The sequence below is a fragment of the Falco peregrinus genome, chromosome 2, assembly GCF_023634155.1.
Source record: "Falco peregrinus isolate bFalPer1 chromosome 2, bFalPer1.pri, whole genome shotgun sequence".
NCBI lineage: Eukaryota > Metazoa > Chordata > Aves > Falconiformes > Falconidae > Falco > Falco peregrinus.
The window spans coordinates 10759451-10903629 of NC_073722.1; positions in this window are offsets into that span (position 1 = coordinate 10759451).

Here is a 144179-nt window from a genome sequence, read left to right on the forward strand (position 1 = left end):
CTTGACTTCATGAACAGGAGGCGTTTTTTTGTATTGTCACCATAGTGTAATGAAAAGCAATCCTGAGCAGCCTATAACTGCTTGTAGTTTGGCCATCTGAATTTTACCTAAACTGGCCTGAAACTTTAAAACTCTCACTTATTCAGGTAATGCAGAAAAAAAAAAAAACCAAACCCACAACCAAAAAACAAAAAACAACAAAACAACCAGGAGATGTAAACAAGGGCAACAAAATTTTCACTGGAAAACTTCTGTGGACACACTAGGTACATCAATTTTTATAAGTTGGACAACCTACAAAAGAGATTGAAATTTCTAGTGTACAATTGAGTTAGACATAAACACACAAACAGTTCCAAAATATTTTATAACATCAAAAAGGAAGAAAACTTGTCATAAATTGTTGACAACTAGTGAAAGATGCATTATAGTGTCTCTATGTTATTCTTGACTGAATCATTCACTTCTTTCTGTTAATCACTGTCTCCCTGGGAATGTTAAGTTAAAATTCTCAGGTTCTGACTAGCTTTTTCACACCTGACTATTTCAATCTCTCCAACAGAGATTTCTTAAAAGTGTCACCATAAACCATTGCAAAACTAGGAAATCAGACCATTTTAAAGTGTTTAGTATTGGATAACCAAAATACAAAATCTAGTTATTGTTGTTTTAAACATTGGCCTTTGATTAACTATTGTTATTAATATACCTCTTTTTAATTTTACATATTTTCATTGTGATGTTTCAATATCTTATTTTAAAATTCAGAAGGGAGAACAGAATAATGCTATTTCACTGATACTTCACACATGATAAATCACATTATCTATGTATGTTGAAAAAAATTACATACATTGCTGCATGAGATCTACCATCTTAACATGTCTTTCATCACTGTGCTTTTTAGATTTTAAGTTTCATTTGGTTTTCCACCTTTTCAGTGTAATACTGAATGTATTATCTTTTGCAAAACTTATCAAAGTGTTTTTCTGTGAGTCTTTCTTAATCTTACCGTTGTTTCTAAAGACGTTTTACCAATTCAGTGATACCTCTCCATAATAGAAACAGGTAGTATCTCAGAGGTAATGACAAGCCTCTTTCTATAGTGAGATTAAAAGTCAGTGTGAAACTGTATTTCTCATCAAAGTTTTACCTTTAGGTGAAGGTACATGTTTGGAAAACCACTTTTCTTGCAGCTATAAGCCTACTGTCCTTGACAAATTATAGACTATTAATTAATTCCATCAGTGCTGCAGTGAAACAATTTTTTCCTCAAAATTTGGAAAAAAAAAAAAAAAAAAAAAAAAAGCAGCAGCATTGAGGCTAAGAGCTCAATACAATCCTATAAACCACCTGACTACTTGACTGGGCACATACAGAAGTTTGTTGTTCACTCAAGTGCCTGATAAGTCACTAGTAAAGTCATGATTCTATGTAAAAGTTCTGAATTTTCAGATTTCTTCACTTTCTTCTAGGCAATGCTGCCACCTTCTTTGAAGTGCAGCCAAAACAGGCTTCAAAAGTATTCCTGCATTAAAAATAGGCATGGGAAAGATAAACAACTGCAGTCTGAAATAATAATTTTAGCTGTAGAAAATATGATAAATTAAGATCCTAAAGATACATTGAGGAAGCATATTTTTACTCTTATATTCTTTTGTCGCTCATTGCTTCTGACAGGAATCAAAACTTAGTTTGAAGTCCAAGAAGCTCTGCTCCTATCTTTGCTGCAGTCATATTCTATTTCATTTCTGTACCTTTCAAAGACACAAGCTATCACCAGCTAGTGATGATAACATGTGCATCTAACGCCCAGGTTTTATGAGGAGCAGCTGAGGGAACTGGGGTTGTTTAATCTGGAGAAAAGGAGGGTTGGGGGGACCCTAGTGCTCTCTACAGCTACCTGGAAGGAAGTTGTAGACAGTGGGGTAGGTTTTCTAACTTTTATTCTTCCAATTCCTCCCCTGAGTGAGGGGCTGCATGGCACTTAGTCACTGGCACGGGTTATACCACAATACTATAGGTTTTGAGGGCTTCAGCAGAAGAAACCTCCTTGCTGGAGTAAGGACTGACCTTTACACTAAGAAGTCTTCAACACAGTAAGACACACACACACACAAATTGGAGCAATGAGTTTTCAACTTAGCTATATGTTGCCGGAGAAAAGTGCACTGAAGAAGGTGAAGGTTTTCAAGAGCTCAGCTTTGCTTCTAGGTTATATATGTGCTTTATATACATATATCACCAGTGTAGTCCTTATCTTCTTTGCCAAGTCCTTGATGCAAGAACAGGCCAACAGATGCATAGCAGCTGTTTTCCAAAATCTTTGTAGGCCCACATTCATGTGCATATTATCTCCCTTCTGCAGATTGGTTTTCACATGAGCAAATTTCAAATGGGGAGTTACTGCATGTGCTGGTGTACTCTTATCTATGAACGGGCAGATCTAGATCCTAGGACTCACCACAAAGCATCCCCCAGTGAGTATTCCAGGCACAAAATCGGTTCTTACCTGTTTTTAAAAGGGATATTATTATCTCTACATCAAAACAATATTTTGAGGGAAATTGGATTATGCACCGCGAATTGCTTAGCTAATATGGTACCAAGAATCAGAAATAAATAGGTAACTTATGTAATGGTGCGATTAATTTGCAAACACCATTACTGCAATTGCAGAAAACAAAATACGCTTTGAAATACCTAGAAACATCATCATGCCTGCCATTTTGTGTATTTCCCATTCTCACCAGTTTATGACCACCTACAACCTCAAGAACACTTTAAAATCAATGATTGCCATGATTTTTTTTTTCATATTTTGAAGAGTTTAGAGAGGTTCCCTGAATCACTATTTTTTAAAATGAAAGGTTATATAATTATTAAGAGATATTAGTTTACCTATCATAAAATGCAATATAATCTTTCGAGTAGCTAGTTTTTACTCTGTTAAGGAGTTAAGTCATGCATGTAAATGTATACAACTAGCTGATGCCTACAAAAATAATCTGTTCTCCACTGCCAACTGTAATACCAAGAAATCGGAAATTTCACTGAGTTGTGGCAAATCTATCATTGCAGTATTGCTTCTAATGTTGGGACACTTTAATTGAAATACTGCCTTAGAATTTGACCTTTATTAATAAAGAAAAAAAAATCAATGAAAATAATAGTGGCATGATATATTACCAAGTACAAAAGTTTACAGAAAGTTAAAATCATAACTGTGAGCATCAAAATACCAAAAAAGAGGTATAAAATGTTTTCTAAACATTAAAACCATCTTTATTCATATCAGAACTATACCTTTAGATGATCTATTACATAATATTCTTATGGTTCTATTTATAAAAAGAAATGTATTCCAATTTAATTTAAGAAACTTTTCCACACCTATTAGCAGGTGTTATAACAGCCAGCTGGAATCCATACAATTTAATTTTCATTTTCTCTTTCTGCATCTGTCTTTTTATGCTCCAGTATTTTCCTTTTTATGTTTTTGGTTTTTTTAATGTTATATCTTATAATTCGAGAACTTTTTATTTTAGTCTATCCATTATATTCAACATAATTGGTCATAGACCAGGAAAAATTTGCAAGTACCTAAAACTGCTGTGTCTGCTTTTGAAGATACAAACAAAATACTATGTTTCAAGCAACAATTTCATACAACACTAATGTTCTCCAGTGGCCAATTAGTTATAAGGTTGATTCTGCTAATACACTTTTGCTGAAGAGTGACTTGAATAGCTGTTTTAATTGTAATGATTCCTACTTAAAATTCAACGCTAGCAAAGAATTCCAGAGCTTAGAGATGAGCACACGGTGAAGGACCCTCTGTAAGATGTGAGGAAGAAAAGAGCTGCTCCTACAATCAGGTCCAAGCAAGACAACTTGCTAATAGGTACATCACTATCATTCTCCATTGACACCTGGTAAAACACCATAGTTTTTGAAGTAATGGAGTAAGCACATCTGATGCATAATGAGTAAAAGAGCAGCTGCCACTTCAGTTGTAGGGTGTGAAATGGATATTCCAGGCTATAGGGAGAGTAGTAGAGCAGCAGTCGTCAGGGCACTTGCAAAGGTGTCACACATATGAACACTAGTATGAGTAACTGAACCATAATAGCATCTGAACAGCTAAGTCTCTTAGAGAATGATATTTTTACAATTCCACCCTTCAAATCCATGGATAATGGAAATCTTAGTAATTAAAACTAGATCACATGTTGCAAAAGGCAAAAAAGAGCCTGGAAAAGGTATCTAGAACTAAGGAGACTGTAAACAGATATACACACACATATGTATATATTGCTATATGAAAATGAAGCCATAGATTCTGAAATCTTAAGATAGAACTGAAGAACAAAAAAAAGAAGACAAGGAGCTAAAATAGTTTCTCTAGAGCTACAGTAGGCCCAGACCATAACAGACGATGCAGAACTAGGCAGACAGGCCTTCCATGCTTTCTTGAGGTTGTGTGTTGCTTTGGACAATGCATGTTTCTTCAACATTTCTGATGAAGCTAACCCTAATATGCTCGATTTTTTTTTTTTAATTGGGATGCAAATTAAGCAACTGAAGTCCAGTTGTAAAACTAACAAGCATGATGTTAGTCAGAATAGTTTTACTGGTATCCTTTTGCTTTCAATTCTGTAACTTGAATGATGACCTTAAACCCCACTGTATAAACTTCTCTTACTATAAACCTTGTATTTTGCAGACAGATGAGATCAGCAATGTTGGATATTCTGTTTGTTGCTGTTTGAATTCTGGAAATGATGGACAATGCTTAAAAACATGTTACCATAGAATATAAAACTTTCTTATATGCTGTGTTTATTTCATTCTTCTCAAGAATTTATTTGCTATAAGATGTACTTAGCAATGAAATACTTAATTTTTCTTCTGATCCACCAATTTAAAAACTGATGGTGGGAAGTAGAACTCCTTGATTTCATTGCAAATTAGTGAGGCCTGATAATGCAAAAAGCATTTCCTGTGGAGGAAGAGATATAATGCTATGAAAGTATATGAGTCATATAATCTACTTCCTGATTATATTGCAGGACTGACTACTACTACGATTATTTCTGAAAGATCTCAGTTTACCAATTCTTGAAAATCTCTACAGCCTTTTTTAAGAAGTAAAAAAAAAAAGTTTTTGTAAGTGGAAACAATTATCCCTACCTATCAACCTGAATACAGAGATGTGGTGGTCAATTTAGCTTGATCATTCTTCCTTTCCTACCTCTGGGGGTAATTGATCACTGTCAGTTTATAAGAACTTCCTGAACGTTTGAAGAATTCAGCAGGACTTGTTAAATTAGACCTACTGTATCTTCTGGTTTTGCCATTCCCCGAGACAGTCCTATGGTGACTGACAGACAGGTCTGTCTCTTGTCAACTTGAAAACTCCCTGCAAAGTGTTTACAAACTTGAATGTTTCTCCTTTGCTTTGGAACTTTCCTTGTTAGCAAAGTGAGGTTTACAGGCCTATAATTCCCCATGACTGCTCTTCCTTTCTAAGGCAGTAATTTATCTTTTCTCATCTTCACTCTTCTAGGACCCTCCTTTTGTCCCTCTCAGAGATAATTGCTAATGTACCAGACATTATTTCAAGTAAATGTTTATGTACTGTAGAAAGAATGACATTAGGCCCTGCCTACATTAAACAACTGAGCTAACACTTAACTTGATAGTTCTCTATTTTGCTTGGTAGTAACCCTTCTTGAAAAACCCTCTGTCGTGAGACAGTAAGAATACATTTGCATCTCCAATGGCAATGAATGCACTACAAAATAGTGCATTGGAAATCCAGTAACCTGATTTATATTCTGCCATCTTCATATACTATTTGATTCTAGGGTTTTGGATAGCTTTGATAAGGTGTTGATTCATGATGATATACTACTTATTCACTAACAGCATGATAGCAAATATTGACTCTGCCAGTCCTATTGAAGATCACTAACTGGTTTGGTTTGGGTTTTTGGGTTTTTGTTTTGGGTCTTTTTTTTTTCCTGTGTCTTTTCTTTTTCCCTGCAGTACTTACTGCAGAAAACATTAGGCCACTTACCAAGGCATAGTAACTCTTTCCATATTCTGCTGATGTGGGGAAGCTGGGGGGGGGGGGGGGGGGGGAGGGGGGGGAAGATGCAGACTTCGTACAGGAGAGTCAGCAATTACTTAGAAATAAGGAGAATATCTGACTACAAGCACTATTATCTTCTGTTGTGAATAACATGCATGTAAACAGAAAGTAGAGCCTTGATATTTTCTTAGTCACATATTTTGAATTACTAAGTGATTGTACAAGGATAGTTAAAATGAATGGGTCTTTTCACTTCTATACATTCTTGTTTATGTGATTCTTAAGGCTTCCTAGTTTTCTCTCATTTGGAATAAAATATTTAAAAGATTTCATTTCAGGCTTGCTTGCTTCTTTCTTTTAATCGGTCTGTAATTGTTGTTATAGTATCACATAGTATCACAGAAAATAAACAACATGGTTTCAATTTTTTCCAAAAGATTTTCTCTATACCAGCCTACTGATTTTTCTTTTGGCTTTGAATCTTTAAGTACATGTTTTGTCTCCATTGTTTTCCAGTAAATATTTTGAAATTTCCAGCATAGCTAATAGAAGGTTTTGTTGACATGAATTGCTAATGTTTAACTGTTGTCTTTCAAGGCTTTCCAAAGCAACCCAAATTGGCCTTGGGGTATATTACGATGAAAGTAATGGTGAGACTGAGAAAGAACTGTATGTAAGGGGAATATTAAAACAACATCAGAGCTTTGACCAAATCCCTTTAGGGCAGCATGCCTTAATTCATAGCTATTGAGCAAGCACAGATGTAGCAAAGCAGATTGTTAGAGACAAGAAAATTTGGAAACTGAAGTTCAAGAAGCTTTGCATATAAGGAAGACAGGCTATAAAAGCAAAGCCAATTTAAGCATGTCCCATTGCGATGCTATCTTTCTACCTTGCTGAGAAGTAGAACAGACTGTAATAAAAGAAGAAAGGTCACAGAGAGAGCAGCCTCATACTGACTCTAATGTGAAGAACACAAACCTTTATGAGAATTCAAGCCTCTGACTCTATTCCTCACACACTACATCATCCATAAGGAACAGAATAAATAACTAACAGGAAAAGGTTAATAATAGCTTTCAAAACCCCATCAAGCCAAAATCAAAAGTTGAACAAAGTAGACATGAAAAACAGAGATAAAGGCAAACATATTCAGGAACTGGGACAATAGTAGTGTTATTGAATCTGGTTCAGATAAGCAAATACCAACTTTATTGCTGTTTGAAATATGTATGCTCGTGCTACGGTTGTTTTATCATTCAAACAACTATGAGCATACAGAAACAAAGCATGTCTATGGACATTTGCAGTCAAAGAAAAGGATGATTCCTTGATATTAATGCATTAATCTAGGCTCAGTAATATAATGTTCCATGATCACATAATGAAAGAGTATTTAGAAGAGGCACAGGGAAAAGGGCAGAATGCAACTAGCTGATAGAAGCTTAAATGAGGAGAAAATTCTCTGCTGGCAGAAACTGGCACTATGCCTGCTATATCAATGAAGCTGAATCAATCTATAGAGAACTTGATCCTGAATAACCCAATTTTAATTCTGTTAAAAAGTCTGTGGGGCATAACAGCCTTCTAGATATTTTATTCATAAATCAAAAATATCTGAAATCTGGAATAAACAGAACAAACTATGTCAGTACAGTCAAAATATTGCAGAAATCTCCAAAATAATTTTAAAGCTACCATTATTGATTTTAATACAATGAATATACAGAAAGATCAACCACTTATAACATGGTAGTGCCCTAGGGTTAGATGACATTTGGGGTTCTGAATTTCATGGTAAAAAGTAGAAAATTCACTGACAGTTTTGAAACTTATTGAAACATCAATTTCAGTTGTGATAAACTGAATAAAAAAGTTATTTCTGAAAAGGTTATTTTAGTTTTGTTGTTTTGGGAGTTTTTTTAGAACACTTTATCCATTGTGGGGAAAAATAAAAGAACATGCTCTGTTGCCAAATTGTTAATTGTTAATAATCATGCCTTTTCCTACGTTGACAAATGTATATTATTAAAACAAGTTTTCTTCCTGCCTTCTCAGGCCACTGCATAGGCTCTTATACTCAAGCAAATATGGTTAGACTGCCTGCCTTCCAATGATTTTTGCTAGACAGCTCTGTTGATTTCACGATCCAGTGAAGAATGGGAAAGAAAAAGGGATACGGAGAAAAAGCAGCAAAGAAAGGGAGGAACATAAAGGAAATTAAGAGTTACAGGAATTCAAGTATTTGTGGAAAACTACTGAGATGCAGACAATGGTTGGACATCCCTATAGCTAAAACAGTATCCGCCACAATAACATAATAAGTTGCTAGGGGATGCGAAAGGTACAGGAAAGCCAGACAACTGATACCTGTATCATCTTCTGCAGGAGGAACTCAAACATAATATCCAAAGAGATCACAGGAGAACCGTAACAGGACCTCAGAAAGGGCAAAGAGCGCAACAGCCATTCTTCCTATTCTTTTTCCATCAGGAAGATAACTTCCAATGTACTAACTTTCATGCACCAATTTCAAATCCCATTTGTTTCTATCTTCTGAAATACAATCTAAACAAAATTCCCTTATTACACCATCTTTTAATTGACATTCAGAATGCAATCTGTCTCCCTTTTAACATTTCCCTTCAATATTTTTCTTTTCAGCTGATTGGAATGTTTAACAAATCATTTACTTCCCACAAATGAACAACAAAATCTAGATGTGCAAGGCACAAGTTCTATAGTATTATCCTCTGTGCAAATTAATTCACAATATCAAAATATTACTCCACCTTATACCAGCATTATAACCCTGTCTTCTTTTTCTTTTATTTTATTTTTTAAATTAATAAAGAAAGAGCACTAACTGAAATCTTTATTCACAACTGTCTTCATATTATCAGGTGCCCAAGATTGTCAATTATTTATTAGTCAGCAAAATTAAATGAGATTTTAGTGTAAGCAGAGTAAGTTCCAAAGACGTCCCCAGAAATCTGTGACTGACCTATCAAGTACTGGAATAATATCAGTAATATAGTAAATGACAGTAAAGATCACTATAGTACAGCTACTTACTGAAAACTTATTTTCTTATTGAAAACATTAATGAGCAAAATTCCATGGTCAGTGACATAGCTGAGCTCAGACCGGCCTTAAAATTTATTAAACCAATCTCTTATAGATCATTGCTGAAATTCTGTTCCATACTGCTGTTCATTACATAGTAGTAGCCCTTTCAAGGAGGCTTTAAATTTATATGTTGAGCACTATAGACACTCACAACCTAATGAGTTCTCCCCTCTAAAGGGAAGCTACTGGATTGTAAAGCCTCATTGTGTTACTTTTGGCATGAATACCTGAGCAAGTGTGGCATGTGTCTACTACCTAATGAAAGGTAGCAAAACTGAGACAACAAATACAGCCATCTAAAATTCAGCTGTACGGAGACAACTACACATGGAACAGTAAGGTTTTAAAAAAATCCAACAGCTTATTAATTCTAATATCTGATATGCAAATTAATGATCTCCATGCTCAAATTAATGATCGATCAAGATTTCATAGCTCATTATCACCCACAGTCCTTGGCACCCATGGCAAATGCAACCTCTTTCATGATACATGTACAGGACATCCTATCTGAACATAGTTTAGCCAGCTTTTACCTTGAATTTATTTTTTTTTCAATTTCCATATATTGTTCTTTATCTTTAAAACATTGTAACCTTGCCACATATCATACCTAAATGGAGATTTACTCTTAACCAAATATAATTACAGTGGAATCAGTAAACAAAAGTGGCATCACAACATCTCTATTAACTTCTACCTAGAATTACTTTTCCATTTAAAATACTGCCTTTCCAATGATTATGCCTATATTAATTCACACAAATACACAGACATATTTTTCCCACCTTCATATGGGTAGTATCTGACAACAGTGATCAAATCCCTGTCAAAACCTGAAGTTTCCACTTCAGATAAGAAATACCAGAAAAGTCATATTTATATCTTCTAAGTTAGCCCAGAAACAAAATGTATATTCTAGAACACTGATGTGTTTCCATTTCTATACCTGATAGATAAGTCTAACTCAGTAACTGGAGAAAAATCGAACAACGCCATAAAAGTCACTTGAAACACTGACCAGGATCATATCAACCAATGTAATGTGAAAAATTAATTCTAGTTCTGAGTTCCATTTCCAGTGACGCTGCCCTGGACCACATCAATATATCCTTTTGAACATCTTGTAAACATATAAGTCCCTCATATGAAATAATAGCATAATTTTGGTCCACAAGTGCACTAATTTTGATTATAAAAGCAAAAAACAGGGTTTCCTAGTTGAAACAAGGTTTCAAACAGAAAATATCAGATTCTGGAAAAAAAACAAAAACCAAACAACAAAAAAACCCCAAACAAAAACCAGAAGCAGTCTTCTCTTTGCTCTTAAAAGCCTGGTCTCATTTAAAAATGATGGTTATCAGATATGAAAACTTAAGTCCTTAAATTCTGGTAAGATTATTAAGCATATATAATGATGTCCAATACTAAAATGGTCCAAATTCACACTCCAATGCACTGAAGAGCATAGAATAATAATAAGAAAACTCTTAGACAAGGTGCCATACCTAAGGTTTTTAAAGAAACTAAGTGTTACGAGACGGGGAGAAAGGCTGTTTTGGAGACTGAAAGCCAGTTAAAGGGTAAGATGCAAAGGGCAGAGTTAATGGGCACTTTCCAGAATGGAGAAGGATCAGCTGTGGTGTCCAACAGTTTGGACCTGGGACTAGTTTTATTCAATGTTCAATCAATGATCTGGAAGAGGAAGTAAATCAAAAAAGCTGCCTGGCTGAAAGGACCTGGGGCTGCCAGTTGACAGCCAGCTGAACATGAGCCAGCAGTGTGCCCAGGTGGCCAAGAAGGCCGACAGCATATCGGAAATAGTGTGGCCAGCAGGACATGGCCACTGATTGTCCCCCTGTACCGGGCACTGGTGAGGCTGCACCTTAAATGCTGCGTTCAGTTTTGGGCTCCTCACTACAAGAAGGACACTGAGGTGCTGGACTGTGTCCAGAGATGGGCAGTGAGGCTGGTGAAGGGTCTGGAGCACAAGTCTTATGAGGAGCAGCTGAGGGAACTGGAGTTGTTTAGCCTGGAGAAAAGGAAGCTGAGGGGGACCTTATTGCTCTCTACAATTATCTGAAAGGAGGTTGTAGGCAGGTGGATGTTGGTTTCTGCTCCCAAGCAATAAGCAACAGGACAAAAGGAAAGTGCATCACGTTGTGCCAGGGGAGGTTTAGATTGGATGTTAGGAAAAAATTCTTCACCAAAAGGTTTGTCAAGCATTGAAACTAGCTGCCCTGAAAAGTAGTTGAGTCATCATCCCTGGAGCGACTTGAAAGATGTGTAGATATGACGCTTAGGGACGTGGTTTAGTAGAACTTGGGAGTGTTAAGTTTACAGTTGGACTCAATGACCTTAAAGGTCTTTTCCCACTGGAATGATTCTACAAAATCTCAGGATTTGTGAATGAATAATCAAATGTCATTCAAATGATGAATAACCTTACAAAACTGAATAAGCAGAGAAAAAGGTGATACATCAGCTTCAATAGTGAAAAATAAACTGAGCCATGCCTCTGCAATGCTGACCTCAGAACTAGCTGTTACAGTTCAAGAGAGTTCTTTTGAATAAATTTTTAGAGTTATTGGAAATTCAGTGTTCAGCATCTGGCAAAGAAGCCAATGACATGTTGCACATTAACATGAGAGGTATTGAGAAAGGCACAAAAAAATGTCACTCTGTTGCTACACAAAAACTTGGAGAACCCACATTATGAACACTGCATGTAGTTCTGTTATTTGCATCTCTGGAAAAGTATTGGTTAATTAGAGAAGGAGATCAAAGGCATGGAGCAGCTGCTGTACAAGACTAATATGGCTGGGGCTCCTATCTTTGGAGAGAAAATGCTGATCAATATTTACAAAATCATGAAGACAAGAGCCAATTTATGCACAGCTGGTGCTTGCATACAAGATCTAGTAGGTCCTTGATAAAAGTAGTAGATGATCAAATGAAAAGAGATAAAGGAAGATATTTCTTTACATAGAAGACAGTAGAATTTGCAGACAAAAAAGCATGTGCAAGCAGACACTATCAGCAGGTTGACATATGAGTTAGATTATTGGACAACAGGCATACAAAAAGGATTAGTCAGTGACAGTCCCTGAAATATTCCTAAAAGAACAGTTGTTGATGCTGGCAGAGTGTGAGGGCAACAGAGTCCCTGTGTTTCTTCTGGACACAGAATACTGTGCTATGTGGATGAGTGATCTAGTTAAGTAGGGCATTCTCAGTTTGTCCATGTTAAACAGAAGAAAAGTATAAGCACGATAAGCATTAATACCATTTCTTATAATAATTTCTTATAATAAGCCCACACCAGAGCACCTATTTCCTGAGGAAACTGTAGCCCATGGAGAACCTGAAGTTCCATGAAGAACCCATGGAGTGAGTCATTGAAGGGAACTGCAGCCTGTGGAAGACCTGTACTGGAGCAGAAGAAAAGGGAGAGAAGGAAGGAGCAGCAGAGAGAAATCACTAGTCCTGACCACATCCACACCCCTGTGCTTCCAGTTGCCTCACTGAAGGCACAGAGCACAATCTGCAGAGATAATGGTGGGCAGCAGAGGTGCCTGGAGCGGAAACGGGCATGGGAGTGAAGATGAGCCTGGGAAAGTGGGAGCAAAAAATGTTTCCTTTAAGTGTGAAAATGCTTGTTTAGCTTTTGTTTCTCACTACTCAGTAATTAAGTATTTATTTTAATTGTCAATAAATTAACTTAATTTCCCCAAGATGAGTCCGGTTTATCTGTGGCAGTGCGTGATAAGTGAACTCCTTGTCTTTATCTCAATCTGTAAGTTTTCTGATCCCTCTTCTGATTTCCACCACCACCGTCCTGCTGAGAGGGAGAGTGAGCAAGCAGGTAACTGCATGTTTGGCTGCTAGCCAGGGCTAACCCATCATATATTATTATATCCTTCTTATAAACATATTGGAATAACTCCTAAGGATGGGAAGAAGATCCAGTTTGTCTTCCAAAAGTAGAAGAATCAGATCAGTGTTACGATAACGTGGCTATCTTTTAAACAGGAGGTAGTAGTTGATTGCCTTAAAGGTCAGCTATAATTTGAACAGCGTAGACAGCACAAGACTTCTGGAAGAACAAATTAATAAACAGAAAATAAAACTAATTATATATTAATGAATACTGTCTATCACAGAGGTGATTTCATTGCCTGAAACCTACAAAATTCCATGAGTGTGGAATCCCACATATGAACTAATTTCTCTTTCAGAGCAGGCTGAAAATTTATCTTGAGTGACTTGAAGTCACTTGTAGCAAATAATTTCTATTATTTCTGTGAATAGTTATACATATGTTTACAAGATCTCATATATAAGACCCTAAATTAGGAAGTTCTTTACAATCTTCTGAATAACAAGTGAGTTTGATTACATTTTTTTCTTAGAGAAAGGAAATAATACATAGAGCAAAAGTAAACTTCTAAATAAACTACAGGGAATATGAATTGTCATAATCATTTAAAAATTACACAAGCATCTGTCAGTGCAAACTGATATTATAGGTGAAGGGAATACTCCTATGCATCTTCATAACAACCTGGCAGATACTCTGGTTGTTAAATAATCTGTTTGCTACTTTTACTTTCTATTTTGGTCTTTGTGGCTTTTTACAAAAAGTTACTATGAATCTTTTTAACCTGGTTGTGAGATAAGTTTTAAAAAAATCCAATAGTTTCAAATAGAAAGGAACTAAAGAAACCACAATGGTTGTAATTTGTTTGTGCAAGGACTAGTTTGTCTTCATTTAGAGAAACTCCTTTTAATCACAAAAAAATGCTGACACTACACCTACTTTCACAATTCCACGGAAACCATATGTCAGTAGAAAATCATTTATAACTTAATTAACCTAAATTTCAGGATCACTCAGCTGGTTTAGTTGAATCAGGTGAAAAAATACTGCATATATTCTTTGTAAATGAGGATGATAAATCTCCATAAAATGTAGAGATCATCTTCCCTTACTGTAAAACGTCTAAAGATCATAAAGCATTGACTACTCTATCACAGCAGTGATTAATTGCATCTGGACTTTTAAGGGGATTCTACCTGTTATTGAATGAAGTGCTATCAGGGCTTATTCAAAATTAGTTTTAGGATATTCATTTAATAATTCTAAAATGCATATGTTCTGAACACTATAATTGGGGATTAAACTTAAAATTAAAATGAATTGCTACTATTAAGAAACTTTACTCAGAGTATTGAGAGAGAGAGGTTTTGTACAAACTTTGACTCCATAGAGTGGAAAAATCTACCTCAGGTTTTTATTACTAGAAGCATTTCACCTTATGGTATATAAGGTATATACTATACGGTAGCAAAAAATACATTATAATGGATTTGTGATACTTTAGCAAATCGTAGGTATATTTCCGAGGCAAATATTCCTAGTATTTTGGAGACACTAGTTGGAAAATAAGAGAGTCAACGGTTTGGCAAACTGGAAGTTTGGAATCTGCTCTTCGTTTATCGTTAAATGGTCTTGTCGGAGTATCTGTATTATGCATTTAGGTGCTGGGATTGAAGAGAACCTTTCAGCGTCTCTCTTTGCAAGTTCAACTCTAAATACTTGAATAAAAATATTAATTTGAAACTCCACAAAATAAATCAATAAGAAAGATTAAATCACTTTGTCTTATTGAACTTGCTTTGGTAAATGGAAAACTGTTTTTCTTTCACGTTATCCAGAAAGTGTCAGAGAAAATAATGAAAATGAACTGATCATAGACCCATAGGTTTTACTGTATAAGCAGTCTATCAGGTGCAAAATGATTTAGCCCATTTGTCCAACATACGCATATATCTATATAAGAGTACCTGAGCTACTATGTCAATTCTGCCTGAATTTAAATTTCAATAAATCATGCCACCAAATGGCTCAAGACCACACATTATTTCTGCAACACATTCAAACTCACTACTATTTCTGGTTCATGTATTTCTGATTATGTGCTCATACTTTATATGTGCCAAAGCCTTTCAGCATTCCTGTATACAGATGGCAACGCCCTCCCTCCCTCTCCACCCACATCAGCACAGAATTTTCTGCACAAGTTACCAGCAACAGGCAACTGTGGTAGAAACCCCCATTCTAGAAACTCTGCACTATTTCTTCTGGAACACACAAAGGGAAAGAGCTGTATATATCCTCGGAGTCTGCCAGATGAATTTGACTTCATCAATCTACTTGTACTGAATAACCTTCCAGAAGTTTTTCTTAAAATCACAATTTCAACACTATCCTTAGAGAGCGTTGCTCCAATAGACAAAAAATCTGTACACTGTTTGGAGAACACATCATCAACCATGCACCCAAGGGGATATGTAGGACTTACGTTTGCAAAATGACACCAGCTTATGTCGTGAGTTTTTCCTTATCAAATGAGTAAACTGGCTCTTTGCAAAGTCAAAGCAACAGATACGAAGCATGGGCAATGGGGAAGTCTGGGGTCACAAACTGAATTTTAGTTAATGTAACAGGATAGACATAACTTAAGTCACCCGGTATTTTTTATGATTTGATATAAAGTAAGAATTTTTAAAATTCTGTTAAAATATTTGATAAAAAATATAAAGTAGGTTGTGATGTGTACAAGCACAAGTCATCAATTAGCAGTTAGGAGACGAGACTGAAAACTGACAAAATATACGATGATACATTATTTTCAGTCAATGATATACACTGAATTTTTCTCCAGTATATTCATATATATATATATATATAAAAGACAGAAGACTAACAGAACTACTATACAGTATTTAAGTCTGAAATGAAAATAAAATATATCAGATTACCCAGATTGGGGTTAAAAGTGCTATGACTTCCAAATCTTACGTTCAGGACTTTCTCCAATATTAACAATGGGTTCCCTGGAATATCTCCCTCTATTGACCAAGCAGGCCATTGAGAAAAATTAGTTTGTCCCTCCTTTTCTGCCCTTCTAAAAGCTAACATCTTGCCTTATCATTAACCTTTCTATTTCCCCATATCTTTTTAGCCTGTACTTACACTTTCTAATATCCTGTAGCTGGTTTAAGTGTTCCTGAGAAGACTGCTTTCTATAAGAGGGGCTGGACTGATTTACCTTTGTGCTTGCTTCCTTTCTTCAACATACTTACCACAGACACCTTGTCCTGTTAAGGTCTACCAACTGAACCAAGGCTGAGGGCCAAGTTTGGGGAATAACTGTAGGCCATGACAGCAGTGCATTCCACCTTTGTCCATTTATTTTCTGAATAACCTGTGCAATACTTATATTTGCTGTTTCAAATATCTAATAGCAATTTAGATAAATGCATATTACATAATTGGATTTCTGAGACTACGACCTGCTTTATGCTGTTTCATCAGACTGAATACTATGAACAGGTTCTTCACTGGGAGGGTGGTCAATCACTGGAACAAGCTCCTCAGGAAGGTGATCATGATCCCAGTACTGGAGTATTTGGACAACACTGGAATCAGGAGTTGGACCCAACGATCCTTGTGGGTCCCTTCAATCTCAGGAGACTCCATGATTCTATAGACACAAATTCATACAAAAAACAGCCAACACCCGTACTGGAATAATTTTTAAGGTTTGAGCTCCAAGTAAACACAGATAAGATGTTTGCTATGCCAGTTGATACTGTGAACATCACAGTGTAATGGTTTAAATCACTTTTAAAGCATTTTATTTCAGCTATTTACCCCTGCCGTATTAAATTGAACTCTGATGGATATCATTGGACAAGTTTCCATGTTATAAGGCTAGAGAGAGAGCAATGTCCCCTTCCAATGGAGTTTAAGATGTTCTTAACATCCTTCAGGGAACACTTTGTTTACCCTCCAGCTGCTGAAACTCCAAGCTAGAAAGATATTATTACATATTTATTAGATCATTAATACCTTACAGCCCATCATTCTACTTCAAAAGCAAAAAATAGAATTTAATCTTTTTTCATGTTCAATTGCAGCTATATTTCTTAGATTTCTTCTTCAGTATCGGTTCATTATACATGCAAAAGAAAAGCACTTTTCTATTTTCCTTAACATTTTTTCCCCCCAGGAAATACAGTTGTCTATTATTTCTTTGGAAGAAAGTCATCACTGGCGTTAAGACTTCCTTCTTGCTTGAGCAGAGGGATTCAGATCTGGACTACAGAGGATTCATTGGGATTTTATATTATCTCTTCCAGCTCTCATATTGCTTTCAAAATTGTTATCTCTATCACTTAAGTCTGACAGTTTAAATAGACTGTTTCTTTCTGGTCCAGGGTTCCCATGTATCTTGTGTGAAATACACAGATACTGATCCTCTTCCATGTGTACACATGTATTTTTACCAGCCTATTATCTCTTACTTTAATCAAATGTTCATTTTCCCATATCTGTAAGTACAAATATTTAATTTTGCCAGCAGATATTGGTTTTGTGGCATGGAATCTTATTTTCTCTTAGCAGCTTAGGATGTCAGGAATTTTTTAAATTATATTTAGTATTATACTTTTTTTTTTTTTTTTTTTTACTTCTGACACATCTATTTTACTCATTTATCCTTCCTTCACACTGAACAGCAGCTGGCTCAGTTGTATGTATTACACATCTTGTAACGTTACTAAAATATCTATTATTTATCTCTTTTTGCTCTAGAAGCTGAAATAGTTGATTTATAAATACATATACACTTATATAAGTTTAACATGCTGTCTAACACATATACCTGTTAAATAAACCTGTTATTGAGTTACATATCCTTCAGAGTAACAAAAATCAGAATATTTCTTTGGTATAGCAACAAAACCACAACCAATTTTAAACAGAATTATTCTGTTTCAGGAGTTCTGAAGAAATATTAAATTTGAGAACCTTAGCAAATGACCTGTCAGATGATACTGAAACTTGAACTAAAAGACCATGGTAAGTCTTCCTTCTCCCTATATTACTGTTCAATTCATATATACTTGTCAAACAAGAAGCTGTCTATCACTGTATTTCATATTGAATGAGGAACTTGCTTGTAAAATGAAAATTAGATACATAGATAATGCATGTAAGTTTTGATTAAACATATGATGCCCACAGCAATCACGTGACAAGTATTGAAAAAAACACACACACACACACACAAACAAAAAACCCAGCCTAATTTTGACATTTGGATACCTTAACTGGGTGAAGCGGTGCTTTAACTTTTCTGTAATCATATAATCCTCAAACTTATTCCTCACAGAGCTCCCAGTCACTTCTTCAGGTAAAAGATCTAGTTTTTTCCCATCAGCTGGAAAGGCCCTGCTCAGAGCTGATACAATCAGCTGGAAAGTACCTGGTTGCAGAACTGGAGTCACTGACAAGAATTTGGCTTCCTGAATCGTGGTACCTCATTGGAGGAGAACAAAGGACTGCTAGGAAGGAGAAGAATTGAACTGAGTTATACTTGTCTAGAGGAATAGACTTGTAAACCTAAACTCACCACGGGGTGAGGAACTGAAGCCCAGAAGTGAGACAGGAAAAACTTCAAATAATGAAGGTTTGCAGCAGAAAAACTCAGGTGGTTCATTCAGAAGCTTCTCTCAACTGTCTGTGTGCTAATGTGGATTTTTTTTGTGTGATCTGGATGATAGATATTGTGTATATCATTCTGCTTGCTGAAAGAATAACTCTGGGAGTACTCAGCATATTTTCCTTATTCTTTCAGTGAGACAGATCTCACAATTCACTGTTCAATTCAATGACCCTAGTTCCTTACAATTATATTGCTCCACTTTTTTATAACCTTTAAACATTCCTAAAATCTCTAATAATGTAAAGAGTAGCAGGTTTTGGACAATACAGTAGTTGCCCTTCAAAAGAGTGTCAGTTTCAGTTTAGATGGAAGAAATAAATTAGACTAAATACATAGGGTTACATGAAGATCTTTAATACTGCTCCCCATATTTACTAACAAAAAAAAAAAAACCAAACCAAAACCAACCAACAACAACAACAACAAAAAAACTACCAAGGCAACTAACCTGATATTATTTTTTAAAAGAAGGTATGATTCAAGCACAACCAGTTTGCCCTGTAAGCAAAAGAGAAAACATATCAATATACATGTCTATGGAGGCTACAGAAAAGATGTACATGATCCTATTGAGTAGGTTGGCAATGGCTCAAAATATAAAAAATGATCAGTACCAACACACCCATAGAAATATGAGTGAAGGATAAAACAAAACAAAAAAACAGCTGCTCCCCTGTCAGTGGAGAAAAGGGTATTGTGAAGATTTTAGAACCATACTAATACTAAAAGAGGATCTTGAAAGACACAGCTGGACTGATCATCTCAGGAATCCGGACACAGAGAATGTGCCCAGGCAATGCGAAAAACCTTGTAGAATTTGCAAATGCAAAGTTACCTGTCTTGTGGAAAAAAACCCAAAACCGAACAAATAAACAAAACCCAAACCAAAACACACATACCCCAAAAAAGCCAAACCAAACCAAAAACCCCAAACAAAACAAACCAGAAAAAACCAAAACAAACCCAAACATCACTAGGCAGGAATCTCAGGCCAATGCTACTACCATTACTTGACAAGTTCAACATTACTGTCACTGAAACTGGCAACCCGCCCCCCCAGAAATACAGTAAGGGAAAAAATAGAGTTCAACAGCCTTCACTGCAACACTGGCACACATCCGTGGCAGGCAAACTGTTCATCACAGATGACTTCAATGTGTTGCTTTGGCAGCTGACATCTGGTATACAGCAATTGATCACAACAAAGCTGGCAAAATAAACAACACTGAACTAACGCTGTTCAATAATTCGCTGGATTATAAGAAAGAGCTTGTACTCATCACCAATCTGACAAGTCATGTTGGGAACATCAATATTTATAAGCAGGTGGATTTCACTGTGAGTGACTTTGTGTCTCAGATCGAGACATGGCACCATACAGTAAAATCTACAGGATAATTACCTACAATTCTAATCTTGACATGACTGTCAACATGAATGCATTGTTGCTGTCAGAAAAATCTTGCCAAATTTAATTTGCATAACTATGGAGAAAGCTCACAAAGTGGAAAGTATTTTTACATAGGGAATCCATGTTGGGTTTTTGTTTTGTTTTGTTTCTGTGTTGATTTTTTTTTACTAACATACATCTCCACAGAGCAGAAAATGTTGTTTATAAAGATACTTGACATACTTTCCCAGAGAGATCAAACTGACTGGAAAAAAGGAAGTGTAATGGATTTACAGTGGTGAATTCTGAAGCTGCAGTGTTGACTTCAGGAAGAGCTATTTTCAAGATAACATTTGACGCTAATATAAAATAGAAAAATGTCAATGTAATAATCACTCCTCTGCTTTCACCCCATATAAAAAAAACCAATGTCATCAGTAATGTTATCACTAATGACATGCTGTAAACATAGGAGCTGCAGAAGGAGGTAATGGAAATCACAGTTGAATTTTAAGAAAAAAATGTGTTTGTCTACCCAAGGTAATCTATGTACTGGAGAACAATCTCTCTCCCTTACCTGCCAAGCTCACTGCCTTATAAACCATTTTGCTTGTGTGGATCAATAATATTTTTTATATATAGTTGTATATATATGTGCATCTGCATGTGTGTGTATGTTAGTTGCTTTATATCCTGTTATATGATTTGTTGTATCTTCAGTGAATTGGTAAACTCATTCTCAGTAATCTAACCAGTTTGCTTTTCCCAGCTAATTTCTCTTTTACTCTACGTTTCTACTCTAGGAAGAATGCTGCAATATAAGAGATTTTCATGGCAGCTTTAGTATTGATCAATTCAGTTGTTTTCGAAGTTTCAGCACGGTCTGTTCAGTTTACTAAATTCCTGTTACTATTATGACAGATTTACCTATAAAGAAATCACTAAAAAAATCTGCTTCTATTACTTAAAGAAATAATATGTATACAAAGTCATTTAAGTGCTTTCAAAACCTGAACTGAAAATATCTTAACTATTATTCAATATTTTACTGTTATTCAACATCACGTGTATCTGAAAGAGCTGCAGGAATGGAAAGATCTTCAGGTAAAATATATTAATCGGTCATTACCCAAATCCAACAGTCAGTTTAATCATCTCCTGTTTTACAATAGTCTTTTCGTAATTCTGGAGAAAATGTCATATAAGATCAGGTATAAGGTGATAAATTAGAATCTTTAAAACATTTTTGTGTTTCAGTCTTTTAGTTTACCCCATCATATCATTTTAAAAGGAAAGCAAAGCCAAGGACCCAAGGAAGAAATGACAGTGTGTTAAGTAACAAATTTCAGACTTAAAACATAGACAAGTAATTTCCTGTTTAAAAGTGAATGGCATGGCCACCCAGGCTAGAAGAGGCTAAACTTTCATGTTCTGTCAGACAAGTCTCTATTCATATTCATACCATTATGGAAGAAACCCCTTCTATAGAAAGCTACCAATAAGATCTTTTGCAAGTCCATAGTTCACATTAAAACATCATTCTCTTGCTATTCATTACTGTTGTGTATGAGTGCTTTTCATCAGAAAAAGGATTCCAGGAATTAATATGGAGCTATTGTATAAGCGAAAAGAATGGGTCAAACTTTCCCTATTTTTGCTGAAATAGTCTTGGAAAGACAATACAAAGCAGAAGCAATGAAGCAAATTTCAGATACTTGGTAACGTAAAAGCTTAAAACCAAAACATTGTTAGCAATTTTCCTTGTGTATGAGTTAAGGCAAGTATCTGAAAAAGCACATCTGCTAGAGAAAAGGAGGGAGGTGGGAAGCTGTAGAAAAGTTAGAAATTAACTCACAATAGAATATTCCACTTGAAACAGTTAATGGCTGGGAAAAAAGCAAGAAAAACCCGGTTCATTCACCAAGTGACATTCATTACAAAAATATTTTCCCCATTTCTGCAATCTGTAAGTCAAGGTCTGTAGTGCAATCATATTCTTGTTTCAATTAACTGACAAAATATGAAATAACTCCTCAACCTCCAAAATCTGGATCAGACCTAAAGATATTTTCCAGTCACATTACTGCAAGATATTCAAAACATACTGATAAAGAACTTCAACTGGTCAGGAATTACATATAATGTACAAAATTATAGTATAATCGTTAATGATCCTTTTAATCTAAGGATGAAAATAAGCATTTAGTAGTACTTTAAGGAGACTGTTTGCACTAGACTCCTTATTACTAAAATGTCTTAAGTTATATACTCACAGTAACATAATCAAAGGCACATAACTCTTGGGACAGTAAATTACTGTCAGAGCATTTGATAACACTGTATGTCACAATACACCTGTATGACTTCTCAATGCAGGAATGCATGTTATCTGCAAATGCAAGGAACTTGAGACAAATATTTTTTAAGCCATCAATCAAAGGGAGAATTGGAAAACAGTTTAATAAAAGACCTGTATAAATCTCCTAGGTTTATCTTCCTCATACTGTTACTGTTAAATAAAAAAACAGGTATGAATTATATTGTTAATGTTACAACAAATAATTCAATTTGAAAAGCATCTGAGATTTACTGAGCTTGCAAAAAAGGTATTCTCAAAATGCAAAGAGAAATTTGGTAACTATGTCATAATTGACCTAAAGCTAACGAAGTAGCAACAGATGCCATGAAGGAAGGAAGGTTTCAAACAATATATGACAAAAGCTTGAAATCTGTCCTACTGGTCTATATTAGCTGACTAGTTTAAATGAATTAATTCTGGTGAATTATCCGTTCATAAAAGGTGACATACATTTCTCGTTCACCCTTTCTCTTAGAGAGGAGGTAGAGTCATAAGTCAGACTTGCTTAGGCCTTTTTTAAGCAATACTAATTGTCTACTGAACATTAACTAAAAAGTCCTTGTATTGGGCCACGTTAAAGTTGTATATTTGGTACTGGAAGTTCCTGTACTGTGCATGTTGATCTGACAATTCATTTAGCCGCTGAAGTCTCAAGCAAGTCTGGTTAAACACTGTATTGCATTGCAGAATTGCACTGAAACACAGCCAGAATTAGCTGAATAAAAGACAAATTCACACACATTCAGGGTCAGCTACATACAAATTATAGAGGAGATGTGAACCAATAGGGCAGCTCTTATAAATCTGTGATTCCTTGTGCACCTGCAGATCCCCAAAGCACAGCAGTCCACCACAACTCTGGTTGAGGTGCCATGTATGCAGCTTTGAACAGCAAAGTCCCATTGACAGCCAAAGTTATACAGACAGTTGACTGAATCCCCAAGGTTAGAGCATGCCCAAAACATCTGACCAGGTATAGGTCAGTCACAAACCATATTCTCATCGACTTTGTCTTTTAACACAGGGGTGAAAAGAGATGCTGTTATTTTGCCTTATTCAATATTTCAGAAGCAAACTGAATCATTCAGAAAATGGGAGATAGAATATCTCAGCCAGTGAGTATTTCGATTCATTGAACATACCTTGCTAGGGAATTTCCTAACTGTCAAGTTAGAGGTTAGAACCAGCAGACAGTCTTTTTGTCCGAGCTGTCTTATTGTACAGCAAAGAATGCAAACCTCTTGCTGTTAGAAAAAAAAGTATGGAAAAAGTAGCATGAGGCAGCCAGGGGAAAAAAAGGTGGCTTTAAGTGAAGATCCCCCTCTCAGATTTACTTCAGATTTTTATCTAGAGGCAGTTTAATGTGAACAACCCACTGGCCAGCAAATGCTCTAGCCTCTGGAGTTTTAAACAGTCAAGTAGTGCACATCATCTCCTACTCCTCCCAACCAGGAATTTTATAGTCCATGAGTTATCACATCTGTCAAAGGTTATTACTGTCATGAACTCCTAAGCATAGACTGGACATAGATGCAGACTTAATTTATATGCCTACATCTCAGAGTACAGTAGAAATGCAGACATATCTCTGTTGAGAAATTCTATGCAAACCTGTGCCAGTTCAAGGCATTGTCTTCCTTGCATAACTTCATGTCTCCACACATAAATTAAGGACACTGGACTATTGAGTTTTAAGATCTTTTCCAGGAACCAGGCTTCAAAAATGTTGACAACAATTAACTTGTATTTGTTCGCAAACCTTTCTGGAGCGTGCAGTTAAAAATCACTGCGCATTATGCTTATTTAAAGAATCCATCCTTTTTGATTAGCAGGAGAAAAAAAACCCAAACAAACAGAAACCAACTTTTTTCCATTATCAGGACATGTGCAGATGAAATTACAGCAAATAATCACAATGGAGTGATTTACAATTCATGGAAAAAATTCATTATAAAGATTTTCATACTTCTTCTGCAACAACACTTTCAATATAGATATGAACCTTTATGTTGCATTTGAACCCATGGAAAACAGCAGAACAGAATTCAGACAAAGATTCTTTTTATTATTAATTGTTTCATGTAAAATGGGTGCTGATATTTATCCTTCCCTCAAATAATTTATATTGAGATTATCTAAGATAGTTGACACAGTTTTTCTTTGTTGCATAAGGGCATAGACTACAGAAATATCGTTCAGATTTTTCAGACATGTCTATCACATATCACAAAATCAGAAACTTTTATATTAAGAATTGGATCTGAATTTTTTGTATATCTCACCAATCACAATGAACTTTGTTTTTTGGAATACTGCAAAAGAACATACAATCTGATTTAAATCAGGTTTTATCCCAAAATTGCTACATGACTTTTTATGGGAGTTTACCTCAGCCTGTCAGTCCATAGCTACTTTCAAAACTGCTATCCACCAGGTGATTGCATACATCAAGATTAATTGTGCATAGGGAAAATAACAAAACAAATCAAGAGCCTAAAGAGCAGAAGAAAAGTAGTTTCTTTAAAACAATGTGTTTACTTTTCCTGTAGGAATAAACTTCTTTGAAAATGTTCCTCCCTTTCTAACATTTCTGGGTCAAAAGTGTGAAGAACATGGCAGAATGCCAGGAATGTCAGAGCACTGAAAATAACATGCCAATGATGTGAAAGAAGGATGAATAATAATGTGAGAAAAGAGAAAGGTCATACACCTTGTCATAAGAATATGTGAAGAAATTTAATACTTTATATCAAGAAGAGCTAGATACCCAATCAAAATCAAATTGAAAGCAAACACGGTTATTACAGTTCACATGTGTTTCTAAAATTTACCAGAAAACTTGAAAAAACAATGGCAGATTTTACCTGTCACAAAAAATTCAGATATGTTCACATGTAGAGGAAACCTGTCATTCACAATTTTAGAATTAACAAACTCACTTGGCAAAAGAAAACACTAGAAAAACATGGAAAAAAGGTTTCTCCAAATATTTCCTTTTAAGTTAAGACAAAGCCTCAAGCTTATGTATCAGTTATAAGGGAAGGAACACTACTGACCTCAGTGTATTAGACTTAACTATATTTCTAGAGAAGATAGCTTCCTTAACTATACTGGGGGTAAAATTAATATTAAAACCTCAAACCAATTTTGAAAAAAAATAAAAAGTGGCAAGTTGGGCAATTAATGTGTGTATTCTTATTGCCTTCTCTTTTAAAATAAGTAAAGAAAAGTCTCAGGACTTAAATCACTTTTTTTCTTCAGGGCTACCCCAGCAAGACATATCAAATTGGAAGCTCTTTCAGCAAATAAATAATTTAGTGCAGTAGAATTTAGTTTGGAGAAGGAAAATTGTAGTATTATCCACATTCCTCTATTCTGATATAATCAAACCTCTAAAGTATTAAAACCATAAATGAAATAAATCAACAACAAATTATTAAGATTTCCTTTTCCTGGTATTTCCTGCTGAAATGATCTTGAGTGAAGGTAAAATTTCAGCTGAAAATAATATCAAAAGTATGTGTATACACCTGTGTGTCTAATGGAAAATTAGGAGGCCTATTTACTCAACCGCATTTTTTTAAACTTTGCAGAGCTAGAAAATCAGACATGTTTTCACACTCTTTCCACCAGAAGAGCACCCAAAGGGCTGATTTTATGGAAACTCACCATGTAAAACCATGATTTGAAAAGCTAGCTGTTGTAACACCATTTTATAAGCTAATTCCATAAACATCTTGGAATTCTTCTCTAAAATCCTGAAATTCAAAACTTTAAGGCAAAATAATATTTTAGATAAGAAATAAAATTAAAGACCCACTTTAAAATGCAGATAGATTTATAGGAGTTAATAGGAAAACAGAAGAAAAAACTACTTGCCTACTGACAACATAAAGTATTCATTCATGAAATAACAGCAACGGATTTCAAAACTAATTTACTTGTTTCTACAAAAGATAATGAAGAATTTAATGGAAAATGCCCCTTTCAGTTCTAATCATTTTTAATTTTATAATACTAAAGATATCAGAGAAAGCACTGTTATTCTGGTAATATTGTAATATTAGCTGCAACATACAGAAAGACTAAAAATAATTGACTAAGAATATGGTACAGCAAAAGAAACAGCTGAAAAATGCTCCCAGCCCCTTCTGCCAAAACGCTATTCCAGCTATTTAGCAAATAAAGAATAACAGCTAATTACGATGAAGACAGCTAAATGTAATACTTCTCAAGCTGTAGCATTTTGTGCATCAGCTAAAAAAGCAAGAAATGCAATGATTCTTTCCCCTCTTCCTTCTTCTCACTCCATACACGAAAAGGCCCCAGTCCACTGCAGTTAGGGATTGCAGCTGAGCTCTTTAGCCCAACCTTTTAGCTATTTTCTGAAGTCTAGGTAATTTTTGAAGTGCAGGCAATGGGCAGACAATCAAATGTCAGCATCCATACAAATGTGCATGCTTCTAGGACAACCCAGCCACTTTGCTCCAAGGTGATGGCTACTCAGGGCTGCAACATTCTGACTTCCCCTGGTGCGTGCAAGGTAACGGGACACCTTGAAAGCACACCAAACCTTTTGCAAGAAAATCCCTGTACAAAAAGCATTATGCCCCACTTACCACATTGTCAGGGGCTCGTCTGGCTGCAGAGCAGCTTTCTCCTCAGCTGCACCTTCAGGCACAAGGCAACACAGGCTGGAGGCAGCTACAGGGCTGCTGACAGAAACCAAGACCTTCACTCCCCAAACCAAAAGTCTGGGCTTCCCCCGGGCACCGTGACAGCTCAGCAGGGCACCAGCAGCGTGCCAGGCCCTGGATCCAGGCTGCACTGCAATGGTAGTGGCTGAGCCCCCAGGCTGAGAGGGGCAGTGTGGTTATAGCAGAAGGGAGGCTGCCTGCCAGGCCCACCCCCAGCTGCAGGGCCACCATGTACCTGGCCTGTCCCCAGCCACCACCGTGGGACAGCATGGGCAACCCGATGAATTAGAAGGAAGTATACTACAGTGATCCATGCCTGGAGCTGGGCAGCTCAGCAAAGAGCAGTGGCAAAGCACTTGGGTGCTTTAAAAGGCTGTATCCACCTTCAGGGGACAGCACCTGAAGCAGCACGATCTGCCTGCCTCTCAAATCTGTCCACAAAGGCCCAGTGAAGCGGCAACATTCCGATGATGCATTGCCAGGAGAAGCTGGCTCTTTCCCTTTCCCACCTGGCACCCCACAGACCCTGTCTTCCTGCAGTCTCTCGTTCAGGCACCTGTGCATGGGCATGTTGGCAGGAACAGCCCAGAGCCCTATGACGTCTCCTTCCTCTCCATGGGGTTGGGAGGCCCCGTCTGTAGCTACCCTAATGTCAGCAGACGTCTTTTGCAGCCACCATCCATGAAGCAGTGCCTTGGTGTCCTCATCTAAACCTGGGAGACGCTGTCCTTGGCATAGCTCTGGAGGTGCGATTCAGGCTGCAATGTAACGGTTCTCCCTGTTTCACACTATTGCCTAATCAATCTCAGCCTGCTTAATATGGGTCATTCTGACTTCAGACATCATCAAGATGTTGTTTGAAATATGCATCCTCGCAAAGTCTACTGCGTTAATGCAGTTATGTCTGTCATTTAAAGCCGTGATCATGGAAAGAAGTACTTTGGGGAAGATTTATTTTCCAGAAAGCCACAGCATTAATGGTGCTATTATCCCTTGCTTACTTGCACAAGTCCTTGAACAGCAGCCCTTGAAGAGCTGGCCATCAAGGCCCCTCTTGGAAGAAGCTGAATGCTGGGCAGCATCTGCTCACCGATAGCTTGCTTCAGCCCTGATGGCATGGGCGAAGGGCACATTTAACGCTGCTAACCATACCTGCCTCAAAAAAACTGAATCTCAAAGCCAATAAGGTGGCCCTCAAACAAGGACCACATTCTTAATTTTAAAAACAATGTATCTGGCTACATGAAACAGTGCCACTTGGTGAACATCCCCAAAATGGCCTTAAATACGTCTCCATTTTAATAATGTTTCCTGTTCCTCCTCCTTTTCAGCTATTCTTTCCAAGAATTTGATGTGACCTTGCTGGGAAAAGAATGTATTTCAGGTGACACTTTTATTCCTGCTGCTACAGTCTAGTCTAGTCTTCCTATATGGCGGACTATGCATAAAGAGGGAAAAAGAATAAAAATGTGGAAGATGAAAAGAAATGTGCCTTTCTTAGTTCTTTTCCTGGAAGGTCATGGCTGCAGCTGACAGTGCAGACTCTAAGCTCTTCCAGGAGCTTTACCTTCTAGTCCTGGTAAAATATTTGGTTCTCCTTCTCCCCATTTTTGCCTTTGAAGCAAAATTCTGCATTACTAATATCAAGATATCAATATCAATTGACTTTGCTTTTCTACCCACAGCTGTTAAACCAAATTCTTGTTCAACAGCAGATATCTGTGTGTCTTGGAAGTAAAGCAAATAAACAAGTATATCAAGGATGGAATCAGGCTGCCTAAAGAAGAAAGGGGTATTTTACATAGGTGTAACAAGACTTTTGTTCTCCCTTCCTCCTTTCTTTCTTTTTTCCTTTCCTTCCTTTTGTTCTGTCTTTCTAGGGCACAAGGGGTGTAAGAATAAAGAGACAAAGAGGGTAGTAAGAGTTCCTTGAGGATCTGGTAGAAAAAGTTGAGCATACCTAAGAAGGAGCTACTCAATAAGAGTTATTTTGCTTTTTTATGATACTGTAATTATCACTTTTGTAATCAAAGACTTAAATGTTTTAATTAACCTTGATTTCATCCTTTAGTGTCTCCAGTATTTATCCTGTATTTAACTTCTTATAAAATAATACTTCTCTGGAAGGAAAATCCTAATTAAGTAATGCCCACATCAGATTTAGTGGGCTTTTATATCGCAAGATAATTTTGAAACTTTGTGTTGGCCTTTCTTTTCAGCCATATGAGTGATGACTTCTCCATGAAACCAAATACCTAAGTCACACCACTTCTCTTCCTTTCCCACTTCAGCCTCTTTCCAGGAGAGACACACAGTGTTCATGTGTTCCCTCTGATCAGAAGTAAGCAGAGGACAGCCTGCGATTTCAAATAAATCCAGATTGTTACAGTTAAAACTACACAGTTTTCCTCTTTTTTTCTACTTGCTTTTAAGGAAACATAGAGACTGAAATCATGCTAATTCAAAGCAGCAAAAGAGGATTATTAGGCTAGATGACTGAAGTAAGGCACATGTTTATGCAGAAACAAAGACATAATGCTTTGTTTGAGTTATGCATCTGAGGAGCTCGGCTCTTGTTATTGCACCCTTGTTCACAGCAGAAGTGTGTAAAACTAGGGAAAATTTGTGAAAATATTTATTTTTGAGCCTTTTCTGGGTGGAAAATTGGAAAGGGAAGAAAAAAATCCCCCGTTTTGGTTTAAAAGGAAGGAAACTTCAGTCTCAGAGTATCTTTCTAAAGCTAAATAATGTAGATCTGATGTATAATTAAAAACATCTTCTCTTGGAATACACAACTTTACTACAGCCCTGATGAAACAAGAATTGTGCCTGTAGGAAACCATTCCATTGAGAGGCTATTTCCAGGAGCAATGCTACAGGTGACCTCTAGCAATGTTGGAGAAAAGCATACGAGCAAATTTCTCTTTCATCTTTGGAGGCATAAAATAGATGGAGAACACTAAAATCATTTAAAAAAGAACTTGCCATATATGCCCTCTACCCCAGCCTTGTCTAAAGGTCAGTCCCACTTGTGACACATGAAAGTTAGTCACAGAAAAAGCGATTATGAAACTCAACTAGTTTAAATGTAAGAAATGATTTTTCACCCTGCTCTTACCCTTTGTTGCCTTAATTTTTCTTCTAATAAAAAGTTTATCAGATTTGGGATTTTGCTGATCTCTACAGAATGTTATCTGTATCATTTATATTTCTCCGGTAAACACGTGCCTTTATTCTGGGTGTTTATTTTCATATCTACAGTAAGCTTCACAATGCTTATATCTGTTTTGCTGTTGCTGCTGACCATAAAGAATCTCTCTTTTTTTTTTTTTTAATATAGTAGTTTTATAAATATCTGAAGTGCTATAACAAGGTATTTTTCCAGAACAATAGAAACAGTAATAATCTTTCATAGCTTTCTTAAAATAACTTAGCTGTCAAATGAGTGACTACTTTGAGATGAAAGGGAAGAAGAGATTAAACATTTTAGATAATGTATATATTTTACAAATCTCAAAAAGGCATAGATTTCTATCTAGAAGCTTGATCTTTATTCAACATGCATAGGTAGTATATACCTATCATTAGTATATCATTAAGGTGACTGTATTTTCAAGTAAAACCCAACAATATTAAGATACTTTATGCTGAGATTTTTAGGGTCCTGAAGTAGTCACATTAAAAAAAAAAATAAATAATTAGAAAAGTCACTGCTGTTGGCTTGTGACTCAGCAGTGTGCGAATCTGCAGAATTCTTTTTTAACATTCTTTTGCTCCCTATGGGAGAAGGAATATTGCAGTCATGAAACTACTGATGTATCCACATCCGTGGATGCCTCTATTATCAGCTTATGACAAAGATGTAAGGAAACTCCGTTTTAAGCAATGTGATCACAGCCTACTTAGTGTTAATATTCTACCTTACAGTTGTATATCTTCATTAGAGGTGCATGTCCATGCATCGCATTGTAATTAAATCAATGTACAGTTCTGTACGGTTCAAAAGTCCTCTTTCTGATCTGAGTTGTGAAACACAGCAGATTGGCAATGAACAAAAGAGAAGTAAAGATAATTTCAATATCCACCTAATGTAGCTCTTCACGTTGAAGATGACTCAGCGTTCACTCTGCCAGTTTACTTATTCCCATTTAAAAAAAAAAAAAAAAAGAAAAAAAAAGTCTAGCTAATTTAGAAGTATGTTCAGAACCAACATAATGGGAACACATACCAAAACCATGGAAACCCTCTGGCTATCCCAAAGGGACTGGCCATTAAAGTCTGGAGTTTTGATGTAACGCTTATCTCCACAGTATTTGAACTTCATTGTACAATGATATTTACCCTCCCAGCTTTACAGTGAGGTAGGAAAGTCATATTATGTTTTACAGCTAACTAGGTGGCAGGAATACTAAAAAAACCTAATCCTGTCAGTAGTTGACAAATGTGGCAATACAGTTTGGCTAAAAAAAAAAAAGATAAAAAATATCTCCAAGGAAATAATTTTATATTTTGGTAAGATTTTCCCACTTTCCTAACAGCTTATATGTGACTATGCACTTTTTTTTTTACATAGTTCATTGCCAGAAAGCATGGCAAGTTGCCATAAAATTAGAATGTACCAGTCTCCTGTTCACCACACACTTTGGCAATGCTGCCCTGATCACAGAGCCCCTAAACTCCCTAGAAACTAGGAAAATCATCTTACAGCTGTCACAAACTCACTATTCTCAAGTTCTCTGGATCCTAACATTTTTAATTTGGACATTTAATGGGAACTTAACACTACTGAAATTAATTATCTGAGCAATTAAATTCAGTGCAAATGTTCTGGTCTGGGCTTTTGGAATTTTTATTTCCACTAAAAGTATAAACTATATTGTATAAGCAAAATTAATTCCTCCTTTAAAGAGAATTAATTATGATATCCAGTCATTGGCAGATCCAAGAGAAGTCAGATGTTCTAGCATGCCCTATTTTTAGCCCCGAATTAGGAGATGAAAAATCTCTTTCAAAATTTTACAAACATTTTATTTATAAGCATTACGTAAAACATATCACTTAAAACCCCTTACAGTTTATGATGTAGCTGTTGTGCACCTTGAGATGAAAAGCAATGGAGTGCATGCTTAAAGGAACACTAATTGTATCAAGCAAGAAGTCTGTAGCACAAGGGCAGGTTGAGAACCACAATACCTTACGCTTCCTCTATTTTTAAGAGTTATTTTTTTCTCTCCATTTTATTACTTCCGTTTAGTTAGGTGTAGCCTTAAGGGTGACAGTATTCCATGTATTTTGTCATGTGGAATTTATAGGAAAAATCATAATTTCATCATAATTGTGTGAGCCTTCAAGGTCATCAGCACAGCCACAACTGCAAATATTTTGATAACGTCCAAGTGAACAAGAAAAGCATTCCAATCATGCTATTTTTGTGATTTGTCAGCTGTGCTCCCTGATCCGAGTGCATGTTGATGGCATTCATAGTTAGCCGAGAATTTAATCTATCAACAAGGAATGGCTTTTAATAAGAGATAAATAATCAAAATATAAAGATTAAATCACCCATCCCATCACCCTTTCATTAGATGTACTTTCTGAGATCCAACAAGTTATTTTGATTTCTTAATGTTGTTTTTGTTGCAGCAACAGATAGTCATTGCATTTTGATGGACTGAGCTGAAAACAGTGAATATTAAGACACAGGGAGGCGGGAACATGACTCCTTTTTCTTCTCTTTGATAGGCATCCAAAAGTGTCAACACTGATTTCATCAAGTATTCAGCACATTACAAAAAAACCCCAAAGCCCTCAAAAAGTATTTGGTAGGCAGCCTCATAAACCATCTGATAAAAGTGATAAGCCATCTAGTAAGTGATATATATTACCAGATAATTTTGAAATTAAAGAAAAAAAATCCAAACTGTATGAAGAGCTGTCTGCATTTCCTCAAGCTCTTTCTGTCTGGCATGCTGCTCACTGTTTACTGTTGCCCAGGCCTAACTGTACTGGGACTGGAAGTAGAAATGCCAAAACACTATAGCTGAAACCTACTGGAAAACAGAACACACAGAAGCGCCATAATAAAATTCTCATTGGTCTCATGAGACTGTCAGGCAAGTTTTGCAGAAAAAGAAATAAGAACTGTGAAATGTTTATATTTTAAGATAATAAAAACCAATGAAGTCACTGCTAAGCATATACTAAGTCATCTCTCACTCATTTTTATGCTACAATTCTGCTACTCTGGAGCCTCTTTCAGCCAAGATTCAGGATAACTTTTTCTCTTGCAGTAGCATGATTGTTTTCTCAAATAGCTCCAAAAGCATATATGCAAGGTGTAAAACTCCATCTGCTCCTGAGGGCAAAAACCACAAACAGATTCCGTTTTTGCATGAGTACCTAAGTAGTTAGAAGAACAAATTAACTAGCGGACATATTGTTACTAATAAATGCACAGGGGGTATATTTTACTGAATTATTTTAAACATCAGGTTTCAATAATATTCTATTCTCACATGGGCTTCACAATTAACAACTTCAGTTTCTAGTATTAGAGGCCAAAACCTGTCCGAGGTGAGTTTCAGAAAAAAAAGAAAAAACAAAACCAAGCGAACAAAAACTCCCAAACAGCCAACATCTCCTCAAATGCAATAGCTAGATTTCCTGCCTATATCCAGAAATCACTAAGGTGTGCACTGCTATAAAAGCATCCCAGTAAAAGAAATAGCTCCTCAGAGATTTACCCTGGGCAAGGTACGAACACAGGATCCCTAACAAATATGTCAGAACTCATTAAGCATGAGGCTTATAAATATCAACAGATTATTCTAGCAATAAAGGTACAATACTTAAAGCAAATTATTTCTATGAGCTTTAAATCAGGTATTAATAGTGTGTATCCAGATCCTCAGGAGGTGTAAACCAGTGTAGCTCCATTGACTTCAACACAGAGACACTGATCTGCTTGAAAGAATCTCCCTTTGGGGAGCTGTTTCTGAGCTGTGAGATTTGTATCCAGCTCTTTGTTTTTATTCTTTCACATTCCTCTGTACATTCATCAAATTTTACACAGAACCAAATTAAACCCTTTGAGAATGAGTTCCATGCAGAAATAATTTAAAAGCCCAGAAATGTCAATTAAAGTAATGTAAAACATTCATAAATTGAAAACACAACTACTATTATTGGCCAATAAATTAGACAACATAGAATTAAACCACCAAGGATTTAAGTTAAAAGAAAAAGAAAAAAACCAAAAGCAAACAAGTAGTTCAATGAAACTGTAGAACTGGAACTAATGAAGCCTGTCCTCTGATTTGTGTCCCATGGCAGGATGTTTTTTGTCAGAAAAGGTGTAGCACAAACTGAAGCTTTTCCTGCAGTAGACTCACTTGTAAGATTTATCTTCTGTAAGGATTCACTAAAACACCTAATAACAGCAGCTCATTGGCTTTTCTCTCACCTGAGGCATTTTTATCAGGTGTATCCCAAGTACCTGTTTTCATTAACATGTAAGAGTTAGCAGTCTCTGGAAACTCTCTATCAGTCAAGAGAGCTCATCAGGTATGTATAACCGGATAGTTCTCTTGAGTGTTTTTTTTCAAAGGAAATCAGCTCCCTGATCCAAATATATATGAAATCGAGTCAGTCAAAATACAAAGAACTAATATCTTCTATACACTCTTACAGAAGCTATATTTTATGAACTTTTATCTTGTATCTGTAATCAAAAAGGGTATTATTCACATTGGGATATCTTCTGAATTTTGAACATCAGTGTGTGTTATTTAATACACAAAACAAAGCAAAACTTTGCACTTGTACTGATACTGTATCAGGTTGTAGGATGCATTTCAGATTACAGATTATGAACACTTATGGGTTCCTGTGAGAATCTTGCAGTATAGACTGAGCCCAAGTCTACCTTTGGAGGTTTATTAGTCACAGGCAAAGCTCCCACTCAGTTCACTAGAGCTTGAAGTCTGGTGTAGATACCAAGATTTTGATAAAAATGTATAAAACCAGCACCGAACTCTCATGCCCTCATATCACTTTGGCTGTTAATTTCTAAAAAGTTCATGCATTTATACTATATGACAGTTGGATGAACTTGTTAGTATATGTGTAAGTCATTAATTATTCATTTCTAATTAACTATACTGAAAATTTTGCTACTTGTACTGTTGCTCATTATATAAACTAACCATCTTACAGTTACTCAACTGATGCAAAATCCCAGATGAAGATGGTTAATACATGTCACTAGTAAGACTGTTACACCTCAGTTGAAAGGAAGGGCATGTTGATAGGTGTAGTGTGCTGGCTGGTAATAAGACTGATGAGTCTGCACTATTGATCACTGAAAGTACCTACATGAGCTTTAAATACTTAAACTGTACTTGTTGACCTCACTGCCAAAAATATGGCAGTTCCAAAATAATTTCCTACGTTTTTAGTAATCCTTGTAGCTCAGGTATTACACCATCTTAGTAGCTGCCCAGAATTATATTCTATTCATATAGACCAGAAATTGCCTAAAGCTATTACTAATCTAGAAATTATAGGCAATGCTACTATAGTTATTAGCAAATATTCATTATTCCTATGGTAACTTGAGCATATTCAAAAGCATTTATATCATTAAATAATATATTCTGAAGTTAATATGGCTCTTTTCCAAAGAAAGAAAATGGAGTTAATAAACAGAAAGTGGATGTGTTACATAATTTAAATTCCTCTGAACGTCAACTGAAGGTTTTAAGCACACTGCAAGCTACCCAAAAGAATTCCACTGCAAATTAGAATGGGATTACCTCAGGGCAGAACAGTGAACACTTAGGAGTATAGCAGCGCACCAGTTCTTTACTAAAGGCTACACATGAAATGGCAAAAAGCTTAGCTACATAGTACCACAAAAATAATGCAATTGAGTTGACAAAGTGTTTCTTAGATTTTTTTTCAGATATTGATTAAACAAAAGGACATCTGGCACAATTCTTCACAATAAAAAGGAAAAGAGAACAGGTTGTGGTTGCTTGTTTTTTCTCTGTTTTGTGGGCTGCCCCTACAAGGCTATTCTGATGTCACCAGGAACCCTACCTTGAAGACACTCCTGACTCCAGTGCTGTGAAGAGCCAAGATGCAAAGGAATTGGGATGTTCAGGAGATTCAGACCCAAGACACACAAGAGCTACTTTTGCTTCTCCTTCCATGTCAGCCCCTACAGTACAATATAAACAGAAACCCAGGAACATAAAAGAGTGGCAGAATTTAAGTAGCAATAAAGTAAGCTTCTCTAGCCTCCCCCTCAAGCCCCCTCAAACAAGCAAAAGAAGAAAAAAACCTTTTTGATTTCCACAATACTTGAAAATATTTTGTATGGTTATTACAATTCACCGAATATTGAGTTCACAAGTGCTTTATCATCATCTCAGGAAATCATGAATTTACTTAGCATGGTTTTGATATCTCATCCTTGAACACTATGTCTTTTTCTCTGTGTTCTATCCTGAAACTTATCTTGCAATCAAGACTTCCAATTAAAAGAGCATTGTAGAGCATTATACTTCTGTCATATGCCACTTTACCACTGAGAAAAACAAGTTTCTGTTCTCCTCTAAAGATGCAAAATTTTATTAGAAACTTGTGGTTTCCCTAAGCATCAAAATATCCTATTTTATTAAGCTCAGTGAATGTTTTCATAGTCTCAAGACCTTTTTTTGTTGACCTCATCAAAACTGGTCATCACTAAGGGGTTAGAAAGATACTGTGGTGCAATTTAGAGTAGCAACCCCTCTAACCCCTCCCTCAAGTATCCCACTGGGGACCCTAAGACACCCCTTATTTGGGATACCAAGACACCCCTTTTCAGTCAGCTCTCCCAAATACCCCCAACAATATCACTCCCCAAGAACCTGCCTCCAATCATCTAACTAAACGTTTTTCTTCAGGAAAAAAAAGTCCATTTAGAAAAAAATAATAATACTTCAACTTTCCCTTTTATAACTAGGGCAATATTTATTTTTTAAAGTGGGTAAAGTATGATATTTGTAGGTATGTTTATAAACAAAGTTTTTCACTTTGTCTGTTACAAAGACAATAACAAATATGTAACAGTACCTAATTTTTATTTTGTTATAAAAATCTTTAATCTTACAGTCTTTAGCTGCTGTCAGGAAGAGCTGTATCTCAAGCCTGAATCAGTATAGGGACTGTTAACATGGTTAGTTTACATAATGAGCAGCTATAGAGGATGCAAAAGTCATCAGCATAATTACTTACAAATGAATTATTAATAGCTTGTATGCAAGTTAAGAGGTTCATCAGAGTGACACAAATTCATGAACATTTATGAGCAATTAATAACCAGAAAGTCATTGATAGATGGGCCATGTAGTGTACACAGAATCTTCAAATGGAAAAAAGAGACTTTTCCAAGCCATGAGGTTGCCAACAGTGTGCGTCAGAGTGGTGGAAGGCTAAGCTTCAGGGACGAAGTGCCTACTGTGGGGGAATGGAAGATCCTTGTACTTGCACATTAATAGTTCATTTATAAGGATCCAACAGTGACACAAACCTTCCAAGAGCAAAATTGGTCTTAATGATTGACACGCTTTAGAGAACGAAGCAGAAACAGAGGAGAGCAAAGAAGTGGGCAAAGGGTGTACAGCAAAACGTGTCTGTTTTCAGAATCCATAGATATACAAAACTAACAAATTCTGAACCACAACGCTGTAAATATCCTCTCTAATAGGTATAAGTAATAAAGGATTTAATGAGTTTTTCATTTGTACCCGAAGGTGACTACTCACAGCAAGAACAAAGCAGAACTCCAGCAGTGCTATGTAAGGTTTGCTGCAAATGTTCTGGTTTCCTACATGTTCCTAATGTCGCACTGGGGGCATCTGAAGAATGAAATCCTGCTGACTGTAATAAAAATCTGTAAAATTATTAGATACTTAATGACAATATATAGTATAAGGCAATGTCAGCAGTTTAGCATGAACAATAATGTAGACCCTACCTGCTAACCTCCACTATAGCAGATTTTGAATAATATTCATGCTAAATTGCATCTAACGTTATTAGACTTAGTAATGAGGTGAGGTTTTATTGGGTTTTAAGTGCAACCTTCTAGGGATTCAAAATTCCCATTATTTTTTTAATCATTTTTAATAACAAAACCACCAAACAGTCACTAGGTAGAAAAGTTGCTTTAGCAAAGTTTTAATGACTTATAATTTCTCAGGGCTGGTGAAGCATAGGAGCGTAACACATAAACTACCAGGGAGGCGTGTGTCTGTATAATCTCTGTAAAGAGACAGTCGAAGGGTCAAATACTTCTGAAAAAGAGGATACTAAGGAATCCCCTGTCTTTTATATCACTCAGGCAAAAGTTAAACATAAATAGTAGAGGGAGCAATGCTAGAGATGGCACATTCCCAAATTAAAAGGATAAAGGAGTGGTTTTTTTAAGCTCTGATGTCCATAGTTGGATGTTTTCTGAGTAGCTTGATTTTCACCTAACATTAAATAATAACACTTATCAATTAAAACCAGGCATTTGTCCTTTAATGCAATAAGATATCTTTTTTAAATCACTCCCTTTTCTTTTTAGACTGTTCTCCTCATAACTTCCTTCTCATTTTCTTTTTTTTAAAATACCACCACAGATTTTCCAGTGTAATGCCTCAGAAGGGATTTTATAACTTTGAGAGTGCTAGTGAAAGAGGGGTTTTGGCAAAAATGTGAGGGGAAGATTAGAGGCAAATCAAGAAGCTCTCACGGGCTATGATGTTCTCGGGGGGGGGGGGGGGGGGGGGCACTTAAAATATCAGGCACAGGTTCCTAGCTGGCCTAAGGAAAATTAAGTAGGATAAAAAATTCTGCCTCTATATCGGAGTCAGATTACTAGATAAATTGCCTAAACAATTTATTTTTTCTTTTCTGAACAAAGAAGCAACTGATTAAATTCTTTTTGTTCACCAGATACTGGATAACTGCCATAACAATTCCTGTATTTGCTCTTGTGGCTGCTTTAATATGCATTGGGTAGCTTTTAATGAAGTAAATAAAGTGTTCTTAAACATTATCATCTAAAATAAATATCCTTTTTTAAAAAATTACCCATTTAAAAAAAGAAATGGAAGAACTTGACATGTACAAGTACTTCTTTCTCCCCTCTTTACTTTCCACATCCTCTCCCCTTCAAAAAAGGAAACAATCCAGCAACAATCCAACAGTCTTCATCAAAAAACTCTGAAAACAGCAAAACTCCTCTGGAAGAATGTCTTTCTTTCATTTTGATATACATGGGTAAGTGTTTATAGGTAAATTGGAGACTGTTTAGGGTTGACATTTTTGTTTATTACCACCTTTAGAAGAAGGCAGAAAATCATAATTGCAGATTTAAATTCATCTGATCTCATATGTTCTTATGGTTTCTTTATGCTGTACTGTTTCACTTTTATAATGGTTTTGTTTTCCATACTGAATATACATCTACTTAAAAGGTTGTTTAATTTGGTTTCTTCATTGAGATACTACAGGAAAGATGATAAGCATTTTCTTAAAAAAAACAACTCTTTGTTTAATATTGACTCACTCAAAAAAGTTTATAATAGACTTTTCCACATTCTGAAGGGAGAAGAAAAAACTGGCTGTAGCTCTGATTTTTTAATTGAAAAGCTTTACATTTAGTAATTAATACAGTTAATTAACTTCATTCTTAATTTGCTTTTCCTTTGTGATTTTCAACAGTGAAACTCTCCTGTCTCCTCTGGCAGCTGAAATGCCTTCTGCAAACACAGAATTAAACTACTAAAGGTAGGCTCTCTGTGTACAACTTGGGTGTAAAGCTGATTCTAGTAGACCTTTTGCAAGCTCTGGTTCAGGGGTTATGAGAGAAATGGAGCATCTGACCTATGGTCAAACCTTATAGAGTTTCCCGGCAGGGCCCGATCACTTGTTTAGGTTACACTAAAAGCTATTTCATCCCCTAAACAGAGGTTTACTTTTCCTCTTTGGTTTACTGTCCTCTGGTCTGAAGTTTGGTGTTGTGTGCATCAAAAGTGCACCAAGAATCATAAATGGCTTGTCTCGGTCACTCCCTTTTATCCATGTAATTAATTCTTCAGGTAAAGATTCAATTCTCAAAATGTTCCTCTTTTTGAAGTTACACATATTTTAGAATATGATGAACCTAGAGTTTAAAAAGACGACAGCCTTAGACTCTGCTTCCCAGACTGAAGTCCCATAAACTTTACATTAAAAGATCATGATTAGAGTCCAAGAAAAAGTCCATAAAGTTTATAAAGATTTTTTTAAATTTTATGTTAGGCAAAGTTTTAACTTAGCAATGTATTTGAGCAAAACACTGTGACATTTCTTCATGTGTCTATTTACAAGGCTAATATGAAAAATACTCTCAAGTTATGTTTTTTAACTGTTCTGTTAAGGTTTTCTGATTGTAGTTTATCTAATTGGTATTGAAGCTCATTAAAAATACAGACTATCAAAATCAAAGGTCATAACTGAAAGGTATATATTACAGTGCATACCATTCATCAAATCATTGTATACAACCTGTTCATAAAATAATTAATGTAAAATTAATTCCTGCTTATTTAAATATACAGTGTTTTCATTTTCAGCCAGGTCATCATTTCCATAGGCTATACTACTGTGAGACAATTTTTTAATCTTGGAAAACCGCTGAAGCAACAACTGCCATTAAATTTCAGTAGTATTTACCAGTCTAACCTGTCAGTTTTCCCAAGCTGAACCAAACCAGACTCCAGCCAATAAAGGTACATAACATCAAATAAGAATTCACTCTAATGTAAATATTGCTAGAGTGTGAGGTATAGTGGTAATTCTTCTTAACGTTTCTTTAAATCAGTTTTATAAAATCATCAGGTTTGTCAAATAAATGGAAAAGGTTCTATTATTCACACCAGTGTAACTCCACAGACCGAGCAGAATTCATCTTGATATATACCAGTGCAACAGGAGAATCAAATAAAAAACTGCCAATGTAGGAAACTAGAATAAATGTTGATATCTGAGGAAAGGAATCTTCTAAATAATTGTAATACTTTATGATTTTGTTTATCAGGATATTAAAAAATAATAACTAAATACAAATATTATTTAAAGAAAGGCAAATACTTTTTTTGGTTCTTTTAAGTTGATGAATGGAAAAGAAATTTAAATGGTTCAATGATTTGTCAGAGAACAGAAGAGAATGCTAGTCAGCAACAGAGTATATGTCTCTCTGATTTTAACACTATTTTTCATGACTCCTTTATTAACCTAAAATATCTTATCATTTCTGCCTAGCTTTCAAAGGTAGATTAGCACAGCAGTTCACCCAGCCTGTGCCAAGACAAAGGGCACCTTTCCTGGGTAGATTACATCTCCTTCAGAATCCCAACCAGCTTGTTCAAAGATAAAATAGGTTGCACTGATTATTCCGTAGCAGTCACCCATTAATACAACTGGACAACGTAAGTCATGAATCCCTGTTGCCTCAAAAAGGATCGGGTTTGGGGGGATCTCTGCACTGCTGTATGGCAGGAAAAGCAAACATATGCTTGGTTTGGGTTTCTAGCTTTTATTATGTTAGATTTATGTGTCCTTCAGAATTCACTATTTTCTGTCCTGGAAAGTACTTGTGCAGAATAATCAAGTTACCTCTAAATCTTTGGAGACTGAGTTCTCGAAATCTCTGACATTAAGACATGTCTACTAGCCGCTAAATAATTCATAGATCTTTTCTGAAATCTTATCCAACTTTTTAACAGCCTTTAAAAATTTTAGTTGGCAGGAGTGAGTCCAGTGCTAGAGTATCTGACTCATTAACATTGTTACTAACGCCACTAACAGCATGTAATTACAACTAATGTAATTAATAAAGGAGAAGGATACTGAAGAAAAACTCAGCTCCCCATTTCTACTCACTACCACCCTGATGAGACAACTTAGGATGGCATCAGCCTTTTCTGCAATGTATCACACAGGAGTTTAGAATAAGGTACATACCTCGTTAGACAGCTGCACTGCCTTCAGTTATATAACGGCTCTCTGTGCCCTAACAAATAGCATAAGACACTGTAACCAAAGCACAAATGGAGGAGATTCACATGAATAAATTGATGACATGGCTGCACCTATTGTCTGCCATTCTGACATCACATCCTGCAGTCTTTCTGGCTGTATCCAAAAAATATTTTGTTTCTGTGGGTTTACATGAGGCATGGATAGACTGTTACCTCTAATTCTTACCATTTCATCAACTTTGGCATCATTTACAGATTTAATTGCAATGTGATTTACATATAATTTAATATTAATTTCCCCATCAGTGATGAAAACATTGAGTCTTACAAGGTGTAGTGCAGATTCCTCACTCTAGCAATTTGCTATACTGATTCTTTCTTTTTATGAAGACATTATTCGATCTTTAAATAAGCTAATTCACACTCCTTTTAGTATTTTATGCATATTTTGTTGGCCGGTTTAAATCATGCTCTTTTTGTCTGCATAAGCAGCAATATAATAGGTCTTCCAAGATGCTTTACCAGACTGGTTTAGAAATTCCAAAAATGCAGATAATTCATCTTGATGTGACCCATTTTCTATTTAATAAAAGGCATTTCTGAAACTAATTATACAGTTCCATTTAACTGTTTGCAAACTGTATTTAATCTGAATATTTTCCATTATTTTGCCTAGAATGACAGCAACATGACCAACTCAGCAAAATTATAGGCATTTTACCCATTTCTACTTGCATGTCTTCTATTAAAGAACTCCTTACTTCTACTCACACTTTTCTGCCTTCTTCCCTTCAACTGTGCTTTTTATTTCAAATAGCCATTTGAATTAGCATATCAAATTAACAGATAAACACGTAAGTATATATATGGTATGAAACACAGATGTAACTTTGCAGATAGAGATAGTATTTTCTACAATACTGTTGTGAGATACTGGGTTTTGTTCTCTAGGCTGTCCTAAGTATGCACTCATTTTTGTGTGGCATACTGTGTTCCAAATCTAAAATTATTTTGAATAAATACTTTGTACTGCCTTTAGAAACAGTAGTTAGTTTTTGGGGATGCCTGCATGTGATGTCTGATAGGTGTTATCCAAAACAGAACTTTCATTAAAACATAGTTTTGCTTAATGCATTTTGGAGAAAAATTTGAGAAAAACCTCAGGTATTTCTTTTGCTTGACTCAGTGCTTTTTAACAAACCTACACCTGAACTCTCTTTCTGATTTCTATATCCCCCTGTATCAAAACCTCTGATCTAGTAATTGTGGCAACCATTCTCTTTTAGCCAGATACCTTATACAGTAAATACCAGAAAGTGAAAAAGATAACTTCTTTAGTTAATTCAGTAACAGCTGGATACATTTGAGCTTTTGATTTCTGACATTTTTCTCTGGAGGAGTATATTGCAATAGTAAATTATTTTAGGTTTGGAAAGTGATTTAAGATATACTGTAATTAAATGTACTGTGATAAAAAAAAAATCAGTTTTATTCTTCATGGAAATTCAAGTTTGATGAAAAATATTTTTACTTTCTGGTACTAAAGATTTCATAGAACACTTAAATTTGCAGCTTGTTTTCCAGTGATGAATACATAAACCTTTCCAACTATTTGAGTAAATTATACTGGATAATGTGTGAATTGAAAAAGTCTTCTTTGGGGTGGGGGTGGGGGTGGAGCTTTTTATTTTTTTTTAAACTCTGATGTAATCTTGTTATGCTTGTACTTCCCTCCCTAAAACTCCATTTGGTTCAACATTCACAGAAATGTAATAAACCCCAAAATCTCAGAACAATGACAGCAAAATGTTACATAATGATAGAGAAGTCAGTTATATTTTGTTAAAACTGTTGAAAATAATACTGTTATACTATCACTTAAGGTCTGGGCATCGTTTAAAGCACTACTTAAAATACTTGGAAGAAGCCACTTTTTCCCCGGAACTTTTATGGTTTTACTCAACTGTGCACTCGTAATACCTAGCAATACAAACAGTGATTGGCAAATCCGTTGTGACTAAAGTTCATAGTTTGCAGTTATAAAGCTATTTTAGCTTCATACTATACAGTGATTTCATCAATTGTTTTCTCAAGAAAAGGTGGCGTTCCTTACCTGGTGAGTATCCCTTCAGCCACTTCAGAACTAAAGCCAAACATCCACCTCCAAGGAAACATTTAAATACTAGTAATGAGACTTAAACAAGAATTTAGATATTTAAGCCTACATCTGAAATCTGTTAAAGGTACACCTTCAGGCATTTTCACTGGTAAAGTACTCTGAGAATTGGAAGTTCAGCACATGCACACAAGTCTCAGTTTTGAAGAGCACCAAGTAACGTTCACCTTTGAAACCAGATCCTCTTTTACCTAATTGTTAGGCATGTCCAAATGAGAAAACAGGGAGAGAAAGAAAGGGAGTACATAACAGGTTTGTTTTGGCTCTGTGCTGTTCTTGACACTGCAGATGAAGCAGTGCTGGGAGTTTTAAAATTTGACTCTAGAAGCTATTAAAAAAAGTCATCCAGCTGCGCCATACAGAAACCCAGAGATCTCTCTTAATCCTCTTCAAGTTTTTCCAGGGACAGTGCATTTATGCTATTTTTTGTAGACTAAGGCTATAGAGGAAAGGCTAGGTGAGTCCTGCATGAACTGAAAGACTCCATACCCTTTCAGAATAACCATTCCTACCTGCTCAATAGAGCTTCAGGTATAATCATCTTTCTCTCCATTAAATTCAAACTATTTAATCTGACAACAGAACAGACTAAGGTGAAATATTTAATCCTCCTCAACAGTCAGAAAATCTAAACAGAAAATACTGCTTACTTGTAACAGGTAAAGCTAAACATGAAAGAATTGAACATGCAGGTTCTGAAAAAGGTCAGGCTTTGCACTAGAGCCAACCTGATAACATGAAGCACGGATATGTCAACTTTGGGGTATTTCTCTATATAATTTGTATGAAGAATTATAGTTTCTCTAGTGAGTTAAAACAGTCTGTATGGTAAAACAATGTTCACTTCTGGTGCAGTCATGTTAAATCTCTTCTCAATATAGCTGTCAGAATCTGGACCACAAGGGATGAACACCGATGGTCAGTACACGTGGCCCGGAATCCTTTCCGGATTGGCTCTGGACTCTTCTTTTAAAACACAGCTGAAGGGGGTGGTGGGAACAGTTTTCTTGCCAAGCTATTTGATAAAGTAACTATACATGGGAAACAAAGTATTTAGACATGTGAAAATAAAGGATAGCAATTATTTTCAGAAGTTTTTATTTTGCTGTGAAATCTTTCATAAAAAAAAAATCTGTAGTATCCTGACTTAACAGATATCAAAGATATCTGTTTAAAGTTGACAGCACATTTTATTTTCTTCTTACAACTAAAAATGCAAGATGCGACTTGTTATATTTCATTCAGAAAAAGATGCCATTTCACAGATGCTCTGATTTCTCAGTATTGAAGCTTTCTTGTTACTGAAGGAGCTCTTTTCTCATAGCTGCATTAAAATACTTTGTTGAAAGTATTAATCTAATCCTATATTCAACCAGTCTTTTCTTTCACTTTCAGTTTTTTTAAATAAAAGGCAGAAGGAAGGAGAAAAGGAAAGACAGGGTATAAGCAAACTAGAAATTCCTTATATAAACTACAATATCCTTAGAAAAAAAAAAAGTGGGTGTCTAATTACATTTTCTACTCTTTTGACCATGTTTCTTAGGTTGAAAGTGTAATTTCAGTATACTTGCTAAACACTGCTGGCTTGACAGCACCTGCTTCCTTTCTGATGTAATCTGTAATGACATGCATGACTGATAAAAACATCATGCAGCTCTCACAATTCTTCAGATATGTTTTCTTCCTTTTCTGCCATATAAGTACTCATCCTTCTGCCATTTTCTTTTTACCTGTATACATTAACAAGCTGTGAAAGTCCCTTGAGTTGATGGAAATAATGTGGTTTTGTATTACATAAATTTTAACATACCTGGACTAGACACCTTTCAGGAGTTTGTTGCTATGAAATTAGCAACTTGGCAACCAAACTTTTCCACTGCAAACTATGCTGGATCCAGAGTAATACGTTAACAGTTTGCTTTCATGAGAAATGCATAGTTTATATCTAAAAATATTTTCACTGATGCTTTGTTTGTTTTTTTCTTTCTGACCTATTAAAGCAGCTATAGTAGGAGTAGCAACCAATGTAACCACTGAATAATTGCTTAAATATGCTCTCTCCTCTAAAACACATATGGTAAAATCAAGCTGGTTTTCTGGTACACAGTACATCCAGAAAGCTTATCAGGGATTATGCATGGTCTTGGTCTTTGAGATCTAAGGTCCCAGATGCCCTTCAGAAGCTGTAGTTGCAACTAAACCAGTAGGTGCCAGGGAAGAAGCACTTCAGCTACACTGAGGACATGGCTTCCCAGGTCCTTGGAGGGAGCCAGCTGTGCCTGCCCTATGGATTGACTGCAGTTGCCAAGATTTTAGACCAAAGTTTAAAATCAGCAGATTTTTCTGCACATGAGATTTTCAGTTTTCAGCTTTTCACTGGATTCAGTTAATCAAGCCAAAGAGCCTTCAAAAATTCTATTAACTTCATGTCATTTTGAATGCAGTGGTTTAAGAGATTTGATTTGTTTTAATTAAAGAACTTCTTAAAAGTTCTTTGTCAAAAGACCTGCAAATTTCCTGGAAAATTGCGTAATTTTGCAAATTTTTTTCTGTGACCGCCAGTATTTAGTGGAAGTTAGCAAGGACTATGCTGAGGCCTCTGTTTGGACTTTGATTTCACATTCATTTCTCTATAAAACTAGGTAAAGATATTTCAGCTGTTAAAGAATGTCAAACATCTGATAAAAAGTTATGTTTGTTGCTATCTGTCTTCCTGTGTCTGCTTTCTATTCTGAATGCTTTATATCTGCTCTGAATTTGGGTTCTTTGACACCACAGTTACTAAACCAGTGAAAAACATTATATTAACTTTTTTCATTCCATTGTTTGGTGTTTTGGGGGGTTGCTGGAAGCCACTACACCAGTCCATTATAGAAGGGGTCAACTTATCGTTTTCACTAGGTGTTAGTTTCCTGTTTATTTCAATATTATTATCAAGTTTCAATGCTGTCATGTTTTTAACCTAAATACTACCAAAGAAAAGTATCATTTAATTCATGTTACTTTTCCAGTACCCTTTCATATTTTGGCCAAGATAAAAAATTACAGTATTTATTCTGTGCATTATATTGTATGCATGGATAAATTAACAGTTTAAAAACTCTTTAAAAGATTAAAGAAAATTTCTCTCTCGTTGAGGAAAAAAATAATCCATATATATCAATCATGATTTTTTGGTAAAATAACAGAGCAAAGTGTTCAAATAAGTGTGGCAGTCAGGCCTGGGAAAAAGCTACAACACAGATATCTATATCTTTTAGAGGATTTAAATCTGCTACACAGTTTGGGTGGCATGTGGCAAATTAAATTTAATGTTAATTCATGTAAATTTATTAGACTCTTTCTTTAGAGTCCTCCATGTTTTCACTGTGTATTGTGTTTCAGTACAGATGATAATAAACTCATACAGATGCCACCAGTCATCAGTGCAACATTAATTACTGACTTGCTCAGTAAGTATTTACAGCAAAAGTTAGAACTGGCTGTGCAGTACTGGCAATACTAAGTTACCATTAGCTAAAGAAACAGAAAATCGTACAGCAAATGCTGCTTCAAATCACTAAGTGGGGGAGGAAAAGAGGAGAGCAGTGAAGGTGAGAAGGTCACATTGGAGGCATTCTCTGGAATTTGAATTACCAACTCTAAACTGCAAAGCTGACAAACGCTATCTCTGCTAGACTCAAAACTTGCATTCCAAATGCAAATAGAACGCAGAAAAGGTCTGAGACTTTAAAAAACTATTTTGTGATGTCAGGTCAGAGTCATTCATATTAACCTACCACATCAGATCCCACTGGGAAGAGCAAATATAAACCTTTAAGGTTAGGATTCCAGATGAGAAAAGCAGAAGGTGGGAAGGATAAAGGCATCTAACATATGACAGAACTGACCCAGAAGTCTTAGGACTGTGTAAAAAAAGACTAATGGCTTGTGTTTTCAGAGCACACTAAGCAGATAGCAGGGAGACTGGACTCCCTGTAAATGCAGAAATGTAGCTTATTTTATAAGCTGTCAATGAGATCACCACGTCTATTTTATGGAACAGACAAATCTGCCCAAATGGAAATTGGAGTTCCAGGCTGTCATCAGCCTGAGGGTATTCAGATATGAAAGACTGCCTGAAGCAGCCAGGAGACTATAGGACATTCTAGATGAAGCCATTTTACATCCTTCTCATTAAGTTGAAGTGAGGTAATCAAGATTAATTAGGAAATAATTTACCATTTATTCCATACACTTATCCCAACCATAGTGAAATATCCTCATTACTTATATATATATATATACTGTAACTCTCTCTGTGTATAAGAGCTACAGAAATTACATCAAGCTGTTTATCCCCATTTTACCAGTGGAAATGGTTGCATCGCAAAGCAAGGACAGAGCTGAATACAATATTTAGGTCAATAAGCCATCCAATTTTCCTTCAGGGTATTTAATAGCAACAGAGATGTTGCAGTTCACTGTCTTGGTTCCTATCTTAATGAGCATAAATCCACATAAGGAAATTAAATCTCAAAATTTATTGTCAGTTTACTTGTTAGTTTGTCAGTTACTTTCTCAGTAGAAGAATACACAGATTGGAAATAGATAATCAAGTATCTCAGGTGCGGGAGCCTGAGCATATTCATATTAGGGAATGTGAAAATTTACATTTCTCTCATCTGAAATCTGTTTTGCTTGGATAGAATTTCTGTCTTTATATTGAAACCATGAAAGCAGTCAGACTAACAATAGACATAATTTTAAATGTGTACTGTTTCTATACAAAATACTCACCTAGAATTTTCATATGCTTCAATTAAAACATTCAGTAAAGTTATTCTCACATCCATGTGGCTACCAGTCTACTAAGTGATCCTGGCATCAGTAAGATTGATTTGTAAATAGAATAGTCCCTGCTGTTTCCTTGCTGTTAGAATAAAGGTTAGACCAAAGAACTGAGGAAGCTGGGAGAGAAAGGAATACAATTGGCTGTAAAAAACCCCACAACTCTAGATGTTATCAACAATCCCTGTGTCTGCCTAATTAGTCATAACATCTGGCAAATCTCTATTTCCAAGTGCAGAAGCATGTATAATGTTGAGATGACAATGACAATATTGACGCTGGTTAAATTGCATCTTATAACAAAAAACAACAACAAATGAAAACCTTATCACTTTCTGCCTCATAACAAACCAAGCCATTTGCTGTCACTTCCTATTGCTGTTGCATATATTCCCTACCTGTCGTAGTTTGTAGAGCGGTGCCATTGCATTCTTTGTGATACACAAACCTAGAAATACCTTTGGACCTGGTGAGTTAAACTCAACTTGAATGCAGTCATAAAGGATTTGCCATTTACTTTGGGAAAGAGAAGCTGTACAGACAAGGTAACTCTCTTTCAAAACGATTGCCAAAAACATCTTAAAAAGATAAGTGTTCCTGCTGCCCCAGGAAAAACAAACCCCAGAAATCTGCAGCCATACCTGCCTGGAAGAACAGAGTGTAACACAAAAGTACGGGAAACAAAATCTTTGTCTGTAGATTGTGTGATGATGGCAAAACTTCCCCAGAGTTTGAACCCCACTTTGGCATTCTGCTCTCCCACCAAGCTCTGTGGGAACAGAAAGTTTTTTCCATTAAATTTGTAAAAGGTTTAGAATCATGTTCTAAAAGTTCTTATTCAAAATCATCAATTTGTATACAGACAGCCTCACCTTGCTCCCTGGAAAGGTGATGGAACAGCTCATCCTTGGACGTCATCTCGAAGCATGTGGAGGAAAAGGAGGTCATTGGGAACAGTCAACTTGGTTTCACCAAGGGGAAATCATGCCTGACCAACATGATAGCCTTCTATAAGGGAATGACTGGCTGGATAGACAAGGGGAGAGGGGGGGAATGTTCTCTACCTTGACCTCAGCAAGGCTTTTGTCAGTGTCTCCCATAACACCCTCATAGGTGAGCTCAGGAATTGTGGACTAGATGAGTGGACAGTGAGGTGGACAGAACGGGCTGAACGGCGGAGCTGAGAGGGCTGCGACCAGCAGCGCAGAGCCCAGCTGGAGGCCTGTGGCCAGCGGTGCTGCCCAGGGCTCAGCGCTGGGCCCAGTCCCGTTCAGCTGATTCACCGGTGACCTGGGCGAAGGCACAGAGCGTCCCCTCAGCAGGCTGGTGGCTGGTACAAAGGCGGGAGGAGCGGCTGATGCCCCAGAGGCTGCGCTGCCATCCAGCGAGAGCTGGGCAGGCTGGAGAGCTGGGCAGGAGGGACCTGATGGAGCCCAGCAGAGGCCGGTGCCAGGCCCTGCCCTGGGGGGGCACAGCCCCACGCACCAGCAGGGGCTGGGGGCTGCCTGCGGGGAGGCAGCTCTGCGGGGAAGGGCCGGGCAGTGCCGGGGCACAGCAGCTGCCCCTGGGCCGGCAGCCAGCCCCGGTGGCCCAGGAGGCCGGTGGCGCCCTGGGGGGCGTGAGGAGGAGCGTGGCCAGCAGGCGCAGGGAGGGGATCCTGCCCCTCGGCTCTGCCCTGGGGAGGCCGCCCCGGGAGTGCTGTGCCCAGCGCTGGGCTCCCCAGTTCCAGAGACAGGGAGCTGCTGGGGAGGGCCCGGCGGGGGCTGCGCAGGGGGTGAGGGGCCTGGGCACCTCCCGGGGGAGGGCAGGCTGGGACACCCGCGGCTGCTCAGCCTGGGGAAGGGAGGGCTGAGAGGGCTCTGATCGATGGCTGCAGACATCTTCAGGGCCAGCGGCAGGAGGACGGGGCCAGGCTCTTTCAGCGGTGCCCAGCGACAGGGCGAGGGGCAATGGGCACAAGCTCCATCTGAACATGAAAAGTCTCCTCTGGAGATGTTCAAAATCCACCTGGACACAATCCTGTGCAGACTGCTCTAGGTGAACCTGGACTAGATGTTCTCCAGAGGTCCCCACACCAGGCCTGACCATTCTATGATTCTTTGAAAGATTTCTTCACTCCCCCAAGTTGTATATTCCCCATAAGATACAGGTGACAGAGATTCAAACCTCCCTTTTTCCTGATGGAATTATATCTACATTTTTTTTAGCACTTTTTGAATTGTTGTTGCTAGTTTTTGGGGTGAGATGGACTGCAAAGTTAAGACCCTTGAAATGGAGGAGGGAAACTTGCAATCTGTTTCCAGACCCAAAAAATATTTAAGACTCAAATTCTTAAAGAGAACAATTTATTTTGTATTTAAAGAATTACGTATATGAGAACTTCGCACAAATGTTATACAATTTCATACAGTTACCTAGGGCTAGAAAGGTAACAAGTCTTTCACATCATTATAATTTGAGTATGTGTTTTCATTTATCATAAGTGCATCACAAAATGAGTTTCTTTGGGTCTTTTTTACGCAAAGTATTTGCTTTTGTTGAAGTTATTTCTTATATTCTATTATGGTAACACACACGCGCGTGCTCAAATGTCAAATAATGATTGTAAATAAGATGTAATTACAACCTAAAGGAGAATGCCTGAGACAGCATGCAGCCAATGCTGTTACAGTCTAATCAATAACAGTTCAGAAAAGCCTTTTCTGTCCATATTCTATCTCAACTAAGCGTGATTCAATTAAATAATTCGATTTTTCTCTGTTGTCACAGAACATGATAAGATATTTCTAAAAAAAGTAGGAGCCATTCAAATAAAATCTGGTAAGTATGGCTACAGATGATTTAAATATGAGAGCACAAGGTACAAACAAGAGGTAATGAAAAAAATAATTGTATTACATCTACAAGAATCTTTTCAGCCAGATGATTCAAGCAGATGTCCAGTCAGCAGCTTTATAATATTTTCAGGAAGAAGGGAAAAGGGGGGGGGGGGGGGGGGGGCGGGCAGAGGAGAGTGGGGACATTCATTCCTCAGCGTTCCTAAGTATCATCATCAGCATTAATATGAATAATCTTAGAAATGGGTAATGAAGCTGGTTTCTAGTGCAAATCTATTAGCATAAATAACTTAAATCAAACTAATGAAACTAAAATTTGATTCAGCTCTAAGCTATTTAGAAGTAACTGTTAAAAATGCAAAGACAATATAATTCTGCCAATTTACCCCCTGAGTGCCTAATTCAAATGAATGTTGACAATCAAATTCAAAGCTTTAATTGTTATCCAGAGGAAAGTCACATTCATAAAACCCACGACATTTACATTTATTTAAAGCCTTTCACATTCTGTGAACAAAAGCATGTGCTATTTTCCCTACGTGGTTGAGTCAACCAGTAGATGGCTCATTATCCCACTAATAACTGTTTGAAAGAATCAAGGACTTTTTGGGGTGTGCTCAGGTTAGGATGTCCAACTTGGTGAGCAGTTTAGTAGCATCAGATACTGACAACAGAGATGTATGTGTCTTAATCCCCAGGGAGAAAGCTAGATAACAATCATCTTTCTTCTAGCTGAAGATACGCACCTGAGAACCTTAAAACAAAAGAATGATATATTGCATTTATGTACATTAGGCAACCATGTTCCAAAAGCATACTAGGGCAACAACTCAGGGTTTTGACAACCAGCGTGCTTTTTGACCTGCCAAAATCAGATCTTAAATGTTACTACCTCAAGAGTTAGGCTGCCTGTCAGTGCAAGTTAGGAATCTCTAGACTATTTATTTATTGGAATGGACACACTTTTGTATACTTGGTCCTAAAAATGAGTTAACAGTTACCCTTACAATCTTGTCTAAATCAGCCTAGATACATTATTTTTCTTTTTTTTAATTATTTTTTTTAGTCTTGTAGGTCCTTACCTAAACCATTAGGGCACTGAGAAGGGGGTGTGGGGTGGGGGTGGGGGGGCATAGTATCTGGCATGCCTGGGGTTCACAAGTGAGAGAGAAAAATGTTTTCCAGAACCTCACTGAACATGTTTCGGAGCTCTAAAATACCTTCATGATACGCCACTTTTATCTTTCTGCATTTTCTTTCCACTGGCTGAGTCAAATTAAGAAGCAGGCCTTTTGCCAGCACTACCTCACTAGCATATTGCTGGCATGACCATCCCTGCTCTTGGACTACTCGATACATCTTTAGACATTATTATGCACTTATACATCCAAAATCCTCATTGATTGCAGTTTAAATTTTGCTTAAGAATTGCACAAACAGGCCATCAAACTTCTACAAAATATTGATATTATAAAAAGCCACCACTATTTATATAGAAGCTGAAAAAAAGATTAGCTTATTTAATTACACAATACATAAACTTTATTGGGAGTGTAAACTAATTTCATGAAAATGGATGCAAAGTAGGAAAAGGTGAACATGAGAAAGGAACCACAGGACTGTTCTTAAAACTGATATGAGCAGAAGATACTACATAAATACTGATATTTTATTTTTTTTTTCCCAAAGAGATTTCCTATATTGAACTTTCCTCACAGCCATTCTTTCTATATTCTAAGCAAGAGTCCTTAGCTGGTTCAAATACAGTAATACAGAATATACTGTAGTTTGTTCTAATTAGCTCAGCCTCTGTACTATTTGGGGATTTATATTGTGAAGTTAGACCTATTGCCATATGCTTCAGCATTATGGGAAGGTATATAAAGTTTTCAATCAGCACTTCAAATATTTTCAAGTATATGACAATTACAGAATACTAATTTACTTCCAGTCATTTTCTCTGATCTACATAGTTTGATAATTTTTGATGTCTGCCTCTAAATTATCTCTTGCATCACCCATTCCTCTATGTATTCTGTTCTTGTCATATTTCTCCCCATTGCTTGCTTCCCTATTAAAAAGGAGTACCAATACATCTATTATGGTGATATTTCTCCTTTGTACTTTACCACATCATCTATTTTTATCTCTCTTACAAGCTGTTTATACTTCCTGACAAACTACTTTTAAATTTGAGATACTCTTTTATTATGCAAGGTGCTTATTTTATTGTTATTGTTTCTATGTTATGCTATTTGATAGCATTTATGCTCAGCACTTGGTGAGGAAAGTATTTTTATAAAAGCATTTGAAAATCTATCATAGTCTGTATCAATGTCCGTATTTCTGTAAATTTCAGAATTTCTAATAGAAATAATATTTTTCTAAAGCTAAGTACTAAAATAATGAGTTATAACTGTTTAGAGCAATTCAGAGTTTTAGATGAGAAATGTGATTTTTTTTTAATGGTAAAAATACAGACAATTTCACCTGTAATTATTAGCACCAAGTACTTCCCAGTGATTGCTAGAGGGAAAGATCAGAAAACTTTCAAAAATTTTAAAAAAATAAAAGCATGAATCACATGTATAGCATTTTCAAATTAGATAATACAATAATCTTGTGGATTTTGACTGCCTTCACCAGGTGAGTACAAGCAACTAGAAATCTGAAAGTCAGCTGGTTGACTGCATAAAATATGCAGCTGTTCCATTAAAGGAACTTGTAGATGCAAGTAGAAAGCTACTCTGCCATGTACGAGCAACTGATGTTAGAAAGCCAGCATCGGGATGAAAGCTCGGGACTGGGTAAAAGTTATGAATCAAATGCCTCTCTCCCAGCCCAAAATTCCACAGGGAATCTTAGAACATTTATTTTCTCTGTTCCTCACATCTATACGGAAGATAATACTTCTTCATAAAAAAGATCAGACTATTCAGAGACCGAGAGAACAGGGAACAATGATACTAGCAGGTGGTTGATAACACAGGGTTAAGGATGTCCAACACTAAATTTTTCAGAGGAGAGATCTCCTTTCATGGTGGATATGCATCGCAGATAGCATCATAAAGGTCTCAGATACTAATGGAAGATATCATAATACAAAGGATCTAAAAAAAAATAATCAAATGCAATGCAAATTTAATTGCTAGCAATGAGGCCAACTCACCAAGGTACCAAATCCAACATTAGATATGCTATATGCTGCTCCTCAGCTGCTTAAGCTTGGAAATAGAAAAGTCTTCCATATTCAGAGCTCTCTAGGCAGCACAGTTCTGATCAGAAGCCTGTACAGCTGGTCATGAGTGGCACAAGGGGCCTTTGGGAATGCACAGGCTGTGCCTTTCACCTGCCTTGCCTGACACGCCTGCTCTCATTGGCCTTCTCCTACCACATCTGCTGGATCAAGATCTACACTGGTCTCAGGGGTAGGTACAACTCTCCAAGGCATCACAGAAGTGGAAGCTGGTGGCAGCGCACACTGCCCTCTGCTCCACAGGTCTGGGCTGAAAGGACTCACACCAGGGCTGAGAAGGACTCAGCTTCATTCCTCTCTTGTTACTGCGTAGACTGGTATCCTCATCACACTAACTATACAACAAGCTAGTCGGTGAGTTGTAGTATCAGAGGGTGTCTTAGTCTCATTTATCTTTCACTTTTAATAGCCTGGAAAAGCAGGACTGTGGCCTTGCAGTTAAGGCACTCATCCAGGAGCTGGACTGTGTTTTGGTTTCTGCTCTAAGGACTATATATGGGGTTTTTAGCTAATGAATGCCTCATGTAAATGCTCAGAGCTGTGCATCACACCCTGATGTGCCTAACTCCCTATGCTTCATGCAGGGTGTGCACAACAAAATCACTTCTGCTGCAGGAGCTCAGGGAGAACACTATGAATCACTAAATCCCTTTATGGATCCATGCCCAAAATTTTTAAGATGTATCAACTAGGCCTTGTAACTGAATCAATATTCTAGTAATTGCTCAGAAGGTTGTGTCCAGAAGTACTAACAATGTCAAGACATGAACTGCACTAATAATATTTCTTCTATCCTACACTTCATTCTCTCTGTAACTTTGCTGCATTTAAAGCAAAACTGGACAGCAAACAGCAAAATGTGCTGCTAAAATTGAGATGGAAAAGGAAAACATGGGTCCAGGTAGATCCACTGCGACCCTGTTCAAAAGTATTTGCATTTTCCATTTCAACTTTTCAATTTAAGGTATTCCTATTTGTTGCAAAATCCGTATTTCCAAAAGCATTTTCTATGAGTATGCAAATGAAATCTATTTGACTAATACAGAAAAATAAGTTGATTACATTTTCTCTGAAAATTTCCATTTCACTTACTGAATACTTTAAAAATAAGAAATTTTCTTCATATAGAACAGTTTGCCTTTTCCAGATGTGCTCTGATACACTGTAGAAATAGTAGCTTATACACCTCTTTAGGTTTAGCTGTTTAGCTCTGTCCAGGACTTACGAGCTATGAAATGGATGTGCACAGTGTTTTCAAGCCTGTGCAGAAATCTGTTATGCACAATGTGTGTCAAGCTGCAGGCATTTCTTCTCCTGTCTCTTTGTACAGAGCATCTGATTGTTGATGACAACTGACATTTTTTATCATAAGTTCAACAGTTTAGTCTGAAAACATTCACCATAACTTAAGGAATTTATTTTGATAAGAGAATACTGGTAGGCTGAGACCAGCTTTGACCTTTAAAAATGAATGTATTAAAAGAGGAGAGAGCAACAGAAAAATAAAAAAGAAAAAAGGAAAACAAAGCTCAGTTTGCCTGACAGACAAACATTTTTGTTGTCTTGCTGACCAGACTGCTACTTGCAGCTGAGCATCAAGACAAGCAGCCTTCCTCTAGAGCAGGAAGCTGCTTTTGCAAAATCTTTGCGAAGTTCTTTCGAATTTTTTATGGAAAGAGGACGTGCAAAGCTGTCATTGTGCAACCTTGGAGAGTTATTTTTCATAATCCGGGGTACGCATTTTTGGAGATAGTAGTGTTATATGCCAGGAAGCCCACCCATGTTTTAGATATCCTGCTTGATTCAGCATTCAATATTTGATTTACAAAGCCTCTGTTTTCAATTAATCTTTTTTTAATAACTACATGCTATTTTTGAAATACAATATACATCCATAATCGAATTCACACAAAGAATGTATTATCATTCATTTTAAAATGTGTTTTATGGGGTTTCATTCATTCATGAGGAGGCAAAGGTTATGCTAAGAATGAACAGTATTTGCATAGTAACAAGCACCTAGTTCCTGTACTCCCAATCATTGAAGTAAGGGTCCAAATCAGGGTTCATTTGCAACCTGCATTTTTGATTTATCAATCCATTTTTCTCAGTCCAGTGTGAGACTGGGATACAAATGCAGAGTACGCAAAAGTTCAGCTAAATTCTTGTGTCCAGAATTCAGACACAAAGTGGAAGGTGCTGGGAGGAGGAATAGATGTATTCCATACATGTGAAGAGTGTAGAGTGAAAGTAGAAATTCTGAAAGAAATTGTAATCTGAAAATAACTGATGTAGAACAGGATGGAATTCATATGACCTTATCATGGTTTCTGGGTAATGCTAAATGCAAATTAGTTTGGATATGGGCAGAGCAGAACAGGAGGATGGAAAGAACAGCCTCTTGCTTTGGTTCTACTCTTAAAATACCCTGGACGTGAGCAGCCCTTGGCTAGTCTGAGCTGTATCACTCAGCTTCTAAAAGATCTTTGGAGGGTTCATGACCTGGCAGACTGCTTTACACGCCACTGTTTTATGTCACATTGTCCCACTATAACATATTCTCTCATTTTGGAAGAACTTGTTCGGGAATTACACAGGTTGCCAAGAAAGTTACAGTATTCAGCAACATATAAGAGGAACATACATGAACATAAAGTTTTGGATGCACAGAAAATACTGAGGAAATATTGTCAGAGTGTTCCCAGAAGATGACTGGTGCTGGATACTCCAGACGGGCAGATTGTTTTAGCTCAAAAACACAAGGTGAACTGTTTTGAAGCTGTATGCCGAAATAAAAAACTGTAGCTGTGTAAAAAACCTGCCCTTTTCTCTGAAGATCTGAAATCACTAGTACACAATGGCACATGACTCTCTTTGAAATAGCACAGTTTTAGTTGAACACTGGATTAAGCTACAGAACTTAATTTTAAGGACTTCTTCTACTTTAATATCTGACTTTTGGAACACCTAGCCCACTGAAAACCCTAACTAGAGAGACACAACCTGTCAGCAAGCTTTAGAAGCCACAGTCCTTAGACATAATTAAAGGACTTTTCTGCAGCCTGGAGGCGAAACCTACGGTATGTTGAGATGGGTAAAAATTTTCCTGATTGGGGGGTGGGGGGTGGGGGGGGGGGGGTGTGGAAGGAAAAAAGAAAAAAAAAAAAAAAGGAAAGAAGGGCAGAGGTTTCCAGGGGCAAAGACAGATGTCTTTTGATTTCTCTCTTCCTTACTCCCAAAGGCTTTGCACCCATTTTCCACTGAGCAACAAGAATTAGTAACAGCTGGACTGTAGATGCTGACATTGACAGAGGCCGAGACGAATGAACCAAATTATTATCACTGAAGAATGGGGTCACCTGCTATTGGCACTAAAACATCATATCACAGTATTTCCCTCTCAGACAGAGCAGACAGCGTGGCCCCACACTGCTTTCTGCTTCCTTGTCCACAGAGCAGCCCACAATTTGGCTGAAGGAGTGGTATAGGATGTTAGTCTTCAGTAACAATGGGAACCTAGTTCATCTCCTGATGCTACAAGGGTTCTGCACATCTCATTTACTATAGAGTAGTAGGTATCACATTTCCACAGCAAGAAATCCTGTAGCATGAGGTTTGCTTTCTGCAGATGCATTCCCTGAGTCTAAGTTATAAAGGGCCATCATAGCATCATACAGTGGCAACAGGAATTCCAAACTTCCAAATTGTGGACTAGGAATGAAAGTGGCTCAAGCCATTTAATGAACCTAGGCCTGAACTCCGGGTCTTCTATCCAGTTCAGAAAGTAATCCTTACTGAATCTCATGGATGAGAAGCATCACCTTTGATAGAACACTACGTGTTTGATGCAATCTCTAGAGAAATGTAAGATACATTTTTATGTTGTCTCAGGGAAGAGCATGAGTAGGTACACTAAATTCAATGTACCTACATTTCTGTTATCTAAATAAATGCTGAGACAACTGAGCTATAGTGGGATTTTTTTTTTCTTTTTCAAGAAATAAGAAAGGAAAGCCTCACTTTTACTTTCAGTCATATTTAAGAAAACTTATGACTGCTTTTTTTTGTGTAGAAATTGATTTCTTTATTGTTCTCAGAGGACATTTATTTCAGAGAATGTCCTCACATCAGGTAGGTGAAGAAATATTTCATTATGGAACCTGATCAGACTTGAAAGAAACTTGAGAGACATGAGATAATCACTGACCTGCAGAACCCTCCTAAGACTCTTAAGTAACAGGTAACAAAGCGAAACTACAGAGATGTAATGATTTTTGTTACTGAAATTTAAGTTACCCATGGATACAGCTTCATCAGTAGCTACTCAAGTAATAGCAGCACAGTATCTTTTTCCTTTAAGAATCTAAATCTCATTTATTTTTCTTGCTTTTCCTAGATACAGATAGATTGGGGGGTGGGGGGTGGGGGGGAAGTCCATAACTTCCTTAATAGGTTATGACAAGTTCTGTTTATCTTCCATCCTCTTTTTCTAGTATGCTGAAGCCTAAAGTGAAAAGTTAAATCCTATGTGTTACAAATACAAAGCATGGTTTATATTTATTCTATTAAAAAAATAATACAATGACACCTTAAAATTAACAACACAGAAATGATCTCTCCTAATCCTTCCTCCATTTCTGCATTGCACACAAGCTTTTCCAAAGCTATGTGGGCTAATGAACACTTTGAATTCTCTTTGCAGCTCTGGCGTTGACCTGCTGCATGAACCTATGCAGTTCACTTATCATTCTTTTGTTCATCTCATCTCTTTAGATCAGAAGCTCTTCAGGGCAAATAAATGATGTACTCATTATGGCTGTAAAAGAGATAAACTGCTATATCTTCTTACTTCTCACTATGCCTTTTCAAGGAAAGTCCCTTTCCGTTAGTCAAAATATCATATTAAAATTGGTCTACAGAACCAAAGGAATTCCTCCAGCAGTATCTGTGAACTATAATCTCACAAAGAATTATGTACAAGCTTAACTTCCTGCCCTATGAAAATTCCATTTAGTATGGCAATATGTCAAGAGAAAGAACTTCTATTTCTACCTGAAATTAGATGATTATTTTTTTTCTAGTAAATCTTTCATTACATATTTCACAAAGAATCACTCTGTGAATTTGTAGTGTGGCATTTCATAGCAAAAGCACATGAAAAAAAAAATCCAAATTTTGAAGAGTAGACTGTTTTGAAGTACACAATATTGCTAAAAAATGCAAAAAACCTTAAAATTCCATCTATCATTCATTGATGTTATTACACAGAATCATGTAGACAAGATTGTAATTCTGTTTTAGGGAAAACGCTCCCTCTGCGTGGTGGCAACACTGAGCAAACTATGGAGAGAATACAGCTGGGAGCATTACCAGTAGCTGAGATGTAGAAGACTGTTTATCTACTGAATGTTTAGTCATGTATACTGAGACAATTTATCTTTATCTTACTGATGATGATGTGCCACGCCATCAAAATGCAACTCGTATAGGCACTGCTATGTGTTCTGCTTTAATTTGCCACTTGTCTTTTAATCTTTACAATACATATAAAGCATTCAATAACACAGGAAATATTAATAGATTGTCTACTTACATCTACTGCTTTTCATGTCGTTACCACGGATCTCCTCACCTAACAAAGGAAACATAAGTGATTGTCAGTGGAATACAATAGGTAATGAGTTAAACATCCCAAACTAAGCAAATAAATCCCAGCAAAGTTACAATGACTTTCATAAAACAGGCATTCAGCTTATGTCTGGACAGATTTAAGTTATGACTAGTGCTAATCAGTATTTCTCTTTGGAGCATTTAGTTGATTTCAGGTGATTTTAATCACCTCTATCTGCCTAGGAAATGTAGTAGATCTCTAGATTTTTGTTTGGATTTCATTTTTTAATAGTTGCTGAGGAAGATACAAGTCTACCTCCTTAAGGCAGCAAGATCAGGACTAGAAACTTAAAAAAATATTATTTCTTCTTCTTCTTTAGTTATATCTGTTGAAGCATGGAAAGCAATGATGTAAAATGCTGTTCCAATTCAATATCTGCTTTGATTTCATAGATTAAAGAAAGAAATTGAATGAAAAAAAATAGAAATGCAGAATAGGGAAAAATGTTTAAAATAATTTCAAATTTCATACTTTCATAATAAGCAGCAACAAAAATCTTTAATATAAACTTGAGTTTCCTACAGAGCTCTGAACAGAGGCAAATCTAGGTTTTTCATTTGCATCCATCTCTGTTAAAGAAGTGAATCTAGTCGGCCTCATTTTCAGAGGGGATGTTATCAGCTCCACTCTTTATGCACTGTGATATCTCCTTCTCCCAAGCAGATCAGGTTTCAGTAGAATTTGGAGAGATTGTGCAGCCTGACCTTATCTCGCTCTTCAGACACCATGTGCATTTGAATAGGGATTTCTGGCAGGTGCACAAATAGGGAGAACAGCAGCAGATTTGCAGAGAACTTCAGACTCATTTAACAGCCATTACAGTTGGTATCTAACATCACTTTATATTCATGACCTACTAGTATTGACTCAGTATTGCCTTATATTCCTTCTCCCCTCAAGCACCTCCACTTTGCACCCAAATAATTTCTAAGCTGATAGTGAGAATGACTGTTTTGTAATGAAGCTGACACAGACATTAATAATCTTAAAATTAATTGTTCCTATATTCTTTGCCGGTATGCTATTATTTTGCTGTGCTGTTTGGAACTAGATTGACCTTAACTCTCAGGTAATTTCATCATGGCCAAATTAATTGTTTAATGATAAGGTGATATAAACTGCACAGAGTTTGACATTTGGCACCAGTCGTCACCAGCAGCTAAGGATGTTTAGTTATCTTTCTCTTTCTAAATTATTATATCAGCCCTATTGGAAAGTCACTATGCTTTTGTTCGTTTATTTGTTTGAAACTTACCAAATTCTCAATTTAATGCTTCTCTTTCTCTTCTGATGATGTTAGTGGGACCATTTTTCACTACATGTTGAATTTGTGAAGGGTAAAATTAACATCCTGGACACATTTCTGAATTCCTATTGCTGGGGTGAAAACAGACACACCTTTTAGCAAACTTGAGTAATTATACAGTTATGCATAGACTAACATAAATAAAAGGACCCATTCCTACCAGAAAAGGAAACAAATTGTGTCAAAGTTCTTGCTTGAACTTAGATTGTATTATGTCTTTCTTTTCTTTTTTTCTCCAACATGAGACTTCCTACTTAGAAAACCTGAAACTTTCAAACATAGAAGAAACTGATTGTCTTAAGGTTATCTTCCATATTTCGTATGTATTCCATATCTTCCTTAAAAATATCTTCCATATATATTAAAAGGTCTGAACACTTTTTTGTAAATGCTGTATGTCTTCTCACAATATGATTATAGGTTGAAAACAGCACTGATTTCAAAATTTTGATTAAAAAAATAATCAGAAAGGGCATATGATTTTTTTAAGGAAAAAAATAATTCTTCATGAAGTATTATGGTCTTCTTTTTCCCTGTAAGTATGAGAAAGTTTACAAATCATTCATCCAAAGGAAATAAGATTTCTAACCATTAGTAAATGGTTAGAAAAATGACAATTCTTCTTTTCTCTTAAGCAGTACAAGGACAAAAAGATGATGATATACAATACTCTAAAGAAGTCACTGAAAAATTACTATGCTGGTTAATTTTAATGGCAAAGAAAACATAGGGTGTAGGTTTAGAAAGAGAACATTTTATGCCTCAGAAAAAAAAAAAGAAAAAAAATAGCTAAGTGAATCAGCACAAGTCAAGAGATAGAACAGCCTTCAATAAAGTGTTAGCAGGAAATAACAGATGGAGGCTGGAATAGGAGAGGGTAGGATATGACAGGTGTGGGAGTTACATCAACTGAGAAACAGTTGAGAGTTTGTGGGTAGTACTAGAACTGCCTTTGCTATTTTGTACATGCAGCAAAAAACCAAAACTCCAATCTACACGTAACCACCCTCTACATATAATAAATCAGTAAATACAAACCCACATTTATTTGCTGAGGTTAGACAAAAAAAAAAAAAAACCCAAAAAAAAAAACCAACAAAAGAACAACAAAAATACCCCCAAACACCAACCTAGAAATATTTTGGGGAAACAACAGAAAAGAATAAAAAGGGAACTTTAACTTTCTGTTTTAAACAATCACTCTGGCTATACAGTTATCAGGCATTAGGATGTCTTACTGCCTTTATGCCCTAAATACCTACCACGCTTTGAGCAGTATACAAATATTATGAAATGTCTCAGAGTATTAATGCAAGATGAAAACCTATTTAAGTCACTGTATCTTCCAAATATCAGAAAGTTCTCTGTAAAAAATGTTTACCTAAATTAAATTACATTCTGACAACTTCCTTTAACGGATCCTCACCAATATAATATTAATAGCTAATGCTGTAATATTTCTCTTTTAAAAAAATATTACAGCATTCCATTGCAATGAGATTTCAATTGATCCACAGGTGAACACTTGTGGTATTTACCTTTATAGATAAAATGACCCATACTTACTCAGATTGTCTTTTATAGTCATAATGCCAAGGAATAGATATACTTCTGCTGTAAGCCAAATACACTGTTACAGATTTTTACTGCTCTTATTTATTTCTACTTCTCAGCATTTGTTTACTGCATCCAGGATACACAAATGCTCTGTGTTAGTACCTAGGCCAGAAAGTCCTCAGTATTTTCAGTCCTTGATAATATGAGACTAATCAAGCTTACTGTCACCATCATGACAACAGAGGATCACTCACCTTTCCCTATCACCTATAAACAATTATAAATCTAGAGTTGAAAACTCCACCACCTTGGGCATCAACCCAAGATCCACTGCTAATCTGCAGGAGAAAGAGTATATACTACTTAAGCAGAAGCAGGATTTGGTTAAAAGAAGTGTTGAATTTTATTTTTTTCAAACTGGTGACTCTTTAAGATGCTATATGAACTCTTTTTACCTCTTCTGCTCCCAAAAATTTTTAAGCAACTTTATAAGTATATACCATTCACATGCATTAGAGGTTTTCCAAATCAATTCTGATTTGGAAAAAAAAAAAAGTGATCAAGGCCTATAAAATTATTTGCCATTATTCAAAGATATTTCAAACAATAGGCTAGCACTTAAGATTTGAGCAGATCTCATTTTTCACTTATAAGGTGAATAAAGAAGCATTTCATACTGCTTAGGGGACCAGTAGTTTGAAATTCAGTGACCCTCAGATGAGATCTTTTGACAAATTAATTAAAACTGGCAATCATAATTTAGTCATTTTGTATCATTACAAAAATTTTCAAACTATGATTTCAAAGCAGTTTCAATCAGTTTTAGCAAACACCAGCTAGTAGAACGTGATTTTAACATCATCTGTTATTTCTGGAAAAAAAAGTAATTTTTAGACGATGGAATTTGCCACCATTCTTTTAAGGAAGAAAAGAAAAATGGAAAATAAACAAGAGACTCCTTCTGAGAAGAGAGCATGCTCACCTTAAAAAGTACTACAGTTATTCTGATGCAGAACACCGTAACTGTTTTAACTGTAAATAAAGTTCCAAGCAATGGAAAAATAGGGATATAGAAGTTTTCAGTGTTTGTAAGAATAAAGCATGACATATTCACTTCTGATCCCCATAATCAGAGCCATAATCATTCTATTCAGAATATAAGAAGCATATAATTGCTGTTCTTTCTAATGAAAACTTCCAAATTAAGTGTAATGATATTGGGCAGGTACTGATACCAAAATGAAACTTCCAAGCTTTTACAATCTCAAAAAAACCTTTAACTAATATTTTGACTGGAACAAGATACCAAAGCTGAGAACCAAAGCTCTTCGTTGTCATCTGTATGCAATAACAGAACTTGGAAAGCAATGGGAAGAAAAGCAAAATACCAAGTTCTAGAGTTAGGAAACTGCATACGAGAAACTAGTCTTGAAAAAGTATCATCTAAATATTCCCCTCATATTGACTTTGGACATCTGAGTTTAGAGAGCTGAGAGCTGAATTCACGTTTTTCAATTACTAGTTAAAATACAGTCCCAAATATTTCACACACACAGCCGCAAAAAAATTTGTTATATTTCCAGCTTTTATTTCAAAGCAGAAGAGCTAGAGGGAAAAGTTGGCAAGAGTTAGCTGTGGTCACTCATATTCAAATGTTTTTATGAAATCATTATTGATTTTTTTCTTGTTGGTTGCATTCTTTGCTCCTCTAAATTGTGGGAAGTAGCAACAAAGTGGGAAGAGGCAATAAAGGGAAAGAACATTACACCTGCATGCTGTTGATGCAGGTGCACCCTGCTTCACCTACCATCTGCACTGCAATGTCTTAATAGTCACAGACTCTTACCTCTTCTAGAGTACGTGCTTTATTCCATTACATTATTCCTCTGGGAATACGCTGCTCTAGTCTGTAAAAAAATATTTCCAATCTCATTAGCTATCATCAATCACCTCCTTAGTGCACATGGGTAAATGTTTGCAATCGTTGGAAAATCCTGCTAAATGAAGTCAACATAGAGTTCATTTAAATTAAATAAAATCAGGTGTGTACCTGAATAGGGTGATTGTATTATAGAATGATAGGATGATCTTCCTAGTGCCATAAAACCATTAGGCATTCACTTCTCAGTCAATACACCGATATATTACAAAAGGCCTCACTAACACCCCATAGCATCAGCCAGCCCTAAGCACAACCAAGTAACAACTCAGAAGGCGGCTGTCATGTTAAAGGCATGTCAGTGCAAGACAGGGAAAAGCCCCCAGAAGTTTTCATCCCTCCCAGAGAATATTTTTATTACCTCCATCTTCCATAATAAGCAAAATATAAATCGGTGACTGATTGCAGCTGTGATCACCAGTACAAAAGGGTCTCATGGTTAAAATCTCCTTTCAACTGTTACACTCAGGAAAACTGTCATACTGCATGAAAGCAAAGTAGCATAGGAACCAATAGCAAATTCTTTCTTTAAAACTCAATTGTACTTACCATCCAAGCATTTTAAGTGGGGATCCTGTAAACAAGTTTCCAAAGCTTAATGGTATTAAAAATCTTCTTTGAAATGCATCTATAAAATGAATGAAAAACACCCAACTACTGGAATAATAAAGAATTGCAAGAAGAGACCAATATTAGATTTGATAAGTTGATCTCATCTATAACATGACAATAAGCAGAAATTGAAGGCCACACATACAACTGTATTTTGGAAAGTAATGCCTGGGGAAAAGGCTGAAAGTATACAAGAAGAAACAACTGAACATGTGTTCTACATACAGCGCAGTGCCCAGAAATGGTAATCCAGTCCATGGATAGTGGTAAAACAATCCCTGGATTTCCAAGTCAAATTACAACGCTGTTGCTGCAAATGTCATCTTAAAAACATTTGCAACCTGGTTAGAAGAACCCCTAGCCTTGGATAAATGCATGGTGCTTTATTTTTGAGCTCTCTTTTGCTTTATGCACACTGCCTGAATTCATTTATACCTGGATTTAAATTTAACTTCAACATTAATACATCTTGTGCTATTTTGTCCTGTCTTGTCTAATGCAATCAACAGCACGGGTCTTTTATCATTGTCACTTCGTCTCCAGTATGCAGGGAATGCTCAGCAAACAGGCTCCTGGAAACTTGCTTATTGTATATCACCTCTGACTTTAGCTTCTTATAAAGCAGAGAGACAGTGTAAATTTGCAGGGTTTTTTTCTTTGTGTATTTATCACCAAAAAATGTCAAAATCACCACTGTATTCATACTACAATTTCCATACTTTCTGTGATTTACAGATTGATATAAACTCAAAGAATGACTCTTAAGAGAGCTAACTTTAAAACACACAGTTCTGTTCATGCTAGATAATGACTCTGTTCCTAAATCAATTATCTGCAGAAAGTTTCTACCAAAATGTTATGGCACATTGTCATCACTGTAGGATATTATAATATAGTCTGTTCTTTAAAGTTTAGACAAATTTTAATACACTAACAATGCGCATCACATTTCAAAGTCATCTTTTAAACATTGTGGGTGAAATCCTGGACCCATTTAAAGTCAATGGCAAAACTCCCACTGACCTCAGGAGAAGTCAGATCCTGTCCTTTATTGCTGCCTTTATTCATTTTTGCCAACCAAATGACAAATTATTAATAAATGCACAGGATATTACTTAGTCTAAGCAGAGCTGGTAAGAACTAGAAAAGAAGCTTTTCAAATACATTATACATGAATCAAGCTGTTATCTTTTGAACAATTTGTTCAATGAGTTGGCATTCAACCAGACAGAGAGATGGTCAAATACTGCAAAAGACTATTCTTGAATAATTTATTTAATGAATAACAGCTACTTTGAGAGGATAATGTATTCTGTGAGTAATATTCAACAGCTTACAGCCAAAAGTGTTTTATCCAACATTAATTACTGTTGTTTTGTTTTGGGGAAGCATATAAGTATTGTAAGGTTTTGTTTGTTTTGCTTTGATCTTCCGTCACTGCAGTTGTGCTAACTTGTGTTACAGCACTCCTGCTATAGCACACAAATAATCACCACCTGACTTCTGTTAAATTTAACTTTATGTTGTTTCAGCATGTAGGCTTTATTAACTTTCATCTAAACAAATCAAATGACAGTTTAACATTCTGTGTATCACAAATTTTGTGTAATTGCAGGAAATTTTGTGAAATTAAAACAAAACCCCAAAAAGAAAAAAAAAAATGGGAAAAAACCTCCAGCCTCCAAGCAAGTTGAATACAGATAACATTGACATATTCTTGTTTCCTTCAACAGCTGCCTATTAAGTCCATATTATGATTTTCTAAAAATGCTGGGTTTGGGGTTTTTTTGTTTGTTTGTTGGTTGGTTGTTTTTTTTTAAATATATATTAAGTGATTTACATAAACAGCTGTTATGTTCAATTTCCTATCCTGGGAGAATTCCATTACTGACACAAAAGCATGGAAACAAGCCATGTGTAGTTTTAAGCACTGTTTCCTCCCTTAGAGAAATTTTAAGCAAGGCTTCACATCTCTAAGTCAGAGTTATGCTGTTGGCAGTTCCTTGATGTTATGGCATCCATGCCCTTGACATCCCTGCTTCACTAGACACAAGCAAGAATTTTTCCATTCTCATAACTAAGTCGTACTGCAAGCCATACATTCCAGCCTTCTTTCAGACCCTCCCAGTTAGCCTTAATGCACTTCTTACACAAAGACTTTAATGCACTGTAGCAATGCTACATAAAAAAACAAAACAGCTCTTCAAAACCATGATGAAACTGCTGGAGAATATGAATAAAACCAAGAAAGGAGTACATCTAGTTTTGTTTTGTTGTTTTGTTTTTTTTTTAAAGTAATTTGTATTGTATAGCAGCAGGATAACCATGCGTGTGAGGTACTGGTGTTATTTCTGTCTCGTGTTCACTGGTCTCAGGTTGGAAACATAATATGTGCCTTTGTGGATGCTCATGGGTACTTCTGCACTAGCCACAAGGAATAGTGCTTTTTATATGAAAGATAACTTGATTTGGAAACCTGCCTTTCTTCTGCTGTAGTAGAAAGTTTAGCGTACCTTGAAGTGTCTCCAAGTGAGCGAGTCTTCATGGAAGACCAGAGTCAAGCGCATGGGTGCTGTCTGTGTCCTACCTGGGTGGGCAGTCACTTCCTCTTTGCTGGGGGGGGGGGAGTCCAACAGCTGCTGCCTTACCTCACTGGGAAGTACCTTCATCCAGCTGTTCTCCAAATTAACTGCAAAGTCACAGCCCATAGCCGCCACTTCCCTGCTGAGGCCAGAGATGATCCATCTTCACTCTGCTTCTGGTAGGCAAGTTGTAGTTTCAGCTGTGATGTCTAGCACCACTGGTCATCCATGGCAAGAGCCTGGTCCCCTGGAAGGGAGGAGAGGAAGAAAACCATCAGCAAGTTGTTAGCTGAGACAGAGACTGACTTGCCCTGCCACTGCTCAGGTCAAATGAAGCTTGTGGCACCATGAATGGATTTCTAACTACAGAGGTATGATAGATTGGGAAATGCTACTCCGTAGCTGAAATTCTTTAAGGGTAAAACTTGCTGTATATTCTTATAATGTTAATTCATTGCCATGTGATTTTAACAAAGATTTAACTTACTGTAATAGGTTTGGGGAAAAATCAGATTTGTATTCCTAGCACAAATACTTACATGTGCATTATGACATTATTCAATATCTGTAAGCTTTAAAGCTTCTCAACAACTTAATTACAGGCTTCATTTATTATCTGAAATAACACAATAATTTTTTTGTTAGGTTAGAAAGTTCTTGCGAAATACAATATATACAATTTTTAAGTAACAGGTAATTTTTTCACTTTTAATACATTTTCAAATTGATTGGCTCAGAACCTTATGTGCAAACGGAATCTAAAATTTGAAAATACAAAATATTATCTCAGAGGCTTTTTAAGAAAAGCTGTTTTAAATAATCTCTGGGTAAATATGCATTATGGTACAGTCTTCAATCATGCCAGTTTATTTTTACTGTTTTTCTGACAGACTCCTATCTCCTTCAGTGTACTGATTAAATATAGAGGGTACTAAGTAGTGTGTAAAGTATTGCATTTTTAACAAAAGTAGTCATGTCATTTTAACAAAATTTGTCATGTAGGAAATGCAAAGAATGACAAACTAAATGTTATTTTAAAATGTCCTTTATGAGCTTTAACTCGCTTTTTATTAGTCACTAGACTTCCCTGCTCCTGTTTCCAAGACATACATTAAACTATGACTCTCCGATTTTTATTATCATTAAAAGGAAAATAATATATGTAACAATTTCCATCACAATCCCAAAATTAAACACCTCTTTTGAGAGAAATTAACAAAATTGTGCTTAAAAAGGTTATTTCTGGTTACAGCACATTGCTTTTGATAACACAGATCAAAATATATTAGCTACAAAATTAATTCTTGCTGTGGTTTAACCCCAGCTGGCAGCCAAGCCCCATGCAGCCGTTCACTCACTCTCCCCATAGCGGCATGGGGGAGAGGATCGGAAGAGTAAAAGTGAGAAAACTCATGGGTTGAGACAAAGACAGTTTAGTAGGTAAAGCAAAAGCTGCGCACACAAGCAAAGCAAGGAATTAACTCACTGCTTCCCATGGGCAGGCAGGTGCTAAGCCATTCCCAGGACAGCAGGGCTCCATCACGCTTAGTGGTGACTTGGGAAGACACACGGCGTAGTGCGGGATGTCCCCCCTGCCACCTTCTTCCCCCCGCTTATATATACTCAGCATGACATCCCATGGTATGAATATCCCTTTGCCTAGTTCAGGTCACCTGTCCTGTCTATGTCCCCTCCCAGATTCTTGTGCCCCTCCAGCTCTCTCGCTTGGCAGGGCCTGAGAAACTAAAAAGTCCTTGACTTAGTATAAACATTACCCAGCAACACGCAAAACCATCAGTGTGTTGTCAACATTGTTCTCACAACAAACCCAAAACACAGCACTGCACCAGCTACTACAAAGAGAATTAACCCTGTCCCAGCTGAAACCAGAAAAATTCTGTTTTGGTGAATAAATCAACATAAGATACACATGGCAAAATAGCAGAATAAAGATGGGAAAGCGATTCATTTTTGTGTTTTCACAGATAACTTGTTTATGAACAAACAGATCTAATTGAAAAAAAGAGCAAAGCCTTCAAAAGCAGAAAAATATTGAGAATTTTTCTAGAGATGGGTAACTTAAGTAAAATCACATTAGATCCACTGTGTCCTTTAGTTCTTTGAGTTATACGTGCGTGTTCTTTTCATGAATAGTCTAAATTATTTTTTATATCTGACAGGAGAAAGTGTCGCTATCTTATTTTGCAGAAGAGTTCAAAATATAAAACCTCTAAGCAATGTCTGTCAAATTTCCTTTACCCCCAAGCCTGAAGTCTCAATAATGTAATCACAAAATGAAGCAGCAGTGAGCTGCCCTATAGAAAAAAAAAGACAAAGTAATTTTAAAAGGTTGTCTTTTCTTGATGCTAAATCATTGCTTCTTCCTACCTTACTTACTGTTGTTTGCTTCCGTGCTTCTGGAAAGGGATGAGGTAACAGTCTGAGATAAAATGCAAGTGCTGGAATCAGGTTTTTGATTAAGAAGATAGATTGGAATCATAAGTTTGTTTCTAGTTTCTAATTTAGAGATGACACCCAGCAATTCTTTAAAGTGCTTTTATGTTTAAGTGGGTTTGTTTATATAAGCAATATTTAAAATACATAAATTGTTATTCCTCAAAGATCATACAGAACTATTTATAGGTATTCTTTTGAGTATTAAATGTGTTCTGTAGATTGTGAAGCAACCGAGCACTGTAAGAAATAAATAAAATGGGTATATTATTTTCATTATTCCTAAAATTAGCATGAAGTTTACTTTAGGGTCATATTTTTCTCATTATGTGGTCTTGCATTTTACTTACTACCTACTGAACATATGTATTTTCAGAACAGACTTCTCCTTTGGGGATTTGTGTATAGTATAATCTGAATCACAAGTCACAAATATATCAATTTAATTTCGTAAAGTTCAGAGACAAAAAGACATTTTCATTTTTATTCTGGAAATAAATGGAATAAGAAAAAGTTTACCAGAGTCTGGTCATTAGCACTTCTGATTAAGCTTGCCTTCTTTCTTAAGGCTGGGCCCAACACCTCTCTCAAAAAGAAACTTACTCACAATGACAAATATATATGTAGGGGCAGCCAGAAATTCAGTCTTTCTATGCAGGGATCTTCAACTTTCTTTGTGGTTTAGCATGTCAGAGAAGGTGTATGCAGGAAGCCACCTGGAAAAAGAAATGGGAAAATAACAACGCTAACAGTTTCCCAGGAGGCTCTTTTCATTGACTGCAATTGTGTTTATGAACAGTCAGCACTCTTTTGTCAAGGTTTGAGTCAATGTTTGCAGAAGGTGCATCAGAATTCCCAAGTGAAATTTGTCACTCTTGGGAGATACTGCCTAGGTAGGCATTGAGGAACTAGGTAACTAAGAATTAGACTCACTGAAACAGCACTGTTGCTTATGCTGAATAGCAAGAAAAAACCCCAAACCGCAACAGCTAGAAATGTGTGATTTTGACTTCTCCATGCTAACTGCCTCCATTCAAAAGCGGCTCACCAGGGGTGCATGGAAGCTCACTAGTGGTGCACTGGGGGTGGGAGACATGGGGGCAGAAATAGAGAACCAAAAGCCTGTAAAAAACAAAGGAAATATCAGTATAAAACTGACAAAACATGTAGGCTTTTCCCCCCTCTATCTTAGGTAAGTGCTTTAATAAGAAGAAATAATGTTCCCTTGTGAGTTTCCTTTTAAAAAGAACTGAAGGACTTTAAACCAACACTTTTTTAAAAAGTGCTTGGTTTATTTCAGAGATTAACTATGAGGTACCTAAACATTTTTATTTGTGGCTAATTGATTTATTTATTCTATTTCCATAAGAAAAATATAATTTTGGTTTTGAAATTTTCGTAACTCAAAACATCAGGAGAAATTTTGGAAGTTCCGTGAAAATAAATCCGCTGATCATTTCCCCCAGCTAACAGCAGTTAGTGGCCCGTCTGATCTACGTAAATATGACAAAAGTTTAGAAGAAAGAAATTCAAACCTTTCAACATCATACTTCGTAAAACTTTTGAATCTAGTTACCATAACCCAAAGGGTTGACTTTTAAAACTTGTTCTGCTAATTCAATGACAAATTCCTAGTTTACTTTAATGGCACCCTAACTTCAATCTTCATTATGTGTTCAAAAACATTAATGCAAACAGCTTCATCTTACCAGTCAGCCTACTGGACATGTTTTGTGAATGATTAAATTTTTTTAGCATGGAATCAGCTGTAAAATGAATCATTTATTTATCAGGCTGCTACAGATAGCAGTTTTCAAGTTTTTCCACGAATACTGAAAAATAACACAAGTTTCTAAACAAACACAGGGAGACAGAAAAAAAAAAAACCACAAACAAACACTCTATGGGCCAGATTGATATACCAATAATAACAATAATAAGCCAACATGCTTTCTATTATATGCAGAACTAATGATGTGCATTCAAGTTTATGAAAGTATCTTCAAGTGGTGCTTACAACTTTCTTTTATCAAAGATGCTGGTCAATACTTTATAGCTACTCTGAGCTTATTTACTCTGATCAAAGTATGGAATATAAAAGATTAAACTTTTCTACTAATTACATGCCTGAAGGCACATTAACAATGCAAGTGTCAAAGCTCTGCTGAAAATTCATTTCGCATTTTTAATAAAAACTGATAGCAATGGTTTAAATGCATCTAACTGGAAAAAAGTAATTTTTGTTTCAGTAGCTTCTTTATGAGGAGAATGTAGAAGCCCTGGAACCTTAAAAATGCGAGGATATAGGTAATTTGTGCTCTGAAAATGGACTACTAGAAATTTTCCTGTTAAACAATTCACAGTGAGTTTCTCCTTAATAACTTGACGAGACCAAAAAATAACTCAGCACTAGAAATCAACACTAAATTTTTGATCAAAAACATTGATTTCAAAACTTTCAAACACTCAAATATTCAAAATTTACTCTTAGTTTTATGGAACAGAGCTCAACCACTTTCTATTTCAAAATTTGTAATTTTTTTTCATGCCTTAAATATCTTATGTTTCTACAATATTTTTCTTTTACTCCCTTCTTCCCCCCTCCACCACTGCAGCAGACAATAATTTCCTTACCTGAATTGTGTGAAAACATGAAATAAAAGCATTTTATAGACTTCCTGAAAACCTCTGCAGTGTAATAGGCTCCCATGGAACTTGGACTTCTGAAGGCTAGAATATTGCAGAGATGTTTTGCCTTTCACCATAGCTCTTCTTTATCATGATTACATACCAGCTTGTGCTGCGTTTTCAGGGAAGTGGGATTGTTGGACCTTGCCATCAGTGAAATGAGAGCTTTGTGTCTTGAACTCAGCCACACCAGGGATGCCAGCTCCATATCCTCTGTTAGTCAGCGTGGAGTAAAGCAGCCAAGGTATTAAACATGACGTAGCCTGTGACACCATTGGTCCAAGTATAATACAGAAAGGGTCTGTTGGGTGTCCATTATTTGCCAGAAAACATCCTGATAAATTAAGCAACATTAGATAAGATGTCACAAAAATTCTAGCAAAAAATTTCAGTTAGTTCTGCCTGAACTGCATTTGTAAATAATTGAACAAGTGGAGTAAAATTTATTTTTTTGAGCTGGAAGCACTGTCCCTTTGGATATATAGTAAGGCAATCCTCCAGTTTCCAAGATTAGAAAAACTCGCTAAAACTCTTCATCAGTATTTGTCATCTGGATGTGAATGCATTATTCCCAGGTGATTTGGAATTATTTGCTTCTTTGACTTTAACATGATTTTATTCTAAACATAATAATGTTGATATAAGAGTAACTGTGTGACCTCTAAACATGGCAATTTATGAATGATCTATGAAAACCATCCAAAACAGTAATTTACAAAGAAGTTCTGGTTTGTTTGCTTATAATGGATGTCCAAGCAAGACCGTAGAATTGCTCTTATATCACAAAGAATAAACAGCTTAGATAAAAAAGCTTAGATGCTTTGTGAACACTCATACCAAAAGCTGGAAATTAAAAAGAAAAAAAAAAAAAAGGCAAAAAAAAAAAAAAAGCTAGCAATTATGGGCACTAATATAAATTCTGTGATGATTTTCTAACCTATCTGCCTCTGTGATGAACCTTAACAACAGTTTAACTTGTCTATGGAAATTTTTTAAAAAGGCTTATTATTTTATTCCAGGGGGGAAATAAAACTACTTTCAGTTGTCTCCTGGATCTTTAATTTTGAGAGGTAGGGTAAGAGAAGGGGAAAAGACAGTAAGAAAAACAGCAGATGTTTTCTTATTTAAGACTTATGTACTAAAAACTTTCCTCAAGGGAATCACCAGCTCTACCAGTTTTGTCAAGCACTGTCACAGAGTGAGAGTGCACCTCAACATGTCTAATCAGCCTGCAGACTAGGAAACTGAGAAAATCACTTTACACTTTCCTTCCACAAATCTCCTCAGATGTGATAAAGCAAAGGAGGAGGGGTGAGGGTGAAGCCACAACAACAAAAAGTATAAGTGTTTCAGAAACACCCAGATGAAGACTTTCTGTTTAAATTATCACACAAACATGCTTTTTCTTCAGCTGGCTTAAGAAAAATTCTAAATAAATATCTCCCACATTGTAGCAAAAAAAAGGCAATATCAAGCCTGGTAAAAATGTTGAGGGTCCAATGACACGGTTAGTAGTTTCCAGTTTGACTACAAAAGAAAAAAAAAAAAAACCACAAACTTAGATGCTCCTAGAAAACTAAAACAGAATAATAAATACCTGTCATGATGACCCAAGATGTTTCTGTGGCTGGTATTTTGCCAGGAGCGTATATCTAAATCACAGTATCTGCCAAAAATAATGACAATAAAACCTGTAACCCTGCAATAGCAGTTCAGCTTCCTTGAGTTTTGCTAGGATGTTTATCATCAACCTTTTCCTCTCCTTGTTAGGTCAAACTGTGCTATTAACTTCTATCTATTTAGTTCAAATGCCGGATACTCAACAAATACTAGAATAAATGGCGAACAGATAGAAATTGAGGTATTGAGGATCTAGAAGATATGCTGGTTTTCATCTGATTATGTGACTTTCCACACTGAGGACAAGAATACTAATGAAAGAATCCCTTTCTGTCTAACAAAATACAGTTCAGGTACTGTACCATGCTTCTCACACCACTGATAGTATGCTTACTCAAGGAACTCAAGCTGACAGTGAACAAGAGGAGATCAAATCACCTGCATTACAGTGTGGCATACATACCACAGCTGTTGGCACAGGTAGCATAGCGTACAGTACCATTCATTGGCTAAGACTCATCTCACATGAAAAATTACTGGGGAAATGCTAACACTTATTTCAGTGGCAAAATATTTATAAAGATAATCTTAATGAAGAAAGACACTATCAAGACAAACCACTGGTAGAGCGCTTCACGGCACCAAATTAAGTTGCTTTTGAAGACCTGTAGCTGAGGATCACCAGTCAGTGTAATCATGTAATCGTGTTCTCCTATGCAACCCTCTACCTTCACCTCCACCTTTTCCCAGGAAAGGCACAGACGCAACAGCACATTCTGCTCAGGTTCCCATGCTATCCGAGACTTAGATGGTGTTCTGCAGCCTGCTTTCTCAATTTCTCTCAAAACATTCCTCTTCATACTCAACAAGTTTTAAATGCTTTACAACCCCTACATATTCCTGTAAGAGCTGCAGACTGCAATGATACGTGACTTCAGTAAGATACACTCTCAGGTTTTTAAGTCACGTATTTCTAAATGCTGTTATAAATTATGTATAATTTTACAGTAACCACAGTGCCATGAAAGTCAACATACCTAATAATACCATACAAAACAGTTGTTTGATCAACTGATTAAGCCACTGTTGATATTAATACTGGAACTGGAACTATAGGGACTATTCTTTTTGATTTATATATGTATATAGCAAAACATACCAAAAAATAGTCTAAACAGCATGCAATTTTGTGTATGATACAACAGATATGTAAACCAGACAGGAATAGAAAGTAGTATGTAAGTAGAGTTACAGCATTGTTTAATGAGACAATTGAATTTTAAATTTCACCCTGAGAAAACAGGTTTCTGATATATTGATATATATTTTGAAATATTCCCCTTATTAAATTATTACCGCACACTGTACAGAAAAACAGGGTATTTGCATAAGGCAACTAACGGAAGGGAAGTTAAGGTAAAAATAAGTAATTTGGAAAATCTCCAGTTATACAATATTTATACTAACATTTTTGTCTCAATGTGGGCTGAGATTTTAAATATTTTCTAATCAGACACGGAAGTTCAAGTAGGACGTAATTCACTAAATTCACTGAAAAAATTAGTGTCAAATTTTACCCCTTTCTAGTTTCATATTCCAGCCTTCTGTAGAATGCAGGAAAATCCAACTGAAAAATACATTCACATATTAATAAATTTTAAGGAGAAAAAAATTAAATAATTTCAGGTAAGCCTTCAAGTTCCCAGTCTTCATTTCCACTCTAATTCTCTGAACTGTGACGTCTTAATGAACCTCAAATAGTCTTTTTTACAGTTGCTGAAAATCATTGCCTCTTTTGCAGAAGTATCATGCTTGGGATATAAAATGTGCTAACAATAACAACTCCATCAGGGTTTGTTTGGAATAATAATTTTGCAACAAAAATGATAAAATAAAGACAGCATCTTAGCTTCGATAACTCTCCAAGTAGTTCAGTCTACACATTTCTCTGGCTAGCAAAGCAAGTTTGGGGCAGAATATTATAAAGTGAACTTTGAATTATGCTTTACACCTGTGTGAACTGCAGCACTGATATTTCTGCCAGTTTGCACGCTGCTGTTTTAGTGTCAGAACAAAAAGAGGTTTTTATTATCAGTTATAACGATCATGTGCAGACTGCAAAAATAAAGATGACTATGATTGAATACATCGATTTACATTTCCTAATTGTCCTCGTCTTCTTTTATTTAAAAGGTGCTTATATAATTGAAGCTGGTGTTTTTGGAATCACTTTACTAAAATTAACATGGCAGCAGTTTGCAGAGACCGTGAAACAAAGAAAGATGTTTTTCTGCACATACTAAAATGTAATGTGAGCAGTAGCAACAACCATCATACCTGCAAAAGATCTGTTCAGTCACCCTGTCTGTCTGGTCTGGGAACAGCATCTCCATCTCTGTTTTATGCACAACCTTCCCTGAAGATTGTATTTGCCTTGTATAATTTTAGGCAAAATTAGACTACAGCCTCAGTGTTATTTTGAATGTGGGTCAACAGGCCAATGACTCAGCCCATTCAGCTGGCACTAGTTCATTAAGGTACATCAGCTGGGAAGGTGCACGAGAATTATCTGTATTTTAAACACCAATAACAACACTACATTATTCAAGTAACAGAAGAGTGCTTAAAACATGTCAGCTAAATGGTTCACTGCAGCTATAATATGCTCTGCAAGGGCACTGGATACACTTTCAAATTGTTTATTCTAATTCAATTCCCCAAGAGATCCAAGGTGTCTGAATTTAAATATTGATCTCGTTCTATTGCATATTTTGCCCTTTCCAATAAAAACCAGTGGTGTATAAAGTGAAAACTCCTGGATGCCCAGGCTGTGACTGACTGCTGGTCATGCTTTCACCTTCTTAGAGATAGGATGACGCTATGCAAGCTGTGTTAAGCTTCAAACCATCTAAATCTGAGTGTATCTAGAGAAAAACCCCACAAAACAAAACTCAATAAATTTGAGGTAAAAAGAATCCTAGGGCTAAATAGAGCACAAGGTTTGGTTTTTGGAATGAATATTGTATGAAGAGCCCAGGTGGTCAGGGCAGAGAGCTGTTTCCACCACACTCTATGCTGGGCAGAGGAGGGAAGGCAGCAGAGGAGTCAGCCCCCATTCAACCATCTGTCATTGAACAACGTGCAGAAACTGCTTCATTTCCCTGTAACTACCTCAACACTTCACAAGGTTAAGGATGGAGGATGTCATCTCAAGCAACAGTTTATGCATCCCAAGAGAAAGGGTGCTTCTACATAGATTGCAGTGATGGATGTACCTGGTTTCCCCATCGACTTTGCGTCATGTTCTCTAGAAAGGGTGGACGAGGTGGTCGGTCTGCCTTTCCAGGCTGCTGCACACCAAGTCTGGTGTGTCTTCCACTAGCAAGGGAAACTTGCCCTTTTCCTATGAGTAAATAGAGGCTGTGACTGAAAATTTCAGCAGTGTTCATTATCAAGTTTGCCCATATATGAAAAGAGAATATATTTGGTAAAACATGTGCTTTATATATTTTCAACAGTTTTTTAACCTCCCATTTGATTAAAGGTTTCTTAAAGCTTCTGTTTACTATGCAATAACCCATTCTTTGCTCTGCTTTTCAAGGCAGCTCTGGAACTAGGTTAGTAGTAGTGGAAAATTTAAAAGGTGTTTTAGAAAAAATGATTTTATCTTTGACAATTTACTACTGCTTGCTGTTGTTATAGCATAATACTAGTGAAAACATTGGCAACACCATTCTTTCTGGAAGCTATTGAAAAATAAGACTATATCTTCTTATACTTACTCGCCTTTTCACATATCACATAACAAATCAAAATCTGGTATAGATAATCCAGAATTTGTTCTTTGTGTTTGTAAAAGAAGATGATATAAAATAAGTTTTCCTCCTCTATCAAAGGAACTGCAGAACTGCCAGAACACATAGCTGCGTGCACGTATCACCACAGCAGTACAATCATTTTCTTGAAAAGACTTAAAATCTTTTTCAGCTATTGGAACTTACTTTTGCAGGATCGATGCAGGTTGTTTAGGTGCAAGCTGATGTTCCTTGGTGATTATATAAATGAGGATGATGAAAACAACCCCCAGTTCCTGAGTACTCTTTGTTTTTCTTTCCCTGATATACAGTAGTCTATGGAAGTTATTCGAAGACACCGCTGCTAAACAGAAATAAGGAAAAGAGTTGTCATGGGGAGTTGCAAATTAATTCTCAAATGTCTTGCTTCGTGTATAAAAGAAAATAACCTTACCTTCTCTAAGTATCTTCATGAAAAAATGGTTGTGTTTCGATAAATCATAAGCACTGAAGATGGAAATTTCATCTGAAAAAACTTTTCTATATATAACATACATATGTTATATGACAACATTATATAATCAAGCAGCACTTAAGGAATCTGCAGAGTGTTCCCTCATAACATTCCAGTACTCTGAATCTGAGTATTTTGAATTCATTATGACAGACATTATGACAGATCTTATAATCCAAAAGGAAATGGCATTTTCATTCAGTAAATGGATTTGGAACTGTTTATGCTTTTTTTTTTTCCTTTTTTTTTTTTTTTTTAAGTAAGGCAGATAGACAAATTGAGTTAATTTAGTAGAATAGAGATAAAGCTTTGCGAGTTATTTAAAAAAGTCATTAAGCTGGAAAACATTTTTCTTATATCATAAATGAAAGTTTAGGATGTCTGACTTGTACAAGTGCACAAGGCAGTAGCAATACATACTTTAGAAAAAAGCCCTAACATTAAAATAGTGGTTTTCTTTAACATTCTTTAAACCACTGCCTTTCATAAAAAAAGGATACATTTTCTCTTCTCTCTCCCACAGTGATGAGATCAGCATACTTAAAAGGACCATTTGTGCTTCCAAAATACTTACAACTATTATATCACTTTAAAAATCTCAAATATTTCAGTAGTGATCATCTATTAGCACTTCTGTCTCTAAAAGATGCAGTCCTAACCCGGTACTTTATCCATGTGTAATTCAGCTAGTTCTGATCCTTACTGATAGACTCTTAACAGGAAAAAAACCAACAACATTCTAGCATAATCTTGCCACTAGGTCTCACTACACCATTTCACTTATTTCTCGTAATATTAATTTACAACCAAAATTATCCTTCACGTGTTTCTGCTTTAAGAACAGTATACTTGCAGAAGACATTTACAGCATCATATATTTTCTAGTAACACAGCCGCACAACTGCTACCTTCACAAACAACGTTTGTAAAAACTAAGTGGCAGGTTCTTGAAAACTCTTTTCACATTGTTGATACATTAATTTTTGGAGGATAAGGAACGTTTCTTCTCTTTTCTTTCCTTCCTATGTTGTACAAAACTGACGTACCAAACTGACAGGTTTGGGAACAAGTTTCTTCCCTGTCTTGAATGGTCCCATAGGTATTCTCTGCCTTGGAAATTTTGAGAAAGATCTTTGATAGCATCCTTTTGACAGGCTGTTTTGAAGTATGCTGTACTGCTTTAAAAAAATATAATAATCCATAAAATTCAATAAAATTCTTTAGCTTGTTTCATGAGAGGTTATGACATTGCTCTGCGTCACTGCTACAAGAGCTTTTCATTCAGCTTGCAAATCCAGTGACATTTTTCCCCAAGAAAGAAGTCAGACCGCAAGGGGTTTCTGCAAGGAAAGTCTCAGACTTCTAAGTGCAGCGTTTACCTTTACAGTCTCCATAAAGTGTTGGAGCATACCAGCCCTTTCAAAAGACAGCAGCAAGCTCTGCTTGGTGTCTTGGAAGAACGACTGCAGGCAACCTGCCGCTGAGGATATAACTCCAGGCAGGGGATCCTGCAAAACCTGGGCATCAGCCTGCAGTCCAAGCCCAAGCAAAACCCACAGAGATGGCTGCTGCTTGGTCCTTGTTGTCCCCCAGTGCTCCCTTTTGTGGTTGCCTGCCTCCAGGCAGCAAAACCCTTCCTAATGTGAGGATTTCCTGAATAATTTGGTCATGGAGCTTTTGGATGGTCATGGGAGAGCTAAAATACACATTTGCCTTACCCTTTTTTTCTTTTTTTCTTTTTTCTTTTTTTTTTTGTTTTGTTTTTTTTGTTTTGTTTGGTTTGTTTGTTTTTCTTGGATACAAAGTAAAGACTAAAAAAGCATGAGATAAAACTGTTTTATAGTAAAACTAGCGTCCACCCTAATATGGGTCAGACTGTTTAACATTTGAAATTGAGAATATTTGTGCGTGCCATAAGGCTCATGCCAAACAATACCCTTGAATCCTGAAATCTTTGCTCATTCACACTTGGCTCATTATAGTTCTTTGGTTCTGTGCAGCAGGACCATGACATGACATTTTAACATGCATAGAGCCTGCTTCGAGTATTTTAATTGGTTTAAAACTGTTGGTAGCATCTTTTACTGTATTAATTTATTGCTTCAGCGTTAGTCATCTGAAACCTTTGCCAGATGGCAATACAGCCCCTGAATACTGACGAGGAGAAAGAAAATATTTATAAGATGCAAATGTTTGCTCATTCATTAAGTATTCACAAATTGTTTTTTAGGGTTTATTTTTGTTTGGGTTTTTGGTTTTTTTGGGGTTTTTTTATTCCTTTCACCTGCAATGCAAAAGGAGCCTAAAGGTTCAGATTTACATTTCATGGTAGCATAATTATTAATAATCTAACTCCCTATAACCTGTCACAAAAATGAAGAAAAAAATAATTTGCAAATTTAGTACAACGTTTTCCCCACCTACATTGAATTCCAACAGAAGAGAAGTAGTATTATGAAACTTCCAGCAGTTTTTATTGTCTGAGCTTCTCCTCCTTTCCCTCCCTCAATGGCAAAGGAGCAACATGGAAGAATAAGTAGAGATGACCTTCTCGCTTCAGTTCTAAGTACAGGCTTCTCTGCAGAACTCTTCAATACTATTCCCAAATGAACCAAAGAGCATTAAAAAATGATGCTAAAGTGCATTACCTCATGAAATTTGCTCCCGCTAGTACTGACAGGGTCTTGGGGAAGTCACCTGCATTCAGACGTATTTCTAATCACCACCTCATCTGTAGTGTTCAGAAATCACTTGAGCCAACAGCCAAAATTCAGCATTTTCTACAATGCTTTCTACTTCTGATAAAGGTAGCAAATGAATTAAACACACAAACAGAAAAGTAATTGGGAATACACATTAATTACAGTTGGAAGTACCTTTGTTGGTCCAGTGATTCCAGGCACATGGGGAAAGGAGGTTTCCCCTGTTTTTTAGCCTTGACCATTAACTTCCTGGCTGTCTTTTTAAAACTTCCATTTCTTACTGTGTGGTATATATCTTGAAAAAACAGTCTGAATTCACATTTCCTTTTGGCTCTGAACATTTGAAGTCTGTGGCTTTGTGCTGAGGCTATTTGCTAACTACAGAATATCAGATCTACAATACTTGGCAAAATGTGCCTTTCGTTTTCTGATCCTCAGTCTTTAAGTTTCCTCCAGAAAGTCCAGCTCTAACTGTACTAAAGTTATAACCTCCTGACTATTAAGTTTGCATGCTCTGCATGGCGTGGCCTTTGGGTTCCAGCCTTTCATTAGACTAAGAGTGGGATTGCACAAATCTATGCATAAAGCTTGCTTCTCTTGCCTGTCACTAATCCCTTTGCAAAATACACATTGCTTTATACGGCCCTCGGTTGACTATTCTTGCCTGGACATTCCAAGCACATTATTAGTTTGTGATGCCAGTTCTTAAATCCGTTGATATTCCTACTGAAGGAATTTTTATGCAAACTAAATATAAATTGAAATAAATTAAATATTAATTAAATTCAAACAATAAATTTAATACAAATGTTTTACATAGTTCTAATAGTGTAATAGGTGTAATGTCCCGCATCACCGGTCGTGGCCATCCTCAGAGTACGCACTGGTTTTCTGCCTGCGGCACCCGATCCTCTTCAGTGCCTTGCTGGATTGCCTGGAGCCTCCCAGATGTGAAGGTAATGTGGCATGTTGACAGACTTTCTCTCTTGTTTCACCATGCCATCTGTGTTGCGCAGAGGAAGGTATCCCTTTGTCTGCCACCAGTAGTGGCTTTCCTGGGCAGAGCTTTATTTTCACATTATGGGCTGGAGTCTAAATAACATGTACGGTGATCATGACAGTGGACTCAGCAGTGGATCTTTCATGATACTAATACCTTGGATCCAGACTCTAACATTCAACTTGTGCACAAAGATAAATCAATGCAACTGTTCTGTTCCAAAAAAACCTAACCAAACAAACCGCAGCTCCTTTTCTCTGAGTACATGCCACTTCTGCATCTACTGGTCCTCTACCAGAAACTGCTGTGAGGTGCTGGGTTCTGCTGCAGTGTTTTGGGTAGGGATTCTGTGCTGTCATGCTGTGGCCTTATGCAACGCTTAAATTCTTTAAAACAAGTAAGTCTTATTTCTGGTTTTGTTTAAATTGCTTATTTATAAGCCTCTGACCAAACCAATACTGCAAACTCATGTTTTTCTCAAGAACCTAGAGAGATAGTTGACAGTCTTTTTACATTGCTGACACTGAATTACTTTCTCTAGGAGTACCCCTGAGGTCCAAACTACATCAGATATTAGAGGTAGATGTCTGGGGTTAGCAGGTCCAACAAAACTCATAATTTGTGGAGAATTTGTCATAATGTGCTGGATTACATCTTGGTATATAAAATAAAATTGTCATCACCAACAACACTCAGAGACGTGTATTATCTGGTAACTCAGCAAGTATTTGAGGCGGATAAATTGCTGCTTCACTATCTAGCTCTTGCTTCACCCCCATCCCCATCCCTTCCTTTTCTGAGCTTGCATTGCTAATAATTACATTAGTTTTCACTGAAAAATGCCCAATTGGAAGAATTAGGAACAGTGAATTTTTCAGTTAAGACGGACCGATGCATTCTGCTTTCTGAAGATGATATTGCAGAGAGATAAGAATCAAGACATTCAAAGCCAAACTTTAAAATTCATGAAGACCAAATGCCACAAAGTTGTATCACCAAAAGAAAACTCTGGATGATGACACTTGATTCTGAATATACCGTGAACTATAAAATTCATACCATAGATGTGAACTATAAAAGGTTTACGACTTTCAGACAGTAATATTTTCATTTGTTCTTTCTCTGGATATCAAAAAACCCCACACCAATCATATATTGCTGAATTTTTTCAGAGATATCAGTGAATAAATTGTTCTGCGCACCTTAATTTAGTATGAAGTTTTTAGAAAAAGGCACCCACAATAGTTCCCTGAATCTAAACAAACAAAATTGTAAACATTGTTGTGGATTGCCAGAACTGAATGAAAAATATTAGCAAGACTAATTCTTGTGGGTTTTTTTTTTTTACATGATGGTAACCAAGTACTTTGTAGTGGAATCAGCACTGCACATTGCTTTAGGAACTGAAGGATAAACTATTTGCAGATTTTTCTGAAACGTTGTCTTATTCATTACATTCGTTTGTGCTTTGGAATGAGACAATCTCTGTATATTCCTGAGGCTGGAATTCATATGAACTGCCTATCACCTGAATTAATCTCATTACCTATATTGGCTATATTAATTTGGTAACTGCTGAGTGTTATAATTGTAGCTAATCAACTGACACTGTTTGATTTGGTAATTGTATTGTCCAATTTAAGTTAGTTTAACAAAACCTGTAATAGGGCTATAGTTTTTCCCGTTTATTTGATCTTCTTCATGTAATTACCTGTCGTTTGGGTATGGGAGGTTCTTTTAAAACAGCAATAGAAATACAAAGGATTTATCAGAACGGTTACCTTTCTTGAGAACTCTATACTGTGTCCCCTATCTTAACTAAAATCTGAAAATGTAATTGTCTTAAATTTTGTAGTATACCCAATTTTTAATATTTCTGAGTTGCTTGCAAAAGCCCAGCAAGTTAAAAACACCCAAAACAACAAAACCAGAAAAAATGCCACTCTAGCTCTCTTACAATCTTCTGCAGTCTGCAATGACAGTACTAATTAACAACTTTTATCAGCTTTTTCAGCATGTCAGGCTTTATTCCTGGCACTGTCAGCTCTGTTTCCTCTCATCCTCCACTTTCTCCCTCCTTCTGAGATTGTTTAGAAAATTAACACACACATAAAAAAAAAATATTTAAAAATTACCTCCATTTTCTTATCTTTAATACCCAGAGTTAGCTCTTGCATCAGCAGTTCCCGAGTCCTGTAAGTTGTTGGTTTTTTTTTCTTAAAAATTTTGTATTCCCAGTAGTCTGAGTCCTATCAAAATCTTAAATTTCTATTGCTTCAGTTTGTTTGTTAAACACTGCCTTCCTTACTAGGGCTTTCCTACGCTAACAGTCATCTTTTCATGTACTGCACTCTGGCTAACAAAACACACTTGTAAAGCCAAACTTGTAAAACTAAACTGAAAAAAAACCCGAGACACGCTTCATGCTTGTAAAATTAAACTGGTTCTTTATGAATTGAGTTATTTCCTGAGATGCTCCAGTTCAGATAGCATCATACTACATACATACAGGCGGGGTTTCGGTATTCCCACCACCTCTGCACTTCCCTCTAAGTTCTGAGCAGATTGGTGAAAGTTGTCAGTGTCTTCACATAAATAAGATGAGAGGGACTAAAAAACTGATTTCTCCTCTCTAATATTAACTTAAAAAAAAAAAAAATCTAAAAAGAATCAATACCATGTGTTAAGCATATTTCAAATATTGTTGATTTCGTTTAATTTTTCTTAACTTCTGCCCCTGTGAAAATGTATTACACATACTGTTGCCGCAATACAGAATCCAGTTTGTTCATTTAGAAAATAAACTGAAATTATCATTATTTCAGAAAATTTAATTATTTGCCACTTGGCAAAGTCGGTTTTGTCAAAGACAAAGACAGATTTTTCAGTTCTGTTTTAATAACCCTACTGACATGGTTCTACACGCATAGCTAACTCGACATAAACGCTGATAAAGAACAGCAGATCATCCGCTTAATCTTGCCTATAGCTTGCACATTTTGGAAAGGGAAGGTACAAGTTCTTACCTCATACTTCACATTTTGGAGGAATGAATAAGAAAAGTAACAGATGCCAAAAGTAACAAAAAGGTCAGATGCCATAACGTAGGCACCTAAGTTCATACTCACGCACTGCAATCTATAGGAAAGCATTCAAGGATGCAGCCTAATTCTCAAAGCTGTTTGGTACATCCACCTTCCACGTAAATCGGAAGAGGACATTGGGAACCTGTGAAAGTCAGGGTAGCTGGTCTGAGTGTTTAACATTTGGCAAAAAAAACATACTATAATTTTTGCTTCCCCCTGATCCAAGTATTTGGATTGGACATTGTGTTTTTTTTCTCACCATGGAAGAGTACAGCAGGATTTGTATATTATGTCAAGATTATATACGAAAGATATATATACAGTTAAAATCGCAATAGAAAAGTATGGAGGTGCAAATATTCTCTACAGTTATGTGATGACTGGAAACAATGTGCAAGTTTAAAAGCCAATATCTTCATTAAAAGTTTGTATCAGATTGCCACAGTAATGAATAAAACTACATTTATTATTAATCAAGTATTTGGAATATTTTTAAGTGCTGATTAAAAAGCCTAATTTGAATTTTAATCAACATTTTTGAACTTTTCAGATTTCACTGTCAAATGTTTATATAAAGTTAAATGAAAAGTTAAAGAAAACAAAGGAAACACTTGTTTGCACAGCTGATGAAAATTGCATAGCTCATTTTCAGTTATCTTCCTTGAAATTGCAAGGAATCTAAAAAGCATCTTATTATTTAGTCCTGAAAAAATAATTAGAAGACAGTGTAATTTGTCACCAATCTATATACTAAATTTTCTCCTTTCAACTAGGAATCTGTCCTAGAGTACCCTCCTACTTCTTATTTACAATAATCTGTAGTACAAACACTACATGTATGCATCTCAACTATATTGTCTCATCAGGCTAAATCCATGCCATAGTGAACAACATTACAGAGTAGTTTCTAAATATATTGCCAAAACTTTTATTTGGAATTTATGGCTTTTATTTCTCCACTCCCCCCCCCCCCCCCCCCCAAATATCTAGATATACACTAAAGGCTGAAGGGATTTTTTTCCCTATTCTGTTTATATAAATAAGATAACAGATCCCCTTAATGTAATATGATAAATCATTTCTATTTTAAATCAAAATAATTCATGCATTTTTGCTGCTAGCTACAATAATTGCCAGGAGACAACTGGCACTTTAGTATTGGGATATTCAGTTCGTCTTTTGACCAATGTAGCTTTTATCCATTTACTTAGGTGTGATGTGTTAGAAGACTTCAATGTTACAGAGAGATAACAAGAGTAATATTCTTGCCCAACCAAAAATTCTTTTGCAACTCATTGGTTACAAACGGCAATTTTTGCTTTACATAAAGACCAAGATATACTGTAAATCATACATGTTGTATCTATGCATCCTGTAACATGTTAATCAAAACCGTGAACTTAGAATCAATCAAAATTTAACGGACAAAATGGGCAGGAAAATATATAATATTACAATAGAAATACCACAATACAGGTTGGCAAAACGAAAGGGGTTAGTATAATATCAATACCTTCCATGGCATCTCTGCTATATTTATACCGATTTAAATGAATAGAAAGTTAATTATGTATTCTGTCTTCAGGAAAAAGACATATTTCTGGTGGCACACAGATTTTTTTGTTGTCATTTTTTCCTGTAAAAACATGGGGGGCCGGGGGCGAAGACTGGGTGGATGGAGGACAACAGGAGACAGGACATAGGGATGAACAAATGACAGGACAGTTCTCTTTTAGCTTGTGTTTCTTTTGGTTTTGTTTGTTCATAAGGAAAATCCTTTACAGTATATATTTGTGATTTACAGTCTTCTCACAGTGATGAAAAATCTGCCACCTATTACTCTTCCTGTTTTTTGTCTATCTTCTGTTAGCATGTGCCCTGACTTCTACTTTTTCATGTATCTGATGCAACTGTTTCTCCAATCCACTTACCTTCATTTACTTTTAATTTTAGAGATTTGCTAAATTAAATAATGCCAGCCCAGGTATATTCCATAGATACTAGCAGTGTTCAACAGAGTTTAGGCTTATTGTCATTGTCTTTTCTATTATCATTAAAGCATTTTAAAGTGGGTCTTTTAGATAAGGTAGTTCAGAGGTCTTCAGAGACATCCAGATGTGCTTGACATAGCAATCTTCAATGGTCTCTTCAGACAGTTCTGGTACAGATGCTTCACTTTATCTGCTATAATTCTGTAGCTCTGCCAATTTTATTTGATGCCCATCTCAAGAATGCCAAGATAACGTAGCTGTTGCTAATGCTTGCAAACACTTTCCTGTCTTTTTCTGACAAATTGCTGGGCAAAATATGTCTGCATCCCTTCAGACTAGTAGCAAGCAACAGTGCTCGCTTTTCCTCAGTCCAAAGGTTCATTTGGTTTATTATTTCAAAACATGCATAATAATATTTCTAAGATGATTTTCTTTAAAGCTGACTGTTCTGTGACTTGGTCAATTAAACAAATCTGTGTAAGCATTTGTCTTACCTTATCATAGCAAGAAAAATGATGTGGGATTCTATACTCAGGAAGACAATTGCTCTTCTTTTCCATACCAGGCATTTTCTTCATTGCTGAAAATAGAAATACGTTGTTAAGGCTAAATTGCATTTCCTTATACTAAAGCTACAATTCTTACATACATATCAACTTTACTAGCCAAGCTAAACTGAAAAATCACTTCTCATCCATATCTCTAAAAAGAACACTACATATTATGACACCAAAGAAGAAAAAACGCTACTAAATCATGCTATACATTCTTTTATTGCTTTTCTATCTGAATTTTGTCACCCCTCAACGTACTCAAGCCATAGTAGCGCCTAAAGTCTCCAGTGAGCAGTCCTGTATGTTAGACTATGTACAAAACCAGAGATATAACCCAGAAAACATATCTGTCGATAGACTTCAAAACACATTAAAGGGTATGAGTGAAAGCTTTTCCTATCAGATTTCTGTCAGATTCTGTTTATACTTCTAAGTGAATCTGGAGGGTCACCTTCAAAAGGAGAGACCACGCATATGCAGGATCATGAAAGGACTGCCGTTTAAAAAAAAAAAAAAAAAAAAAAGTTCCATCTGCCCTAAATTTTTAGACCTCTACAGCAATGTCTCACCAAACATGTATTTGACTTTTACAATAGCTATATGACTGCAGAACCCTCAAAATAGTGGTTTTAAAAATATTTTTGTTCTTTTAACTGTTAGTTCTTTAAGGGCAATACCTTGGTTCCTTCTCCACAGCAGGAATAAAAGCTTTTTCTCCTTTTGTCAAATTAATACCTCCCCCCCAAAAAATTGTTAGTTCATCTTCAGTCCTTGATGATTGATAAGCAACTCATCAGAATAGTAGCACATCTTTACTTTGTAGAATGCTTTCAAGCATTTTGTAAAATTTTTCTTCGTTCTCTGTTTAGTAAGCTTTATTGGGCAAATCTTACTGTCATTGGAGATTTAGTTTAGCATTTTCTTTTGTTAGCTTTTATCTGCTCTTTTCTCTGACATTTGGCAGTTTTCACTTCCCTTTCCACAGATACAAAGTTTCTATGATACCGGTCAGTGGATGACATGAGTCTAGAAAAATCCACATCTCTGAAATCTTACTTTAATCTATGAATTCCTGCTGTGGGTGGGAAAATCTTTGTGATTTCCACATACCTTCAAGGCAAACTCTTTGTCAACTTGTAGCTCTTTCAAAAATACCAATGTCTGCAATTGCTATCCAATTGAATTTGTTTTGGAAATCTTGGTGGTTTTATAAGAATAATAGACCTTTCCGTTTAAGAATTAATTGATGTGTATAGCAGTCTCCTTGTTTTTGATGTATGTATGAGTCAATAGTAAACTACTGAAATAGATCTAAATGCAAGATCAGTGTGCAAATGCTACTATTAATCTGATTAAATGTTCAAAAGCTCCTCAGATTTGTTAAACCACAAACATGTTTCATTCAGAAAAGGGAACAGAAGCTCCAGACTTGCTCAGGTGCTTCTAAGTGTATTTATTTCCTTGAGATAGGCATATTAATAATTATATTCATTTCCTAAATCCCAGTGATACTATCTGCAAAAGTAAAGCATTTGCTTTGCAGCTTTGGAGGGCCTTAGTAAAATTTAGTTTCATGTTACTGTTTTCAGGAAATCTGGTGAAACTGATGAGTCCATATTTGAAAACCCATAGGATATATTAGATTTGCATACAATGAAAACTGTGCAATCCTCACCTATTCCTGAAAGCAGAACCTTAAAGAATTATATGAGACAGATTATGATGTTGACTAGCTGGAAGTATTTTTCTGAAAAATACAAAATTATGTTCAAAAAAGAAAGACAAATTAATGTAAGAGAAGTCTTGAAGTGTATAATCCATTAGAGACAAACCAGTCTCATGCTTAGATTCCCCCAAAACTCCTAAAATAGAACCCTAAGGATGAGTATTTAATAACAGTGATGCTGTACTTCAAAATAGGTAATTCTATCTCCAAGAATGTCTCATTAAGCTTTGCCAGCTTCAGACAATTCACAAAAATGGTAAAGGCATCACCATAGTAATTATACTAGATTTTACAGTATAGGGTACTAATATGGCAATTTGAGCTACAGAAACATCTGACAAGCATTTTAACCAAGAGTAAAAATAGTCACTAAAGAAATCATTTCACCCGTGAAAATCTCTTTTGAGCAGACTATCCTGAATATAATTTCAAATGTATTTGTAAGGAACAACTTTGGAGCTAAAGTTCACACAAAAATATGAAGTATATATAGCTGCTTTGCACAAAAATTGTGGCTCTTACAACGTCTTCATTCTATTTATCTAATTACAAATCTTGTGCGCTGAGCAGATAGAGCAATTTTCTGATATGTGACATTTATGAAATTTTAATTATCACAGTTTCTAGCAAGTAAATATCACCTTTGTATTGGAATTAAAATGAAAATTATGTACAAATGTCATCTGAAGTCACTGAAGAATTTATATTCCTGATTCTAGCTTTTTTACTGCTTCTTACATTTCTTTCAAAAAAACGACAAAATTTTAAAACAGAAGACATCAGAACTTCTCATTGGAGTTAATTTACTATAGAAATCAATTAAAAAATTTGAGGTAAAATAGCGATCTGAACAAGAAGAATAAAAAAGACTGTTCGGAGAGAGGGAGATTATTAAGTCATTTGTTCTCTTGGACAAAGAGAGAAAGCTAAATATTGATTTGAGAACATTGACAGTTTGGTTGGAAGTTGGGTGTGAGAAAATTTACGGTAAAAAGGTAGAAAACTAATACATCTGCTGAGTCTGTGATATGTAATGTGTTAATCTTTTTTAGATTTATGACTCTGGGGTCAACTTCTGAAGGTAATTGGCAGGTTCTCTTAGGAACAGGGACTAAGGGATGGAGGAGGAATGGTTTTGTAAAGAATGCTACTGATTACAAAATGCTGTTTGCCCTTTACTCAGCCTGCGTGAGTGTTTTCTGTTACTTCATGGTTGAATGCTTTTGCTCACACAATTTGAGCTACAACATTTGGTTCCTGGGTAAAATGAATTGCATTCTGTTTGGATGTAGTCTATCTGTTTGTGACACGCGTTGTACTGTTGTGACACGTGTTATTGTACTGTTGATGAAGATTAATCAATAATCTTAAATTTGTTATTGTGGCAAGATCTATGTACAGAGAATACATTGATAGATGACAGAGGACTAGAGAGTAGAAGTAAATCTCTTAGGGTTTATTCTTCTGGCATTGATTAAAAAAAACCTGAACTATTTTCCATATAGGTTCCAATTAACACAGTTTATGTCAATGACACATATACCATCATCAGTTTCTATCTGAAATATCAATTAATAACTTCAAGTACCTTCTTGTAGGTATGATTTAGTCCAGATAAAGCCAAGTGTTGAGATTTTTAAAATTTTCTCTTAATAATTTGAAATCTAAGTTATTAGCAGCTAAAATTCCCTTCACCTTGGCTATTAACCTTACCTTGGACATGAAGACTTTATCACGTTCGTATTTTTGCATTCACAATCCTAAATTTGTGAAGATAATCATGATAAGTATATGCTAAGTGTTTACCTGTCTTGAAATTAGGCCATTTTTTTTATCACTTGTGATTTGTGACCTCAGTTACTCTTGTGATATTAATTACTCTTTAGTAACTCTTTAGTAACTCTTTGAACCTGTGTGTGTAGATAGGTTTAAATCTCAGAGCATTCAGCTCAGACTAAAATAAATTCATATTCTGGTGACATGATTGGGGGAGGTCACAGGTAGGGAAGAGACCACAAGCAGAGTTATGCCAGACTTACCTTGCGTTTCAAGTCGGCATGAATAGTTCAACCAGGAATATAAAGGAAAGACATACAGTGACATTTCGTCACCCAGCCATTGTCTAAAGAATACTTTGGAGGCAAGAAAAAGGTAGTGTGTTTTTTTTTTTTTAAAAAAAAACAAACACCACAATAACACATCCCTAGAAGTTCAATAATTACCAGAATAATAAAACGGAAAAAAATATTGAGCAGCAATATTTCAGCTCACTTTAAGAATATCTTCCTGTATGAATTAATGAATTTGTGGGATAAAAGAGGAAATTAAAGTTCTAGCAGATAGTCATCTGGTACAGCACTGTTTGCAGATGAAGCCAGTAGCTGCATACTTAGGAAAAATTCCAGTTTTCAAAATTGTGTGCTGTTTTGTTTTGATACCCACTGCATTTGTTCCTCACATTATAATATACATGTTTTAAACCATAAGCACATTCTGTAAGCACTGCAACCTGTTACAGTCTACTGGAAAACTTATTGATATTTTTGGTACATTTTCAGTACATTTTCAAACTCCTGTTAACTTGCACAATATTATATAACAGCAAGTGGTTGTATTGCAGGCCCAAATAAGATGTTTAAGATTAAAGTACAACATATTTTCAATTAAAAGAGGAAGGAAGGAAAATAACTTTGGTATACTATGGCACTTACTGCTTGCCATCAATAAAATTATTGCTAAACTTAGCACCTCTGAATGAAGGAGAGCAAGCCCCTGTATGTAGCAAGTCCTTCTTAACTAAAGAGCGTTATAAACCTTGAAAACGTCTCAGAGAGCAAATAATGAGAAAATAGCACATTCAGACAAATTATATAAGGACCAAACATTTTTCATTTTCCATTCTTTTCTTTAAACATCTCTTACTATTTTTACTTTCTAGAAATCAAATACCATGGTAGGCAATTCTACACAAGCAAAGATATACAGGAATTTACAAAGACATTTGCTTGTAATACTATAATGATACAGTATAAAACCCAAAGCCCACACACACGTCTTTTGGGGTTTTGTTTGTTGGTTTAGGTTTTTGTGTTTTGGGTTTTTTCAAAGGTCAAACCTTGAGAGAAGGGACAGTCCTGTTAAGATAAGAGAGGGCAATATACTTCAGTCTGTATTCTCTTTTTTTCCCCCCTGTTTCAATGTTATAATGCAGTTCCAATTTCTTTGGTTCCAAAGTTGTTCTGCTATAAATAACAAGCTCTCTACTTTATTGAGAGAATTTTCAGTAATTAATTCCAACAAATTTCAATAGTAAAAACATTTGAAATAAGGTTAATTTCACTGTACCGTATTTAAGCTGAAGTGTGTTTACAATCCCCAGCTATGCTGCCTCTCAAAGTTGCAGCACACATTTCAGTTCATCCCTTACTGCTGCTCTAGTACAGACTGCTATTTTGCAGCAGAAGCTGGCTGCATAACTTTATAGGACCCTTATGAATGCTATAGTAGCCTCACATAATTGCTTGAACCGCAGAACTGTTCAGAAATCAGTGTGCTTAGTTCTTTTGCTTTCTTTATCCATATGGGAAATGGTTCTTGTGGTTGGACACCACTAAAACTATATTACATAAACATATCTAATTTGGCGCTGATAGCTCACAGAGAATATTTGATTTATAGTTGTATTTGTATTTAAAAATAAAATAAAATACAAACAAAAACGAACAAAAAGCCACCACCAGAAAACCCCACACCCAAACCTGGGAAATACTATTTCATGTTAAATTTGGTACCTTCATCTATCATTGCTACAAGACAAGAGATATAAATTCTTTTTGAGATGCCATCCACAAATACTCCTTATCCGCTTAAAAACATACACAGCCACTATCAGTAATTTCTTCCACTGCACTGCATCTAAAACAAATGCTCAGTTTAAACCATCACAAAGGGTTACTTCAAAACTGCTTAAAATCCAATGTGCTAAGAAACAAGTAGTGTAGTGAAAGTAAATGAACTGTTAAAATGCACAGACAATTATTGCTTCAGGTTAAAAGGGAGATCATTGGCCAGATGCTTGAAGGAAAGCACGCTTTGTGCTTACTCACTAAACACTTCTTTGCCTAGTCAAATGTCTAAAGTTAACTGTCTCTCAATCAGACTTAAACAGGGATCCAAAGTCTGCCTTTATACGGGAGAGCAAGCTGGGAAAAAGCTGAACACCTTCGTCACACCTGTATAATTTTGCAGGTAACAAACCAACCAACGCAAGCTTGATTTCACTGTGGTGGGAAAGCATAGACATATGGCTGAGCAAATAAGGTGAATGTACTTTCCCATTCCACTTCAAAAACTTTAGAGTGTAATGTTCTAAAGACTTATACAAACCTTAACTATGTGGTCTTTTTGCAATTGATGATGTTGACCTACTTTAACAGCTACTACTATCACCTTCCTCTGGGTTTAATGTGCAGTTGTCTTTAAGAATTCTTCCCCCCCACCCAAATGTGCCTCTCAAACAGCTGATAAATGGAGTTTTCTAATACTAGATAGAACTGAAAACAAAACCCTTGTCTCTAAACACAGGTTCTAAATTTACTAAAAGAACAGAAGGGTCTAGGGTAACTCTTACGCACAAAATAGAAATCAAGTTGAAATACTAAAGAAGGTCTGTGGAATGCAAAACAGAACACATGTATTGTAATCTACAGTTAATTTCTGCAATATTTTACCTTCATGTGAGGTGAGGGATTAACAAAAATTGTGCATCAATAGATACCACTAAAAAAAAATTGATTATTTTTAAATTACCATTAAGTGTGCTACACACAAGTAGATTAACGCTTCTAACTAGAAGCACAGTTATCTCCAATGTTTACAAGCACGTTGTGTATCAGAAGTATTTTATATAAAGAAAGAAGGGTAAGGGGAGACAAACATGCCATGCATCTACCTAACATGGGATCTATCTGAAAGCATCTACCTGATTCAGATGATATATGAGTTTTTATTAAAGTCTTCAAGAGCAAATACCTATTCTAAAACCTAGAAATCCCGGCTCTGAAATTCAAGGATGTTTTGAAATTAATTAGATCAGCTTGAAGTGAAAGGGGATGGCTGGTAGCAATTAGCAGATATTTCTGGTAGCTCAAGACATAGCAAGAATTGTACTTTGTAATTAACAGATTCTTGAGCTTTCATTCTTGGATTATTTCCCACCAGCACAGCTTTCTCATAAATCTGAAGCCAATTTGCAAATGTCATTAATTTAAAAACATATTTTTATTACAATGACATCTTTACTATGAAAAATTATGATGAAAAATACTCATGTTCCTAGAGTTTCATTCACTATCTGTACAGAACACTAAGTCTTCATTACAAATTTATTTCTTCTGTTCCTTCAGTGATCTTTGATTTTTGTTTTGGAAAGTTTGTCTAAACCTGTTTTATAGTGAACAAGCAAATCTAAATGTCATTATAGATATACAGATAATAAAGGTCATGTTTTGAAACATATTGTAGCTACGCACTATTTTCTGTTGTGTAAAATTATTTTCTGTATTACTTTGATCATATTAGATGAAATTATTTTATACACTTATTTAGAGATATTCACACAGAAGTTGACAAGATTTTCCACTGTCAGAGTGAGTTAGAAACCATGTGGAGAAAAAACCCCACCACCATATATTTCATAGTAGGGTTGACAGAAGTTTCATCAGCTTATACATACTGTAACAGTATATAGCGCTATCTTGAGAGAGTAGAAATATAGCCTGACGCTGCGCCTCATGTTTTCAGTCCTAGAGTGCTAGTTCTGGGGGGTTTATCATGAGGACTTTTTTAGCTGCAGAATGTTTTACACATCTGCAGCATTACTAAGAACAAATTGGGTTCCCGTTCTTTCATTTCCAAGCTGTATTTGGGAAGGAAGTACTTGTGTTAATTTTGACAAGCTCTGCCTGCATCCTTCCCAAGGGCCACTGCAGGCACCTCGGGGCAGCACAGACTGCGGTCTGCAGCAGCCCTGGGTTGGACTGACTGACTGGGACTGGAGGTGGAAGATCAGAGGGCACAAAGAACTGTTGCTGTCTGTCCTCTCATTCAGCTTCTTCCCCTACCTTAAGCTGTGCACAGTGACACCACAAGTCTCTGACAAGCACAGTCGATCCCTAAGGAGTTGAACAGATGAGATGGCAACAGTCCCTGGCTTTGCAACGACAGACAAAGCAAGCAGGCAAGACCAAAGGCAAAAGGAATACTGGAAATATATGACTGTGAATTCTGCTTTGTGGTGTGGAACTTTCCTTGTTCTTGTGGTGTTATACTATCCTGCAAGTCACCTCCCGCACATAAGAGTTCCCAGCACCCTAAGACTGAGCAAGCAAGCACATGAGGACCCGTCACAGACTCCTCCAATGGGATACAGCACAGAAAATTACTGCTACTTTGATAATGACTTTTTTCTTCTAGGGAAATATTTTATTTCATTCTTTTCTCAAGCAGGTGATCAGAGCCCTCCAAGGTCACAAAATAAGTTGAGAATATTGCCAGCTCTTAGTTGCCTGCAGTCAGCAGCAATTGAGGCTCCCCAGGGTCATCAGCAATTCAGTTCCTCAAACAATGCAGAGGTGGGGGTGGGGGGTGGAAAATGAGACTGGACTTTAATTACTGGCTTCAAGTATTTACGCTAGGAGGAAATGTCTATTTAGTTGCTGACTGTAGCTGTACTCCTCTGAACAGAGCAGGAAGAAGAGAAAGAAGCGATGGAAAGGTGCTCCTCTTAAGACAAAAAGTGAACAGGAGAATGAGAACAGATGAGAAGGAAGAATTAAAGCCACCTGTAACCTATGTCCAGAGGAGCTGAGCTGCTGCCAGCTCATGAGGTTGCTAACTCATGAGCCAAAACTACATTGTGTTCTCAAAGACTTTAAGAAAAATATATGTTTCAGTGTGTATCTAAAGTCCCCATTCCAACTTTTTCTCATTAAAAAGGAGACAATTGCTTCTTATTAACGAAGGTTTTCTTCAGAACATATGCCATGACATACACATTTTAGTGAGGCCTGTCATAAGTGGGTTTTATATTACGATTTGTTCACCAATATTTGTAGTCCTATTCAGCTATGAGAAGAGGTCAGCTGGCTTTTTGTCATCGCTATTGACAGTAATAAGCATTCACTTTATCAAAGAATGAAAATAATCTATGTGATGAACAATGAGTTTCTGCTAAAAATACAATTCTTACTTGCTGTTTCTCTGTTATTACTTTCCCAAACTGCAAACAACATCAGTCATCGAAGACAAACTGCTGTGCTATGACAGAAAATATATGCTTGCCTTACAGTCAGGTTTTTCTTCTTTTATAATGGACATTATTCATAATGGAAATAGTAAATCTTAATGACTGGTTTCAAGAAATTTGGCATCAGACAAGTTCATATTTTATTCAATGTTTTAAGAATTGTTTTTCACAAAAAAACGTATAGTAAATCAAACCTCAAGAAAAATGATTCATCCATATAGAATCACAAGTTATTTAGAGATGATCATTGTAACCATGAAGTTTGGCCTCATGTACACCACAAGCTGCTGCATTTTTCCCTTACCAAATTACAAATTTGAAGTAGTGGATATGCACAATGACATGGCTTAAGTCAATGATAAATTTGCCTTAGATTTAGCTGGTGGGGTTTTGGGTTTTTTTTTTTGGTTTTGTCTTTTTTTTTTTATTTTTTTTTTTAATTGTTGAAGCAAGACTGATTCATTCATGGCATTTCATTAGGGTGTACTGACATACCACCCTAATCACTGTTTCCCTTCCCCTTTTCTTAACCATTAACAGTTACAGACATAATCTCAAAATGGAAACCCCTATCTGTTACAAAAGAGAGGACCATCTAGTAGGAAGAATATAGGACTACTCTGTGGCAGACTTATCAATAGGATTTACTTGTTTGTAGGACTGTGTAAGCACATAGTAGTTTTGAAGTCAGTAAATACATAAAATTATAAAGCGTGTTTAGATTTTTCCCCAAAAGGGTTTTTTAACCCAATGTGTTAATCTTTCTCTTCTACTCCTTTTGCTCATTATTGAGCTTAACAGTGTGAGTGCCAGACTGGAAATTATGATGGTTTTCTCCTGCAAATAACAATGTTGATAGCCAGAGATAAAGGAATATCTTTCTTGGCACAATAAATCTTTAAAAGAAAACAAAAATGTGAACTAAATTGTAATCTAACAGGCCACTGTTATGCCCTTAAACAGTTATCAGTTTTCTTTTAAAACGACTGGAGTCTGGAGAAAGATTTTCTTCAAATTAAAAATGTGTTAATAATCAGAGAGAAGAGAGGCAGAGCTATCATAACAACATATCTCATATATACCTGGCCTCTGTAACATATTCACATCCTTAAATTGGCTTTAGGTTTCTTACATAATTTATTAGGAGAGTTAGGCGCCTCAAAATAGGATTAACAAGAGTGAACATGAAGAGTGGCTGAACTTAAAACACCAATACAGGTGGTTATTTAAAATGAATACCTCTTCAGGATAGTTATACAGAGATACCTTCATAAACCTGGGGCTCAGAGCTGAAATTTTCTGCACCTGTCATAAGCACAAGTGATTTTTATTTCAAAGACTGTCAGTTATATGTGTGTCTATTTCCCTTTTTATCAAACAGGTTTACGGTTAAAGCACTTTTAAGTAATTTGGAAATCACCGTTCAATTCTTTTCTCTGAGAGGATTTAAAACATTTTACCTTCTACAAACAGAGCACAGCATCCAGGCTGGGTGCTGGGCATGAGAGGACCCAGCTCGTCCTCCTGAAGCTCTTTCACTTTGCACTAAGCCATTAGATGTCTGCTCGTCCAGCAACTGCACTGCAAAGATTAACAAGGTGCTCATCAGAGGAGGTAGACTGCTGATCCTATCCAGCAACATATAGTAAATCTATGAAAAATTTTCCCACAGTAATATTGAACTAGACTTCCTGAATATAAACTTAATCAGTAGTATTTAAGCAACGGAAAGAAAAAGCAACAGAATTATTATTAACAAATTTGATTTCTATGGAAATTTTTTATGGATAAGCCACCCCTCTTCCTTTCTCCCCCTCTGGCTTTTGAAAATATTTGCATTATATTCTTGACAGCAGAAAAATTTGTCACTGTAACTCCATGTGATTCTTGTCACTATGGTACAGGTTGTTTTGTGTAATGTTTTGGTTTAGTCAGCATGGAAGAAAGAATTGCACACTAACATGTTAACAATGGTATACTGTGGCGCACTGGTCTAGTTAATGTGGCTTTTGCAAATTTACTTACATGGCAATTCCCACTGAACAGCTGCAGAAATTATTGCTTGTTTGGTGTAAGTCAAGCAGCTAGAAGACAAAAACAGTTAACAGTGTTACCGTGAAAGGAAGGAACTATCAGTAGCATGATCTCTTTATTGTAATCTAAACTGAAAATGGAGAGGTATCAGATAGCATCACCATTTCTTAATAAAATTAGAGAAATCACAACACAACAACACACAAAAGAGAAACAGCATTTAAAAGAAAATATTTACCTTGAATGTTCTGCTGAACGTATATTTTTCATGATATAGTTGAATAAATTAAAGTCCAATTCCATTAACTATAATCTTTGCATGAAGTTATAAATTGCACTTAATTTTTTTCTCGATTGAGGTGGTTTCAAAAACTTCAGCTCTTGGATGAACACAAAACCACACAGAGTTTAAAATAAATAGAAAATGTTAGAATTCTTATTCGCTGCTTTACCCAAAACAAGGACTGATGCTGATAGCATGAAGGGTAAGCAGTGATTATAACAGTACAGAAGTGGAATGCAAGCAAAACATTGAATTTTATTGCCTGCCCTGTAGATTATTTTATCTTTTTAGGTATCTATGCCTCTGTAACCAATTTTTGGAAGAATTCCAATAGCCTGAATGAGTATCAAGGTTCGGAAAAGGGAATTAAAATGCTTGAGAAAACAACTGGAACGCAGTTTGCTACTTAGAAATTATAAAAACATTCACAATTCCTTTCTCACTTTTTACCAGGTAATAATACAGACTAATAATTTAAAAACCAGTCACCACATATTGCCTCTGAGCACATTTATTCATCATTAGCATTATTTGACATAGGACAGTTAATAATATAAATTTACCTTTCTGTGAAAATCAAATCTGCTGTGGTTTTTAAAGAGTTATGCATCCAGCACCTCTGTACGTGAAACTGCCATTTCAAGACCACTTGTATGTACCCCTCAGTAAAACATGATTAACCAAATTCTTTCTTGCTTCACTTCAGTAAACTCCCACTTGATGGAAAGTCTTCTGCTGAAATGAGTAGAAAACATTTGCCTACAGCTTTTTATGTAAGCATGTCCTCTATCTAATTACAAGACATTTGTACCTTATGGAAACTCACCATATAATACCTCTTGTATTTATGAGTAATGCATCTGCAATGGTAATTTTCTTTTGCCCAAAATATCAATGATTATCACAATTTTAAGTGAAAATCTAATTTAAATTAGAAACAGTTACTAAACTGCCAACATTTACGAAGACCACCACATCATTGCTACTGCATGGAAAACATAACCTTGTGAGAAAACAAAAAATTTCTCTCCCTTTCTGACGTGTAATGAGCATAGTTCACATAAATGTGCTGCTTGTTCTTGTTAGCAAGTTGCTAATGGTAAACAAACACAATAATGACTCACTGAAAAATCTCATAGTTTACACAGCGTTATTTGCAGATGCATTTTCAGCACTGTACACGTATTGCCTGAACATGAGACCTCTGTGGCAGGTTTAAAATATTCCTATATTAAGCAAAGGTCCTACAGTGCTTAAGAATACGGAAAGCTTTCAGGACTGCAGAGACTACTTGTGGAGGAGGCTCATTGCCATCAAAAACTGTAGAAAATAAACCTAAATTTTGAAAAGAACGATCAAACAACCCCTCCCCTTGAATCAGCAAATGAAACGGCAAAATAATCAGCAGGTGGCCAAATCACTCATTGTCTTTATCAGTAGAAGAGCAGGAGGGCCTGAGGGATTGCTGGTGATCACCTCAGGGGTTTTGCAGAACAGCAGGGAACTTCACCCAGTTTTTTGTTCAGCAGAAAACCTACATTTTGTAGTCTGGCAACTTCCTTGCTTAACTCAGAGCTAACTTTTCCATGTAAAAATGACTGCAAGCACTAGAAATGAAGGAGCAGAAGCAGCTCTGTGCTAACAGCACGTGCACAAAAACCCATATGGCTGGGCACTGTCTTTATAAACATTGCCTACGGATGCAAAGCTGAAAGGCTTTGGGTCATGGAAAGGCATTTTAGGAAACACTTGTGTGACCTCTGATGTTGGGGTTTTTTGCATGGAAACTGGCATCAAATACAATCTGCTGACACACTCAAGATGCCCTTTGAAATGGAGAAGCACATCCTCAGAAAGCATCCCCAGCTGAGGAATCAAATCTTCCATTTCTTTTCCAGGAGCCACAGATAAAAACAAACAAACAAAAAAAATCCCCTGCCTTCATAACCTGCGTTTAAGCTCTGCTTTGGTAAGCCCTTGTTATTCTTTTGGTTAGTTGTTTGTGAACACAAAAAATAGCTTTGAAGTAACGTCTGTAATATCATTGATAGCATTTCAGTTATCTAGAGATTATAAGCAAGAGAATGATGCAAAAATAACTCACTTCTTTTGATTAAATAAAAAAAAACCCAATGGCTTTGCTGAGGTGACCTGACCTAGGTGGAAAATAACCCTAATAATTTTCTATCTAATAGATCTGGATGGATGAAGGATGCTTTTGTTGTAACCCCTATATAACTGAAGCTTAACTTTTTTTTTTTTTTCTTTTTTCTTTATACAGGCATAGGATAAATTATCAATACATTCTTTGGCACTTGGAAAGAGTTCTGTTCCTTATGCAAATCCCCATGATCAATTTTTAACATGAAAAGAGAGAAGAAAGGAACAGAAAACCACTGTCAAGTGTTATCAACAGGTCTATAAAGACTCAAGAGACATGGCGAATGAAGACCTTGTCTTTCAAACCTGGCTTTGAGACATTATGAGTTTGCACTACATGCATCAATTCCATTTCTACTGTGAAATAACTTCTCAAACTGACTGTTAATAAGCCATGCTTAAAACCATTAAATTCTTGGAAAAATAAGATTTCTTAAGTATTGCTGGAAATGGGCAAAATAAAGATCACATAAACAAAAAACCCTGGAAATTTCTTTAAGGAGCCATTATGATCATGACATAAGTAGGCTGAAGTTTATAGTTTTCCATAAAATAGAGTTCATTTGTTTAAAATTGCAATGGAAGAATTCAATACAGAAATGTAAAAACCATTAATGCATGCCAAAGTGAAATAAATTAGAAACGCAGGAATTAGTATAGACATTCCATCTCTAATTCATTCAAGTTCTTTTATCTTCTTTTGGTATAATACACCCTGGACAGAATGTTAGCTTAATTTTGAATTTACTAGTTTAAAAGGTTTTTGTCAGGAACTTTTCATAAGCTAATGGAGAAATTTGTGTTGAATTATCACTGCTTTATCTGAAAAATTTTTTAGCAAACTCCAAGGCAGTAAATGACTCCTAAAAATTTATGCGAGCATGTTTAACCGTACCAGTGGTATAGGCTACGCAAGAGTAACAGCATTCTCTATAGGAGTCTCTGTTCCACCATGCTGTGCATTGTACAGTGAAGCCAAAGTGCATAAACTTAATGGAGAGGAAAGATGATCATGTGCTAATACTTTCCCCTTTCTCAGTATGTAACCATCACCAGTCCTCTTGTAACAGAAGAAGGAACTGAAGTCAACACTGTAAGATGAGCTTAGTCATACCTTTATGTGACATAGTCCCGTGAATAATTTATGTATCAGACGCAGATCTCGGAGATGTTAATCTTTCACAGAGCAGTAGTCAGAGCCCACACGGAGACTGCAATCATCATCTCATGAGCCACATGGCACAGCTGCCCTACTGAAACCACAGAGAACAAGGCAAGGGGTCAGCTTTGCTGCCAGCACTTCCCTGGCACAGGAAGGTGCAGAGGGCTGAGAGCTCTATTTCGGCAAATGGATTCCCCAGTTTTGGCTCAAGTTCTGCACAACCTGCCTGTCTCCTGTAGATCTCGGCTCACGGAACAGTTGAGATGCCGTGCTACCTTCCCTTTTCCATCACAACAAACCAATTGCGTATAGCAAGTCACAAAAGGAAAGTTAAAAAACCATTTTCAGCTTTACTCTAAGAATATTACTGAATCAACGGAGCTACACAGTTTACATTAACACTGCGTCTGGGCACTGTTTCTGGGGAAACTTCCCACACGGTATTTTCACCTGGAAATGGAAATCAGACCTAAAGCAATTTAGTGGAACAAGCAACATTCAAAAATGAATATTTCCATGAAAATACTGCCCCTACCCCCTTCCCCACCCGATTCCCATGTAACAACATCGATATAATGAAAGGAATTACCAGGTTTGAGGAACTGTGAAAATGCACTACATGTTGTTAGTCTTTAAGGGAAGGATTTTCAGGTAGCAAGTAATCTAAAAATCAGTAATAGATCGATATGATACCTAATACTCATACTAATTTAGTGTTGTTATGTAATTATTATGTAGCTATTTAATTGCACATCACATGAATCATTTTACAAGGAAATATTTTTCATAGTTGCATGCCATGCTGAAAAAAAAGCACATAATTAGTATGCAATAAGGGCATGTTTCCAGGACGCAATGCTTGTGTTTAAGAAGCAAATAGATAAGGTCGCTAGACTTCTGGTCTTGAAGAATAACAGAGAATAAATAATTCTTCAGTGATTCTTAAATATTAATTTCTAGATTAGGAGATTATACTGAGTGTTTTTATGACACAGGGATGCTACAGTCAGGCTAATTTAAAAGAAATATTTTAAGAAATTATGAGAGAACTATTTAAAATTGTTACAATTTTCTGATTATTCTTTGGTGCAAAATTGCAAGACAGAGGAATAAGGAAAAAGCTTGAAATTGAGACAAGTGAAGAAGGGAAAAGCAAACATGAAAATACTCTAACTGGATAGGGAAAATTATTAAATAGGGTGACAGTATGAGAGTACTAACTTAAGGTACAGCAAGCTTGCAATCATCTAACTACAAAAGCACCTTGATTTACATTATCAAAACTGTAGTATTTTTGTGCTTCAGTTCAGAAATAAAATGTTACAGCAGGAAAGTGACCTTTATAAAGGGGGAACAGGATAGGCATGGCAAGGAGTTACTCTTTTAGATAACCATCACAGTTCTGTTCTGTAAATCTAAAAATCTCATCTTCACTTACCTAAACAAACCTATGAAAGGATATTTCTCGATGTCATCCCAACTGAGCACCATCAGAAACTGAACTGGAAGCTGTATAATTAAAACATGCTTCATTAGACCCCTTCTTGATAAGATCGGAGAACTGAACACACATGGGTAAGGATTAGCTAAAGTGCAGATTTTAGTGTGAGATCTAAAAAAAAAAAAAAAAAAAATAAAATCACACTTTTTTCTTGCTGTCAATGAATGTTTGGGGAAAATACTACAACTCTTGAAACAATATTCCATTAAGATCTATCCTGAAGTGATATGAAATTAGCATTTATATCTTGTGAAGCTGTGGGACCCCACATGTGCATCCCACATCCTTCTCACTTGAAAAGATATCCACTGACTTCTCCTTTTATGTTTCTATCCACTTATGTGACACTGAAAAAAAAAATAATTAAAATTTTAAAAAAGTAGTAGTACTTGTTGAAAGGTGCCAAAATTAATCTTTCACATTGCGTAGGTACTAACAGGAAAAGAAATATAAAAGAAAAAGTGATATTCAGCATCTAATTCTCCTATCGGCAATCTTATTTTTAAAAGTACTAATATGCAAAGATGACGACTACTTCTTTTATTTATTTTAGAAAACCATAAAAAGAAGCCTGACTCAAATATTTTCACCTTGGATGGCTTCATTTTCTGCTCCAAGAGAAGAGAGGCTTAAAATCTATTCATAGCAACAGAATTATTTAGACAAAGCTGATTATTGGAAAATAAATTCATATTGAGGAGATTAAAAAACTAGAGCCATTGTTATTTACATTAAATAGATCATCAGGATTAGTAGTACATTTTAAAAATTTGGGGTTTTCTCATAAAAATTTTAAACATACAAAAGCACGGGGTCAATCTTTAATCTAGAAAACAGAGAAATACAGTATCTGCTGCTTATGTTCATCAAGTTTTATTTTAAGGTTACATATAGGTAATAGGTCTTACTGCCAATATAATGTCTTTGACACAGTGGACATACTACCTGATGCCTGAACAGTGTCAAAAAGACTGAAGTCTCAAAAGCACTTCCCTCAAAGCATGCACTGTGATGGTGCCTTATAGTTGGTATCCTAACTGCAGCAGCAACAATGCTCAACGGACCCTAACCGAAGTCCCAAAACATAATTTTTATACCAGAACAAATGTTCAGCTGTACTTTAAATCTAACTTTCAGTTATTTATAACCGCTTCCATAAAACTGTGTGGTAACAGGTGTACTTCATAGAAGTACTACACAAATATCAGACACAGGGCGAAAAGCTTACCTAAAACTCATGGTTCCATGCAAACATGACAGGCATTACCTTCTTACATTTGATGGTAGACTGGCACTTCATTGAGTTTATAAATGGCTGAGATCAAGTAACAGAACCTATACTGAGTCCATAATTCAGAGACAAATTGTGCCAATGTTGATGCTTCATGCTTGATCTCTTAGTGCAAATCCGACAGGATGCCAACCAGCAAGGTGATCTGAGTAGGAGCTGAGACACCTCAAACCAGAAATAACTAGAGACAGAAAAGCTATCACCAGGACAGTGTTATGTGTAGTACACTTTCACATGAATTAATCATGGAACCGGAAGAAAAGAAAGTGAGCTACAGAAGAACTACTGACAAAAATGCTCGACAAGTGTGAGAAGAAAACGGGAGCACTGATGGCAGATGTAAATGAATCATTCCAAAGGTTGCGACAAATAGATTGCCCTCCCGGTTTGTAAAGGCAGCCACTCAATACTACTTTTTGTTTCCTTTTCTTCTAAATCCATTCAGATCTGTGGGCCAAATTCCATTCCTGTCTAAGTTAAGTTACCAGTTACCAGAGTACAGGCACAAATGGAGTCATGGTTATTCCGGGTTTTGGGAGTTTTTTTCCTCCTATTTTAAAATACAATTCTTTAACATAATAATATCAAACATCATTGTGTTTTTCAGCATGAGAAAAATGCAGGGAAATTAATATACTTATTAAACTTCTTAATTTAATGAGGGATGAATAGAACTCGGGGTGATCATGAGATTAATAGTCTTTACAAGACACTTTGGAGCAAATTAGACAGGGACACTTAAAGCATGCAAGAGATTACATAAAGGACATGGGATGACCGAGATTCTAAGTTTTATCACACAGTTTCCAGGTCAGGCAAGTGAAGAAAAGCAAAATCAACTCTGAAATTGTGACAACTGTTGAAATATAACTTTGCAGCTTTAGGATATATAGATGTTATATAGATATGTATACACATATATTTATAGATATAGCATTAAGACAGAAATATGCACATAGAACACACATTTTTAAATTCAATGATACTTTTCTGCACAGCTGCCACAAGTATATCCACATTTATAAACAAAGAATAAACAAGACCTTTATTTTTTCATATTTTGAATATATTTAGAGCATGAAAGAATGTAATATTACTATATATTGTATCAGGTCTTTATTAACAAGTAACAAAAACATATTAAGCCCTCTAATACTCTCAAAATCCACTACAAATGCATACAGAATAACATACCTAAGCAGTAAAAGACACTGAGGTAAAAAAAATCTTAAATTACAGCTTGACATTTTTATTTATTCTGTTACTTTCTCTCTTTAAGGGAGACATTGTTCTAATTTCCTGGTTTAGGTATTTCAGTAGCACTTTGTAGCAAAACCTCAAAAAGTGTTTTAACCAAGAATTAAAATGTACCAACCATAGGCAACTATAACCCAGCTACCATGATCATAACATTTTTTTGCTTAGACTGTAGTTGAGTACAACCGATCATTATGCTGAAATCATAATGCTTCATATAATCAAATAATTTCATTGAGAATCCAATTTCCAAAGAAAAAAATAAAATAAAACAGGAAGAAATAGGCAGATTTGTTGGACCCCAAGTCAATATTTTCAAAAAAGTTTGCTTGAAAAGCAATTTGATATGGATAATTTCTACAACTCCAGGTTTTATTCCGCTCAGAACTGGGGATTGATTTTTAAAGTGTTTATTTCCTTTCCAAGTGGAACATGATGATCCAGTCATACAACTTCTGAGCTCAGTTTCCATGGAGTAGTGATTCAACTGAACTGCCACTGTGCATTTGGCATCTAAATGCATAACAGTAGAATTTATTGCTAGATGCTGAGATTATTTTTTATTTGAGGTTTTTATTTCATCTTTCTGAATTTCTTGGTTACATACATTTTGCCAGCTCCACAAGCTCCATAAAATGTCTTTTATGACCATCATTAAAAAAGATATTAAATCATGCTTTGGAATAAAACAAGAACAGCTACCCACACATTGACAGAACAAATCACAATAGTACCTATGTGAATCCATTAAATGGACAAACTAATTAATTATTATCCATTAGATCATTTTGCCCCAAAAACATTGACCAGATTCAGAACCATAGTAAACACACTCTGGTCAGGCAGTAAACAGCATGATACCAGCTTGCACAACTCTGAGGCCACTGCATTTCCAGATAAGCATCACTTGTATAAAAGAAAAAGCAGCTCTCACCTAATTATGGTCACTTCTAATGCCTAGATGTCTCTAATCTTTGTTGGATGTTTGTTCATCCTACACCTGCACTGTGAAAAACCTCACTAAATTTTACTGTCTTGTAAATTACCTTTCTCCTTATCACTGGCCAGAGAATATATCTTCCATTCTGAATATCCTATGCATTATCCAATCCACAAGTGTCATAAATCCTTCCCAGATGCCGGACATGAAAAGACCAGTTTTAAAATCCCCTATTAAGCAGACCTCATACAATGATGTCTTAGGCAAGTATCTTAATTAAGATGTCAAAACGGAGACTTTATTAGCTCAAACCTTGCAGTTTGTGATGTACCTTTGCAATGTCTTTTGAAACAATGTTGCCCTCTAGCTCCTATAGAATGAAAACAAAATGAAGTCATTTTTTAAAGTACATCATGTGACTTGGGAAAGGCAAATCCAACTTACAGATTGCCTGTATCTTTCTTATCCTGGCGAAATCCTTAGCCTCACTGGGATTTTATAGCTCTAACTGAATTAGCACTTCAATCAATAGCCCCAGAAGTTGATGAATTAAATAAATTAAATCATTTACCAATAAAAAAAGAGATACTATAGTATGGTGTCTGCCGCCACTATTTCTATAATGACATTTTTTTCTTCTAAAAGATGCTATTTTGACTATGAGGTAAATACATGCTGAGTTGTGTCCTATGGTATGAAAATCCAAGTTATGAAGTACTTGGAGGACTCAAATATTAAAAAAAAAAAAAAAAAAAAATCAATTCCTTCATAAGTATCTCTGAATTTCAATGACTTTTAATTATAACCTAAAAGGGTACTTCATCAGAAATTACAAATAATAACTTAAAAACCTGTCAGAATGATATTCCACTTCTAAGGGGAAAAAACTGTCCTCAGACTGATCAAAGGCATCACACGTGATAAAATTGCTGTGGTTCACTGTATAGAAAGAATGGATCTGAGCCAAGAGAGTTGGACAGTTGACATACTGCTAATTCACATTCCTTCATTCAACAAAAATATTCTGTGGATTTAAGAATGAGAATTAGCTACACATCTTCTAGTAAACAGATTTGTTTGGTTGGGTTTTGTCAGGGCTTTTTTCCAATATCTGAACCTTGTTGAAAACGGAGCAATTTCTTTCGAGCACCTTATGTCTCATCTCCTGAATATCTGCTCAGGGCATTATTAGTACTGACGACTAAGAAATCTGTTGTAGAACAAATGTAAGAACTCGTTCTGAAGAGCGTTCAGGACAGTAAGAACTAAAAAACCTACAAGTTCAGGTACTGAATCCATTACAACTTGTTCAAGTTATTTTCCTGAAGTCAGCTGCGGTACAGTGACCGAGCCCCTGTGATTCGGTAAGCAGAAGAGGGAAGGAGTCCCATTCTGTGGGTAGGCACTGCAGTTCTGCTAGTTCAGGGTAATCTGCCTGTGAAGAGCAGTGAGATCACGATGGCAGAGACTTTACCTATTCCCTGACTGTATAGCTTCTTGAGAACAGGCCTCCAGATCATCTACCCTTCTTCACAGAAAAAGGTGTTTTTCTTGATAAACCTTGGCTAAGTATATACACACACATATAATTTCCAGAGGGTGAACTTAAAAACTTGAAGACATCAGTAACTCCTTATTTAAACTGTCAGCAGAATTTATTGGGAGAGTTACCAAATCAATTACAAAGTGTAAGTCGTTCTAATATGAAAGATGAAGAGTCCTAGTTCAGATTTTAATTCCATTTGCAAATAGCAAAGCATTCCTCATTATCTCATTTGTTGCATTTGTGGCTGTCAATGTCAATCATAAAGATAATAAAAAATAAACTTTCATAAGCTATCAATAAATCTATTTTTAACAGTGTTTAAAACAGAATAAAAGTTCTTTTAATGCCTATACTTATTTTCAAATAATAGGCTCTAATTTATTGTCAAATATAAGGCTCTAGTCTTGTCATGTCAGCTTCTTTCTCTTGTTAAGAGAGAAGAGCTTCTTGCTCCTTTGGTCTTTAGAAGAAAAATCAATGTATTAAAACTGTAATACTAAGAAACATACTACAAAAATATACATTTCCAGATAACTTGCAGAGGTAACAAAGTATTTCTTGTTTTCTGTAAGAGAGCAGTATGGATATTTTTGAATATATATACATATATATATATTTGGAAAATACAAACTATTTGCCTATCAACGTCAGGCTGATAAAGGAATATATATTGGCTGATTTCATTTTGTTTTGAGGGTGGGGTTTTGCCTTTTTTATTTATCCATATAATTTTATTTTTTAAAGCTAAATATGTTCAGACATTTTCTTGGCATCTCTAAATTCCCAATGTCAGCGTTGTCACGAGAGCAGCTGTGAAGTATATTATAAGCATTTGTTAACTGTACTTAGTTTATAAGAGAATAAAAAAGGAATTTTTGTGTTAAGGCAGTCTTTCTTTCATATGCAAAATAAAACATCGCTGAAAAAGGGAAGATAATTTTCTTAAATTATCCAGAAATACTAATGAAGATCTTTACTGTAATAACTCAGAGTCACAACTTTAATTTTCTCTAAATAGTTTCCATATTCACCAACTTGACCCTAGAACTCTGCAGTAGTTTAACACCTCAAATGCCTTCCTATAGATTTGCATTCCTTTTATTGGGTTTTAATACGGCTCCAAAAGATGATTCCTCATACTTATTTGAACATAAAAATTTTTCCCCTTCTCTCTGGATAGCCTAATACACCTAGAATTTACATTTCTAACATCTTACTTATGAAGGTAAGGGAATGGAATAAAAATATGAGGCATCTTTTTTTCCTAATTGTCCCTCAGATTTATGTAAATTTGCATCTCTACTTAGTTATTCATTGAGCATCTGGGAAAATTCAAAGAAATCTGTTAACTTTCATAAAATCAGACATTCTTCCTCTTTATCTTATCTCTCCAACATCATATACTTAAGAAACACTTCCAAGTTTGCTGTAGGCTAGTAAAACTATGTGTAGCTTTCCTTTTCACAGTACAATGGAGTAAAGCAGCAAAAGAAAAATCTACCAGAACAGATCTTATTTACAAAAAATGGAAAAATACATTGCAGTTAAAGCAGCAGGCTTTAAACAGAGACCAAGTAATTCAGTAGTAACAGAAGTGATGAGAGAGAAAAAACCCAACCAACCAACAACAACAACAAAAAAAAAAAAAAAAACAAAACAAAAGATAAAAAACCCACCACTTTTCTGTAAGGCAGAAGTACCCAGGGAGCGTGAACGCAGTACAAACTTTTAAAATATTTATTTTGCATCTGGGGAATAGTGCATGAAATAAAAAAAAACCCTTACATTCTATAGGAGCCATTTCCTCTCTACAAGAAACAGTATGCTGGCTTTTTTTTCTTGCCAATTGTCTGTTATTGTTCTGCCAGAGATAATAATACCAAAAACTATTGACAAAGTGAAGTCTCATACACTGAAGGCAAATGCTATGCAAGTGATTTACAAAGTCGATTTCTGTGAATAAATCACCCATCCAGTATGAGAAAGTGATGCTATACTGACCTGGGTGCAGACTCACATCACCTACCTGCCTGCCCCTATTTTTTTTTTTTTTTTTTATGGGAACTGTTGACAAATAGTGTTACAACAAACAGGTCCTTGCACCTAGCTGTGGAATTTTTAAGCAGATGCTACATTCAGGCATGTTTTATTATGGACTCCACATTCTTGCAAGAGTTTCTTTAATTAAATGTGTAGAATATGTTTAAAACAGACTTCTTTTTTTTTTTGCCAGTAGTACTTAATGCTGTTTAATTATTATTTCCAAGCTTGTGCTGAATTCTAATGGAAAAACAAAGAAAAAATACCACTGCGTATTTGCCACTTATAAGCAATTTCTACCCTTTCTGTGTTCACAGTCTTGAATATAGTTATACAGAAACTTCTCAGAGCTCTGTGTTCTTGGAATTTAAAGATCATACATGGGAATGTGGCTTATCTGCCAACATTTGTGCAGGGTTCAGCAATGGAAAAAAAACCCTTTGTAGAATAAAACATAATTCTTCTCAGAAACAAAGCCAGCATAAGCAGAGAAAAGGAAATGTAAACCAGCAGGATTGGAACAGCAGTAGGAATCTGCTCTCCAGAAGGTTCTGGTATTAATAAAAACACCGAACAAAAAACCAAAACAAAACTATTGCAAGAATAAAAGTCTAGTATTTTTTAAAAATGAGAATTTTGAGGGGTGAGAGGAGGCAAATATGATTTAGCACTGCACCACCACCACCGACAAAAGAATTCCTTGTACATTCTATAGTATAATAAATGTTTTACATTTAAATACATAAATGAACATACTGCATATATAAATTTGGACAGTAAGATATCATATATGTATTAGCATAAAGTCAATTAAAACCAAAATCCCTGAAATAGCATCACCGAAAAAAAGTATTTCCACAACTTTGAAACTAAATATCAGAATCTTTTACCTCATGAAGATATTTCGAAATTGAAGTGCTCCTGAAATACTTGCTGACAAAAAGGAGAAATATTATATAATCATAGTTAGTATCCCACCTTTAAGAAATGTACTTTGAGATTGCTTACTGATAACGGATGCACATGAAAGTTCACTGCATCCCAAATGAAGATATCTAAAAAATACTGAAATCCAACTCATCTGAAAAACCTGTGAAGAAAACAGAGGCTGTTGAGCTGTGTTTCACAGAAAACTGTATAAAATATGCTAAAGGACTCTGATATGAAAGCTGAATGGGATTTGAGCGTGTTTTTTAGGTACAGAGACAAATAAAACTGCTAGAATTGTGAAACAACCTTACCTCCTCCCTAGTCATGATTAGCTTGCAGTGTGGTAGGATGATGACAGAAATAGCATCATGTTTGGGCATAGAAAAGGATAAACTGATGACATGATGTATGGAAAATTATGGGGTTTTGCAGAGTCAGAGAAACTTCAAACATGCTTTTCAGAAGCTAGAGCATTGGCCATAATGAAGGAGCATCACTGATGGAAATGTGCCCACCTTTTAATAGAAAGATTAAGCATCTGAACGGAGATAACTAAATTTGCAGGACTGAATACTTGACAAGAAATTTGCATGCAAGCAGTTGAAAGAGAAGGAGCAATAGAAGATGAAACAGCAATGATTCCAAAAGCTAATTCTAGCAGCATCTTTTTGAATCAGAGAAAGGTCACAGCCACCAAGTCTAGGAATGCAATTACACCACTAAAGATGCAAGACGAACAGGGTGTAGCTGTGAGTTTGCAAGTGTGAGCAACAAAAAAGTACGAGATCTTGAGATGCCAATGTGAAATAAATCAGCAAGATTCACATACACAGACTGAAGCACAAGACCAATCAAAGATGAAATCAAGAAATCAGGCTTCAGTAGTCAGAAGGGTAGATGGAAAATATCCACAACCTTTCAGAAGGGAGACCAAGAGTGTAAAGATCAGGATCTCCACCGTACTGGTACAAGCTTTTGATTGACCACTATCATGTCAATATTTCTAAAGTACATGACATAACCACCTAGTATGTTATTGCTACTAATACCACACTTCACAATAAGTTGTGAGGTTACAGATTCAGAGGTCTAGAAACACCAAAAAATGTTAAAATATTGGCTCAATTGAGTCACCCTGTATAGTGTTACTTTGGTTATATAGTTTCCATATGAATTTAATTACAGGAAGAGATACAGAGAGGTGATACAAATATAAGCAAAATCTACTCAAAAGCAAAAGAATCTTAACTTCTGGAGATAGTTTAGTTCTGCAGCCTTGCAATAATTTCTTCTGATTTTTTTTTTTCTGCCTAATAAGGCATAACAAAAATAAAAGACACAGTAAATCCTGAATTAAAGTGTCAGTCAGGTTTTGCGGAAGTAGAAACTTTTTTTTTGACATTTCTAGTATATCTCATTTATAGTACCTTGTTATCTTGGGAGGTAAGGTCATTTTCACTTCTTCAGATATGCCTTTCATAAAAGCTTATTGCTATAAAATGCAGCAATACTTTAATTACAGCTTGGAAACTATATAAATAAATAAAAGTTAAGTAAAATAAATACATCTACTCTTTCTAGATCTTGACTTTCTTTATGGTCAATCTAATTTCTCAGCATTCCTATCTTAATAGGACTTTAAGAAAGTTAAAAGACTTAAACAAGTTAAAATACGATCACCTACAACTATGCCAAAACATATCTCAATGTATGCACATATCAATACAGATATTTTTAGCTTATACAGCTCTAATTAAATTAAAAACAATTTTTATCAGCATGCATTTTGGAGTTTGCTGATTCTTTTTATGACCTGAATAAATACATTAACTTTAAATTTTACCATCAAAGCAATTCCTAGTGGAATAATTGCAATATAGCATGCAAATTATCCTGAGAACCCAGCTAATATAAATGAGAATTAACAGTGAATAAATCCTATATAATCTTACAAAGAGTGTGTCTAAGACCATAGGACCTTACAGTTACATCTGTCTTTTTCACTTTTTCTTATATATTTATATTTGATAGCAAAGTATAAGTAAATATTTCCTAAAAGGAAACAAACACATAGTACACTTAACTGGTGATGAAAGACTAATCAATCTATCCTTGTAGTGTTTGCATTAACAGCATAATTCTGAAGTTATTGAACACTTTGAAGCCTCATGAAGCTAGTGGAGAGCGTTGATGCTTAGCATCCCTTAGGAACTATCAAATGGAAGTCAGTTCTCCCAGTGTACACCTTCACACTAAGTGGCAAAAATCAAATATACACTGTGAAGTTCACACACGTTCAGGATGCCAACATAGAGTTCTGCACTAGGTAAATCTTGCTTAGTTATTCAAATTAAAGGTTTAAACAAGATATTTAAAGTGTTCTCTGCTCCAGGTGTTTTGCTTTGAAAAGGATTAATGCAACACCACTGATTCTGAAAATGCTTCTGCAGTACCGACTCAACAAGTTCACTAATGATGCAGAAAAGCTACACTTGCCAAAAAATGTATAGGATACTGTCTTCAAGATGTCTAATATGGATATATAGAGTCTGGCAGGCAAACATGAGCACATTCTGCCTATGTTCTGAATAAAGCAGATGCCATCCTTCTTGAAACCAAACCCAATTAGCCTCAGTTAACACGACATTGAACTAATAAATTGAAACTTGAGGTTAGATATAACTTTTGAACATTTTCGTGGGAAGCTTTTTTGTAAGCTGCCCCTATTCCCAACCTTCCTCTCACCATTTATTTGGAGAAAAGAGTTTGGATCTAGATTTGTAAATGGAAAAGATGGCCATACTCGTTAGCTTCCAGTAATTCAAGGGAAGGCATCTTAATCTCAGTCCTGTCAGTCCCCATGAATGCTTAAGTTCTTTAAGGCAGAAATACAGTTCTTCCCTCTCCATTTCCTTATTTAATCTCTATCATGTTTACAGAAAGCTATAAACATGTTATATCACAATAAATCATTCAGTCTTTACTCTAGTGTCAAATGATACCTCAAAAATCTTTCCTCTATTGATCAACATAACATTTAGAGTTAGAGTAGGTCTGAAGGAGTTAAAACTTAATCCCTCTTCCAAGGCATAGAAGTCAGCTGAAATTTGGTCATAAGGCTCCTAAGCAATTCTGAAAAATGTGACCTATATATTTACCAATACATATAACAGAAAAATGAAGTGCTCAGAAGACAGACTATATCCAGGCAAACCTGAATGTAGCAGAAATATCTCATATTCCATAAGGTTTTTCTTCTGATACAGTAACAAATACAGTAAATATTCTGAGCTCCCTGGTGGGAGCTGTGCTCAGATCATAAATTATTTTCACTGGGGCAATTATGAAGACCTGTTGTTTCACCTATTGTATTATGATCTACTTGAGAGAACGTGAAAACAGCTTTTGCGCTTTGGTACACAGATAACCCCTACTTGGAAAAAAAAAAACCAAAAAAAAAAACCAAACAAACACCCAAATCTACTCCTCTGAAGATCTTCACATTTCAAATATGTACGAAAGCAAGACAAAGTAACAACTGGATATTTGTCCTAGTAAACTATTTCAAACACAGAAGTATATTTCAGTTATTTGACTAAATGTATTATGGCTGCATTCACAGAAGTGTATGGTCCTACTCAAAACCCCTAAATATTTTTTTCTACTGATGTTTTAAACTTGGTCCTGAATTCCTAACTACCTGGCTAAGCCAGCTGAAATGGCCCATAAAACCCCTTCTTGGTTTAAGACTATGGGATCTGGCTACTTATCTGAGCCAGCTGATTAAAAATTAATGGCACCTGCTGCATCAGAGGAAAGGAACAATTAAAGCTGGATGCCAGGGTTTCCCAGCATGGCTGTGGACCACACAAACTGTAAACAGTGTCAGATATAGTACAGTGCTATACAAGAACAATTCATTCCTAGATGCTCTCACTAGTTACATATTCACTGCACACGTCAACGCAAGACTGACATGTAATGGTAGTAGCACATTACATCTGTATTCTAAGTGAATCTTCCATTAGTGAACTACACAGACAAGATTAAATCACTGATACTGCAGTTATCTAAATGAGCATTTGATTTAACACACAGATATTCCTTTGCAGTCCAAGGGACTGTGCATAGGTAAAGAACAAAATGAATCTTAAGTATTGACAAGTTTGGATCTTTTTATTACTTTAGAAGATATCTCTTTAGGATTTCAAAAAAGAATACCATAAAAAGCAAAAGGAAAAATATAAGAAAAAAAATATTTTCATCTTGCTTTGTTATCACAGAAGCAACATAAACCAGCTCTATCTTCAGCCTTGAAAAAGTATAAGCTGAATTCCAAGAAAACTCAGACTGTTTTTCCTTTGTGAATTTCAAGATATGTTTCTCATCCCCAGCTAACCTATTAGCTTGCTTTTTTTCCTGTTATCATTGAAAGTAATTTCATCACATATGAGTTTTTCTCCTCACCTAATTTTGATTTGTATGCTAAATTCTTTTGTTTTTCACAAATACTTCTGCTGGTTTAGATATGAATTCCCTCCAGGGAAAGGACTACTGTCAGGTAATTGTCATTTGTTCTGTGAGACATTCTTGATGTGATGTCCTTCAAAGTAGATTCAAGAACATAAATTGATTGGTGTTCATTAACATGCATGCTGTTATCTGTTTTATTATTATAACTACTCCAAAGAGTCACTATTTTTTTTTAATGGTAGGCTTTCTTTTAGTTTCATATTTAATCTTTAGTTATTATTTCTCTAGCTCAGAAATGTTATAATATGTAACTGTAGCTTAGTGATATGTATAATGTTATAATATATAAATTTGTATCTTAGTGATATGTATATAAGTTTATGAAGTTCTTTGCATTTTATTTTCTGATAATCATGAGCCCTTACCAATTAACTTTCTTAAATTTTAGCTAACTATTCCTTCGTTCTTACTATTTATTAATACAGACTAAAGCTTTGGGGAAGTTTTCTTTTCTGTTCTGTTTTTTAAGATCTTAATTTTCCCACATAACTGAAATTCATACTGAATAAAACTGTGATTCAACAAGCAAGTAATACTGCATTTTTCTATTTACATAGTGATATAAATATATTTTATTATTAATATGTTTTGATATGTGTTAATTAATATGACTAATTAAATTATTTTATTATCTCAGCAGAGACTAACTCCATAGATGACAGCCCCGTATCCTGGTAATCTCGGGGAAGTCTGGCCTTGACAAGCAATCAGCAATACAAATGAATGTACACAGACCTGTTATCCCTTATTGCTAGAAGGGAACCTGCCTTATTTTATAATTCTGAGATAAAGTTATGTTATTCTTTTAGAAAAGCCTCATTCCTGCTAAAAAAACCCACCACCTCATTTAATCCAAAGAAATGCATAACTTGTAGCTTATAATCAGTGAAGTGTTGGCTTTAAACCAATAGAGGAGATTAAAGAGACATAAAATTACAGGTGCAGAGATGTATTTCAGAGGCCCTGTAAACCAAGATTCTATTAGGACTTGTTCAGATTTAAACTACATTATTAACATATTATATTATGCTAAAGAGTATTGCTAAAAGTAATTGTGGATGTACACTCTAGTCCCCATTTATATGTTAGGAAAACATGGTTTAAAACACTTCCTTTTATTTCCCTATTCCTCTTACAAAAGAGAATTTTGCTCATCTCTGCAGCATTGTGAGAAAGGATAGACAAAACACTAAGCAGGAAAGAGAAGTTTGGAGAATTCTGGATTCAATTACTGTCTGAGATCCTCACCTTGTAAATGCGACCTACAGCAGGCAAGATGTCTCAGGAAAGTGGGCTGACAAAATACTGAGCTCATTCTAGAAGTGAGACTCAATCTTAAGCAAAAAGTTCAGGGACTGGGAGATTCATCTGGGATGTCACAAATTGAAGGTAAAACTAGAAATTATAGGAAAGTCAGGTTAGTCCAAGAAATGTGGATTTAGACTGGTCTGGTTAGATATTTGGAAAGCCATTTACTTTCCATATACGTCCTCTCAAAGGAAAAGTAAACATCTTGATATATTTGGTGATTTCACAGTAGTTTTAATCTGAAGTTCTGAATTCTCTTTATTCTTCATCTAGACAACTTTACATGCCCTGCTGGCCTATTTCTCATTTCCTGATTATGGTTCTTCATAGCAGCTGTAACATCATTAGGGAAATCATATTCTTCATAGATAGAAAATAATCATAGATAGTATTTATCTTATTTTGTTATTCATATTTGGATGCCTTTTTTAGGACTAGATTCATACAAGATGTAACTCAGCTAGGAAAAATTTGCATTAAAAATTGGCGAGGTAGATGGAGGAGAATATGTTCTAAAGAAATAAAAATATACTGAGATGGAATGTCTTGAGAACAAAGCACAGTGTTTTCTGACTCAGTAAAAGCAGGAATTCTTTAACATGAGAACAGAATTAATATACTAGAGACAATAAAATTCACCACATGTAAATTTACGCTACTTCCAGTAAGGGCTAAACATGAATATATTTCAATTCCCACAGCATTAGCTTGTGCTCTTATTGTCCTCAGTGCTGCCAAAATTTTCACAGCTTCCAGCTGGATCTTCTCTTAAACTTGCTATTAGTCTCCCATTCTGTACACACTTAAAATTTCCATTCACTTCATTAGGAAATCTTAAATATCAAGAATGCAACAATAACGTTTATTCCAAATCCCTGTTCCAGTGGTTTTACCGCCTTTCTTCTAGATGTCTCTAGAAGCCCACAGTCAGTTCATGTCCTTCATTTTAACACCTCTTTCATTCTTTTAGGATAGAAAGGGATTTCAAGTGAACCACAAATTATTATACATATAAAATACTATTCTTATATTGAAAGTATTTTCCTTTAAACCCAAAATATTTGGAGTGCCTCCCAACAGGACAAGTCTCCCAGATGTTCTTAGGATGAAAAACATATTTGTGACATCTTGAAGCATGTATTTATTCAGAGATTATAATAAAGAAATAAAGCTGGGGAAAGGTATTTATAATCTTACCAGTGTTTTCTGTGTTCAGACAGCTAAAGAGCACACGTAAATGTAACTGTTCTCCTACTCAGCAAGCATTCCCCTTTGCTGTGATACACTTTGCCAACCTCCTCCTCATTAAAATCCTTGTAGGATATGATTTCTGAGTCACACATTCAAGGTTCAGAACAAAGTGTTGCAGCATAAAACTCAGGAATATGGTTCAAAATAAAACGACATTTTGAAAACTAGTGATGTGTGCTTTTTATAAAAAAAAAAAGCAAAAAAAAGGCAAAAAAAAAGCAATGACTTAATCATCAAAAGGGAATCATTCTCTAGGATCCAGAGAACCTGATTCAGTTCTCATAATGTAAACATGGGGATTGAAATGGGAAAGTCTAACGATGACATTGGAACAAGTGAAATAACCGTACTGTAAAATCATTGTTAGATCAAAATGTTACTCAAACCTGTGCTTCTTTTCATATCTTCGAAGAAGTTTTTAGCATTGCAAACATAAGCTTGTTTTCAGGTTCCCCATATTAATGAATTAGAGCAGAATGGAAGGCAATATAGAGATGCAAAGAAGAGCAAGAAATGCCCAGGTAGAGGAAACTGGTGAATAGCAAAAAGAAAAATAAATAAAAAAAAATAAAAAAATTGAAGATTTGTTCTCATTGACATCTGTCCTTTCTTATATGACTTACTCATTTCTACCTCTAGAATATTCTGTTTATGCTTTTCTATTGGTTTGATTGTATAATGTGACTCTAGTGGAGATAAATGTAGTACCAAGAGTTTAATGAAAATGATGTGAACTAAAAGTACATTTTAGTGAGTGTAATCTAGTATAACACCGAAATACAATTGGTGAAGTATTTTCTTCAACACAACATACATGAAGACACTATTAAACTGTTAAAGTTGGCAGTAACCCTTTCTATTTATTATTACCCATATTAAAAAATTTCTAATAGGTCAGTCAAATTAAAATAAAGAATTGATTTCTCCCAAGAACAGTTTTTGCATTGGACCAGTATCCCAGCCCATCCAACATAGCCATGTCCTAAACTGCATTAACTGTCAAGCTTTATCATAACTAATTAGCAAAAAGAGCACAAATAACGATCCTGGAAAATTGTGAGTTCTTATTCTTTCTGATATAGACAATTGTTACATACTCAGAATAATTTTAAGACATTTTGAAATTACAGTTAAAGCATAAATAAGTGTTTATTACTAAAGTTTATCTGAATGATATTTCCAATTATTTAGATATCCTCCAAGAAAAGACTGGTGTATCTAAGCTACTTTTCTCATGCCTACCAGAGTCACCAAGCATAAAGGCATTAACCATTACAAAAATTACTTAAAAACGTGCAATAAGGAGGGACATTATTCATATTGATCATCATGCAGCTACACCATTAATTTTGGGTATTCTGAAAAGTGACTGTGTTCAACTTTGTACAAAATGTGGCAGTTAAACCTTATCAAAGGAAGAAAACCACCACCAGAAGTTGTTTCAAAACTAAAGCCTATCCTGGGGGAAGAAAAAATAAATAAAAGAAATGCATACGTCCATGTGATCTATATAAATAAATATAAACAGTTACCAGGAAAAGTCGTGTGTCGCCATCACCCATCCCCGCCCCCCCCCCCACCCCCGCAATCAGATTCTGTTTACATAGTTGTCTTTGCTATTAAAATACTAATGAGGTGAGGTAAGTAGCACCATTCACATTCTATGTATAGGGTGATAACGGATTCTCATCTCAGTCACTAATAAGACTTTTTTATGTCAAACCTGCTGAATCTTTTGAAGCAGATTGAATCATTATTCTCTTAAACTCCAGATGGCCACCTTCCCATTAAGGTATTTTTCTTTATCACTATTATGCTACAGCATGTACTGGCAGATAATGACTATTTACCTTTTTCTTTTCTTTTTTCTTTTTTTTTTTTTTTTTTTTTTTTTTTTTACCTTACATTTGTATGATTCCAATTGCTTTTGCTGATAAAAATCTAAATCAATGTCACCTGAAAGAATAGTTACTCTAATGGTTATTCTCTCTAATGTAATCTAATGGAAGAAGGAAACTAACCATGAAGACTTTTTCTTAAAGGGATAACCTCCTCCCCTCAAGGTCATGATATTATTCTCCATGCAAACAATACGATAGTTATCCTTCTAATAACTGTTTTCTAACACAACTGTTGACCTACTGCCAAGTTTTATTGTTTTCCTTGTGGTTCAAGGGGCAAAAAGACCCGTGTAATATGTCATATCAAGTTATGTATTATTCCAGACCAGGAACAAAGGCAACCACAAACAGAATACAAATATGTTTTAGAGGAAGACAGCCTTAGCCACCAATGCCCACATCCCTCAAAGTCCTTCTACTCCTAAACTAAAAGCCACCAGTCAATGTGCTGCTGTAGCTTCTTTCAACTGTAAGGCAAAGGGAATATACAGCATTTCCTGAAAAAAATATTAAACAAATTACAGAAGAAGGTCTTGCAATACTATATAATAGCACCACCTGGTGACTTCAGTCTTGACGAGAGGGAGAAAATAATCTACATTTTCAGCTACATAGATACAGATACCTCTTTTTCAACTGCTTATCTCAGCAATCTTTATTTTAACTGAAGGAGCTAATCTTCGCTTGTGTAAATTGATTTAAAATATAAACAAGATTGGAATATTGTAAAAATCAGACAACAGGAGTTTGAAATAAAGGGTACATTCTTGTCTCCAAGAACCTTCTACATGCATGTACCTAGGGACAGCAAGACCTTTAAGAAGAAGTGGATACTTATGCTTAATGCTATGACATTTTCCTCACTTGATCTTTGAAAAGAATTCAAATGATTTATCTGACATAAATTAAGTGAACTAAACAGATCAGTAAATAAAAATATATCAAGGCAAGTACCAAGCTTCCCCTTATTCCCTTGTGTTTCTTCAAATGCCTAAAACTCTGGGATATGTCCTTGTAATGACTTAACAGGCAATCTCCATGTAGAATTTTAAGAAGGTTCAAACGAGAGGAAGAATTGATTTAGTGCAGAATAGCTTGGCCTTGTGTCTAAAGAAATAGGATGTTATAGGTTAAGCTCAGCAAGGGGAGTAGCTTTAAAACATCGTCATTATCACTTACTTGTATTGCAGTAGCACCTTCATAGCCAAGCCAAAGACCAGGACATATTGTGCTAGGCTACCACAAACCATTAGTAAGAGGCAATAAGGTAATTTGGACAAGGATTAAGCAGGGCATTCATAGATTTAAAATCCAGGCACACATACAGCTCCCATCTCATACAGACATATTGCATCAAAATGTATTTGAAACATACTGTTTCTATTTCCCTTTAAAAAAAAAATAAAATTGAACTAGGCTTTACAAGACAGAAATGTTGAAAATAAATGAGTGTAATTAGTAAGAAGGAACTATTCACTACATAAATTTTGTGCTATGCAGAACGGAAAAGAAGAATTTCAGAATAACCTTAAACCTTTAGATGCCAAAACATAAAAAATATGTTTGAAGGTAAAAATAATATTGGAAAGAACAAAGTGATATATGAAAGTACAAAATGATATATGAAAATATCATCAACACAATGTCTGGTTCAGACTATGTCATGTTCAGACAACAGAAACATTCATTTTTCTTCGTATTAAGCAAGAAATACATAGGACAGAACATACTTTCTGATTAGAATTCAGAACTTAATTTTTAACAAGATTTGAAAGTTTACAGAAGGCAAGTTTTTGGTTCAAGACAACTTCTCTTTAAAATATTGGTTTAAATCAAGAAACAGGATGAAAAAATTCTTTAAAATCATATGTGAGCAACTTTTATGATATCAGCCACTATGTTTTTACAAAACAACAACACTTATAACAGTAAAACTTGAACATAGTAATAAGAATACTGATCAAAGAAACTATATTTGGATTTTTGGAAAAGCATAAAATATTGGTAACCATCTGCTGGCTTGTCAAAGACTAATTCTATGAGTTAGTAAGAGCTAAAGAGTCAGATCTGTGACAGCACAGATTTCTGAGATTAACAAAGAAGAAATATCTTTCATGAAATATTTTCTTTGATTCCTAAATTTCTGGAATCTTGAACACCATATATTAAGGGTAGGAGAGGCCAAAGTCTGTTGCTTTTGGCATTTTGATTGTTTGTTAAACTTATGACTATGATTTTGCACACAGAGGAATAGAGAAACCGGGAAAAATATATAATATAAAAACAGAGAAACCGGGAAAAAAATTCTGAGAATAGAATGAAGTTTTTATGCCAACCTATAATATTTCATATGAATCTGGGAAACGTTTATTGTTGGTTTAGATATCCTACAGTGTATTCTGCTTGGGCTCTACATACCCTGCTGGAAGGACGCAGATTCATTATCAGCCCTGTGATACTTGGCCAGCCTGACATGGATGGCTTGGACACACCAGGGCACCTACAATGTCACTCATTACACATATATGCTTAGGGAAAGGAATCCCACACCAATAAATAGCTGTACATGACCTAAAGATCACTTTCTCCTGCATTTCTTGCAAGTCATGTTTGCTCAGACTGAACAGCAATAGAAAAATGAGCATATCAGTGGCAGTAGCCTGTCATGTTTCCACTAGTGGGAACAGATCATCATCCACGTAGGCTACCATTGCTCCAGTGAACTCAGTGAAACTTCGATGACAATATATATGCACCAATAAAAATCTGCCAGGGATGTCTACCGATTTATTATTTACTTTCTACAGAAACAATAATTGGGAGATAATGGCAACGCTCAGCTTGTATGATTCTAATGTTCAAAAAAAGGAGCCACTTTAGGCATGATCTCTTGGTGCAGTGTGTGGCAAGGCTTTTAGAAGCTCAGGAAAATCTCTCGGCCTGCAAGCAACAGTTGGGATACTGTCAGATGAACACTAACACAACAGGAGAGCCAGTATTTAAGGAATATGAACACATAAAGACATCTTAATCTAGAACAACTTTTGTCAAAGTGGGGAAAAATCAGGAATGTAATATGACAACCCTGAGAACAGAGGTAACCTACAAAGCTTGTACCATTAACTCGTTCCAGACAAGTATGAGAAGCAGCAGCTGCTGTCAATGTGATCCACGGTGCAACCATATAATTAATACTCACATACCTGAAATGCATCTTACATCCTTTAGATGAAAACACAAGGAAGAATACATTGAAAGAAGATAAATGTTGGGATCCTCTACGAAGTTTCGTATTCACCACAAAGCATGATGAAACACACCGCTGCGAATCCTCTGCTTCTTCAGGCAGGTTTATTAGCTTTGGCACACAGCTGTATAAGGTTAGGATCAGAGATGTCTTTTTGCAGATGTTCTGTGTCACATTGAACAATGGGCTAGTTTGGGAGTCATTATCACCTTTGAAGTGTCTCATTCTGCAGATAAATTAAAATATTTCAAAATAAAACACAGAGTTATGAATAGTAATATGAATAATAGTGTGACCAGTATGATTAGATCAAAAGAAAAGGCAGCAACTGCTGCTTCTTCCTTTAATGAAATGCATGAAATGATGAAAAGCAGCCAAAGACTGCTTAACTGCCATGGACTGCAGACCCAGGGTTCTTGTAGTGACACTTCAACAGTCAATGTTATTTCACTGAGGGACAAAGATGTTGCACAAGGAAAATCTCACCTTCATATTACATGGATTTTACCCTGTTCCAGGGTAATGTAAGTAGCATATCTTTCCTGTAGAAAACAGATATTTATTTAACAGATATTATTTAAGAGGATTTGATTTAATAAAATGCTACTGATGAAATCAGAGAGGCTTAACCCTGCTGGATTTCTTGTCAGCTCAAATCAGTTTATGAGCATCTCAAAGACAGGTACGTGGGGTTCTGGTCCCCTGCTGTACAACTGACAGCCTTGGCTTGCATCATCTCCCTGTGCTGTGGGACTTATACTGCACCTCTGAGGGGCTCAGCTAAGGATCTCATCCATCAGTCTTTAAGATTGCTAGGGTCAAGAAGTGATGGCAAAAGAGGAAGAGACTGTGAATGCATTTTAAAATTTTCTCTTAGAGTAAAAATTGCTTGTCTCAAGTGATTTACCATTAATAAATTCTAGCTCTTATTTATTTCTGTCAAATGAAAATAACAGGCTAAATAAATACAAAGGACCTTTTGTATAAATAGCTTTATCAGGCAACAAACTGGAAATTAAGAGTCCCCTTCAAGGAAACACAAATGCATTTCAAGTTCATAAATACTTGCTCATCGCAGAACATAATTTACTCCGACTGCTAACCTACAGTGGTTTTGGAAGGGAGGTAGTCCTGACCAGAAATCTGGTGGGGTTTTTTATACTCAGTACAATTTTGATTCCAATCTGTAGTTATACTTTTATTTTGTGATTTTAAGTTACTTCATTATTTTTTCAAAGGTCATGAAAAAACCAGAAACCTATTATGCCTTCTTTACCTTCTGAGTGTATCTGTACTTATTTAATATTATCACAAAATTGCATTATGACGGTTTGTGGTGGTTTTGTTTTTGGGTTTTTTTTTTTTTGGGGGGGGGGGGGTGTTTGTTGTTTGGTTTGGGGTTGGGGGGGGGTGTTGAGTTTTTTTACCAACTCAGAATATACATCAATTAGAACCAAGTCTTAACATTGCTCAGATGCATCACACATTTTCTATTTAGTTGAGAATTTATGGTTTACCTTGAGACTATATTTTAGAAATAATCAAGGTCTTGAAGACTTCAAAATATTCCAGTGCATTCTTATTTTATGCCAAACTACTTTTCCTCACTATGGAAAAATAATTTTTGATTTCTGGTTTTGACTATTTTCATGTCCCCAAAAGTGGATCCACTACAGATCTTGTTAAGTCTTTTCTTAGTCTTTGCACCATCCCTTAACTCTCAGAAACTTCCTAAAGAAGTTTCCACCCATAAGGATGTCAACATTTGGATTTGCTGATCAAGGCTAAACATAACTCTTTGCAATACTGAACAGATCTAAACACTTTAGACAGGCACTACTAAGGCTTGCTTCCATCCACCCACACCACGCCCCCACCCCCAGCTTTAAAGAGGATTTAATAATTCTCTTTTTAACTTTGCATCTCATTTCAAAACTGTGGATGTTGGATGTCCACAAAATCTTTAGGAGTTGTCTTACCTTGTCACATACAATGAAGTATCTTTGCCTGCTGTCTTCCATTTGATATGCTGCTGTTTGTACTCCTAAAGATTATGTCCAGAGTTAACTAAATTTTATTTCATAAAATGTATATATAATGATTATGCACATACATATACATAAATACATAATGCCTTATACCACTTCCATTTTTTAACTGTCCCTATCACACAAAAATGACTGCTTACATTTTCTTTAAGATACATGACTTTGTGTTTGGCCATAATGTTTAATGGAGTATATATTACTAAAGAATATAGATCAGCTGGTACATACTTTTTTTTTGTTCATTGTCCCACCAGTTTTGATGTGATGGAGAAACATTACACGTAATTATTTTTATATGTTTTATAAATCAGTGTGGAAGATACTGATTTAATGAGGCTAAGAATGGACTGTTGAAGGATCTAACTGGAAACATTGTTGGAGGAAGGTTTCCTATCGTAATCTATGAAAAATGCACTTACTGAAGGTATATTGACATTCTATAGTGGTAATTTTTTAATCAAAATGTCATGCAACAGTAACTCAAATCTCAAATGATTTGCAGAAGTCAACATCAACATTTGAGCCTGTCAATTTACAATCTCATAAAAAAATACTAGCAAATGTGTTAAACAGACATCACCTCTCCAAACCATGATAGATATTCATCACACTAATTTCTTTTCCTTACTACATCTAAAAAGAGAATTTCTGTAATGCTATCCAGTAAGTCAAGCTAACTGTTCAATCCTTATCAAGTTGATCGTATTCAAGCTTTTCTAGTGTATATTAACACAACAGTGGTTTTGCTTGGTCCTCTGGCATTTTCCACGGTGATTCAAGCTTTGATAAATATCTAAATGTTGTTCAAGGGTTTTAATCCACTTGGGAAAAGTTTGCCTAATCCCAAACATTTAGAATGATAAGATTTAATTGTTTTAAATCCTTTCAAGTTACTAATGGAAGACAATGAATACAGAACTTGGATTTGAAATCTACAACAGTTCTTTGCCGGTAGCCTTACGTGTGAAGAAAAAAACAAGGATCTTTTAAAGAGGTTCAGCCAGCATATGAATCAGCCCATGATTAGTATGCACTTTTTTTTTTTTTTCCTTTTTTGAACTGGGAAATACTGAATTGCACATTATGAAAGTTCAACACACACATTTATATATATATATATATATAAAATTCTAGAAGGTTTTTCTCAGTATAAGGAATAAGGTATTTCGTTTTAATTTTTGTTATATATTTTTATATATACTTTGTTTATATCGCTGCATATTGTCTTGTAATATTTCATTCTATATTTTATTTTTGTTCCATATGTTAAGGAGAAAAATACAGAATTTTTTTTGTGATAAAAAGCAACACAAGTTCTCGCCCATAAATTGAAACAAGTCCAAACTGAACTTTAAAAGCTTTCAAACAAAGAAGTAAAACAAGATACATTTTTTACCAGCCAATTTCCATTTTGCATACATTTATACTCCCTAATTCAAGCTGAGATTGGAAGTAAAAGTGCTGAAATATCAAAATAAAGCTAATGCCTGTAGCTGTTCCAGCATGACCTGGAATAGTAGGTACAAACAATTTTGGGAGAGAGCCTATTCTCAAGAAATTATTTCTAGCCAGTTCTCAACATTCAGTAAGCTCATAAAGTTCAGCAAATATATTTATATTTTTCTAAGCATGTGTCTGAAGCAAATCTTTCCAACGTTTTATATTCCCAGGATGTAGAGGCCTCCTGGCCCCAGGACAATCAGAAAAAAACAGTGCAAGTGGATGAAGATATTAGAATCTCTTCTTCTCCTGGTGCTTCATCCTCAGTACCTCAGAAGAGGGTATTCCCACCTGCAACTCAGACAGGGCATGTAACCCTCAGGAGAAGGAATAATTAGGGAGTATAATTAATCTTTCTTCTTCTGTTCCCTAACAAAAGGTATTACTCTACCAATTATTTGAAGCTGTGACTATCTAACTAACCCAACCTGATTTAAAAGCAAGGTAGCAACCAATCAAAGGAAGGACACACACACACACAAATAATTAAATCTACAACCAGTACAGAATGAAGCATCTCCAGCTATCCTCATAAGTATTTTGGGAATATCTTCAATGACAGTTTTCGTCTCTTCTTCATATCCATTACTACTAAAATAGCAAATCTGTAAGGCACAAGAAGCAAGAGCAGATGCTCTTGCAATAGCCTGGAAATAGACTGCTTCTCAAAAGTCAGCCGAATTGGAAGTTGCTCTAAATCTGGTAATATGGTAAAATACTTTTCCACTCCAATCTTGTCATTTCTCACTATCTGAATCTGCTTAAATTAGCTTATGACAGTGGAGAATAATTACATTCTCATGCTCATTCAGGCCAGGATTATGCCCATTTGGGATTTTCCACTGACCACATTTTTTTATCACATGGAACCTTGTTAACTTCTATCCCAGTGTCAGCTGTCCTCCCTGAAAGCATGGAAAGTATATAGTTAAAGTGGTTTGGAGTAAAATGCACAAGTTAGACAGAGCAACACTTAAAGGCTAAACTGAGAACTATCAGGAAGAAAGGCCAGAAAAAAATGTGTAGAAAGATAATATAAGTGACTTTCAGGTCACCATATACTTTTTTCAGACTTGCTGAGAGTTTGTTGCTGAATATCCTCCCAGTTTCACTCACAATATTCCATTTTTCCTGGATGTGGGGAAGGAATCAGCAGAAAGTTTGGGGGGGGGGGGGGGGGGGGGGTAGGGGGTGTAGAGGGGAGGCAGTCTTTCATGTTGTTTCCTTTGAGATAGCTAAGACTTTTCCTGAATGGAGAAGTTATTGAGAAATAAGGTAAAGGTGGGATTTTGGATTGCATTAAGTATTCTTCACTGCCTTCCTGCCTAAATGCTCTTAAATTACACATGGTTAGAATCAGAGTCATTGAATGGTGCGTGCCCAGTCTGCCTTGGAGACATGGCTGAACTTCTGAGGAGGACAACGATCACACCTTGACCTGTGGGGAGCCAGGACAGAGCTGTACCACACACCCCTCTGCTGCAGGTCTCCCTCCCTGCACAGCCCCATCGGTAGCATGTTGCAAAAACATTCTAAATAACAAAAGCCAGAAATACTATTGGTGTGAAAGCACTGCCCACCAAAAAAGTTAGTAAAGAAAAGTTATTTCAGGCATATTTACTCACTAAGAGAAAACCTGCAGAGTTCTGAAGTTTCACAAAACAAGCAACTAGAAAGAAAAAAAAAAGCTAAATTTCAAAACTCAGCATACGACTGAGTTAATAGCCGAACCGTAATGGACCAGCTCATTCAGTAAAACTTAAATAACTCAGAAAATAAACCACCAATAAGCAAACATACAGCACAGAAACATACACAATATCACAAGGTGAATACACTCAAAGTAATGTCTATGAGTTTGGAAGACACAGGAAAGCAAGAGTGTCAGTTATTGAGTATTCAGAGCACTACCTGCCAGATAAAAAAGAAATAAACTTGCTTTGGGGACATCTCTAAATTACTGAAGTGAGCTTTTGCAGTTTACTTTAAAAAAATAAAATAAAATAAAATTAAAATCTAGTTTCTTCCCCAAACCCATCTGCCATATAATCAGATTCTGTGGTCATCACGCACAGATCCTGTAAAATCAAAGTACAGATGGTGGTTTATTACAAAATAACATAGAAGGCTTAGAATAGATGATACATTTGGTCATTTTTGCACATAAACTCCCTGATTAAGTATGAAAAATGCGAACATTTGTTTATCTTGGAAAACTGCTATTACTTGTCAAGCATGACCAATTAGGTATTTCTAAACTGTTATCCATATAATTAAGAAAAACAACCATCTGTAAAGTCAGAAGTTTGTATCTCTGGGTTTTTTTGTGTGTTTAGTTTGTGGTTTTTTCCACCCATCCACCACCACCACCACCACCCCCCACCCAGCCCCCGAGCATAATTTCTCTAGTGTGATTTACTCAAAACAAAAAAAGCACAGGGGATGCTGATTGCAACAGGTCTATGGAAATTTCCTTGATTTTTCCTTCACGTCTTTTTGAGTTTTCTCCCCTTTTACAGACAGATGTCATCTGGAAATAAGGAAAGAAAATAAGGTGGTTTCTAAGAAATATTTATATTTTTCATCCTCTGCTGCTCTTAAGGGATGCACAAGACCTAGATAACATGAAAAAAAATGAAAGCTGCTTATATTTTTCAACGTTGCTTGATTGAGTTTCTAAATTGTGAAAGAAGAAAAATTCTATTTACTTCCAGATTCTGTATGGTTTAGGTAAATCTTAGCCATAGAAAATAGCAAGCAAGACTAACTGCAGTTTAAGCTGATGTAACAGTGTCTGTAAAATGCAGGTCAGATCAATAAAAAGATATTCTGACCTTTTTAACACAGCATTAGAATTAAGGTTGGGCTAGGGATGCTCTCTCTGTAGGCAGTTTCACCAACTCAGAAATTCTTCTAAGAAACATAGGAAAAAATCCAAACCATATTGTTTCTGAAGGTGTAATAGGCATTGATATGAGAAAAAAAATAATATCTGAAACTAGATCTGAATGGTCCAACACCATCCTCTATAACCAAAGCATTCTCTCTGGCATTCTTTTTTAATCAGTTCAGAGGACAACTTTGGCTGGAAGATAGGAGGCTCTAAGAGAAGACTCTCCAGAGTTCTAAAAGGATTTAGTAAGGTTGTGTTACCGGACATACAATCACAAAATCAAAATTTAGGTTGGAAGTGACCTCTAGAGGTTTAAGTCATTCCCTCGCTCCAAGGTTTCTCAGGTTGCTCAAGGCCATATCCACACAAGTTCCAAGTATTTCCAAGGATGGAGATTGAACAATTTGACCAGCCTGAACCAGTGTTTGGCAGCTGTCCTCACAAAAACTTTTAAAAAAATACAAACACACTAACCATGCAAGGCATCATCGCTTCTTATATCTTGTGTTTCAGCTTATGTCCATTGCCTCCTGTGCATCTCTGAGAAGGGTCTGTCTTCATCTTCTCCATGCAGTCCCATCAGAAACCTGTAGACAAAGACAAGATCAGCTCTTGAGCCAAATCTTCCCCAGGCTGAACAAGGCTTGTTCCTGCAGCCTCTCCCCATAGGGTAAACTGATCAATCTTTTCCATGTCCTTCATCACCAAGTCATCTGCCATTCCTGAACAACAAGCCCACATTTTCCTCTTCTCTTCTCCTGCGGCTAATGTACTTACAGAGGCAATTTGTGTGACCCTTCACATCCCTTCCTAGTTTCATGAGTAGTTAAATTTTGGTTTTCCTAACTCTGTCCTTGCACACCCAGTGACTTTATACTCTTCCTGGGTAACCCCTCCCTGCTTTCAGCTTCTGTGTGCTTCCTTTTTGTGCTGAAGCTCAGTCTCCTGTTTCCCAGAATATTTACGATTCAAATTATAAATTCAACTTTATCACTTTGTCACAAGATAGATTTCTTATTTTCTGGACAATTGAAGTTTAATAAGATGGAATATTCTCATTCTAAGACTCTTCAGAAGTTCTACGCTTACCTCTAGAAAAGCATCTGCAGACATGCCAGCAGCTGGGTGAACTACCAATGTTTAGGGTTCAAAGATGGTGACTGATTATAACCTGACACACTGAAAACTTAAAAAGCCATTAGCCGAGAAGCAAAGAGATTGTTATTAGGAACATCAGTATTAAGCGAGTTTGATTTCAAATAATATATGTCTACACAGGAAATGTTGTTTTGCAGAGCACTGAACCAGTTACCTAAGGTGTTTGAAGCAGAGATAGCTTTGATGCCTCATTTCCTTGTGCTCATTCTCAGAGAAGGACTGATGTAGAGAAGGCCTTCAGAGAATGAAGAACCAACAGCAGAGATTATGCCTGGGGGGGGTGGGGGGTGGGGTGGGAAATAATAAAAATAAAGAAATAAGATTTATTTAAATATTAAAATAAACATTGAATTAAAATAAAATATATAAATTAAAAATACACATTTTGCGTGTTTTATAGCTGAAATCCATTCATCGTTTTCAATACCTTTATTAATTTTGCCACCCAAACCTGTTTCATACACTGATATATCCAACAAGAAATTAATTTTGATTTTATCATCAGTCTTGTGCAGTTAACATTGAAAAATACAAGATGCGAGTTTACATAACATGCCTACAACATCTCCTTCAGCTTGAAAAATACACTCACTGCCTGGTGATTCAGATTGTGGTGACTTTTCTCATGCACTGTCAAAACCAATTTAACTCGCACTATTCTCTCCAGGATTGCTTATGAATTTATACAGCATAAGAGTCAGTCCCAAATACCTGTGCTTCATTGACACAGTCGGTTCCTACAGATGCTACAAAAGTTTGAAGGGAAATGTGCCTTTAAATATCCCTCCCTTCTTGCTCAATAAATTGAGATACAGAGGTTAGCATTTACTATGTATTAAAAGCAGTTCATTAAACAATCCAGAGTAACAGCTTGGTGTTTAGTTGGTAGCTATTAGCAATACTGTCTGTGAAACAGCTGCTTGATTTAATTGGCAAACACTAGTTCCTTTCATTTACAGGCAGAACTGGAACCTTTCTGCCTGCCAACAAGCTAAAGATCGTACACATTTTAAAACAGACACTATTTAACCTGCCTTATAATAAATGCACAAAAGTCCCACCTCACAAGTCAGTTTAGCCTCTATGCATTAAAAAAATAATGCTCAGCTGGCAATCTGGGCTAACAGAAACCACTTTGAAATATTTTTCTGACTTTGATTTGCTCCTGTGCCTCACACTTCTGCTGTATAAAGCACCAAAAAGTCAGTTGAGTCAAATGTTGAAGATGGTATGTTAAATGGAGTGAATCAGTCATGAAGTACTAGGTAACAGGGATGTGAACGGTGACTGATGCAGTTCTACTGAACGGTGAGACACATAATCCAGACTTCTTTGTGAGTTTACTAATGAACTTTTTTCCATCCTGCCCTTAGCTGTTCTTATAACTCAAAGTTTTCTTTACTAGTGGAGCATTTCCTCTTTGCCCCTGCAGATAATGCTGTCATTGTGGTCACTATGTAAAATTTAATCTCCGAAGTGAAGAAATTTTCTATAAAACTTGAGTTAAAATACAAAAACTCTTAAACTACGTTGGTGATTTTGGCATATTTGACAGAGAAAAATGCCTATCTATGGTTCTGTTAGGAATATTAACTCTTGTCATCAATGAACGATCGTGTAGAAGATTGTAAAGAAACTTTCCTTTAGAAGATGAAAGATAGAATTTGCAATCAAATTTCTGTTCTTTTAACTACAGAAATACATATTGTTCTATATACATATCTACCATGACCTTGAGAAACAAAACTAAAAATGATGCACCTAACTAGGCAGCCGCTGTTTAGAGTAAGAATACAAGAACAGAGCAAGGTTTTAGCGATGATTCCCCATGTTCAACTATCCAAACCGCAACTGTGAGCGGCTCAGGGACTTTTTGAGGCAGATGTCCCATTCGCTCCTCTTTAGTCTTAAAATAAGCATATGAAATTAAAACCAGACAATATCTTTCATACACTTTGTCTCCTTGTTTCAGGACTTACCCCAAGATATGCACTTCTTAAATGCACCTTTCCTGAAAGGGAAAAAGTTATTTGGAGCAAGTTATTTATATATTTTCATAGTAGTGACAAATGTTTAAGGAACCATCATGTTCACAACTCCACGGCAGAAATTCATGCGAATTCTTCAGCTAACCAATGCACAACTAACATACGACATACATAAAGGAAATGTAGATAATACTTTTGTTATTACAACGCAAGTGTTGCTTCATCATTACAACATGCAGAGACGGTAATTTTGTGATGTTTTTGTACTCTTGTGTAGGAAGCAAGTCCCGGTTCTTCACTAGGGCAGGTCTTGAAACAGTACCGAACAATTGTCACTACTACAAAAACCTCCTCACTCAAACATACTCATAGTAGAATGTATTTTGTGCTCAAGTTTAACCTTCAGGACTCATTACTTTTAAGTCTAATTCAAGAAGGGTGTTTATAATGTCATGTCTTTAGTGTCCCAAGCTTTTTGCCCATTTCTGGGATCAGTGTCTTTGACCTCCTTCCCATTGATAACAGCCTCCAGCTGGGAGGTTATCAGCAGAGTCTGGCAGGATGGGAACAGAAAGGAAACATCACATTTAAAATTGAAAATGGAATGCAATATTTTCTTTTGAACAGAACTTATCATGTAATTGAAGAAGCAATTTTCATCTGTGGCTTCTGCTAACTTCTGTATAGTTCTCAGTCTTCTGTCTGACAGAATAGACAGCTAAATATCCCTGCAGAGCTGACTACAATCTGAATATGTCAAAAAGACGACCAGGGACCATTTAAACATTGCATTTTCTTTTAAACAGCATTATACTCAAATGTACAAAGAGGCATCTGTCTGTCATTCCTTTCAACATCACTACAGGCCTTAGACTCACATGTTTCAAGAACAGTGCTGTCTCCCCTGAGGGCTATTACATACTTGAAGATCCACAAAGCAAGACCTAGGTCAGGAAAACAGTATTTATTTTAACAAAAAAGACTTGTTTCTCCCTCTAGCATTTCAGATTACTTAGGTAAAAGGCTATATCTAGAAATATTTTGTTGACATAATAATTATTGCAATTAGATTTAATTTTATTTTAATGTTATTCTGCCACGCCACACCTCTTCTTCTTGGAGTCTGACAGCTGCATACTCATGCAGATGCTTATTGTGTTCCTCAGTAAGTTACAGACAGTTTTCAGAGAAAATTCTGACATTGCTTACAATCATCGATTCAATAAATTCTAAATCAAGTGTAATCATTTGTTTAAGAAAGAGCTTAAAATAAAATCAGTTTCCAATGTCACTGTTCTGGTAGACTACACAGCACTTGCATCTTGCATCGTGCACTGACGTACAGTTCTAACTGAAAGCCTGCAGGGATCCATGAAGAATTACCAGGGTGTTCATTTAAACTATAATTCTACTGGACAGCAAGGTCAGATATTGTGCTTCAAAGGCAAAATTAAAAAGTAGGAGAATAATTCAAATGCAGTTAGAAGGACATGAAGTATAAACATTTTGTCTTTTGTATACATGTAATTTTAGCAACTATTACTATGAATACAAGGATTATTTAATCACTTTGAGAAAGAAAAAATATCTTACCTTATGCCCAAATCTCTCTGACATGTTGTATACTGATCCTTGTAACACTGCCACTACAATGCATGTTGGTGTGATTTTCCTTGGATTATGAATTCCTTTAAAGTCTCAGCAGTCCCACCAGTCTTTAACAATATTAAACTTACAGATTTCGTATTGATACATGTTTATCACACTCCACTTTAACACTTTTGTAAATAAAGCCAGGACTTTAAGTACCTTCCTGCCTACTTCTATCTATTCATATACCGCGGTTCACCTATACTATTATTTTTGTTTCTGGTCTTAGGCCCTGTCAGAGCCTTTAAAGTCAGAGGCGGACTGCACCTCTGGTATACATAGTCATGGTCAGATTAAAATATTAAAGGGCGGAGGCAAAACATATTAAAATTACTAATCTTATGATTAACTCTTTAAATTAATGATCTTACACGTTAGGGAGCAGAACAGGAACTCAGGAGTTCAGGAAAGAGAGAGAAGAACCACAGAGCTAGAGTACTCAGTCTTGGCACAAAAGGGAGAGGTGACTGGATATATAGAAAATCTGGAATAAAAACTACCATTCTTCCATAGTGTCATTTCCTATCAGCAAATACTATATAGAAACCCCTGGCAAAATTCACACCATACCTTCCTCTTGTGGCTGATCTACATAAAGGGTGAAAATCCACAACTTCTGCTGCTTATAAATCTTGTTAGCTGAATAAAATGAACTCTGAACTGTTGACCTCTCTAAATGACAGCTGCATGGGCCTCTATACCATCTCCCCATGATAGCCAGTCCGAGTTTTTCAATTTACTTTTTAACAAACATTGCAAGTTACATGCAAAAACTCTGTTAAGAGATCATGAAGTCTGCAAAGTCAAACACTGAAAAATGAAGAAATGCTAGAATTAACACTGTGGATTTTTAATTCCCTGTACCCTCCCTGCGTGTATGCATTTTGATACAGTTTTTAATTACTTGATTGCATTTTCTGTAGGCTGGACTATGCTCAAGGGATGAATTAGGGCTGCATAGCGAATTAGGCTGTCATCTGTGGGACTTTTGCCTTAGCTGATAAAAAAGCTGGAAGGTAGCAACTGAATATACATTCCGTCATTCACTAGAAGCCCAGGTTTGATAAGTAATTTAGCATCCAGACAGGCTGAATACTATGGTGTTGGCCACTATACTGACATGGGCAATATAGTAGTAAGTAATCTCTCATTGCAATCTCTCATCTTAATAAGAAAGATGTAGCATAAAAATAAGGTAAATGGATTAAGTGGAGGGAGAAACCATAAGATGTAGAGAGATGTTAAGCACTGAAGAGCAATAATCATAATCAGACTCTTACAACACTTGTTTACATGTAGATAATCATGATTTTTATTTTTTTTTACTGTAAGAAAATGTAAGTACAGTTTGCTAACACTATTTTGTTCAAGTTTGCCATAAGATTTGCAAAGTATGTGGGGTTTTTTGAGGGGTGGGGTCAGAGAAAAATATGATATTTTAAAGTCCACAGCTTCATAGAAAAGAACAGCAATAACTTATAGGATAAATTCCAATTACTGGAACTTGTATTCTGAAATCAGAATCTTAACCTTTGCAAAGGTTCATATGCAACATTTACCATCTGAATTAATCTTGATGCTATGGGAAAACCACAAAAAGTTCAGCATATAACAATGTCTTTGAACTTTGTTTTGCAAAACTGGCAGAAAATCTGGGGCAATAGAATTATAATCCTTTCCTGTTGCAAAAGCCAGTGACTAGCGAACATGCCATGAAGAAGAGGAAGAACTTTCAACATATGGATGGAGGCCAAAATAGAAAGAACTAATTTCAATTTCCCAGACTGTCAACAGAAATAATAAAGCTGAAAATAATTTGTGCCATTTTATCTTTACGAGTAATAAGCAAGTAGGACACCACAAGATCTCTCAGACTACTCTGCAGCTCTTACTCAACAACAAATTGCTCTAAGAGATAAGACAGTCGCCATCTCAACTGCCTAATGTTCCCTTTACTCTGCTGTGAATGCATGCACAGTATAAGATGGTAGAGCTGGAAGTAGCCAGTTGTATTTCACGTATAGTTACAAAAAACCGAAACCAAACAACTTCCCCAAACTCAGTTATTGCAGCACTAGATGCCTTTCTAATTTCCGATTTGTAATATAGCACAACATAGCTCAAGTCAAATTTGAGCTACATAAAAATGAGGAAAATGATGTTAGTTTGACACTAATATGACAGTCACATAACTGAGATGTATCTAGCGTAGTGTAAGATGCTCTGAACTGTCTTATTTATCCCACGAACAATTTTCAGCAAATAGTGAGAAGCTACTTTAATGCATTCTTTTTCCTCATAGTTTTCTCACATTACATGTCCATATATCTCCTAATGGTTTAATGCATTTTTCTTTATTATAAGAATTCAAAGATCTGTATCATCAGTCTTTTATTATTTTTTTATTTTTATTCTCTGCTTTTTTAAAGGTTAAAGTATGCTGAGATTCTGGAAAAATGAGTCATCAGAGTATTGATTTTACAGTTTTTCATAAAGCCTATGGTAGAAAGTTCTTAGGTAAATTAGACACTCCTAGCAAAGTTCTTTGGGGTCAGTCATTTGAACTGGGGCCAAGCCTATGAAATGCAGACTTTTGTGGTAAAACTATCATTTGGCAGAGGTTGTGAGAAAAGTAAGGATCATTTTGATTTTCTAGAAAGGGAGAAAGGTTAATAGGATATATTTTGTACAACGTACAAAGTACTGCACTCAGTTCAAAATGACACTAAGAAAAATGTTCTGGATAAATGTTAACGTTACTCTCATCATATTTAGAAAAAAATACACAATCATGAATCTCCTTGATTAATCTCCTAATTATGTTTTTCTTTTCTCTTTGCATTGCTTATGCAATGTCATTTTTCAGTGCATTTATTATTGCATTGTATTTATTTTTCACCGATATCTCCTTCAAGAGTCTCCTCTCCCTGATTAGTAATTAAGGATTTATTCTCTTTATATATAGGTGCTTTTTTTTTCCCCCCTCCCCAAGACAAAGTTTTAACTTGAAGGAGAAATGAATGAACTTCAGATGAAAACTGGGGAGCTGAAGCTATTCTAGCTTTGGAGGGTTTGTTTTGTGGACTCCTAGTATGGAGTAGAAGACTTTTGCTCCTTTAAAACAATGATTGAAATTCATGTGGAAATAGAATAATGCAGTCAGTATGTCAAAGATGTCTAACAGATACAAAGTAATTTCAGAACAAGAAGCAATCTCAGAGCACACATACACACACACAAATATTAAAATTTCAGAACTACAGGCTTAATTTAATTAACTTATTTTTCCTATTTTTCTGAAAACAAAACAAACATCATTGATACCAAAATGCAGGTTGCATTTTTGTAGCATCTGCACCTTTTTACAGAAAACTATTCATGTTTATATCTCTACTATGAGTATTACATTCTGAAATTGTCTCCAATATCTTCTGAAGCTGCCATCACATGAAGCTGAAATTTTGTTTCTTGAATTTACATTCCTAAGTATTTCACTATTAAAATTTGTTCCCAGAACCGAATAAGAAACCTGTAGAAAATAGATGACAAAATAAGGAAAAGACATGCATCTCTCCCTAGAGAATGTGGCTACCTTATCTGCTACACAGAGCACACATACACCACACTGACATTGTCATTTCCATTTTGAAATCAATAGATATATACCTACATCATCAAGGACATGTGCTGGAACCTCCTCCCTCCTCACATTAGCCCTCATCAAGCTGCTTATGGCTGCAAAGATGCTAATCAGTTTCTGAAAGGCAAATTCACTGTGTGCCCATAATAGCTTCACAGGCCAAGTCTGCCAATCAATACAGACATCTTGCCATGCATTTCACTTGATTCTGTCAATTTATGCCAATACATGGATGAAGTTCACTGATCAAGTCTGTGAAAAGAAATAGAGTGAACTTGTTAAAACACTGCTTTTTAAAAGCCCTTTCACGTTAGCAAATGACATCTTTAATAACCCAATAACAAATGGATGCTTTAATCAACTGAAAGTTACCCATCTCCTTAGAAGCAGTTTGAAGTCTTTTGGATATCCTGCTTATTAAAGTCCAGATGCCAGCTTCAGAGTCAAAAAAGTTTTCAAAAGTCCTATTTCTTCTATTAAAAATAGAAGTATACAAAAGTAAAACCCTAAATATTGCATTCCTTAAGCCATAGCTAAATTATTAACTATGAAACTGAGAATTCAAGACTTGGCAAACGACCTCAGGACTGAGCACACTTAAATAACTGGACAGGTTTATTTCAGCAAGATTTTACAAAGGGGCAAAACAGATGACAAATAATTTTGTCACTGAAGGGCTTTCTGGCACTTACACAAAGTGAGTAGGAAGTATTCCCAAAGCACAGTGTATCAGATACTCATTTTAGAAGGCTACTGCTTAGTGGTCACTTCATGGGGTTTAGTACGGGAAAATTAGGTTCAGGGAATTTTTGTATTTTCTATATTTGTTGATCCAGATTTTTTACCATCTTGTTTGTAACACAGTAACTAGCTGTTCATGCCACAGACTATGAACAGCAGATGAGATTGACGTTTTAAAAAAGAAAAGATCCTGGGTTTTTATTAATTCTCTTTTTGAAGGCTGGAAAAGCAATAAAGTATGGAAAATGTGAATGTATCAAAAGAAAATGTTTATAAAGAGAATATTTTTCAGACTCATCTGCCATCTGTCGGCTGACAATGATTAATTGTGTGCAGGCTCTGTTATATATAATCAGTGTTTTCAAAAGCGCAAATTTTAAAAAAATATTAACAATATAGCATTGCAATAGCATAGGTGTACTGAAGGCTGTGCTCTTAAATTTTTCTTCTCAGGAACACCGAGTTAGACTAAGACAGTAAATATCACCTACAGGCTCTTTTTCCTAGGAAATTTGTCTTTCTCCTTGTCTTCTAGAGGCAGACAATGTATTTGTTCAACTGACTAAGGAACCAGCAGGATTCTATTGTTTGTCATAGAGCTCGTCTGCTGAGAGAAAGAAGCTCAAGTGAACCTATTTTTCTTTTTTAGTGATTCAAAAGAACATGTTACAAGACCATCTGTTAGCTGCATGGACTATCCAGTCAGCATCTATTTTCAAAACTACTTGTTTGGCAATAGATATCACAAATACTCTCCTTGTTAATGTTGCAAGTCAAAAGCAAAGATGAAAGCAGCAAATAGCTTTGCTAAAAATCATAACCAAACATAAAAAAAATTCAGCTCTGAATGCCAGTGATGAACTAGATGTGCAATATTCACATGGCATCATCCACAATCTCACCAACCTAAAAGGGAGATTTAAGTAGCAATGGACTCTCAAGCAAGGTGCACTACACTACGATGTGTGTTCTTCTGGTGGTAACTGAAGTCAACTAAAGAGACTATAGCTTGCATTCAGGGTGTAGAAAGTAATTTGAAAAAAATTGTTTCACCCAAAATGACATGTGACATCATAACAATTTCTAATGTAACAACTGGAGTGGAGAAAAATAAAATTAAAACAAATATCTTCTGTGTAAGTGAGGGAAGGAACTACAGAAGTCAATTCTTACATCTTATTTTTAAGTTGAGGGATACTTTTGAAAAAAGATTACCTAGCTGCTGTATTCTCATCAGTTCATTCTTAAAAACATCTTAAAACTACTCTCACATTCTAGTAGTTAAAACGAAACTCAAAAACCCAGTGACAGGTAATGTCTTTTACTTTATGTATGTGATGATATTAGTCAGAATATAATACAGGGAAATATATTTCTACACCTTACTACATATTTCATTCATTTATTTCCTAAAGCACTAATATTACCATTTCAACTGCAGATGTATTCACCTTGAGTTAAGTCACAAATATAAGGTTCTGTCTGCTTTATTCTGCTTGATCTATTTTCTTGATTTTAAAAAACACATTTTGCATTGCTTACCATGGCATCTTTTGAGGTATTTTCGTCATAAATTCACTACTTTGTACCCTTCAGACAAGCAGCACAAATATTCAGTGGCAGCTACACATGCAGTCTTGATGTTTACGGTTTCTTACCTAAAATATTTTCTGGGGAGGATACAACACAAAATTATTCCATACAGTTAAACAGATTGCTAAAAAAAAAAAAAAAAAAACACCTAATCAAACAAAACAACTCCAAACAAATATATCCTGGGCTTTTAGGGCCAAAATGAAGTTCTGTGAAGATTTCTTAAACATAACGTATTTCAAAAAGTGAGTATTCTGTCTCCCCTCCATGCTTTGAAGGTTTGTCCTATTTTTGTCCATTGTATTTATCAGTTCATCAATGTTCCTGTCCTATAGCCCTGAACAGTTCCAGTGCTAGAGCAGCACATTGACTTCTGATGATTAAGAAAGAAGGTTTAACTCTGTCTGCGTGCGTCGGGACTCACTTTAACTACACATTACAGTCTGTAGCCTCATGATATCACATTCAACAACAGAACTAGAATAACTGTGGCAGGGCGGGGAGGGGGGATTATCAAATAAAGTTAATCAATATTCAATTTTTGAGATATGGATTGAATCCTGCAAACACTTTCCATAGTATCAGAGAAAATGATTGGCAACATTAGCTATGTCTAAATTGGGAGATGCAAAATTATTACCCCAGACATGTGCCTGTTCGATCTTCCTTTGGAGCTATACACTTACTGTAACTCCCAGGGTGTGGAGTGATCAGATTAGAATAGCTCTGCTATGTACTGTTCAGCATGACATATGTCTTGGGCTTTATCCTGCCTTCCACAGGTTCTTGAAATTTCTATATATTCAGCTGTTCTCCCAACCAGAGAAAGTCTTCAGGATTAATAGGCTTTTTTAGTCTAGAGAGCTTTCCTAATCTTTAAACACTTTACCCCAGGGAGTCTTGAAAGGTAATGAGGTATATCAAAACCATCTATGCCATGAATCACATATGATGTGACCTTCTATTGCAATGTGAAAATTCAAGTAAAATGAAAATTTCTATTGTCCAACCACTTTGTAAAGAACTCTGATTCAGGCTTTACAGCTTGAATTTAATTTGCTTGAAAATATGCATGGT